Source organism: Mytilus californianus, unplaced genomic scaffold (assembly GCF_021869535.1).
Source record: "Mytilus californianus isolate M0D057914Y unplaced genomic scaffold, xbMytCali1.0.p SCAF_4, whole genome shotgun sequence".
NCBI classification, from domain to species: domain Eukaryota; kingdom Metazoa; phylum Mollusca; class Bivalvia; order Mytilida; family Mytilidae; genus Mytilus; species Mytilus californianus.
The window spans coordinates 47,967,443-48,111,621 of NW_026262690.1; the positions used below are offsets into that span (position 1 = coordinate 47,967,443).

Genomic DNA, 144,179 nt, shown 5'->3' on the forward strand with positions numbered 1-144,179 from the left:
AAGAAAACATAAACAGTTACATTCTATAATTTCATAATGCACGTCATTGTCTACATAAAAAATGTCAGACAGTGTACTGGTAATGACTGAAAAGGAAAACGATGTTTGGACTCAAACAGTGTACTGGTAATGACTGGAAAGGAAAACGATGTTTGGCCACAAACAGTGCACTGGTAATGACTGGAAAGGAAAACGATGTTTGGCCACAAACAGTGCACTGGTAATGACTGGAAAGGAAAACGATGTTTCGACTCAAACAGTGTACTGGTAATGACTGGAAAGGAAAAAAGATGTTTTGACTCAAACAGTGCACTGGTAATGACTGAAAAGGAAAAAAAGATGTTTTGAATCAAACAGTGCACCGGTAATGACCGGAAAGGAAAAAAGATGTTTGGACTCAAACAGTGTACTGGTAATGACTGAAAGGAAAAAAGATGTTTTGATTCAAACAGTGTACTGGTAATGACTGGAAAGGAAAAAAAGATGTTTTGACTCAAACAGTGCACTGGTAATGACTGAAAAGGAAAAAAGATGTTTTGGATCAAACAGTGTACTCGTAATGACTGGAAAAGAAAAAGGATGTTTTGACTCAAACAGTGTACTGGTAATGACTGGAAAGGAAAACTAGAGGCTCTCAAGAGCCTGTGTCGCTCACCTGATTCTACTTTGGTTTTTGAAATCATGTTAAAATAGATTAAAATCATAACAGATACCCTAATAATGAGTGAGGCCAAATTTGGTTTTATATTGGCCCTGTGATTTAATAAAAAAATCCTGGTGGCCAACCTGAACAGTAAATCAGCAACAAAGTAGCAACACTTCATCAGCACCTCATAAGAAACATTTATGCCATGTTTGGTTTCATTCCATTCAGTGCACCTCTAGAAGAAGCATTTGTATGTATTTCCAATAGGGTCTTATGTTAAAGGAAGTCCCCCCGCTCTCGGCCATCTTGGATGATGGATCGGCTTCAAAGTAACAACACTTGGTCAGCACCTCATAAGGAACATGCATGTCATGTTTGGTTTCATTCTATTCAGTGCACCTCTAGAAGAAGACATTTGTATGTATTTCCCATAGGGTCCTATGTTAAAATAAGTCCCCCGCTGGCGGCCATCTTGGATGATGGATCGGCGTCAAAGTAACAACACTTGGTCAACACCTCATAAGGAACATTCATGCCATGTTTGGTTTCATTCCATTCAGTGTTACTTTGAAGCCGATCCATCATCCAAGATGGCCGCCAGCGGGGGGCTTAGTTTAACATAGGACCCTATGGGAAATACATTCAAATGTCTTCTTTTAAAGAACCACTGAATTGAATGAAACCAAACATGGCATGAATGTTCCTTTTGAGGTGCTGACCAAGTGTTGTTACTTTGAAGCCGATCCATCATCCCAGATGGCCGCCAGCGGGGGGCTTAGTTTAACATAGGACCCTATGGGAAATACATTCAAATGTCTTCTTTTAAAGAACCACTGAATGGAATGAAACCAAACATGGCATGAATGTTCCTTTTGAGGTGCTGACCAAGTGTTGTTTCTTTGAAGCTGATTCTTCTACCTCGATGGCCGAGAGCGGGGGGCAGTTTTTAACAAAGGACCCTATGGACAATGCATACAAATGTCTTCTTTTAGAGAACCACTGAATGGATTGAAACCAAACATGGCATGAATGTTCCTTATGAGGTGCTGACTAAGTGTTGTTACTTTGAAGCTGATTCTTCATCCACGATGGCCGAGAGCGGGGGGACTTCCTTTAACATAAGACCCTATTGGAAATACATACAAATGCTTCTTCTAGAGGTGCACTGAATGGAATGAAACCAAACATGGCATAAATGTTTCTTATGAGGTGCTGAAGAAGTGTTGCTACTTTGTTGCTGATTTACTGTTCAGGTTGGCCACCAGGATTTTTTATTAAATTACAGGGCCAATATAAAACCAAATTTGGCCTCACTCATTATAAGGGTATCTGTTATGATTTTAATCTATTTTAACATGATTTCCAAAACCAAAGTAGAATCAGGTGAGCGACACAGGCTCTTGAGAGCCTCTAGTTTTCCTTTCCAGTCATTACCAGTACACTGTTTGAGTCAAAACATCCTTTTCTTTTCCAGTCATTACGAGTACACTGTTTGAACCAAAACAACTTTTTTCCTTTTCCAGTCATTACCAGTGCACTGTTTGAGTCAAAACATCTTTTTTTCCTTTCCAGTCATTACCAGTACACTGTTTGAATCAAACATCTTTTTTCCTTTCAGTCATTACCAGTACACTGTTTGAGTCCAAACATCGTTTTTCCTTTCCGGTCATTACCAGTGCACTGTTTGATTCAAAACATCTTTTTTTCCTTTTCAGTCATTACCAGTGCACTGTTTGAGTCAAAACATCTTTTTTCCTTTCCAGTCATTACCAGTACACTGTTTGAGTCCAAACATCGTTTTCCTTTCTAGTCATTAACAGTACACTGTTTGACATTTTTTATGTAGACAATGACGTGCATTATGAAATTATAGACTGTAACTGTTTATGTTTTCTTCATTTAAGATCTGAAAACAGCAATAATCTATTTTACTTTAATCATTTAGGTACTTACGTATCCGATGGTGTAAGTACCTTGAAGCAAGCCTCTATCCGAATCAAGATGGTGTTTTCAGCTAGGCAACATAAGCAGGCGGCCATCTGCACGTCAAAATATACCAAATAATAATTTTTTATTTGCATGTTTAATAATTCGAATAAAAATGAATAATAAATACAAACCAGAATACAAGCTATGTTTTTGATTAAAAATCTAAGTTTGTTCTATTAAAACTTAGAGTAACTCATTATCTTTTCTTTCGTGTGAGTCAAAACATCTTTTTTTTTCTTTTCTAGTCATTACCAGTACACTGTTTGAGTCAAAGCATCTTTTTTCCTTTCCAATCGTTAGAAGTACACTGTTTGAGTCGAAACACCTTTTTTTTCCTTTCGAGTCATAACCAGTATACCGTTTGAGTTAAAACATCTTTTTACGTTTCCAGTCTTTACCAGTGCACTGTTTGAATCAAAACATCTTTTTCCTTTCCAGTCATTACCAGTACATAGTTTGATTCAAACATCTTTTTTTCCTTTCCAGTCATTACCAGTGCACTGTTTGAGTCAAAACATCTTTTTTTCCTTTTCAGTCATTACATGTGCACTGTTTGAGTCAAAACATCTTTTTTTCCCTTTCCAGTCATTATCAGTACACTATTTGAGTCAAAACATCCTTTTTCCTTTCCAGTCATTACCAGTACACTGTTTGAGTCAAAACATCTACTTTTTCCTTTCCAGTAATTACCAGTACACTGTTTGAGTCAAAACATCTTTTTAGCTCACCTGGCCCGAAGGGCCAAGTGAGCTTTTCTCATCACTTGGCGTCCGTCGTCCGTCGTCGTCCGTCGTCGTCGTTTTTACATTTTGATCTTCTTTTAGAGAACGACTGAATGGAATGAAACCAAACATGGCATGAATTTTTCTTATGAGGTGTTGACCAAGTGTTGTTACTTTGACGCCGATCCATCATCCAAGATTGCCGCCAGCGGGGGACTTATTTTAACAAAGGATCCTATGGGAAATACATACAAATGTCTTCTTCTAGAGGTGCACTGAATAGAATGAAACCAAACATGACATGCATGTTCCTTATGAGGTGCTGACCAAGTGTTGTTACTTTGAAGCCGATCCATCATCCAAGATGGCCGCCAGCGGGGGGCTTAGTTTAACATAGGACCCTATGGGAAATACATTCAAATGTCTTCTTTTAAAGAACCACTGAATGGAATTCGGGCCAGGTGAGCTAAAAAGATGTTTTGACTCAAATAGTGTACTGGTAATTACTGGAAAGGAAAAAGTAGATGTTTTGACTCAAACAGTGTACTGGTAATGACTGGAAAGGAAAAAGGATGTTTTGACTCAAATAGTGTACTGATAATGACTGGAAAGGGAAAAAAAGATGTTTTGACTCAAACAGTGCACTTGTAATGACTGAAAAGGAAAAAAAAGATGTTTTGACTCAAACAGTGCACTGGTAATGACTGGAAAGGAAAAAAAGATGTTTTGAATCAAACTATGTACTGGTAATGACTGGAAAGGAAAAAAAAAAATGTTTTGACTCAAACAGTGTACTGGTAATGACTGGAAAGGAAAAATATGTTTTGATTCAAACAGTGCACTGGTAAAGACTGGAAACGAAAAAAGATGTTTTGACTCAAACGGTATACTGGTTATGACTGGAAACGAAAAAAGATGTTTTGACTCAAACGGTGTACTGGTAATGACTCGGAAAGAAAAAAAAGTGTTTCGACTCAAACAGTGTACTTCTAATGATTGGAAAGGAAAAAAGATGCTTTGACTCAAACAGTGTACTGGTAATGACTAGAAAAGAAAAAAAAGATGTTTTGACTCACACGAAAGAAAAGATAATGAGTTACTCTAAGTTTTAATAGGACAAACTTAGATTTTTAATCAAAAACATAGCTTGTATTCTGGTTTGTATTTATTATTCATTTTTATTCGAATTATTAAACATGCAAATAAAAAATTATTATTTGGTATATTTTGACGTGCAGATGACCGCCTGCCTATGTTGCCTAGCTGAAAACACCATCTTGATTCGGATAGAGGCTTGCTTCAAGGTACTTACACCATGACCGCAAAATAAGTTTATGTCTTGAAACAGAAGACTTATAGATATTGGAACCTCGTCAGTGGTTGCCTTCTGTCGTATTTACATGTTTTTTTTCATTTAGGAAATCAGGTGGATAGATAGTCTCTTGAAATAATTCACAGCTATTTGTGAGTAATTAATAACTCACAATAATGTATAATTACATGTATATTGTTATAGGCCGCATATTCACCTCTAGATACCATTTTTGTGTGTCTCATTGAGGTTAAATATTCATAGATTACGTCCTAAAACTTTTGTTTGTTATTGATGACCATTTAACGTCCAGAAACATATATAACATACATTTAAGGAAACTTCTAAATGTTAATGAGCTATCAATATACTTTGATTTGTAACATGCTAGGTTACAAGTTATTCACAGAGGACATGTTATGCTTCACATTATTCTAGGTGTACATACAACTAGCTTTTTCTTTAACTAACAACTGAAGTGTGCTTGATGGACAATCAACAAATGCCATTTTTATATTCTTTGGTTTGACATTGAAGAGATCGAAACTATGACCGCACAAACTCTTGAGGAAAATGATATCACGAGACCACCGGAAAAGTTATTGTTTTATTGAACATCAAAACCTTAACGTTCACTGGCTTCGGTTAATGTTTTTTTTTCTTTTCTTGAGGTTAACCCATGCCTCAGTTGTCGTAAAATCGAAGAAAACAGTTGTTGGTCTGCTGATCACAAAAACGATCTTATCAGCATACACTGCAATTTTAATAACTATCCAATCTCCAAATCATTACCCAACCAAGAGTCAGGACTTTAGCTGCTATAGCGACTTCAATTACTTGTTCAGTCTTTTAGCTGCAATAGTGATAAGATATTTTGTTCGGGTATAAAAGGTTTTCTTTCTAAATAAAATATATATATATATAGACTGGAGGCAACAAAAATATCAACTCATTGATATATCAAAGGAATTAAAATTATAATGATTCTTCGTCAAAAACAAGTTAATTCACAGAAGCTAGTATTTCACGGACGGCCTCTACAATGTATCAACGACGATATAACATTTCAATAAAAAAATAAAATAACAAAAATACCAACCTGCAAGGCAAATCCAAAACGGAAAGTCCCTGATCAAATGGCAAAATCAAAAGCTCAAACACATCAAACGAATGGAAAACAACTGTCACATACCTGACTTGAAACAGGCATTTCCTTATGTAGAAAACGGTGGATTAAACCTGGTTTTATATCTAGCTAAATCTCTCACTTTTGTGACGGTCGCATATAATTCCATTATATTAACAACATTGTGTAAGAAAAACAAACAGACATAATAGGTAAAAACGTCAAAAATTCGGGTTTATCAGTCAACATTGTGTTATAATCTTAAACACTATAAAATCAAACTATGCCAACAAAGAAAAACATAATGTAAAATAGATAATCTATGGACAAAGCACATACGAAAAAATGACCATGGCACAATAACACAATGGCGGGATGTATAAATACCGAGCCACGCCAAAAGGATATTGTCAAAATTGGACTAAACAGTAAACAGTAAGTAGTAAAGGTTAAAAATATACAAAGACAAATAAAATGAACACTATAACCCGTAAGAAAGATGATAAACAACGTCAGTACCTAGAATCAAGACCATCATGTTTTGTGAAGATGATACGGAATATTTATCAAAATGATCTTGGTATCTTCCTATGAATCTTTTTTGAAAAAGGACGAGACTTTCTTTGACATAACCCTGATTCATCAACTTTCTGCTCAAGACACGGGTGACGTTTCATAAAGTCTGAGTAGATCACATAAGCAGGTAAAGTTTGTATATTGCTGCTAAAGCGGGGGAAATTTATAATTTCAAAATTAAAATCGTCTCGTTTGTCATAAATTTTTTGTAATGAGATGACCGCTTATGTCAAATTTGAGATATATGTCTACAAATGAGGCGGAGGAAGCCGTGTCTGTTGTTTCTTTAATTTCTAGTTCTGGAGGATATATTAATGGAACCCAATCAGAAAAGTTTGGATTGTTAATAGAGAGAACATCATCAATATATCTGAATGTGAAATTAAATGATCTGGCTTCTTTTGTCTTTTTGTTTTAGACAAGTGTGTGAAGGAACTCTGACTCATATGAAAATAAGAAGAGGTCGGCAAGGAGAGGGGCACGGTTCGTTCCCATAGGAATGCCGACAAACGGCCGCATAACTTGTATTCTAGAAACTTTTTGGAAGAAACATTTTTCTTTCTCTCATTCAATAACACAAAACGATCTTAATGGATATTTTTTTCATCACAGGCTCGTAACACATCTTTATTGCATTAGATTGTCCTAAGTTGTAGACAGTAATTTCCGGTCTGTCTGGGATCTGTCCGTCCCATGTTAGATTAAAGTTTTTGTTTGAGGTAGGTTCAAGGTTTGGTTTAAGCTACTCTATCATGAAGTTGTATTCCCATTAACTTGAAACTTAGTTCACATGTTCATTACGATGGAAACTTTTTAAGCAAATATGTAAAATTAGGAATTCGAAATAGATTTTGCAGTTCACTAAACACGGAAATGTGATAGTACAAGCGGGACATCGTTTTCTATTGAAACATATTCGTGTTCGTAAATTCACTCATTTGTGTCTTAATGTTCATGGTAGAAATTGTTTCTTATTATTCAGGGAAGAAACTGATATAAAAAAAAATCTGTATTTACATAAAAATAGTGCACCAGACAGCGGAACCAATATTTTTTTTTATGGAAATACAATATAAATGAAGCGAGTTGATAAAACAATTAACATTATTTCTAGAAAATTCTATAAATCTAAAAGTTACCACAATTAAAGCCTTATTTTGATTAATATTTTGAAGGCAAAGTTCTGTAGAAGTACCTATGTTCACATACGGCGCCTAGAAATCACAGATCTGGCTTTCTATTTAAGAGATAAAAGAGCACAACAAAGAATGACGTGCAATGTGGAATTCATACAATTTCAATATCGACCGACCGAGGATTAAGAATAATTATTTTGAAAAATTAAAAATTAATATGCAAAAAAGTACATGCAGTTTGGCTCTATATTGATATGAACTAGGTATATTGAATACGTGAATGACACAATAGATATCGTCTAGTACGAAATCGACATTGATGGGTTCTTGTATAAAATATAAATGGAATAAATTAACTGTATAAATGAAAGACATAAAAACGAGGAGATAACACAAGTCTATGACGAATTTATATCAAAACACAGACGATTGTATGCCATAACATTTGTAGGATTGTATCATTTTCTGTGTTGTATAAAAGATTAAAGATATATACAAATTAGCGAAAGAGAAAAATGTCAAGAAAACTAAAATGACCAGAAAATATATTCATTTAGTTAAGGTTAGATAATTCGATAATTTGCTATAACAGTTACCAAACTAACAGCTATTCATTTACGAAAGGACATATCTATCCATTCGCAATGGACATAGCTATATGTTCACGAATGGCCGTACTCCTGACGTATGCAACTTGCATTAGAAGATTCTTTGGTTAAAAGTTCAACCGCCTAGTACTCTTTATGATCTGTGATTGTGTGGTGACACAAATTGATTGCTATAACTTTCACTACTGCCAATTGATTGAAATTTAAGAGGCGTGTATCTGATTATCTATCTAATAACTGGTTGCCTTGAATGATTAGATTGTTTTCATATACTTACTAAATGCTGGCTGAAATGCATTAAATTTTACAAAGAATTTGAATTTGTGTCGAAAAATAAATGAAACAACAATAAAATTCACCGATTAAATAAACACAGTCTTGCATCTTTATACAAATAAAATTATAGAAGGGGAGTGGTGCATAAAAGAGGGACGAAAGATACCAGAGGGACAGTCAAACTTATAGATCGAAAACAAACTGACAACAACATGGCCAAAAATAAAAAGACAAACAGACAAATAATAGTACAGATGACACAACATAGAAAACTAAAGACTAAGCAACACGATCCCCACCAAAAACTGGGTGTTATCTCAGGTGCTCCGGAAGGGTAAGCAGATCCTGCTCCATATGTGGCACCCGTCGTGTTGCTTATGTTATTACAAATCCGGTAAATAGTCTAATTCGGTAGGTCACATTCGTGAAAAGGGAAGGGTATTGTAGTTACGGCATTAGGAACATATCCAATTTCATCTGTGAAACGGTTATTCCATAACGGTCAACCAACTCGTGATGGCGTCCGTAAAATTTACGAAGGGATGATTTCAACTTCACCATTTGGAACTCTTGCTTTAATAGCTTCCTTGTGAGCAGCAATCCTCTATCAAGGAAATCATGATAGGAAATACAAGCCCGAGAATATCGTATCAATTGCGAGATATATATTCCGTAAGCAGGCGCTGCTGGAATGTTGCTACATAGAAATGGAAAGTTCACAATTGGGAAGCTGAAATCATCTCTTTTGTCGTAAAGTTTTGTTTTCAACCAATCCTCATTGTCAATTTCTAGATGTAAGTCAAGATATGAGGCAGACTTAACTGTATCTGTAGTATCCTTTATCTCTAGTTCGATGGGATAGATTCGTTCAACATAGTCACCAAATTTTGTATTATTTAGTGAGAGAACATCATCTATATAGCAAAACGTAAAGTTAAAGGGTATTGCTTAGGACATAAGCTTGTAGGTTGATTTGTTGCTTATAGTGCTTGCTTTCTCCTGCACTCCTAGCAGTAAAGAATTCGAAATAGAAAAAATCACTTCAGTTCATTTATTGTGAAAATTCTCAGATTTTACACATATAATTATGATTGTTTTAAATAGGGTCATGTCCAGATCTTCGTTCTTGGTGTCGGGGAAAATGCTTTGAAATTTCATCATCTTTTTCTTAACTTTGAGTCATACTCTGTTAATTTATGAGAGGCCTGTTCATATTGTACCGATATAAATACGAATTTAACTCTGGAGTTGTGTTCTACCAACCCATAGTCCAGTTCCTTCGTGCTGAAGGGAACAAAGTCATATATCTATGTCGCAGTAAATCTGTAGCTCGCTCACCAGCTCTTGAGAAATTAGAGCACAAGGTGTGGAATACAGATAGATTTACGGTTTTAGTAATCTGTTTAGGTGTCAGTATATATGAGGGTCCTTGAAGCTTCAATAGTGGTGGATCGGGAATATCAGGATATTTTTCGCCTGAAACTTGTCACTGGTTTTCACAATGTTTTGCTTCTTATTAGTAGGTGTGTCAAATCTTCAAACCATCGAGGCAGATCTTGGAGAAACTGGTGATAAGCAACAAGGCAACGATAAAACGACACGTTGTGTTGGTTGGGTTTATTTTTTGATGATTTCACAAATAATTAACCGACGATGAATTTCTTTCTTGGTGAATATTTAAATAAAGGATAATAATTCAATTATTATTCATTGTTTTCGTGATGTTATTTCTGAAGGCTATGATTACGTATTAACTGTTATGGTTGTTGTCCGTTTTATACATCGGCTCCGAAGGTGCTCGGATACAGGTTTTTCTCGTTCCGTCCGTCCGTCGGATTTTTTCTTCTGCAAATTAGAGCTTCCTGAAATTTCTAAGCAAGCTTCATGGAGACAAGCGATACCATTCAGCTTCCTTATTTACCGAATACTTATAATAGGGGTATCATTAGTATGCAAAAGCCCAAAGTACAGCTTGTTAGGATTGGTCTACAGCAAATTCCGGAACGGTATAAATTTTATTTCTATCAAAGATTACATTCAGTGGTAAACAAAGTGTGGGTTGCTGAAAAGAGAAAAACAACTTCCATTATTTCAAATGATAAAATTTTGAAGTCTTTACAACGTGAGAAAATGTGGAAAAAAAAGGATTGCTCTGAAGAACATGTCAATAAATTTCTATTTGCTTGCCCATTAAAATTATACATATCTGGTTTCTAATTATTTGATTTTATTAATTCTGCCAATCTAAATGCAATATCCGTGTTTGAATTTCATGATATAATCGTAGAATAATGATTTAAGAATGATTTATTAATCAGATCAGATTGCAACTATACCTGCCAGCATATTTGTAAGAAATCACACCAAATGTTTGATTTGTGACATTTTCAAAACTATGATACTTTTATATAATGCTTTCATGCATATTATTCTAAAATTAGTTACTTCTGATGCGTTTATTCTATATTACAAACTCTTTAAGTACATTTTGATTATTTGACCTCTTCAACGCATCTAGTGCAGTACAATTGGTATCGATAATGTTATTCATAGAAATATCAAAATTTCCAAATTAACATGTATCGATAAGGGCACCGTTAAAAAACTTAGTTGTTTGATGTTGCCTGCCGATTCCTTGCGAGGGTTGGTAGGTTTTTATAATGTATTAACTAACAACATAGAACAATTTATATCCGTTTTATTCTTCGAAAACAACAAATAACACTATAAAAAGTATTACAGACGATGAAACTGAATTTGAATTTATCACATCTCAAAATGTGTTGAACTTTATAAAACTAAGTGTTTCTTTTAATTATCTCTTAAAGGTTATCAATTTTAAAGCATTGAAGAAATATCTTTTAAAATTGTCTTTTTCCGCTAATAAAATTGATTTTTCATAGTTTTATACATGATAACTAACTCTGTATTGTTCTCCAGATGTCTTGTTTCCTGTCAATACTTAAATGTTTTGGCATAACACATTTTCATAATTTTCACAAACAGCTAAAGACGTCTGTACACTAAATCCGTTGGAGGTTTACTGGTTTACATATTTGTCTGGGAGAACATGTTGAACGTATTAGTATAAACTGGGCTTTGAACAAGCTTTCTGCGATTACTCTTAAATCTTTGTGTACTGTTGTTTGTCTGTATGTCTTTTTTTTCGCCATGACGTTGTCAGTTTATTTTCGACTTATGAGTTTGAATGTCCCTTTGGTATCCTTCGCCTCATTTTTTGGTCTATGAGTAGTCATACCACATCTCCTTATTCTTATACTAAATACTGTATAAATCCGATATGAAAGTTTTATTTCTGACATATTTTAAGTTGTCAAACAATTTCATACAAGAAGCACTTCTTGAGTATAGAGTACTTGTAAACGTGTAAGAATATTATAAATTTATCACGTTTGTAAGCCATTTAAAACAAAATAAAATAACAATTGACTTGATTAATAGGACTTAAATAATTACGAAGTATCATGACAATTCATTGTGATAGTGTTACTTTTCTCTTATAAAGTGGTATTGAACTCCGCACTATTCTCTTATAAAGTATTGAAAACAGTAACTTTGTTCTGATAGCAGTGAACAAAACAAAATAATATGATATATTAAGCAGAAATGTGTTTAACTGAAAACTTAAAGACTAACACAGTGAATTGCCATGGTATTTCTATTCTTTACTTTCTACGAGCATTTAAAAAAAGAAAGAGTTAAATTACATTAAATAACTAGATTCAAATTTTAGATAACAATTACAGTAATGAAAACAACACTTTTATAATTAAAACATGCTACACAGAGGAACAAGTGATCAGTATGCTGGAGTTTCTCATCATCAACATCTTTGTTGAATTTGGAGGTAGATTTTTTCAGCAAGTTGTCGGCATTCCTGTGGGAACGAACTGTGCGCCTCTCCTTGCCGATCTCTTCTTATTTTTACATGAGTCGGAGTTCCTTAAGACACTTGTCAAAAACAAGAAAATCAAAGAAGTCCGATCATTTAATTTCACATTCAGATATATTAATGATGTTCTTTCCATTAACAAACTTTTCTGATTGGGTTCCTTTATATCCTCCAGGACTAGAAATTAAAGAGACAACAGACGCGGCTTTCTCTGCCTCATTTTTAGACTTATACCCCGAATTTGACATAAGCGGTCATCTCAATACCAGAATCTATGACAAGCGAGACGATTTAAATTTTGAAATTACAAATTTCCTCCACTTTAGCAGCAATATACCAACTTCACCTGCATATGAGATATACATTTCCAAACTCATTCGGTATTCAAGAGCTTGCAGCTGCTACTCATACTTTATAAAACTTCACCAGTGTCTGAGCAAAAAGTTGATGAGCAAATGTTATGTCAAAGAACGTCTCGTCCTGTTTCTAAAAAAGTTCATTGGAAGATACCAAGACCTTGTTGATAAATATTCCGTATCAACTTCACAAATAATACAAGATGGTCTTGAAGTATAGATTGTAGGTACTGACGTTGTTTATCATCTATATTACGTGTTAAAGTTCCCCTTTTTGTTCTTGTATATTTTTAACCTTTACTGTTTATCCATTTTTGATTATATACTTATGACGTGGATCGGTACTTATACATCCCGCCATTGTGTTATTGTGCTATGGTCAATTTTGAGTTCTTTTCTTTCATTTTTGCTTATGTACTTCGTCTATATGCCATTTTGTGTTTCTTTGTTGAAACAGTTATTTGTTTTTATAGTGTTTAAGATTATATTACAATGTTGACTGCTGTACCCCAATTTTGGACGTTTTTACCTATTATGTCTGTTTGTTTTGCTCACACATTGTTGTCAATATAATGAAATTCCATGCGACTGTCATATAAGTGAGAGGTTTAGCTAGCTATAAAACCAGGTTTAATCCACAATTTTCAACATAAGGAAATGCCTGTACCAAGTCAGGAATATGACAGTTGTTTTCCAACCATTAGATGTGTTTGAGCTTTTGATTTTGCCATTTTATTAAGGACTTTCCGTTTTAAATTTCCCTTGGAGTTCGGTATTTTTGTTATTTTACTCTTTTTCCATACGTCTGATGCGCTTTTCCATCATCAGGAACTATTAAAGCCGAATATTTGAAAGCTACTGGTGTATACAACCGAAAAATTTGAAGATATATATATATATATATATATATATATATATTGCGGTTTTTATCCAACGCAATCATAGGTTTGAACGTTGTTTTCAATTTAGACTTGTATATATATATATATATATATATATATATGACCTTAAATACCACACAAATTGAAAGCTTAGTTTCTTAATATTTTTGGGGGAATTTATAAATGGCCAATTTCAGAAAGGTTTGTTATAAATCATGTCAGTACCGACGTACCGAGCAAGAACAATCTCAGATGAAATAAAAAAAAACAGTCAAATACTTTGTTTAGTATTCAAGTTCTGTAGACCATCTGAAGAATTCTTTTCTATATCTAGACACTGATAGAAAATGGACAATACAACACGATTCCTTCAATGGTCTCTTATCTCTTTCTACGCCTTCCACTGCACAGGAGCAATGAATATAGTATTTATGTTGTTAGCTGCATATAAGGCAATTCCTGATGTACTATTATAACTATACTATAGGCGAACGAACACAGTTACATGTAACATGTCATCTATATAAAAATGAAATAAAATTCATATACAATACAATTCAATCAATTTGCTGCATTTGATAAATAAGCATATTTAGTCTCTGGCATCTGAAAGTGTTATCACAAAATATTGCTTGTGACATGTCGAAGCTTTGAATCTAAAGCAATTCCCCCCAAAAAAAGACTGTGCTTCTAACTACCTCCCTTACTACTATCAAAGAACTTGTTATTAACTTTTGTAATAAAGCTTATGAAAATAATGGTATTAATTATTTTTGGAGTGTTAAAAATTCTTTAGAGGTTTTAGATAAAATACATGCTTTTGATGGTCCTTTTAATTCTGTTGACAGATACTATTTTTCTACTCTCTATACTACACTTCCACACAATCTTATCAAGAAAAAGTTTTCATATTTTATTAAATGGTCTTTTGAAAAATCTCATTACAAATTTATTTTGCTGTAACTCGTTTAAAGCCTTTTTCTGTAACGAAAAAGGAAAGTATGCTAGATACACTTACTGGAAATGTGAAGATATGATTGAAGCTTTAAATTTTCTCCTGGACAACATATATGTACGTTTCGGCGATAAAGTGTATCGACAAGTAGTAGGTATTCCTATTGGCACTAACTGCGCCCCTTTAATAGCAGATTTATTCTTGTATTGCTATGAATCTCAGTTTATGACCAAACTCAGTAAAGACACGTCATTGTTACATTTGGTTGATACATTCAACAATACCTTCCGTTATCTAGATGATATTTTTTCGTTTAAATAATCCAGAGTTCTCTAAATATACTACCGAAATTTACCCAATAGAACTTACTTTAACTAAATCTAACATAAACAGCAGTAGTTGTCCTTTTCTGGATTTGGACATTTCAATCTCTAAAGGAAAACTCCATACGAAAATTTACGACAAAAGAGACGATTTTTCATTCCCTATTGTTAATTTTCCTTTTTTAGACGGCGATGTTCCTTTGGCTCCATCATACGGTGTTTATATATCCCAACTCGTTCGTTATGCCCGTGTGTGTAGTGATGTCATAGATTTTAACGAACGTAATCAATGCATCACTGGTAAATTATTAAGTCAGGGATTTCGTTACCATAAATTACGTAAAACTTTTGCTAAGTTCTTTCATAGATACAAAGATTTGATTAGTAAATTTGGCTGTACCTGTAGAAAACTGATTAAAAACGGTATTTCACATCCTAAATTTTACGGTAATATTGTACTTAAAGCGCGGAAATCACTATCTGATCCGTGTAAACTCATCGAACCTTTAAATAAACTTATTAGTAAAGGTTATCTTACCAATGTTGTAATTAGATCTTTGAATATAGTTTACATTGGCACTAATATCGATTTTGTCATCAGCAAATTAAAACATAACTAAATTTGTATTCTTTTCAAACGGGATGTATAAAGACACACCCACGTTCATTTTGATCTATAAAGAGGTTAAACTCCTAACTATCCTACTGTCTGTCGATACATTTATTTTTTGCATTGCACAAGTCATGTCTTTTTTGACTGTCCATGACGTTAAAATACTAAATCCCTGGGATGTGTTTAAGTTGATTTTAGTCTCTGATGCATAATTTTTTATTATTAATTGTTTTGGCTTTTAACTAGCTGTCAGTAACTGCGATTACTTTCAAATCGTAATTTCTTGTTTATTTGACCTGTTGATACTAATTGTAGTGCTTTTTTGTTATTTAATGTTATTCAGGGTTATATCTGGTCTATATACCAGCTTTGATAAGTGTTTGGTACTACTATAAATTTTCACTTCGTACTATGAACATCAAAATTATTTATTTTGTAAAAGTATTTCCTTTCTCTATTGGAACTGTACACGTATACCTAACAACAAAATTATTTTCATTTACCTGTGTTTAAAGTTATTGCAAATGGCTGATATTTTTGTTCGAGCATATTGTTTTTCTTAAATTGTTTACATTTCATACCGATATAACATGTTACTTTTATTATTCTTCCCTTAGTTTATTTATTTTGTATTTACATTGTATCATAGGTCAAATTTATTTGTTCAGTGTATGTTCACTCGTGTTAATATATCCTATGATTGAGTTAAGCTATTTCAGTTGATATTTTATAGTGTGTCTTTCTATGTTGTGATGTTACACTATTGTTTCAAAAAAAGGGTGAAGGTTTGGTACCATTAAAACGTTTAAACCCGCTGCATTTGTTTGCACCTGTCCTAAGTCAGGAATCTGATGTTCAGTAGTTGTCGTTTGTTGATGTGGTTCATAAGTGTTTCTCGTTTCTCGTTTTTTATATAGATTAGACCGTTGGTTTTCCCGTTTGAATGGTTTTACATTAGTAATTTTGGGGCCCTTTATAGCTTACTGTTCGGTGTGAGCCAAGGCTCCGTGTTGAAGACCGTACTTTGACCTATAATGGTTTACTTTTAAAAATTTTGACTTGGATGGAGAGTTGTCTCATTGGCACTCATACCACATCTTCTTATATCTATGTGCATGAAATGACTATATAAAAAAAATATAGACAATACATCGGAGAAAAGAAGATCCATCTGATGAGTTAAGACTTTTTCAACTGATTTTTATAGTTTGTTCTTATGTTGTACTGTTACACCACTGTCCCAGGTTGGGGAGGGTTAGGCGCCCGCTAACATGTTTAACCCCGCCACATTCTGTATGTGCCTGTCCCAAGTCAGGAGCCTGTAATTCAGTGGTTGTCGTTTGTTTCTGTGTATTATATTTATTTTTCGTTCATTATTTTGTACATTAATTAGGCCGTTAGTTTTCTCGTTTGACTTGTTTTACATTTGTCATATCGGGGTCTTTTATTGCTGGCTATGCGGTATGGGTTTTGCTCATTGTTGAAGGCCGTACGGTGACCCATAGTTGTTAATTTCTGTGTCATTTGGTCTCTTGTGGAGAGTTGTCTCATTGGCAATCATACCACATCTTCTTATTTTTATTTAAACCAAATTTACCGAGAAACAGATAGCTGGGTATACTGAACAAAATAGTTACAATGTCTTCAAGTCTTTAAGTATTGTTAAAGACGGTTGGCATACATCAACAGGCTTTTTGATTTGATTTCAGATGTTTAAACCTCTTATTATTTGAAATATATTACAACTTTAACGAAATTCTAGACAACATATCGTATATGAACTCATATACACAGGTTTATAAAGTTTGATCGAAAATGGTTTATACTGAATAATCTTTCAACTTTTCAAAATAATTATATATGAAATCGTGCTCCTCTTAACTATTTTGAAGCTATAGATTTCACAGACATTCTCAAAGATCGCCTACAAGAATTATATAAAGACGACAAAAGTAAACAATTCGACAGAAAAAACAGCAGACGAATTGCCATGTCATCTTTTTCATTAGAATTAAGATTATAATACAAACAGAGAAATACTACTCGACAGCAGCATTATTTGCTTATTTTGCTTAATATTGCTGCAAAACTGCAATTTGGTTGAGAACTCACGAAATAATTTACTCCGACATCAGTCAATTATCCTTTCTAATATCATAGAAGTAGGAAAAAAGATTATTTTGATTCGGCCTATATACAAAACCAACACAACACGCTCTCTTTCAAATCAGAAAACAGACAGGTTGTTTTTTAACATATGAAATTTAGTGTGATATTCACATATGTGCTTCGATTGTTTGGTAAAAACCCCGTTAGACTTACTCCTTAATTTATTTCAATCGTCTATTAAATGACGAGACCACACCTTATAATCGGCTTCCAGCACTGCATATTCATTCGGTAACCCAGATCAGACAAACGTTGTTTTTTTTCCGGCATGGCAGATCTATTCGTCTCCTCTTTATATGCAAAATCTTAACTTGGAATATCTCATTAAAGAACTTCGAATTCCCGGCAAATCTGGGAATCACACATAAACCGTTACATCATTCACAAAAGAGGAGATTTTCGAAAATCACAAATCCATCCTTCTCTCATTTGGCATCAACATAAAAAAGAAAATGCAAATCTCCCATTTTACCTATTGGACACTTAAAACTTTACAAAAATCCTTATAAAGAACGATATAAAGCCGGGTCGTCACGATGTTTGACTAATCATGTTTCTAAAGCTCATGATGGCCTTCAGAAATATTGTAATGAGGAATATTCAACCATCGTTGTCAATCAGATATGGATTATTTCAAAACTTAAAGTTCTACTCGAAAATCTGCAATTACAATCTTTACAATTCATCAGTAATATAAAATCCTTTGATTTGTCTTTAACTCACTATTTTATATGCCCAATGGAAAGATGGACTCATTGTCTCATGTTACAGGGATTTGTCTACAAAAATTGGAAACGTAGATACAAATTACTTGTTTAAGGTCATAAAAAATCTTACTTTTTGGAGAATTACTGTAACACTGATTCACACAACAAATATACAAAAGATGATATCATCAAAATGCTGGACTTAATGATCGACAACATATTTGTTGAGTTTGGTGGATTGAAATTTCAGCAGGTATTCGATATTCCAATGGGTCATGCACCACTACTGGCGGACTTGTTTTTGTACTCGCATGAAGCAGAATTAATTAAGCATCTTCTCAAATACTCAAATACAAAAAGAAAAGACATCTTGCAAAGTTCTTTAATTTCACTTTCAGATATATTGATGATGTTCTGTCGCTCAATAACCCACAATTCAATGAGTGTTTACATGCATATCCCAGTGAACTAAAGATTAAGGTTACTACCAAAAGTTGAAGATTTGCCTCATATCTTCATTTTTTCTCGACATTGACTCAGATAGACGAGTTCAAACTAAAATCTATAACAATCTTTATAATTTCAACTTTCCAATTGTCAACTTCCCATTTCTCAGCAGTAACATACCTTCTGTTCCATCGTATAGCCTTTACATATCTCACTTAATACGTTTTGCTCGTGCATGTTCACATTATACGGACTTCATTAACAGGAGTGTGCTCATTACACAAAAGCTGCACCAACAGAGTTGTAAGGAAAAACGACTGAAATTTACAACAAAGTTTTACAGTCACCATCATGAATTTGACAAATACGATGTGTCGGTGTCTCAACTCACTAGCGGCATGTTTTCTATTTTTTTACACCTTTAGATACTAGGTACCAGTATAGTCGTCTGGTCTGTGATTTAACCGATTATGCCCTATTTCCGTTTGTGACATTTAGACTTAGTGTGAATTCGAATGGCGGGTGATGATACATGCATAGTGGTTGTCGTTTGTTGCTGTATTTCATATTTGTTTTTCGTTCATTATTTTGTACATAAATTAGGCCGATAGTTTTCTCGTTTGAATTGTTTTACATTTGTCTTTTCGGGGCCATTTATAGCTGACTATGCGGTATGGGCTTTGCTCATTGTTGAAGGCCGTACGGTGATCCATAGTTGTTAATTTCTGTGTCATTTGTTCTATTGTGGAGAGTTGTCTCATTGGCATTCATACCACATCTTCTTTTTATATAGAAGGATACCCTGTCTCGCTCCTTTTGGAGTTTCGTGCGTTTCCCTCAGTTTTTGTTTGTTACCTTTAAATGTCTCTTTTTAACGAATTTACGAGATTTCAACATTGGTTGACTACTGTCTTACAGTTATTTATGGTTACAGTTTGTTACGAGATTTAAACATCGGTTGACTACTGTCTTACAGTAATTTATGGTTACACTTTGTTTCACGTATTGCAAATTTCAAAAAGAATAAGCCATTTTCAAACTTCACGTATTTATTAACAAAAATATCAACGTTTCAAGTTGAGCGATTATTCGTTAACAAGAGAATTAAGTTACAACTAAATCGTCACAATTTAAATATAATAAAACATCTTTATGCCATGCACGACCTTCTTTCCAAAGAAGATCCATTTGTGTTATTTAATTATTGTTATGAAAACGATTGAATTTGGTCAATCAAACAACATATTTTTGCTATCGTACAGCAGACCCGGTAAATACTGACGGCAGATCTTGATAAACAATAATACGGATTGAACGTAAACAAATGTATGTTTTCTTCAAAGAATTTGATTATCTGTTTCTATATGTTTTGAATGCTACAAAAACGGAGGCAGACAGGCGGTTACATTGAAATAATCGAAAGACCTTTAAACCAAAGCTTTCAAAATGATACCCCATTCACATAAGGTAAAAAAAACACTAATTCGGTCCCAGCCAGAGAGAACATATAAGAAATTAGTATCTATTTAAACAAAGTAGTTCCTACGCATAACTGTTACTTTGTAAATAAGTAAACTATGTGTAATTTTTGTATCAAATGAAAAATTAAGGACTTGCAATCACTCAGTCTGTAGAACCTTTACCGAAAGTTTCTCTTGAATAATAAAAGAAATATATGAAATTGAAAAGGACCCCACTGGAAGCAAGTTTGATTAACTTTTGTGGGTCATCCTAAGGTATTAGGCTGCAGTGAAAATCTAGTCCATTAAAAAATATTACAGTCTAGTCGAATATTCAAATACTGAAAATTTCCATAATTTTATCTTTTAAATTCTACTTTTTGGTGCTCATAATTGAAATTCATTTTAGTGTCTGTCACATGTAAAAACTTATTCATGTCTAGTGCTATATTTGTATGGCATTTTACTTTATTTATGTCTGTCTGTCAATCTCATGCCTTTTATCTTGGATTAATATTATTAGTAGTACCATTTTACAAAGAAAGGCATATTTTACCTGATGCTCAGATGGTAAGCACTTATTTTTGTACAACAAATCTTCCGGGAACCAATGCGATCTTTTATGCAATTGAAGGTATGTTAAGTTTATTAGCACAAGCCAGGATAAGGCATCAACTTATATCGAAACACATAATAGGTATGAACCCTTGAAATGCAAAATTTAACATAGAAAGCAATGGGGCTTTGAATTAGTGGTTTTATTCAATAAAGTAATGGAGAAGTCTTGGTATAACTTAAGGAAACCATAAAAGTAATTCAGATAAAAAATGCAAAACTAATATGTTCAAAATTGCATTTTAAAGAGGTTTTCCGGATAAAAATATGTACCGCCAAAAATTCAATGGCAAAGTCATTGAATCACAAAAATAATTCAATTAAAAACGAAATAGGGTGTGCACAATGACACTATATGGGTAAGATTCTGATGAAATTTCATAAAAATCTTATTAGTATTTAGAAGAAACTGTTACTAAAATGTAATGTATAGTGTGCGGATAACACAAAAATTCCTCTTCGTGACGAAGTTAGCCCAAAACATCATTCGGATGAAGAAATGAAATAGGAATTTTAAAGAACAACATGTGAGTAAGATTCTGTTAAAGTTTCATACAATCTTAATCGATTCAGGAGCAGTGAGGGATACAAAAGTGGAATAGAAGGACGAACGGATAAACGCACTGACTCCCCAATATCAATATACCGGTACACCGTCCGGTCCAACATACAGTCTTCAACAACAGGCAGGTGTCCATACAATAATGCAAAGCTCTTAATCGTTCGTATCCCATGCAAGTTTGAATCCACCATTTATACCCAATTCTCACAATAACGTATGTGTCTGTTATTAACGACAGGATATGCTTACCATTCCGCGGCCACCTGAGATCAAACCCGGTTTTGGTGGGGATCGTATTGTTCAATCTTTAGTTTTCTATTCTGTGTTTTGTAGACTGTTGTTAGTCTTTGGTCGTTTTTCGTATTTTGTCATTGCGTTGTCGTTTGTTTTCGACTTGCAAGTTTGAGGATATCCCTTTTGGTATCTTTCCTTTCTCTTTTTAACCGTCACGTGGGTAACCTATCACCCTAATGTAAAAACATGATAACTAACATAATGGTTTTGAATATCATTATCAGACTTCTTTTCTCCATACTGGTCATTAAACATATGATGTTCAGAAAAATTGAAATTTTAGTCTTCATTTCACCGTCGTTATTTATTGCCCTTCCAGCCATAGAATTATTGTACAATGGCATAATGTCCGCGTTAATAAAGTATTCCAACTCCAATGTACACTGTTAATTGTGTGATTCAGAATAGCAACAAAAATCAAAGCAAAGTCCTGTTAAAATTATCAACATTTAAATGCCACATGGAAGTGTTAAAAAAAAAGGTGAATAAGACGCTTTGAATTTTTAAGAAACATTGAATTGATATTAACAATCTTTACCATCAACGTTAAAAATAATACGAATGATACTGTTGTATCCTTTAACTTTACTTTCCGCTACAAAGATGATGTTCTCTCACTAAATAATTTAAAATTTGGTGACTATGTTGAACGCATCTATCCCATCGAACTTGAGATAAAGAATACAACAGATACAGTTAATAGATATAAGAAGATGTGGTATGAGTGCCAATGAGACAACTCTCCATCCAAGTCAAAATTTATAAAAGTAAACCGTTATAGGTCAAAGTACGGTCTTCAACACGGAGCCTTGGCTCACACCGAACAGAAAGCTATAAAGGGCCCCAAAAATTACTAGTGTAAAACCATTCAAACGGGAAAACCAACGGTCTAATCTCTATAAAAAAACGAGAAACGAGAAACACTTATGAACCACATCAACAAACGACAACTACTGAACATCAGATTCCTGACTTAGGACAGGTGCAAACAATTGCAGTCGGTTTAAACGTTTAAATGGTACCAAACCTTCACCCTTATCTGAAACAATAGTGTAACATCACAACATAGAAAGACACAGATACAGTTAAGTCTGCCTCATATCTTGACTTACACCTAGAAATTGACAATGAGGGTCGGTTGAAAACAAAACTTTATGACAAAAGATTTCAGCTTCCCAATTGTGAACTTTCCATTTTCATGTAGCAACATTCCAGCAGCACATGCATACGGAGTATATATCTCCCAGCTTATGCGATACACCCGGGCTTGTATTTCCTATCATGATTTCATTGATAGAGTGTTACTGCACACAAGGAAGCTATTAAACGAAGTGTTCCAAGTGATGAAGTTGAAATCATCCCTTCGTAAATTTTACGGACGCCATCACGAGTTGGTTTACCGTTATGGAATATCCGTTTCACAGATGATAGCGTATATGTTACTAATGTCGTAACGACAATCCCGTCCCCTTTTCCCGAATGTGACCAACCAAATTAAACTTATTACCGGGTTTGTAATAACATGAGCAACACGACGGGTGCCACATATGGAGCAGGATCTGCTTACCGTTCCGGAGCACCTGATATCACCCCCAGTTTTTTGCCTGTTTGTCTTTTTCTTTTTTAGCTGTGGCGTTGTCAGTTTATTTTCAACTTATGAGTTTGAATGACCCTTTGGTATCTTTCGCTCCTCTTGAATGTGTTCGTGACACATGTTTCTGGTACAACCTTCATCAAGTATGCTCTGAACCAAATATGTTTAACTCTTGAGAGCAGACACTGCAAACAAAAAATATAAATCGTTTATGGGACTTTCTGGGGGGCTGGTTTTTTTTGAAAAAAAATAATCTGGCCTATTCAGTTGCTAAAAATATAATATTCTGGCTTCATCTTCAGCATGTATGACATGTTTGATGTATTTTTTTTCTTCGCTAGCTTCGCTCGCTAAAAAGATCATCCACACATTGTAGTGTACTAGTACCTCACTTTCAAGATCTATGGACAAACAGACAGACAGGACAGGACACACTTGGTTAATCCTATATACCCCCCTCCCACCACCACCACCACCACCTAAAACTTCATTTGTGAGGGGTATAATAAACCTTCACTGTTTATATGTACCACATCTAATAACTTACCCTGTGTTTCACTTTATATTTGTCTCGTTTTATATTAATGTATAAGTGAAATTGTCGGGCATCTATGACAGTATTTGTTAGATTTCTTTGCCAGCTATTCATATTAAATTGTCCATAGTGCCTCGCATCTGTGCGTCTTCAATGGTACAATTATGACGATATTGACTTTAGCAAAAGATTCTGCTCAAACCGGTGCTAGGGGCTGTCTTGAAACTTTCATTGAGGCGAGAATGATTTCTCTGTGTTGAAGATCTCACTGCAATTTTCAAGATGAAGAACAGCAATAAAGGCGCTGTTACTTTGCTGGAAATTTATTATGTACATGTTTTGATTTTGTGTCAGGATCTTGTTCACCATATCCCTTCTTACTTATAATGGATATATATGCATTACATGTACTTGTCTTATTCAAATAAATGGTTTGTTGCACATTGAGGCTAGAATAATTTTTCTATTTTGAAGATCTCACTGTAATTTTCAAGATGAAGAACAGCAATAAAAGCGTGTACATGTTTTGATTTTGTGTCAGGATCTTGTTCACCATATTCCATTCTATTCATTATTGATATATATGTATTACTTGTCTTATTAAAATGAATGGTTTGTTGCACAAACATGTAAATGGAAAAATACTCAGTTCCTCTTACATGTCCAAATATTCTGATATTTTTAGGACATTGACATTGCATACCAGAATTAATACAATACATTGAGACTTTAAAACTCAGAGAACACATCAAATGTATTATAAATATTGTGAAGGAACACATATTCCAGAAAATTGAACCTATTATTTAACTATGAATTAAAAATGTTAAAGATGAACAACAAAACTTTTAAAAGAAATACAAGTCAGGTTTAGTATGGAAGATGTCTGTATCTCATAAAAAATGAGGTCGGTACACGTACACCCAATTTACAAGTCATCCTTTCATCATCTCTAGCTACAGTGTAAGAAACTGTTGTTAAAATCTAGATATGATTAACCATATCTTGTTGCAAAAATTTCTTTCAATTTCAGTACTCTGACTGCACACACACACACACACACATATATATATATATATATATATATATATATATACAAGTCTAAATTGAAAACAACGTTCTATCCTATGATTGTGTTGGATAAAAACCGCAATTTTTATACGTGTGCATGCAAAATAAATTTCTTGGTAGAGGGGTCTAAATACAGCACAAACAACATTTTCCAAAAGACCAAATGAGTGAAAAAGTATATTTTAACAAAACGCATTTGACTAGCAGGTCGAACAACTGATGTTCTTAAACCCTGCTGACTGTCATTGGCGATTGCTAAATAAACGGATCACCGATGTAATAAATGGATCTCAATTATAAATATAATACTAAACAGAAAACAATAAACTTGCGGAAAAGATGGTATACCGCAAAAAAAAGGTGCAAAGGTTTGTGTACACCATATCCGGATTTCGACAATTGATGTCTCTTCAGTGATGTTAGAAATCGAAACGGTATTTGGAAGGCCATGTAATTCACCTCAATTTAGGATAGACTCTTGAATTTTGAAAGAGTCAAAATAGGATGAACGGATCATATAAACCCGAAGGCAAATATAATACAAGCCCAAACGAAAAAATATAAACAAGTCTAAATTGAAAACAACGTTCTATCCTATGATTGCGTTGGATAAAAACCGCAATTTTTATACGTGTGCATGCAAAACAAATTTCTTGGTAGAGGGGTCTAAATACAGCACAAACAACATTTTCCAAAAGACCAAATGAGTGAAAAAGTATATTTTAACAAAACGCATTTGACTAGCAGGTCGAACAACTGATGTTCTTAAACCCTGCTGACTGTCATTGGCGATTGCTAAATAAACGGATCACCGATGTAATAAATGGATCTCAATTATAAATATAAATCTAGTATAATGCGTTTTGTTAAAATATACTTTTTCACTCATTTGGTCTTTTGGAAAATGTTGTTTGTGCTGTATTTAGACCCCTCTACCAAGAAATTTGTTTTGCATGCACACGTATAAAAATTGCGGTTTTTATCCAACGCAATCATAGGATAGAACGTTGTTTTCAATTTAGACTTGTTTATATTTTTTCGTTTGGGCTTGTATTATATTTGCCTTCGGGTTTATATGATCCGTTCATCCTATTTTGACTCTTTCAAAATTCAAGAGTCTATCCTAAATTGAGGTGAATTACATGGCCTTCCAAATACCGTTTCGATTTCTAACATCACTGAAGAGACATCAATTGTCGAAATCCGGATATGGTGTACACAAACCTTTGCACCTTTTTTTTGCGGTATACCATCTTTTCCGCAAGTTTATTGTTTTCTGTTTAGTATTATATTTATAATTGAGATCCATTTATTACATCGGTGATCCGTTTATTTAGCAATCGCCAATGACAGTCAGCAGGGTTTAAGAACATCAGTTGTTCGACCTGCTAGTCAAATGCGTTTTGTTAAAATATACTTTTTCACTCATTTGGTCTTTTGGAAAATGTTGTTTGTGCTGTATATATATATATATATGTGAACACATAGTTGAAGGAAACGTCTCAAGCCAGCTATAAAACACATGCATACATTTATGAAATAGAGTACCAGTTTGTATTGTTTTGTTTTATTTTGACCAAATCATTGACCAATGTGCGGTCTAACCAATATGTCATTGTGTATAGGTACTAGTATTATATACTATTACAATGTAATATTTCAGATATTCTCTGTGTGCCATCACTTATGGCAGTGGTGGGCATTTTTACTGCAATGTCAGAATGAACGGAACATTTTATCTCTATGATGGGTTGAAAGGGTATAACAGCAAAGGAACTAGACTACAGAAAATATCAAATGGACCAAAGCCGTTACCTGGCTATGGACAAAACCATGTCTTGTATTCCAAAAAACTATAAAAATTAAAGTTATATATATATATATATGTCCTACTCCTTTGTCTTTACAAATGTTGAAAAAAAAATTTCTTGCTTTGGATTGACTGAAAAAAAATATTCTTGCTCGATTTGCATGATAAAAAAAATCTGGTTTGATATAAAAACCCAGAACCCCCCCCCCCAGAAAGTCAAATGGTCCATGCATAAGTCGTCATCTCGCAACCCTTTGATTTGGATCTTTACCTTAATCCTTCATCTTACCTGGATCCTTCACCACTGACAGTTAGTTCCAATGGTGACTTACTATAAGTGTAACAAAATTGTTTACCTGTCTATGCAAGCTGTTACAAAAGTATCGTTTTCACAATGTTGTGAATAGAATCCTTGACCTCAGTTTGATCTCTTAATTTAGAAATAATATGCGTCATCTTTATGATAAAATGCATACATCCACTTTAATGAAGTTATAAAATTACAGAACTATATCTCAAGTTCATGCACAGACAATACTTGCAATATGGCTTTTATCTAACAAAGATCACATGACAAGACAAGACATATTTGAGGGTCATCATCAGGCCTCTGTTTTATTGCAATGCCATATAAACACAATTTCTAATATCAAATGTGTAACGATAAACCATCAATAGTATGCTCTAAAGACTTGGCATTACAATAAAGACATTCGTAGGATTGTAATTATGTAGATATTTTCTACATTTCAAGTTTAACACGCTTAATATCAAACGACATGTTAAAGTTGTGAACTGTGATTGATCCTTATTGTACGGGATCGGTCAAAAGAACTTTATCATATAGAATTATTTGTTAGCCACACGTTCCTTGCGAAATGAAGAGCGATGTCACCTGAAGTATATTAATCATCGCAAAAAATGGATTAGTTCCCAGTCATGGAAATGTAACGTACACTGGACAGAAGGCGAATAATTCCATTTTTGTTTCGTTAAGTATTTTTCATGAAACTGACATGAACATGTAATTATTAGTTATGATTGGGTTGTGATTGATCGATTGATTTAAGTAGACTGCTATTGACTCGTCCTTGGTAAATAGACTATCATACCAATCGATGTCAATGTTCTCACCTTCATCCCCTGTAATCTGTCTTTAATTCACTATACCCCAATACAAACTGTGTAACACATATCAATTATGACCGATAAATATCCATTATTATAAGTTGATGTTCCGAGCGTAACTGCAATATCATCCGTGACTAGATCGATAAAAGAAAATCTGTCACGTATAACTAACAGTTTTATTTGCAGTTCAACTGGTGTTTGTGTTTTATTCAAACCGTAATAATCGGAATTTGTGCTGCGAAAAATATTTATCTAAATATGGTAATATCTTGTGATTTTCATTTCGAAATTTTGAATTCTTAGAAAATTACACTGATGGAATTAATAATGAAACCACTTTGCTGTATCATTTTAGTAGTTATTGTCAACAAATCTCAATTTAATAGCGGCATAGTTATTCCTTTTAACGATTATATTGACTTCTAATGTGTTGAAATGTTGGGGGACTGAAACTTGATATAAATTTCATATATTGGAATCTGTGAGGTTATTATTTCACTGGCTTTTCGAAAAAAAAAACATTTATCTGATGTGTGGGAAAACAAAATGGTGTAACTCTTTATTTTCGGTATGCCTATTGCCAGAAAGCAGGGGTGCTGCTTTGCCCTGCATCTGCGCGAAGACAACGCAAGATTTATTCTTTTGTTTTTTGTAATGACTGCATATATGCTAGTAGGTGCAACAGTATTTATGTTTTTGGAGCGGGATAACGAGGTGGAAGAAAGAAAGAAGTATAATGATTCCTTGAATTTATTCCGACAAAAATATCCGCAAATAAATGAAACGGATTTACAGATTTTGCTGAATGCTCATACTGAAGCTGAATCTGCTGGATTTGTAGGAAACAAACGTCCGAGGTGGGACTTTTCTGGAGCTTTTTACTTTGTTGGAACAGTTGTATCCACCATTGGTAAGTTGTTGCTTTTGTACACCTGTGTATGTTATGTTCTTTTTGAAGTATCTGGGGTTTTTTAATATTTAACTTAGAGCAGGTATTTTTTTTTTTTTTTTTTTTTTTGTTAAGTAAAATATGCCTCTGGTAAGTGTTCTACAACTAATCTTTCAGTGCTTTTAATTAGTTCTTTAACTGCTACCAAAGAACTTATCATTAAGTTTTGTGATAAAATATAGGAAAATAATGGAATTAACTAATTTTGAAGTGTAAAATATTCTTTGGATGTTTTAGATAAATTACATGCTTTTGAGGGTCCTTTTAATTCGGTTGCCAGTTATGACTTTTCAACTCTTTACACTACTCTTCCACACAATCTTATCAAACAAAAGTTTTTCAATTAAATTAAATGGTCGTTTGAAAAATCTTATTGCAAATTTATTTGCTACAACTTAATATGTAAAGCCTTCTTCTCTAATGAGAAAGGTAAATATGATAGATATACTTATTGGAGGTGTGATGAGATGATTAAAGCTGTAAATTTTCTCCTTGACAACATTTACGTTTCCGCAGTAAAGTTTATGGACAGCTTGTAGGTATTCCTAATGAACCAATTGTGCCCCTTGTATAACAGACTTGTTCGTGTACTGTTATGAATCACAGCTATGACCAAACTCAGTAAAGATCCGTCTAAATTTTTTTAATGGATGAATTCAAGAACACTTACTGTTACCATGATGATATTTTTTCGTTAAATAATCAAGGAGTCTCTAAATATACTGCCGAAATTTACCCAAAGGAACTTACTTTAAATATATCAAATATAAACAGTAATAATTGTCCTTTCCTAGATTTAAATACTTCAGTTTTAAAGGGAAACTTCACACAAAAAATTACGACAAAAAAGACGATTATTCCTTTCCTATTGTTAATTTTCCTTTGGAACAATCTTACAGTGTTTATATATCCCAACTCGTTCGCTATACCCGTGTATCTAGTGACGTTTTGGATTTCAATGACTAATCTATGTATTGTTAGTAAATTATTTAGTCAAGGATTTAGTTAACACAAATTATTTAAAACCTTAATTGAATTCATACATAGATACGAAGATTTGGTTTGGAAGTTTGACTGTACCTGTAGAAAACTTAATATTACAAACGGGAAAGTACACCCTAATTTTGACGGTGATATTGTTTACCGAACCCGTAAATTAAGACTTGATCCGGGTTAACTTATCGATCTTTTAAATAAACTTATTCTAAAAGGTTACCAATTTAAAACACAACACTGTAATTAAGATTTTTATCGGTAAAAATATTGATTTTAATATTTTTGTTATACACATATGTAAATTCACGGTCCTACCATCTGTTGATACCTATGTTTTGGCATTGTACAAGGTCATGTTTTTTTTCTGACTGTTAATGACGTCTTTACACAAAATCTATTGGATGTTGGATGTGTACTGATTGATATTTTAGTCTTAGATACATGATAATTTTATTAGCAGTTATTGGCTTTGAACTAGCTTTCAATAACTGTGAGTACTCTCAGATCTGTACTTTTGTCTTTTGTGTTTTGTTAATTTTGTGTGTGCTTTGTGTCGATTTGACGAGTTAACATAAAATTAAGGAGATGGGATATGATTGCCAATTAGACAACTATTCACCAAAGTTCAAATGAAGTGGATGTAAGCAATTATAGGCAACCATACGACCTTCAACAATCCGATACCGTATAGTCGGCTATAAAAGGCCCCGACATGAAAAATATGAAACAATTCAATGAGAAAAATAGCGGCCTAATTTATAAAAGATAATTTACGAAAAACAAATATTACAGACATGAACAACGAAAACCACTGAACTACAGGCAATCCCTTTTCAACTTATTTTTATATTTTGTTCTTATGTTGTACTGTTACACCACTGTCCCAGGTTTGGGCGCCCGCAACCATGTTTAACCTTGCCACTTTCTGTGTGTGTTTGTCTCGAGTCCGGAGCCTATAATTTAATGGTTGTCGTTTGTTGCTGTATATCATATTTGTTTTTCGTTTATTGTTTTGTACATATATCAGACCGTTAGTTTTCTTGTTTGAATTGTTTTACGTTTATCAATGTTGACTTTAAAATGACTAGAACAATATTGGTATAAAAGAAACAAAATATATTATCAAAATAATTCACACACACATACACGATTTTTCTCAGATATAAAAAGAAGTAGATGTGGTATGATTGCCAATTAGACAACTCTCCCCCAGACACCAAAATGACGTAGAAATTAGCAACTATAGGTCACCATACGGCTTTTAACAAGGAGCTGGTCTGAGGACACAGTTATCGTCCTTTGATTTTCGTTGACAAATATGGTTCCTAGTGTGGACAGTGTATAACTTGCATATTTTTTTCACTTTCCAAATTCTTTTCTTTATTTTTTATGCATGAAATATTAAGTATGGGGATGAAATTACATGTTAAAAAAATTGGGTGCTGAATCTTTATGTAAAGAAGTGATTTGGTTCAGTTAAAAAAGGACAAAAATTATTATGTCTGAAGCTGTCAAACTGAACTATAGACTCCCTAACATAGAATTTTCCATATTTTGAGTTAGAGCTTGTAGACTTTTCTATAAATTTGATATTATTTGTCCCCAAAGTAGTACACTACACTGTAGAAATCTTTTTGAGATAAAGCAGGTGCGTTTTTTTTTAATTTAAATTTATTGTCTATAAGAAATGCACTACGAAATAACTGTGTTCTCGGACCAGCTTACCCATACCGCATAGTTAGCCTTATTTTAAAAATCACCAAAGAAAAATATGACTTCTGAACTATTCTGTATAATTGTCAAAACATCGGGTTTCCCTGTCTGAAAATCGTGTTCTGTTCCATACGAGAAACCTATGATTCATTCTTTGTTGGTGTTTAACTCCACTTTAACACTATTCGCTATGTCGTGGTGACCAGTTTTTGTTTGTGCAGGAAGGTGTAGTACCAGGAGAAAACCATCGACCTTCGGCAGAAAAACTGCCAATCCTAATCGTCAATTAAGATTTGAGTTGAACGCATATACCACGTGCGGGGTTCGAACTCTCAACATAAGTGTTGACAGGCTAGTGATTGCTATAAAAGATGAACTACTTAGACCGCTCGACTACCGAGGTCCCGGAAAACTATGAAAAATGTCTGTTTATTTTCATAACGTAATGTGGTTCTACAGAAAGTACATATTTTCTGCTGTTCAAACAAACAAAAAATTATCACAATCGACCCAAAAAAGTTCTGGTGCTCATATTGCAATAAAGGAATCATATAGAGGAATTCAAAAGAAATAAAAAATGTGCTCACTTTTTTTTTGTTGTTGTTGTAAATTTCTAATAAAAACTTGTTTTGCTGCATAATCCCACCATTCGTTAAATAACAAAAAGCAAGAATCAACTTAATTATGTCATACAGGTATGTTCAAATTTAATTACAAATAAGTTGATAAACGTGTTTAAAGAACCGAGCCAATCTAACTGTTTGTTATACAGAAAACTGTTTCGTGTAGTATTGCTATTTATTACAATCTTTTGAATCCTAAACACTAATGATTAAGGCTTTGATGTGATCAGATTAGAATTCATTTGGGAAGTGTTACCATAGAAAAACCCAATATCTTTGTCTATCGACATAGCCATAATTAAGTATCTTATTTCTGCTTCACCATGATCATTACCAAAGAATTTATTTAAATTGAGGAAACGTAACGCCTAATGAAACGGAATTTTCTTCTATTCAGAATTAATATATATGTTTTGAATTAAGCCGCATAATGTTAGAGTTTCATTTTTTTTGGACTTGCAAATTTACATCATTACCTTAGAAGAATTTGAGTTCCAGCTGTTGAGGCCGCTTGCACTGAGCACAGCGCCACTCGATCAAATCTGATTTATAAAAAAATGTAATATTCCCATGTTCGGTTGATGCCTTTCTTCGCTGGATTAAAATTTTATGACACATTGTAATGATGTATGGGGTTTGGCATTATACACATTGTATAAAAAGAAGGTTATACTGTTAGATTTTAATTTACTATTGGTTAATATGTGAATTTCAGCATGATTTAAATCATTGGTTATTTTATACATGTGTATGTATATATAAGAAGAGGTATTGATAAGAAAGTGTTCTACATAGTTTTATTTGTTTAAGGTATGCATGGACTGGAACGAGAGCATTTACATGAATATTCTTCTCTTATTCTCATTTTTTATTCCCATAAGAAATACTTTTACGTCAATTTGAATCGTAGAAACATGTCCAAACAACAAATTACTGTGTCTTTTTATACTTAATTCTGAAAAGGTTACTTCTAATCAAGTACTATAATCTTTCTGATGCTTTCACAGAGTAAGAAGTAGCAATCAATATGGCGATAAATTTCTTTCTGTGTAGACGAGTCAGTTTTAATGAAATATTTATCTTTCATTATGACACCAATTAAGGCCATCTGAACGTATGACGTAGAGCTATCTTCTATTACATACAATTCTATAACTGCAGGGTAACAGATGCCATCGTAATATTGTTTCCATGATATTGTCTTTTGTCGGAAGTCACCGTAATTTATAATTCATTATGGCCTGAAACGTGATAGTCTTTAAACGATACAAATAGGAAATCTTTAAATAACTCATCTACACAATTGTAGTAGAATATAGAATTGTAACATTATGATTTTTTACTGAACTAATTAGATTTTACATAAAAGTAATTGCCTTTAAAACTAATCATTTTAAAATATGTGCATGTCTTAAAGCGCAAAGTAATAAAAATTGTTATAAAAAAGTGATGCCATCTTGTCACGTTTTTGAAGTTGTGTGTTGACTTACTCAACACCTAGGGAACTAAACGTCAACTTACAGTGATATCGACAGAATGAAAGAAGGGGAAACAAAAGATACCAGTTTACATGTTACAGTAAATAATTAATTAATTGAAACGACAATCGTCTCTCCAACTATAATAAAACGCTAACTTATGTCAACAGGTTAAACAGTTTACGCCGTAACATATACCTTGTCACTTTCTATTTGTATGTATTGGTTAGGCGTTGATTCAAATGTTAATCAATGGTTTTTCTACATAAAGATAGACCCAATTCCACTGAATTTATTTCTATCAAGGACTATTTTGATACATTCATCACTCGTAAGTCTTATGTAGACGAAACGCCCGTCTGCCGTACCAAATAACAAGCCTGGTATCTTTGAGAGTTTAAAGTTTACAATCACTGGGATGCTGCCACTGCTGGCGAACGTTTCATCCCTTAGGGTATCACCAGTCCAGTAGTCAGCACATCTGTGTTGACATGAAATATCATTGATTTATGTAATTTTTATAAATTTACTGTTTACAATAAGTTAAATTATTCAAAACACTTACGATTTTCTACCACTAGACATAGATGATCTAGGTCGTAAATTACACCACTTTTTGGATGGTTTGTTTTACAATGCTCTTCAACTTCATCGTTGATTTTGGTCTTTTAACTATTTTGATTCAAGCGTTTCTGGTGAGTCTTGTGAGACTAAAGGCGCGTCCGCAGCACCTGATTTCTTTGAAAGATTTTTCATACTTTTCCAAAATTCACAGTAATAGTATTAAACATATTTTGAGGTTCTTACAATATTGTGGCTTATTTCTAAACATATGAATATAATAAATAAAGCCCAAAGCTAACATTCTGATAGGTATTTAAAAAGTATTTATCCCCCCCTTCACCCAAAAAAAACGCGTAAGAAGGACATTCTTAACCAAAACTATAAAAAAGAAATTTGTTATGCTGTCTTTCAGAAAAAAAATTAATCATTTTGGTTTAAGATAATCTTCGATATAATATTTGACGTAGCGCTGGTTAATTGTTTTTTTATTCAATAACATTTATGGAAATATGTAAAAATAGTATAATATATAGAGACTCGTTAATATTCAATTTCTAGTAGGACTGGTAATACCAACATGATTTTGACCTTGCGATTCAAACAAATACAAGCAAAAATTTGACCTTCTTTTAATATTTTTGCTCTATCTTTTGAGCAATTGCTAAACTTGTTTCATAGAAAAAAATCATCAAAGATGCCAGGCTTATAATTTTGTACTCCAGACGCGTTTCGTCTACATTAGACTCATCAGTGGCGCTCGATTTAAAACAGTTGAAAGGCCAAATCAAATACGAAGTTGTACGGGGAAAATGATTCACTTAAGTATGCAAATCTATTTCTGTTCAGAAAATGAGATCAAAAGCCGATAAGATGACAAAATTATAACCATTACAAATGCAATTACATTCTTTTAAATAATAGATAAGTCGTATGTAATAGTTGTATCTTATTTTCAAGATGTTACTTGTTATAAGTATGCTACCATCGATTTGTGTCTTTTCATATTAGATGTTCTTACTGAAAAAAGTTAATAGTTTAATGAATAAAAGGAAAAGTTAGTTATAAGTCAATAATACAGCAACCAGACAACACAAAGGAAAAAAAATACATTAAGGCCAAAATAGTTACGGTCTTCAACTATAGACAAACTGTCAATCTCCCTAAAAATTCCATTCTAAATTAAAAAAAAACAGGTGATTAACTAACAGACTATCGAAGATATGCAATTAAAATTCCATAAATTGCAAAAACATTATATAAATATAACAGAGAGGCGAAAGATACCAAAGGGACATTCAAACTCATAAGTCGAAAACAAACTGACAACACCATGGCTAAAAAAGAAAAAGACCAACAGAAAAACAATAATACACAAAACACAACATAAAAAAACTAAAGACTGAGCAATACGAACCCCACCAAAAAACTGGATGTGATCTCAGGTGCTCCATAATGGTAAGCAGATCCTACACCCGTCGTGTTGCTCATGTTAGTACAAACCCGGTTATAAGTCTAAATCGGTAGGTCACATTCGGGGATTTCATAAATCAGGCCGTACTTTTTTGTCGTTTATTGTTATATCACTACTCAGGCCGTTAGTTTGTTCACACTTTGTTATATCGGGGCCTTTTATAGCTCACTATATGGCATGGGCTTGCTCATTGTTGAAAACCGTACAGTGACCTATGCTTGATTAATAATAAACTCATCATAGATACCAGGATTAAATTTTGTATTTACGCCAGACGCGCGTTTCGTCTACAAAAGACTCATAAGTGACGCTCGAATCCAAACAAGTTAAAAAGGCCAAATAAAGCACGAAGTTGAAGAGCATTGAGGACCAAAATTCCTAAACGTTTTGCCAAATACAGCTAAGGTAATCTATTCCTGAGGTAGAAAAGCCTTAGTATTTCAAAATTTCAAAAGTTTTGTAAACAGTTAATTTATAAATATGACCATATCAATGATAATTCATGTCAGCACAAAAGTGCTGACTACTGGGCTGGTGATACCCTCGGGGAATTAAAACTCCACCTAAATTCAGGTCATTTGAACTGTGTTTGATAGTTGTCTTATTGGCAATCATACCACCAGTCCTTAATTTATAATAAATTATTAACTGCAGTTAAAGCATGGAAAAGCTTGATATTTTTTGTTGATGTTCAAAAGTTAGTAACCATATTCATTATTTTTCTACAGACTGACATTATTAATTCTCAAACTCAAATGACAGTTTTTAAAATCTTAAGGATGATTTTCGAGGTAAAATATAGATGGTGGGTCAAATGCATCATATGGTCAACAACTTACAAATGATCAATTAAAAATACTGATTGAAATTAGGCATAAACTGCAGGAAAAAATCTATTTAAGTATCAAAAACTCTTCTCATGCAATAAATACGAAAGCTCTCAGGGGTATTTTAAAGTGAATATTACAAAATAAACAAGATAAAAGACAAAATGTTTCCCTTTGAGACTATCTGGCAGCCTAGATTACAGCAATAATTCCGTTTTATCAGCGATTTTTTTTCAAATTGATATATTAATTAATTCCATTGAACATTTTGGTTAAATATTCAGTAAGCAAATCAGGACGGCATACACCTGGACTATTCGTCTACTAGTAGTAAAATTATGAGGGACTATCGTGATTTTTAAATCTTTATTTAGACAGATTTTATAAAAAGCAATTTTGAAAAGTGATATACAGGTATTCTATATATAAACGTTATTTGCTATGGCAAACAAGTCAAATTTTTGAAAATAATAATAATAAAAAAAGATAACAGGAATTATCAGCAATATTAGACAGCCAAACAGACCACACCAACCACAAAAAAAGACTAAAAAATAATCTAAAAACAACAAACATATGGTCCAGATAGCCCAACTGGATATAGGCACAAAACTAGTGCGCAGAACTCTACCTTCCCATTGTCTATCTACCATATATCTTAGAAGTAAAACGCACAATAAAAATCCTCTTTGCGTCAGCATAACGTTAATCTCAATGTCGAAGATGCCTTCACAATCTGATGGAAAGAAACTAACATTGTAGTATCGGTCGTAATATTTATCAAGATATAACTTTTTCCGAACAAAAATCAAAACAACACTTTATAATAAATTGTACGAGTCAGAAGCGCTTTTCTAAATTTAAGTCATCAGGAACGCTCAAAGCCGAATATTTGAAAGCCAAGGATGTATAAGAACCGAAACAGTTGAAGAGATATGTGACTAAAAAAGACCTTAATATAATAGTCACAACCATCTACGGTAAACTTTGCCTGAGGTAGTAGAAACCTTGGTTTCTTGATAATATATAGATTTATGAACGGACAATTTAAGAAAGGTTTGCTTTATATCATGTCAGTACCGAAGTACTGACTACTGAGCTAATGATACCCGTGGGGACTGCTAGTCCACCATCAGCGGTATCGACCTAGTGCTGTAAAGAATGAAAACATTTAATAAATTTCATCCGTCCGAAGCGATGAAAGTTTCACGCACATTTGTTTTGGGGTTTTTTAAGTTCTTTTTTATGTGATTAAAAAAATGAAATTTTGGGTCTGTAAATAATTTGTACACGAATTCCATGTTATTTTCACGTAAAATCCTGACGATAAACATAGTTTGTTTTTTTCTAATCAACAATGTTAAATCCTCCAATCTGATACATGGAATATAATCGAATTGTTATTACAAATATGCATGTTAAATTGAAAAATATACTTAATGCTAATACGAATTGAAGTAGTGTAACATCATTTATTAAAGTTTAAATGAAATATTTACACATTGAAAGGTATAAATCGAAAATGAATAATATGACATGTAAGGTATACATGTATGTCAGTTAGACAGCAAACCAGTTAAACAATATCACCACATATGGTTTTAAACGATAGACAAAACTAAACCTTTTGGCCAGCCTAACTCTTCCCGCCCCACACACCCTTTATCTTACCCCTTCGTGAAATTAACCAGGGAGAGAATTAATTCAATGAGACTATAAAAAAATAGATTTTAAAACAGACAGCGACAATCTTTCATGTGCCTTTTGACTTGAAACAGACATTACACTTTATTTTTAGATTTGCTCAATTTATAATCAAATAAACATGACACCTAATAACATTATAGATTCGAGAAAATATGTCTTCGTACGACCAATACTTCTTCAGCGACATAAAACTGCAAAGGTATTGTCAAGGTCTACAAATGATTAAGAGTCAATAATTCATTCACACCTGAGCAAAAGCAAATTAATTTAAAATTGACATTTTTTAGACTTTGTGGCAAGAAATATCTAAGAGCATTTGATTATATACTCAACTAGATTGATTTTTCATTAAACATATGCAAAAAGTAACAACTACTGACGGTGAATTCTGTATTACCTTTCAATGTTTGTCAATTTACGGTATAAATAATAATATAAATTTATTTATCGATCTTCGATTATTTGTAACATTTTGTTGTTGTTTAAAACAGTGAAAACGATATAAAGGGGTCATTAAACATAATTCCAATAAATACAGACAACACCATAGCCAAAAATTAATACGGCCAAAATACAAGCAGTGCAAAAAACATTGCTAGGAAAACAAAACATTGGAAACAAGAATCCACACAATCTTTGCCATGATTGTTATCAGCATTCATGAATTCTTCAATAAAACAAAACCAAGGAATCAGCAGAGTATAAGTTAATTTCAGTATGCAAGAAAAAGAAAGGCAGAAACGTCGTTGGTCTTTTGATATTTGCTTATTTACAAGTAGAACTTGTGCTATGTTTTGTCAATTAAAAGTATATATTCGCTTTTATCCGACCATTTCCAACTTAAGGAACACTGTTTAAAATAGACATAGGACAATTGGCATATTTTTACCTTTGCATTAGCCTTCTAGGACAATTAAGTGTTTAATTCATATATACTTCATCTGCAATTTCGCCCAACAATGTTGGATCAAGAAATTTGAGGATTCGTGGAAACACCTCCTGCACTATGTATTCTTGGTTATACTCATCCGATGTATCTATATTTCCAAGAATAAGCTTAACCAAAACAGTTCTTAACGCTAAAAATGTCCCCTACTATAGATGGCATCTAAGAAAAAAGTAATAGACCACGTAATAGTTGCTTTTCGAACGATTTCACGATTTTATCTCAACGCCAGATATTTTTTTCATTAAAGTTTATCATTAAACATAATAGACATAACCAATATTTCATGCAAAGTTGAGCAACATTTCAACAGACTGATATTATCAATTTCTTTCGAACACAGCTGAAAAATGCCCCATGCTTAGTTTAACACAGAGAGAATTAGTACAGCTTATTGAAGAAAATGTGCTATAATTTAACGAGATGTGCCAAAGTGAGACTATTAAAGCTTGGTGACACGCAGTTGATCTCTAAATTAATATTTACAATGACTCGCTCTGCTAAAATTTTAATCTTCCTTACAAATCAACACGAAACTAAATTCAATTGTTGCTGTCAGCTGTCGTCGAGGGAGCAATCATTCATTTGATGAAATATATTACAACCTATTATGTCAAATCGTTATTTTCTTCAAAGTGCAAAATATGGTGTAATCATAGCTTCAAAAAATAAAAAAACTTTTGAACGAAATTTTACTGCTATGGTGACATACATATTCCCACTGAATCTTATTTAATTTCATTTTAAAAAAATCACCACGTAAGCAATTATTCACTTTGTCGCACACTTGAGTATTATATTCCGATGATAGAAAGCCCCTATGAATACATGTTATTCGTGAGTTTGCTTATTCGACATTAACAAATTAAAAACAAATATCAATTATTCAAAGTGAATTCTAACTGTGTTGTTGCATTTCCATAGATGATTTCCTAACATGTTAGTCTGAATATCGAAGTAAGAGTTAATTTATTTTACATAAAACGGTTTATACTTCCGTAAGGGCATTGCAAATTAAAAAAAATAGACACCTCGTTTATGATTTTATATTACATCAAATTTTCCGTGGTATCAAATGTGAGAGCAAAACAAAAACACTCAACAAAGTCGGAAATTATATCAGACATCTAGCTAGAAAAAAAGATTTTCGTGAAAACTTTGAAAGTCACAGAAAAAAACTAAGTCGTTCATAACAAAATAATAGAAAAACAAAGGATATGGGGTTATCCATCCATGACACAAAACCTGTACATGCACAGTAAAAAACACACAAAATGCAAAGAAACAGCGCTTTTATTGCTGTTCTTCATCTCAAAGTCACAGTGAGGCCTTCAACACGGAGCAAAAAAACTCTCAACTCACTGCAAATTTAGCACGGCCCCTAGCACAGGTTTGAGCGGAATTCTTTACAAAATGATTCGGATAGACTTTGTATGATGTTTCACCACCAAATCGGGCCCGGTAAAAAAAGAACATACTGGAAAGTAGTACATATTTAAAACAAAATAGTTCCTACGAATAGGTGTAAATATAAAACTATATAGAATATATTTTAGTTATTAAAAGGTATCAAATTAAAAGTGAAGTACTGATGATCCTTATAGAACACATATTGACTGACAATTTTGAATAATACAAAAATGTATGAATGAATTCTAAAATTGAGGGCATATGTTACCCGTTTCTCAGATATGAAGTATATAGTATTGTTTTCATAACAGTGTGGACGAGACCATTTTTGGCGCGCTCAAGTCTCCCATTGACTGTGTTTAATTAGGTGAACGTTCGTCTGTAACGTCCACTTATCATGTCGTATTTATTATAGACATTTAAACTGTGGGGTCACCAAAGGTTCTCAACGCCTAAATCAAATAATTCGAAAAACTAATCAGGAATAACCTTTGTGGTTTGATTAATATTGAATAGTTAAACGTTCTTTACTTGCGTTTTTGTTATGTTTTGATAAACAATTTTTATGATATCGCACGTTTTTTAAACATAAAAATTAATTTAACTAGCTTTAAAAGTTACAATGCATGTGTTGGCTATTATCTTTTTCGGACGTTTGTATTTTTTTCTCATGCACATACATGAACATTACTTTTTTAATCTTAATGTCGTATTTTTTTCGTCCCTTATTTTGAATGTAAATCCATTAGTTTTTTTTCCTCTTTTTTCTGAAACAAAAGTATTTTTTTCCTTTCCAATTTTTTTTAGAATCAATTCATTTTTTTTAAACGGCCCAATTAACACACACACACAATAATTGACGGCAGTTTATATATCAAATTCGTCCTTATTGATGTCATCTTGTATGTTTTTAAATATGAAGAAAAGAGGATCCGGTTGTATGTCAATGAGACACAAACAAACAACAACAAAATTTAAAAAGCGCGCAACATTCGTTCTTCAACAATAAAATACGTTACAAGAAAATAAGTTTTGTAAGTAAAAGACCCAAAGTCGTGTGATACAAGAATGATATATCGACGACTACTGAAATTTAGTTTATGACTAACTATCGTTGGTCAAAGTAACCCGAATAAGCCAGTCGTTATATTACGCTCACTGTCAATCACTACATCTCGAAGGCGGAGAGAATCGGATACGGTAAGGGCTTGAATTATTCGAGTTATGGTCAAAGAGACAAAAAGGGTCACACACACGCGTAACAGTTTCCCCTTTAAATAAAAGCATTATACAAACAGAAAAGTCTTATTAAATTAATTAGATATACATATAGATATATACATAAATAGGGACAATTGAGTTGTGTAGTACTGGAATATCCAAGGCAAACTAATCATATGAGTTCTCTGTATGACTGAATGATTCAAACGATGATCCAAGTGAAAATTATCCAGTTTAAAAAAATGTTTTTTTTTTTCATCGTCCGGAACTCTTTTCACAAACAAATCCTATGCATTGAATAAATGGTAAGTTACTCTTAAATGATCACAACGTGGGAGTATTTTTTTCTCTTAAAATATTTTGTGAATTAACCCAATCGACTTAAAGTTTTTACAATGAAAATCCAAATGTGTAAATGTATTTTTCGATTATTTAATGATAGTAGCGCTGAACATTTATTATTCTCTATAATGAAACTGTTGTGTGTGGATATAAAGAATATTTCAAACAAATTTCTTTAAAGTTTTGTGAAAAGAGTTTCATTTTATGTATCGAAATGTGTAACAAGTGATTATTTAATTCCCCACTGAAAGGCCTCTGATAGACTGAGTGAGCGTAAAATCATTGTTATCGATAGCCGATAAATGATTCAGTATTTTTAACAACAAAAGTACAACGGTTGTCCACACTGTTACGGGAATACCTCTATACCTGGTTTTGGTGTATCCAAAGTTCCGGTAACCAGATCGGTCTGATGTTTAAATAACGGTATATGAAAAATGTTCATTGTTAAATAAGTCATCATTAAAACATATAAAAGAGAGGGTCATGCAAACCTCCATCGACTTAAAATTACATGGCGACTTAGAATCTTTTCGTCTCAAAATAAATACGCATAAAATCTGCAAGAACTCACTAAAATTATGTGTACACACATCAACGGTTCTTCATATTGCTGTAATTGCATCATTATGACGTCATAATTATATTCTAAAAATGTTTTTATATTTTGGGAAGAAAAAAATCCATCGTAAAAGCACTTTTATAGAACACAGAGAAAATAACCCCCTTCGTGCTCTATATGTTCAGAAGTAAAAACATGTGAACATTTGTATTAAAAGGTAAATAAATAAATTTTCCATAAATGTACAACTATAGATTAGCACATTATTTATCCTGCAATCAGCTAACTATTGTACAAATAACAGGTACACAAATACATTTTTGCTTTATTTGTACTTGTACAAATAAAGTCTCCTGTTCCATGTTGAGCAAGCGGTAATGTGGATATTTCTTTTTGCGTACCAGTTCATTTTGGGTCCTCTTCGCGGTCCGCGTTTAAACTATGTCAATTTCTTTGAAAAATTACAGACAATGATTTAGATTTTAACAAATAAAGTTTCAAGTGTTGGGTGTAAATTTCAGGATAAAAACAATATATGTACATTGTCGGAAAATATAAAATTATTTGTACTCGCTACGAAACAGGAGAAAAGCTCGGCGAGCCTCGCTTTTCGTCCTGTTTCTAAAGCTCATACAAATAAATTTTATATTTTCCGACAATGTACATATATTGTTTATTTATATGAATTCATTCATCGTCATGTGATATAAAAATCGAGTTTTTTGTTTTGTTTACCTTGCATCATATATTTCACTCAGATATCTCTTCATGTATATTTATACTTGTACCTTAAGAATAATATACGCTGTTCAATTCAGAAACTATCAGTATACTGACCCATGGAAATAATTCAAATTGTATTATAAATACTAAATTTAAATTGGAAAATGAATTGTAACCCCAAGGCAATCTGAAACCACTGACTGAGGCTTGGATTTAAAGATTTTAATAAACATAAAGACAATTTTAAATTAAAATTTTGTTAAAAAATGTTATTCTTTTAAATTCCAGGCATTCAATGTATTCAAATGCATTGTTCAATTAAGAAACAAGAACCTTCAAAAACTTCCAATTTCGTTGATTTCTTTTCAACTGAAGTTTTATTTTCTGGTTGAATCCATGATTAAAACCTCATAAGAACTTAGTTGATACAATCTGAAAAACTGTTCACTAGGAAATTGAAATTTTCGAAATGACATTTGATGCCATCTGAGAAAATGATGTATGAAACAATTGATTGCTAAAGGGCACTGAAGAATCTTTGATCGAAGACACGTACAGAAATGTAGACGAATTACAAGTAAACACATTCTCGACAAAACCACCATTCAGTGCTAAAATGGTTTTTCATACGTCTGATTTATAACATCTAATAGCAGCATTCAGAAAATTAATCTCCTATCCTAAAAGAGAGAAAGGAATGATTGCAATGAAATCGTATTATTCTATTCATACTGAAATTCGCTGTATATGAATAATGCTCTTTACTTTTAAGTTGCACTTTTTTCGATGCATTTTAGCAGGATACCTATAGACGAGCGGCCATTCACTACTGAGACTATTTACAGTGATATGCAGATCTAATCATTAGAAAAATTTAAATGAATAACCTTTTCAAGTACCGTTTATTCATACAAACAGCTGGTTTCATCGAATTAATTTATCACGGTGAACGAACAATGTATTTCTCATAATAGTACCCTTTAGGCTGATCTAGAATATCAATTTCAGAAGTACAAGTGGCTTTAGAGTTAGAGCTGATTCGGGATTGTTCTACTTTTCATTTAAAAACTGAATATTCAATACTTTTTCGAATCGTTCAATACAGTATGCTATAATCGGTACTTCATCGCGATATGCAAAATGAATTATATGTAAATATACAGGTTAATTGAAATTAGTTTTTAAAAATCACACATTTTTAAATATTGTAACATGAATGGTAATTTTTCCTTTGATCTTCGAGTGAGTTAACTTCGGTTATTTTTAGAGTAGTGCGTTAACTGAACGATTTTTTAGTTATTGCACTCTCCAGTCCCGCCGTGTGTCGCTTGTCATAGGAAAAGCAAAGAATGGGCGGAGCTTAGACCAGTGCTCTAACTTCATTCTCAAAAATGGTTATTTCGCTGTCTAGCTCCGCCTCCTTGGCCTAGTAAACTATGAAATCAATGACCATAAAATGTCCTAATAAATTCAAACAAAATGCATACACAACAATATATCCAAAAAAATCGGGGAAAAGGGGAGGGGTGAGGGGGGATTACCCTTACACTAGCCAAACTTGTAAACCCTAAATTAAAAATGGTTCCCTATACATTGTACTTGCAACAAATGAGGAGAGCTACAAAAAGGAATAACGTGGTCTATAAACGAAGAGGCGATATTGATAAATTGGTGGATACTTGTTTTTATCGTGAAAATATACATATTCCAAAAAAAAAAAATTGTCACTGGGATTTTAGTTTTCTAATTTCCTCCACTTAATGAAAGAATAAAACAAAATGTAATAGAAATGACTATAAATTTTCCCACTGTTATTTTGGTTGGATACCTTTTTTTATCGTGTCGAAATTAATAATTTTCTAAAAAATATATGTCACTGGATGTTTAGTAATTTTCTTCATTTTATTAAAATCTATTTCCGTGAATTAATCATGCTTCAAATATTTGTCCCTGGACCTTACACGCATCCAACATGCAACCATTGCAATCAATTAACCGATCTTTTTCCAGTTCTTGGGAATGGAAGAACAGTATTGATTACCTTCATAAATGGTATTAAAAAATGTTTCCTTCTTATCACAACGTTAAAACTCCTTTGAAACTACACGTCATTTTCGAGTTGGAGGGCAGATAAACATTGAATAAAATTTTGCATCACCCCTTCCCCCTTTTTCAAGAGTTTTCGGGGAGAAAAAAATATTGAATAACACGTAAATGTCTTTCGAGCATGAATCCCACGGCAACAATCATTTAAATGGACCTGTATCTGACATACAAATCCAACTGACATCTGCTGCATGTGTTAATTTTCTGGAAATCATATATATTATCACGCCACTACATGTATTTGATTGACATATTGAAAAGTACAGTCAAGTTTTATTGGTCAGCATTTAACCTTTGACATGTGTCATAGCCTATTAATGTTACAAATTATATAGCCACGCCTTACTCATTAACATATTTAATCCACTCAAAGCTACGCTTTTCGTGAATTAAATACGTTAATTCGTAAAAGGCGTGCTATATATATAACTTATATATGACTTGAAGTAATGAAATTTACATCTAAATGCGCACCTGATACAATAAAATAAGTACTGTTAATGTTACTATATATTACCGATATTATCGCCTTTTTAAAAAGATTTATTGACCCTTTTTCAATTTTAATCAAAATTTATCATCTATGCATACACATTTTCCCAATATCAAAATTTAGCAGTTTTCAGATGTCAGAGTTCAAAGTTTGTATACTGAAGTCTGTAACACAAATAAATAAGGGTACGACTATATCATCCTCTTGCTAAAAAAACCTGCTCCAATTCCTAAACTGGTAAACATTAATAATTCTATAAAACAGGTTATTTCTTGCTTCCAAAAGTATTTCACATTAAATAATTAAATGTTAAATATACAAATCGTGCAAAGTAATGTTGTGTTTTTGATCTATCATTCCAGTGACGGAATATATTAAATAGAGTTTGAAATTGACGGTTAAGGCATAATCACATAAAGGGAATGTAAATTCATTTTTTTTTTATTTTATTATATTCAACTTTACAATAATAGTAACACTATGCTTCAATTGGGACCTTGGTATCACACAGATTAAACTCATAGTTTGATTCATTATATTCCACAGTAGATTTTGATGGTTTGAAAAAAGGAGACTGATCTTGAATGAAACACATTATAAATTCCGTGCGTCCGAAGCGCTTTTCTGGATTTGAATTCATCAGGAACGCTCAAACATAAACATTTGAAATCCTAGGATGTAAAAAAATTTTGAAATGGTAAGAGCAATATGACACACAAAAAAAAAAACAATAGCAAATTCATCTAAAGTCAACTTTCCTGAAGGAGGGAGATGGTACATTAGTTTCTTAGTAATTTTTTAATTCATCAACGAGGAATTTTGTGAATTTAAAATCATTTCAGTAGCAAAAAAAAAAACTCATCAAATATACCAGCTATAATTTTTGTACGCGAGACAAAAGTAACTATTACTCTTAGTCGCATTATATGTAAACATCCATATATATGCATACATATGCATATTCATTTGAAGCATTCAGATTTTTTCTTTAAACCGGATTTCGTGCCACTACGTAAGTTCGTATCGTCTGCAAGTAAAACTGTAGATACATATATGTTAGTGTCACACCATTCACTCAGTTTGTTTCTACCATAGCATGTATAGGGTTTTAAAATCGTTGATAAATAGAGCAAATAGTCAAGCTGACATAATTCGACCTTGACCAACACCTTGGTTTATTTGAAACACCTGACTCTTCAAATAAGTATATTGTACAATAGTTTACCTTCTTATACATATTTTTTATTGATGTTAGGTGTAAATTATCTCATAACTTTGACGGTATAACATCACAAAATATCAACAGATTTTAAGAATATTTTATTCAAACCACAGTCAAATAGTTGTCATGGATGGAAAGTCATTAAACATCGTCCCAGTCACTTCAGTGGTGCCTCAAGGTACTGTCTTAAGACCCAGTCTTATTTTTGGTCTACATAAATGACCTTCCTGACTATCTAAATCATAGCAAACTTATATTATTTGCCAAAAACATTATTATTTACAGGCCGATCAGATTCCAAAGTGACTCAAACAAACTTCAGGCTGATGCAGCAGAGTGGGAACAAGACTGGTTTGTGGATGTTCATACCGATAAATGCACAGTCCTATTTGTTACACAGAAAAAAAACCTTTTAAACATAATTATATCATTCACAATCATACATTATAATCAGTGTCATCTGCTAAATACCTTGGTATTACACTCCAATCATAACAAAACTGTTGGCTTTTTAAACATAATCTCAAAACATCAAATCATCACATGAAGAGTCAGTTATACCTAGCACTTATCCGCCCTAAACTTGAGAACTCTTGCTCAGTCTGGGTCCACACACACAACAGAATTAATAGAAAAGATTGAAATGGCCCAAATGCGAGCTGCTCGGTATGTGTGTAATAGGAACCATAACACAAATTGTGTATTTGACATGCTAAACACACTTAAATGGCCACTATCAGTCCATATATTGCGCACTAATAAAATGTCCTTATGTATAAGAATTCTCATCAGCTAGTCGCAAATCCATCCGTGAGACAGCATCCTTAAACCTGCAGATCCTAGAACCAGAAAATTTTACCAATTAACTTTAAGACACAAATATACATCTAAAGATACATACAGGCACTCATTCATTCCGTGTACAATACCGCAATGAAACATATTACCCATTTCAATAGTTCAGTCTCCGTCAGTAGACAGCTTTAGAGAACAGTGTGACACTTCTGCTGTTATCGATACTCTCATTTAATTCGTTCATCTGCACTCTATCAAACAATTGTACAATACAGAACTGAATTTCCTTATTTTTACTATGTTGATTAATTTTTGTAAATAGGACACGCATGCAAGTCTTTAATCATCCGCCTTCTTGATGGTATATTGTATACTTAAAGGTTTACATAACATCACGTTTCCTTTCCTTGCTCTGTTCTGCTAAACACCATGAAAAAAGAAACAGTGGCATTTAATTGAATTACAGGAAGGAATGGAAATGCATTTAATTAAATTACAGGAAGGAATGGAAATCAACATTGTATATTTATATTTTAAAAACGGTCATACTTATTAGTTTGTTATAAAGAAAGACAGAAAGAAAAAAAGAAAGATTTTTATAACGACATAACAGAAATGAAACTTTATTCTCAGCATAATTAAGAAGTTTGTATAAATCTGCAGCCAAATAATTTGACGATCGCTTCCATTTCACATAATAATCAATATGTTATTTCCATAAACCCACGAATTAAGAAATACCAGTCGTTTTTAAGGTATTCTTTATGAAAAATTAAAAGTTTCTCCAAAAATGATTTCCTCAACTTCGATGACTTCTTTTTGCCATTTTCCTATCAATATACAAAAAAATCAACAAATTGAATGTATAATATCAGCGATAGTGACCATTTTATTCTAATACCAAATTTCAGTTGTGGAAAGTTCAACATTTTTACGGACTTAATTTTGAGGTGAGACATCAATTTCAAGTTTTGAATTCCAATCAATTAAAGTGATCCTAAATTAGTTTGTTATCCAAATCAGCCTCAAATCGGAACCTTTTCATGCCACGTCATATTTTTGGACACAAAATAGATTTTACACACATTTTACTTTAAAAGGACAACACTTAAATTGTCAACATCATGGACTTTTCCAACCATGCTTTTAGGATCATATGAAACTTCAAATTAAAAAAAAAATGAATATGTTTTATACATTTGAATGACTAAGTTTTTAAAACAAGAGAACATGAACTTTCGTGTAAAAGAAAATCCTTTATATTATCAAATCCTTCATAAACGTACTGCTATTGAATTATTGTCTTTCCGTACACTAATTCGCCGATATTTTCCCGTATGCAGTGACCATGACTACGAGATCTCTCATTAGAATTTCGGCCACCGAACAGCGCAAATGCTAGGGGGAAAACCGCAATGAAAGAATGTAAACAAACGTGCACTGGAAGGTATGATCCTTAATCTGTGTTCAGTATAAATATATATTTATATAAGTCTAAATTGAAAACAACGTTCAAACCTATGATTGCGTTGGATAAAAACCGCAATTTTTATACGTGTGCATGCAAAACAAATTTCTTGGTAGAGGGGTCTAAATATTTAAATATATATATATATATATATATATTTTTCTATTAAAACTCGTCTTTAGATTATCTGATTTCGGTATAAAAAGTATGTACATTATTGTAACTATCCAATAAACTCTGATGTGTGTCAAAGCAATGCCAACACTTAGAACATACTCACCAATTCTCGTTCAATGGAAAATCAGTATCTCCCCTTCTATTTTTTATAGTACATGGCTTTCCATGAACTATAAAATGCTGTATATAATAATATTCTATAATAATATGACTTTTCATTGTAGATCATTATGAAATTGAACTCTTAAAAACTACACTAACGAAGTGCACAATCCCCCGAGGCAATTCCCATAGGATAAGACCAAAAGAAAAAATCATGAGTACTGTCTAATTATCATTAATGAAAACAGGAGAATAGAATTATAAAAGAATTTTAAGTTGAGATTTCAACATTGTAAACGTTACATAATGGTACATATATAGAACCCCATCCTCCTAAAATAAAGCATTAAAAACGGGGAAAAGGTATAGGTAAAATAATGTTTAATCTAATTCTTATACGAGACATTTACATCAATGTTTTTTACAAAACGATGACTGTTGACAACAAAAGGAAATTTTTGTGAACAAAAAACAAAAGATGATTCGTCAATAAAAAAAATAAGCTTTTGATGTTGAAACGATTGTAATTTGAAAATTCATTGATTGAGTTATTAAAATTATATAATTTCAGAAAAGCTAATCTATATTACATTGTGTCCTTTTAAAATGAAGCAATTTTTAAAAGTATTACAAGAGAGATAAAAGATACCAAAGGGACATTCAAACTCATAAGTCGAAAATAAACTGACAACGCCATGGCTAAAAAAGAAAAAGACCAACCAACAAACAAACAACAGTACACAAAACACAACAAAAGAATGAGCAACACGAACCCCACCAAAAACCGGGGGCAATCTTAGGTGCTCAAGGGTAAGCAGATCCTGCTCCACATGTGGCATTTATGTGTGATTTAAATCCCTTTTACTAGCAATGTTGACCACTTAAAGTGAGCTCATACTAAGGTTTGAGTATTGCAATGGGAGAGGCTAACTTTGTTATGTCCCTCGTTGGTGTGAATATGTTCTGAATTGGTCAGACAATACTTGGTTAGTTTTATGAACATGACCAAGTATTATCTAACCTATACATATATAGCTGACATTCAGTTACTTCAGAAGCCTTTATTATTTAACATTTATTGTAGTCGGAACACTTCGGTTACAGTTCTATAACTCCTGAGAACCCAGCAATCTGTCTTAGTTGATTTGACATTTGAGAATCGTCTTTATGGAGGTTAATTTTGCAAGTGTTCGTAAATTAACTTAAAGATTGGTTGAAACACATTAATTTTACGGAGACATCTACATCGTCTAGATCATTGTTTGCGTAATAAGATACATCCGGGTCGTATAATAACACAAGCAAACATCTTGTCTCTACATCATGTTCTATTGGTTTTGGAAAGTATATACATGATATTAAGAAAGATTGGCTTGGTAATGACCCATAGACTGTTGATGTCAGTTCTTCGTTATTGGTAATGAAACAGCTTCCCCGGAATAGCTTCATTCAGTATGATTGAATCAGACGTGAAAATGAAGAGTAAAAGATAAGTAATTTCCACTCTGTGTCTAGAAACTAAACAAAGCAATTACAGAATCAAAGCCAATGTTTTTTCAATCATTCCTGATATAGACGACCAGTAGCTATCGTGACATTTCCTATTAATTCATGTTAGAAAACGGAACACGTCCGTAAGTAAGCTTTTGATCAACAAACCGTGGTGGACCCGATTTAGGAGATTTACAGTTCTTGGATTTAAAGTGCGAACGTAAAACATTAATTTCATTTTCTAAAACAAAATTGAATTTAAGACATTAAGCTAGAACAATACATATACATTCAAAACACTATTGCTCTCAAACATTATACACAACAATTCAAACACAGATTTTCTTTTAAGATAACATGTTTTTAATTGCTTTTATGCATCTCAAATCAAAATAATCATTGTATTACTTAGCATCTGCATGATTTCTACTACAAATATGGAAATTTCCCTAGCTGGTTGTCAAATAATTAGAAAGCTTTGATAATATTTATAAAGAATAATAGACTAGCTATTCATAATGAGTATCATTAAGGCTTTGTAATAAGCAAACAGACAATTAAAGCGAGATTTAGAGATTGAAAAAGAGGAATAGAATGCTTGACAAAAAACCTATTCATTCCTATTACATTAATTTGAATAAAAGAAGGTTTGTGGTATATATTAACTTTCAGCAAACTAAGGACACAAATAAACCAAAAGACAACGACTTTGTCAACGGGAACAATATGCCACACATTCTTTAATGTTTGTATTTCAAATAAATTTAGTGAGACAATATTGTGATATCGGTTTTGAAGAAAAGTCTAAACCAATTTTACATTCCCTTAAAATGTTCTAAGTGGCAAATATTCAAAAGGTCAGACGAAAAAAATAGCTCATAGACGTTTCCGCAATCATTCAAGTGTTTTGTGAATAATAAAGGCGCCCTAATATAAGGGATTGTAAATGTTAAGTTTATGGAAATTTAGTCTTCTAAATAGTCATTGGTAAGAACACGTCCCACTTTGATCTCTTACACAATAACGAAATGTTTGAACTGATTGACATAGTCATTGATCGAAACGACATGGCTACAAAACAACTAAAATTCATTGAAACTACAATATACTTGTCTGCAGTATAGAACATTTTATAAGTGTTTATACAACTGATATAAACACAACTGATATACACATATTATGAAAAATAAATGTGTATGTTCACCGGTGTTAATATGTCTTTTGATTGATTTAAGCCATTTCAATTGATATTTTATAGTGTGTTTTTCTATGTTGTGATGTTACACTATTGTTTCAGATAAGGGTGAAGGTTTGGTATCATGAAAACGTTTAAACCCGCTGCAATTGTTTGCACCTGTCCTAAGTCAGGAATCTGATGTTCAGTAGTTGTCGTTTGTTGATGTGGTTCATAAGTGTTTCTCGTTTCTCGTTTTTTATATAGATTAGACCGTTGGTTTTCCCGTTTGAATGGTTTTACACTAGTAATTTTTGGGGCCCTTTATAGCTTGCTGTTCGGTGTGAGCCAAGACTCCGTGTTGAAGACCGTACTTTGACCTATAATGGTTTACTTTTATAAATTTTGACTTGGATGGAGGGTTGTCTCATTGGCACTCATACCACATCTTCTTATATCTATTATAAAGTTAATGCAGAAATCATGAACTCACCTTCTATCGCTAACTTAGAAAAACTGTTCTACATTCTTTAGGTTAGTATTGCACATTATATCTGGTTTGGTTGAAATATCTTTGCTCTAATATATTTACATCCTACCCTATCAAATTAAATATGCTCGCTTGGGAATGCGTGAAACCTGTGTGATCTGGTTATGTCCAAAATGCACTGTTACGTTGATATCGTATAGACTTACTACTAAAATGTGACGTCATGTTTATTTATATGAGCAGGAAAGTTATCCCCGAAGTTGGTGATGTGACCGCATTCATTTCCAGTAAAGCTTTTTCCGTGCTCACTTGTACTTATTTTGATAATCGTGTTGTATATATGTTATAAACATTCCTGACCGTACACAAAAATGAAGAACAAAAAGATAAATAGTACAAAAATATCATTTGTTCCATTGTCCTTTTGGTTATTTCATACTATTATCGGGTTTTTTTTTAATTGTTTTTGTTTCCCCAGATACTTTTTCATCCAGAATAAGCTTTAGTAATATTGACAATACATTTGAGTAAAAACACATAAAGCTGTTCTGAATTGACCGCCTTTTATATTTAATTTTTTAATAAATCTTTAAAAAAAATAGTTTCCTTATCACAGAAACTTTTTTTTTCCATTTTGGCCGGTCTGTCTTTCTTCGAATTATGGGTGTTTAATGCTCCTTGTTTCTCTTCCCATTCTGTTACGGGGTTTCATACAATTATACTATTTAACAACACTTAGTGATATTGTGATTAATTTATACGAGAAGGTTGAATATATGCATTTTTAGTAATAAAATAAATATACGAGTCAGTAAACCAATAAATCCTGAAACATAAGATCACGAGGATGATATGAACATCCTTTTTCTTTTGGTGCATAGAGGAAATCTTCATTTTTTTAATTACAAATCTAACATCTACGATTGACTGGAAGCTGTTCATCTATAATTCATAGAAAATATATTTGTTTTGGTATAGAGTATTTATCTTCTACAAGTGATTTTAATTGTTTTGTTAACTCTGCATCCATTAGTTCAAAACAGAAAATCAACGGCCTCCATTAAACGAAAAAATAGATATGGCAGAAGCAATCAACGACTCCCAGTTGTCCCCTGACTTGGCTAGGCCTAGAAATAACGTGGCGGGGGTATATATTCTTGTTAAAACTCAACCCTCATCATACCAAGTTTAAAATGAGGAATATTTTTGTTACTTTTGGAGTTCAGTATTTTTGTTACACTGTTTTGTAAAGGTTAGAGAAGAAGTCAATTTACACATTTTTTGTATAGGGTAAAGAGATCAATTGTTGTACACTACTATAACTAAGGACTTACATTGTAGTTTACGTTTGTAAATGATAGAGAAGAATTCAATTGCGTTATACTATATGAATACTTAGGACTTAGTTTACGTTTGGAAAGGGTAGGGTATAAGTAAATTATTTTATAATACTAAGAACTTACATTGTAGTTTACGTTTGTAAAGGGTGGAGAAGTATTCAATTACTTTTTGTACTATCGGTAGGAAGGACTCAGTTTACGTTTGTAAAATGGTAGAAGAAGTATTCAATTACTTGTTGTACTATCGGTACGAAGGACTCAGTTTACGTTTGTAAAATGGTAGAAGAAGAATTCAATTGCTTTTTGTACTATCGGTACTAAGGACTTAGTTTACGTTTGTAAAATGGTAGAAGAAGAATTCAATTGTTTTGTACTATTAGTGTAAGAGCTTAGTTTCAAAGTTACCCTAAACCCCGGTTTTGATTGGATAAGATAGATGTAAGAAAAGATAACATTCAACTGTAATATTGATGTTTACAGTATCGATGCCATACAATCTGACATTCAATAAATACTTACAATATCATATTCATAATTCTAGATTTCTACTGTTTGGTTTCTAGGAAGTCCAACAAGGTTGTATAATTTTACCATCAATATTTTTATATGAATTTTAATTTGCAAAGCTCTACAGAACCTGAGTGTTTATGCGACATATTGTCGCTATTTATCATACAGTACGGCAGTTCTCACGGCAGAAGATGTCCCGCTTTGTAACGCTTGTTTAGATTGCTGATCGATGTTGGCAGTTTCGTCGCCTGGATTTGGCATTACTGTTAACGATGGTGTTGTAAGAAAATGTAATTCAGATAAATCAACTTAAGGACATTATATTATGTCCAATATGTCATTTTCGTTTCTAATCTATAAATAGAAAGATTTGAACCATTTACGAGGTAATCATTATGGACCGTACTTTATATCGAAGTGAAATAGAACGTATACCAAAATATTAACTATATTAAACAGACTTTCAACTTTGGTGTCATATGATAATTAAACTGTTTTTGAGCAGGCCAACTGGCTTGTTAACTAACTAATTTAAGTATGTATACGAATTTTAACAATTGAGACGATGGTTCATACGGGAAAATTATATAACTTTCTTTTTAGAGTGCATAACAACACCGAACAGGCTACATGTATGTGCCTCGTACATATGAGCCTTTTCATATCAATTAACTTGGGTTTAAAGACAATTATGTTCAATGCGTTTCATAGATGTTATTTCTTGAAAACTAAATACGGACATAAATAAAAGACGCTAATGGGTACAAATGCTCAAACACACTATTCATCCTAAATAGGCAATCTATCACGATTTCATTAGCTTGACTAAGCGATTATTAGTCTAACATTATACAGCCCACTAGTACTGACTACAAGATACCAAATTTAAAATTTACTCGTCGTACATGCAGGCAACCACCAGTGTCATCGACCCATTGCTAGTTATAGAGAACAATTACAAGATACCCACGCTAATTTGATGTAACATATGTGGGTTTTGAAAATTTATTCCTCGTCGATAATGTTATTGAACAATTTGTTTGTAAAATTGAGACTACAGAAAATATGAACCAACAAATGATTTCGCAAATATAACAGACATTCACAAATCTCTTTATATAGGGTAGTCACGTATATAATAAAGAATAGTTGAAAAGCTGCTAGTTATTTAAATATTGCATGTAGGATACAAGATACTAAAAAAAATATATATATAAAATTCAATAATGAGTTTTCATATCAAATTGAATTTGAAAATTTGAAGATAGGTGGGGATAGTCTTACAATGTATAACATAAATTGTGGAATTTATACAGGAAAATTTCTATTGCAATATACTAGTGGGTTTGGGTAATACTGTACTGGAATCATGTTTTAAATTTTTGACGTATTTTAGACTTGACTATACAAATGGGTAAAATCGTTGGAATGGATGAGCGGGTCCTTTAATTTGCTATCCGATTATTATTGTTGTAAAACATCCAAAATTAAACCATGTTTAATGTAAACTTATTTGTACAGATGTTTGATAGTCTCTGTTAAATCTAATTATAACTCTTCTATCGGAGATGTATAGTTTGACATATTGTATAGACATTCATCTTAGGTTGAGGATCGTATGTTGATCTCTAGGGCCTACGGTCATAAAACAATACTCAGTACTCGGAGTACAAAATGTGTGTCAGAAACACCAAATCCAGCATTCTGATTGGTTGAAGTCTGAGTACGATAATCGTACTCCAAATTTTTATGACCGCACGGCCAGATGTCTATTTTACACTCATTCGATGTTGGTTTGCTGGCACATATAAAATACCTCATTTTATCAATGTTCACAAAATACCAAAGCTGAATTAAACTGATTGTCGAGCTGAAATTGAAAAAGTCAAGTTACAGATAAATTTACTTCTTTTTGAATAATGATCCAATTCCAAGAAGCAATATAAATAAGGGATAAAAAAAATACATTATATTTAACGATTTTGCATCCATACAAATGAACTTTAGAAAAATCGAAATGGCTACGAAAGTGTTTTAGCAAATTATACATTTGGATAAATTTTAATTCCTTACATTTAGAAACCAATGACTCCGCTTATTTTAATAAAGCTATTAGTAATGTTAGTAGTCATTTAAACTTTTATCTAAATTTACACTGTAATTTTGTTCAAAGAAAGTCTTCTATGAAAAAGAGTCCAATGTGTTTGCATTGTTTGAATAAACAAAGTCTTTCCAAGAAATTAATCAATACACTAATAAACTCCACGGCAATTAATATATCGATAGTCCTAAATGTTTATTCGTGCATTTCTAAAAAACACGAGACAAAGATAAAAGGGTATCGGACAATCTCCTATTCCAATTCTTATAAACAATTACTGGTCCATCGATTTACATATAAGTATTACGTAGATGTAGGGTATACATCCATTAGACAACTACCCAACAATAACAAAAACCAAAAATTATCAGTTTGTTTGACTTTTGTTTATCTCCTTTTATTCATATCTTCTGTTTTAAGTACCGATTTAAATATAAAAATATAATGTAGTTTGTAGATTTCTGTTCAAATATCTTCAGTGCATGAAGTCAGTTCCGTGAGCGTTCAAACATATGTTCAAGTCAACTTGAAATCAGTGACACTCCAAAGATAAGAACAACTGTTACATACCATTTTTATTTTCTTTGGAGTTTGACACATCTGGAAAGTCGAAGCTAACATATAAGGGTGACGTGGATACAAATAAATTACAAGGAGAGTCGGTTGAAAACTTAACTTTACGACGATAGAGATGATTTTAAAAATGTGATTCTGTGTAGCACATTCTTGCAGCGCCTGCTTATGGAGTATATATCTAAAAGTTAATAAGATTTCCAAGGCTTGTCTTTCCAATCATGATTTCCCTTGATAGTGGGTTGCTCTAAATGGTTAAGTTGAAGCTATGCATTCGAAAGTTTTACGGACACCATCATGATTTGGTCGGCCGTTATGGAATTTCTGTGTCATAGATTACAACGGATGCACGTGTTCTACTGTCGTTGTCACAATCTTCTTTTCCTCGAAGTTGACATCGTTGAATGCATTTTATCAACAAACTTTTACTTGCAATGAGTAACACGATAAGTATCATTAATGAAGCATGAACTGATTACTCTATCACAGCACCTGAGTTTACCTCTATGTTTGTTTTAAAGGGGTTCACTTTGCTCATGTTTTCAGTGTTTTAGGTTTTAGCTAATTGTTTTTTTTTCCAATGTCTGTGTTTTAACAGGTGTTAGGTTGTGTTGAATTGCAGTGATGTGAAAGTTATTGCTCCATATTGAAGGTCTCACTGTAACTTTGTGATAAAAGAACATTAAAAGTAACAATTTTCTTTAGCCATTGGTTTTTTCTTGCGCGTGTAGTGATTTTGTGTAATGAATTGATACATCATATCCTTTCATTTCCATTGTTTATCCATTGTCCTGAAAATCCAGTTTTCATTTCAAACGTTCCCATTCTGCGAGACATACAGAAAGATATCAGTAGACCAGAAGCAATGAGAAGACTTCTCACAAACATTTTTAAGTTCCCAATCTGACACGGTATCAAAACGACGGCTTTCATACTAAGTAAACGATAAACTATAATACCTTGAAAACACCCAAAATTTACCGCCAAATTTGTATATTTTTTCTAGTATATCAGTATTGTGCCATATCAGAGCGGTGTTATGTTTTAACCAATGACTCTTCTTCTTTGGACATTATAAATATGTTTCTGCAACAACAACAACAAAACCAAAGTAATTACATCAACTTCAATCCTTCAAAACCTACATGTACATGTGCATGATTGACGTTTTTTAAAAATATTCGGAACTATGTTTTCTTCAAGCTCTTCTATGCATTAATCTTTAATAAAACTTGAGTATAATTGGAAAAACATGGAATAGATCTAAGAAAAGTTAACAGCGACCATTCATCAGCGTCAAACAAATAAATACAACGATGACTTAATCAATTTCAAACTTAAAACTGAAAGTGTGCAAAGGATATACAGACGTAAACGGCTGCAAAACGTAAATTTTCTGCAATACTGCAAGCATTAATGCGTTTTGACATCAATCATTGGTATTTTTTAATTGGATTATTACATGTAAACCTTCGTATAACGTAACACTTTTGATGTAAATATTACACATGGGTAAGTTGCCCATTTGTTTAGGTAGTAAAACTAACAAACTATATACCGGGTGTTATAAAAAAAAGTATGATATTTCGTTTTCTACAGGCATGATTTACAGAAACAAAGGGGTAACATAGTATTTTGAACACATTTGAACTATAAAAAGATAAAAAGGGGCAACGCACAAATCTTCGTAGACGAACAGACCGTACCATTGGCATTAGTTACAAAAAACTCCATTTAAAGTCGTGGTTTACATGACAATATTATAATGGTGAAGTTTATCATACGCCATTAAATTTATATTTGATCGACTTCTGGTATGAAACCACTAATTCATTGCTCCATTGCTTTCTATGTTAAATTGTGCAACTTCAAGCATTAATGGCTACTTTGTCTTAAGTTCAAACAAAGTGGCAGTTATTTCATGTCAAACTATACCTTATCCTGACTTGTGCTGAAAAATTCAACATACCTTTGATTGCATATTAGAGCGTACTGGTTCCCGGAAATTTGATAGTACAAAAACAGGTACTACTGATCTGAATAACAGGGACATGTGCCCTCCTATTAAAATTTTATATACTTCTTTATTTTTCAAAAAGAAACTTTCAACAAGGGTTCTACAGTTATCCCAAATCCCTAAGCCTTCATTCGATACCAAAACTACCCAAATATTTTACCTATTGACAAATATACAGCTATGTGTAGGAACTATTTTGTTTTAAATATGTACTACTTTCTTGTATGTTCTTTCTGGCCGGGCTTGAATTAGTGGTTCTATACCTTCTGAAACTTCTATCCCAATCTCACCCAGGACAGTGGATAAAAAGCTTGTATTGGACAGAATCTAAAGTACTATCACATAGAGCTGATTTGCCAATGGTGATTACGCTGCTCATAACACATAAATATTATACATCCCTTTTCTGTCATTGAAATTACACCTTTGAGAATTGAATCGATACATTTAGAAGATGAATTACATATATTCTATTTAAAGAGGATATAAATTCTCTTCAGTGCAATGTCATCTCTATAATCTATCTGACAACTTGATTGAATAAATAGAAATACTCAAATAAGCTTCTAACTTACTACGAACGATTGTATTAGACTTCTTACTCCTGCTTTAAAATCATGCATTGATATTTCAAAAGAAAAATTCAACACCAGATGACTTTGTCTAGATAAGTGTTATATGTCTTCATAAGTTTGTCGTTTTGGGATTAATGCACTTATCATTAACGTCTTCTATATGATATAAATGGACAGTAATCAACTTATAATCAATAGAATGTCTGCATATGGAAGTCAAGTGTTATTATTTATTGCTGAAAGTGATATGTAGGACGAGAATAGTGAACAATGTAACAAAAGTGCGAGTCGGAGACATATAAGGGTGTTAAAGCGGTCTACAGAACAGATGTTACATTTGTTAAATCAAAGAGTTGACTTGGTTATGGGATCACTTACAATCAATTTCTGATCAAATAACAACCATACGAAACATTGACTTTTAAATCTTCACTAGAGTTTTAATGAGTCGTTTGTTGCTATACCTCTTTTTTCTTTTTCTTTTTTTTTAAGGTAGGAAGGGGGAATTATATTTACTCTGATTAACAAGACTATGCTATATAGGTTAAACTTTAATCTGAATCAATACCAGAAACTAAAAAAAATAGATGGTGGTATATTTATATCTTTGGCAAATATATGTTTTCTCTATGTCCATTGGTCTATTTGTGTATATCTGTCACAAAAGTTGTCAACGTAAAATTTCCTATAGCTTACATAGGAATTGAGCTAACTTAACAAGGTATTTCAACCATGTCAATCATATTAAAAAACACGTATGCGCGCGTTGTCGCGCCAATATGAAAATATGAAGATGTGATATGATTACCAATTAGACAATTCTCTACCAGAGACCAAATGAGTAGGTACGGCCTTCGACAATGAGCATACCGCATAGTAAGCTATAAAAGGCCCCGAAATTACAAATGAAAAACAATTCGAACGAGAAAACTAACGGCCTTATTTTTGTACAAAACAATAAACGAAAAACAAATATGACATTCAGGAAAAAACGAGAACCACTGACTTACAGCCTCCTGAATTGGGACAAGCACATACATAATGTGGCGGAGTTAAACATGTTTGCTGGCGCCAAACCCTCCCACTAACCTGGGATAGTGTAATCATTTTGTTTTGCTTTGTTGACATAGTTGTTTGTTTTTATTGTGATTAAGATTATTACACAATGTTGACAACTGCTGTATCCCAATTTTTTACATTTTTACCTATTATGTCAGTTTGTTTTGCTCACACATCGTTGTCAATATAATGTAATTCTATGCGACTGGCATAGAAGTGAGAGGTTTAGCTAGCTACAAAACCAGGTTTAATCCACCATTTTCAACATAAGGAAATGCCCGTACCAAGTCCGAAATATGACAGATTTTTTTTCCATTCGTATGATGTCTTTGAGCTTTTGATTTTGACATTTGATAAGGGACTTACCGTTTTGAATTATCCTTGGAGTTCGGTATTTTTTTTATTTTACTTTTTACAGTTCAACATCAGAAATCAGTTGAAAAGAGCTTAACTCATCAGACCAATACCAGGCGTAAAAACAAATACACAAAAGACACAAAGTACAGGCCAAATGCCATTTACAACTAATAAAAATCATGTATCTAAGACTAAAACATCAATCAGTACACATCCAACATACAATGGATTTAGTGTAAAGACGTCATTAACATTAGAAAAAAAACCACGACCTTGTGCAATGCCAAAATATATGTATCGACAGATTGTAGACCGTGAATATACAGATAGGTATAACAATAATATTTAGTTTGGTTTTAATTTACTGCTAACAAAATCAATATTTATACCGATATCAGATATCTAATTACAGTGTTTAATTGAATACCTTTTAGAATCAGTTTACTCGGATCGTATATAAATTTACGGGCTTAGTAAACAACATCACCGTAAAAATTAGGATGTGCTATCTCGTTTGCAATAATTTTTCTCCAGGCACAACCCTTTTTGGCTTTTATGCTATCAAATCTTTCATTAAACTTTCGATACTCGAGTTTACATGATTGGGTTTAACTGCGGTCTCTTTTGGTTTTCATGTTCTCAAACCGTTTATGTCTTTTGCTATTTAAGCTTTCTCTCACCAGCGTTCCTAGTAAAAAGCTAATTCAGACACTTTTTGCATTTTGACTACCACTGGGTTGCTATAGTGTTACTATTAGACTACTAGTATATATCTTCGAAGTTACAATGAGATGGATATCATATCTCAATCATTATTTAATAAAAAAAAAACTGTATAACTGTACATCATTTAAGGCGTGAGTAATTAGATTTTCATGGTAGAAGAAATACATTTATAGAGTTACATTACCATGTAAAGCGCAGATGCAAGTGATTCTGTTTTGATAGATTTACATATTCCATCTTTCTTAACCTCAAGATCTCCAACTCTTATATCACTGAAAAAAAGTCTAATATAACTCGAGTAGGCGATAAGATAATAAAATATTGATGCTTTTTACAGGTTGAAGCAATGATTTACTGATCGTATTGTAGTATTGACCAACATTACACGTAGTTTACTAATTTCGATTGGATTAAATCTTATTTTATTAATGGAATTCCACTTTAAAGATCCTTCCTCTTGCAGGTTCTGTGTCATATTTTAGTAGTAAATCAATGGAAGAAAGTTAGAACTAAGTGTTTTAAGTAAAACAATCACAGGCAACATAGAGGCAATGATGAAAAGCACTAAGTGATATGCGAATTTGATTGTCAGATTTAGTTTGATCGATTGATATCATCATAAGTCAAACTGATGATGTTACTAGTAATCTTTTTACTCGAACATCTTTTTATAATGTAGTTTTATACGGCTGATATAACTCATTTAAAATGCAACCTAGAATTGGTCAAATGATAAAATACATTTTCTTGAAGTGACTTTTCCCAATGCAAATATTTAATTTCTGATTGGTGTGACAGATTCAAACCTAAACGTGTTATGACAAAGTTAACTTTGGCGCTAAACCAAAAACGATGTATTGTTTTATACTTTGGATAATTGAAGTTTATTTAATCTAATATATATAAAAAAAAAGACTATGTCACCAAGCTTCTTTAAGCGACAGGTTGCGCATGTGATACCCGTCGTGTTTCTCATGTAAGTTCAAAAACGGTGATAGTCTCATTCGGTTATGTCAAGTTCGAAGAACTGAGGTAGGGAATGTGGTTATGACACTTGGAACATGTCCATCGTCATCTTTGAAAAATATATGTGATCGATTCAAACCAAATAACTATAATGTAAAAAGGAGGATAATTTGAATTATTATATGAAGAGATAGCGTTTAAATGATTTTTTTTTCAAAGAATGGACATAATCGATCTCCCAATCTCACGTTAAAACACTTTAAAACATAAAGGCAAATTTACGATCTTATCCCTTTATCAAACTTGAGTGTATTTCTTTTTTGTTGTTTTTTTTTTAACACAATTAAATCATCTTTATTGCAATATATGCTGTTTAACAATTTACTTAGCTTACAGCATTGGGCTAAGTTTCCCTGTGCACAAACTTAATTGAGCCTCTGTATTTATATATCATGAAAACAAAATCCTGATTTTTTATCTCAATAAAAATTGATGCAAGTGAAAAGCATTTTGTTTCGCATGGACAAAGTTTCTGGTGCGTCCTTGACGTCAAGAATTGTTAGAGTTTGTTTGATTAGTTCAATTTAAGGTGAACCACTAATAATGGTGAGGCAATGATATTTAATATGCAGTTGTTTTAGCATTTTCCACATTTCATTTCAACTGAGATTATGTGGTCCCGTCACCTCGGTCAGTCCATTGTCTTTGAAACATTTAGACTGTTTAAATGTAAAATTTTGTGATGGGTCGGTTATAATGGAACCCCTAATGAAAAATTATTTGGTATACAGTTTTATAACATCTGGCACATTTCTTTTCCATGAAGATTATTTAGTCCTATCCCCTTAGTTATGGCTCATTGACTTTGAATTTTTTGCAGTGTTTGTATATTAAAGTTTTGCAATTTTGAAATATTTTAACATTAGAATTATACTGTATAAATCGTACACAGGCGAGACATATATCTGTGACATCACTTTATTATATCGAGGTTTGTTCTTTTTAGTAAAGTTTATATCGACCATTTGATCTCAAAGATGAAAATTTAAGACAATATTTCCACCCCTATTCAGCCTCTTGGACAAAAATCACGTGAGCATTTGTCAGCTGGTGTCCGTTATCTGTTAGCTGTTTATATTTTGACCATCTCCTTGAAAACCAATATTCAGAATGAAATAAAACTTGGCAGAGATGTTTCACACAAGGTATGTTTAAAATATTGTTACTTTGGTTCCGATTCGTCAACAAACATTGCTGCAACGGCCTTTCTAATAGATGATCGGCTGTACTTTGGGAAAACTTCTTCTCAAGCACATATATATTAATCAATTAAAACCAAACGTGCCAGATATGTTTCTCTGCAAGTCCTCAACAAGTGTTGTTTTTTTATCTTGGTGCTGATCGGAAATTTAATATTGTCTCTAACGGAAGTCCAAATTTACATTGAGACCCAATGAAAAAATACATTATGCTTTCTATTTCAAGGCACAAACTACTAAGAATTATTAAATGAAAACAAATAAAATTGAGAATGGAAATGGGGAATGTGTCAAAGAGACAACAACCCGACCATAGAGCAGACAACAGCCGAAGGCCACCAATGGGTCTTCAATGCAGCGAGAAACTCCAGCACCCGGAGGCGTCCTACAGCTGGCCCCTAAACAAATATGTATACTAGTTCAGTGATAATGGACGTCATACTAAACTCCAAATTATACACAAGAAACTAAAATTAAAAATGATACAAGACTAACAAAGGCCAGAGGCTCCTGACTTGGGACAGGCGCAAAAATGCGGCGGGGTTAAACATGTTTTTTGAGATCTCAACCCTCCTCCTATACCTCTAGCCAATGTAGAAAAAACAAACATACAACAGTACGCACAGTAAAACTCAGTTTAAGAGAAGTCCGAGTCCGATGTCAGAATAGGAAACAAAAGAAAATAAACAAAATGACAATAATACATAAATAACAACAGACTACTAGCAGTTACTGACATGCCAGCTCCAGACCTCAATTAAACTGATTGAAAGATTATGTCTTCATCATATGAATATCAGGCACAATCCCTCCTGTTAGGGGATTAGTATTATACCGTCATAAAATATATGAGAAGAACATAACCCGTGTCATGCCAACAACTGGTTTTAGAATAAATATGTTTAATTCCGATGCAAAGACCCTAAGTGAATCAATATTAAAGCCAAAATATGCAATTTTTAGTGACCTGACAACAGTATCGTAACTATATCCCTTCTTAATAAGTCTGTTTAAAGGTTTGTTAGCTTTTGAGGTGAATACTGACATTTTTGTGCTTTGTAAAGAATATTACCATAAAAGATTGGATGTGAAATACCCGAACGTATAAGATGTCTGCATGTTGAGTTATATTTACGAATTATGTCCTTATACCGATGATAAAATTTAGTAAATATTTTGACTAGTTTATGATATCGAAAACCCTGGTGTAATAATTTTTCAGTAATATATAAATTTCTCTCGCTAAAATCTAATACGTTGTTACATACCCGAGCGAATCGTACAAGTTGAGATATATAAACCATGCATAAATGTTCTTTAAAATGTACTAACTTAATTCTAAATGCACAGCTGAACCAATATAAACCAAACTTGCCACTGTTTTTTACTTTGGTCGTGTTCAATAGTCCATACTTGTTTCAAAGGATCAAAAAATGGGGTTCGGTGATGCAATTTTCAGAAATCATCTCAAGATACCAATGAATCAACTGAAATGAAACCTGACAGGGATATTCCTGTAAATGTTTATAACAAGTGATTTTACTTTCATATACGTTTAGAATTATATTTTAAGAACGGACGAGAGAAAATGAAAACAGCCCGTGCGTAAATGTTCTTTAGATGATTAAGATTTTGAGTATGTATTGGTTAATCTTTTGGTTTCATGTAATGTTTTGTTATTGTTTTGTTATTGTTTTTTTTTCTTTTTGTCGTTTTAATTTATGGCTAAGGTGTTGTCTGTTTTTAACTCTCCCCCTACCCCCCTTGTGTGTATCTTTTTTTCTTTATAACCTTTGTTCTAAAGAAAGGGTTTATTTTCTTTTTTTCACATCAATAGTGAAATCCAAAATAGCGATTCAGGCTCATACTAGCCTCTTGTTACACAAAATATTCTGATGCAAGTTCAATTGTAAAAGAGAGGCGAAAGATACCTAAGGGACCTTCAAACTCATAAGTTGAAAATAAACTGACAACGCCATGGCTAAAAAAGAAAAAGACAAACAGACAACGAAACATAACATAGAAAACTAAAAACTGAGCAACACGAACCCCACCAAAAACTGGGGGTGATCTCAGGTGCCCCGGAAGGGTATGCCACATGTGGCACCCGTCGTGTTGCTCATTTTAGTACAAACCCGGTAATAAGTCTAAATCGATAGGTCACATTCGGGAAAAGGGGTCGGGATTGTAGTTACCACATTAGGAACATATCCGCTATCATCTGTGAAACGGATATTCCATAACGGCCAACCAACTCGTGATGGCATCCGTAAAATTTACGAAAGGATGATTTCAACTTCACCACTTGGAACTCTTGGTTTAATAGCTTCCTTGTGAGCAGCAACCCTTTATCAAGGAAATCGTGATAGTAAAAACAAGCCCTGGAGTATCGTATCAACTGGGAGATATATACTCCGTATGCAGGCGCTTCTGGAATGTTACTACATAAAAATGGAAAGTTCACAATCGGGAAACTGAAATCATCTCTTTTGTCATAAAATCTTGTTTTCAACCGACCCTCATTGTCAATTCCTAGATGTAAGTCAAGATATGAGGCAGACTTAATTGTATCTGTTGTATCCTTTATCTCAAGTTCGATGGGATAGATGTGTTCAACATAGTCACCAAAGTTTGAATTATTTAGTGAGAGAAAATTTTGAATTATTTAGTGAGAGAACATCATCTATGTAGCGGAAAGTAAAGTTAAAGGATACTGCTAACTTCTTTTCATTCTTCCTAAGAAGTTCCTGTATGAAGTTAGCCTTTATGAATCAAGAAACAAGTCGGCAAGAAGAGGGACACAGTTAGATCCCATGGGAATGCCGATTGTTTGTTGAATTACACGTCCTCCAAACGTAACAAATATGTTGTCAATCAAGAAATCAAGCATCTTAATAATGTCAGTTTCAGAGAATGTTTTGTTAGAATCAGAGTGATTTTTTACAAAGTAGGATTTATCCCTCACTAAGACAAGATACTTGTATCTACGTTAACCATTCTTTTTTATGAAACAAAGCAGGACCAACTCTCAATTTGTCTTATTGTTTGGAATGGGAAATACTTATGTAAAGTGTAGAAAAGTCAAATGTGTTAATACTATTGCAAGATGAAAGAGTCTTAGATTGTATGTACTCTAAAAGATCTTTGGATTTTTTTAGTATCCACATCTGATTCACGCCACCTCTAGAATAGGTAGTTTCATAATGACTTTGAAGCCCGGCTATGATTGCTGATAAAATTGATGTTAATAATTTTGAAAGAGGTTTCGTGGATCACTTGGAAGACCCAGCAATATACCATTGTTTGTATGGACACTTATGTAGTTTAGGTGTCAAACAGTGATGAAAGATCCAGTTCTTCATCTTTGGTCGAAATTCCAAAGGAACATAGAACTGACCTATGATTATCCAGGATTTCCTCTTTAGTAAAGTGTCGTGGGGGTATATGTTGAGTTTCCAAGTGAATTGTCAATACCTAATTCATTTATCAAGCAGTTTATGTAATGTGATTTACACACAAAAACGATGTTGTTTGGGGCTTTATCTGCGGGGACAACAACATATTTGTCATGGAGGTAGGACAAACAACATATTTGTCATGGAGGTAGGACAAGTGTTTAGCAACATTTTGGTCTTTAAAGATTGATGTAGCATTGGTATTTATAAGCCCATTCAGTTTCTTAATTCTGATTTGTATTAACGACCTCACAGCCTGAATCCATTCGGAAAGAGTATCTACGTCTTCTTTCTCGCGTTTAGTCCATTGCCTAGCATAATCCTCGACTGAATCCATCAGTATTTTGAAGTTGTGTTTCTAATTGATGGATTTAGGTTCACGATATTTCGGGCCTTTGGATAACACATTTCGCAGAGAAGTGTTATTGACAATGTTTAGGTCACCAGTAATAACGTGGCCAGCCGGATTATATAAGAATGGAGAACTAGCACAGGTGTAATCAGGAGGTTTAGACTTGAAGTCGTCAATATTGAGGTCCTGCAACACGTGTTTGTAATTGAAAGTTTTAGTTGCAATTGGTTTGGTATAGGTATAAGAAATGATAGGTACAGACTGATCTTTAAAATAGGGAGGTATTTTCGAGCGAACTAATTTATGATGAAGGATATTGCCCAAGTTGATGGCATCGAGACCTTTGTTGGCAAAGGAAAGTTTACGAAAAAAGTAAAATCACAAAAATACTGAACTCCGAGGAAAATTCAAAAAGGAAAGTCCCTAATCAAATGACAAAATCAAAAGCTCAAACACATGAAACGAATGGATAACAACTGTCATATTCCTGACTTGGTACAGGCATTTTCTTATGTAGAAAATGGTGGATTGAACCTGGTTTTATAGCTAGTTCTCACTTGTATAACAGTCGCATCAAATTCCATTATATTGACAACGATGCGTGAACAAAACAAACAGACAAAAGGATCTTTTCTCTTTTTCATCTTTTCCAATGCGAGCTGGTTTGAAAAGTTTGCAATATCCGAAATGATAGCTGTAAGTTTGTATTGGTTTGAATGAGGGTTTGTAACAGTGGTTTCCAAACATAAGTTGTACAGAGAATGAAGTTTTGAAAGGGTAATGAATAAAGCTTCGTGCGAATGTGATGAGTACATAACGGTTTTTGTATAAATGGCAGCAGGTCATTAATAGAGACATCATGGAGAGTAAGTGGTGTATAATGACGATGACCATGACTGCGTCTACGTCGAGGAGTAGAGTTGAAAATGTTCATCACATTCACCGAGCTACAGGAAGGACTAAATAGAATACCTATACCACCAATTTTGTCACTGCAACCATATAGTGTGCAGTTCCCAATTGTCGAATCCAGTAGTCTTCTTTCTGTCTTCGGAGAGGTGTCGCAAGATGAGGATTGTTAGTCCTGTGGTATATTTTTTCGATGATGCGAACTTGCATAGAAACGACTGAATGATCAGGCTGGTTAAAATGCTGGTAAACAATGTCACTAGTACTGTTGTTGATATCTGATATATGGCCGCACATACGTTAATTAGCATTCCCTTCGTTTCACCGACGTACACCAATCCGCAAAGGTTACACTCTAATCCGTAGACGACATTTGTTGATTTACAATTCAGATCATCGTAGCTTCTGGTAAAATAAGACTTTTTAGTTAAATTGCTAGTGAATTGAGCATCTGTTATTAAAATTCCACAGGTTTTGCAGCCTGGGGCTTCACATTTCGAAATGAGACAGTGTTGTTCCGAGTCATCAAAGTCCAAAATGTCTTGTAGAAGAACTGAACACGGCTGCGTACGTAGATTATTGCCGTTGCCATTAGTATGATGATCTGAATGTGTCATGTTAGGAATATTTGTCATGTCTGGTAATGAGGGGACACCTGCCATATCAGACGACACCGTGTCCATGGTGACGTCTGTTTATGACCTTTTTAAACTGGGCGACGTCCGAGCCAGTATTCTATTTGATCTTCGTGTAAGGCTACTGGGCGGATGATGTCCTCGGGCACAAAATGTCCAGCAGCAGAGACATCGACCAGTGGTTGTAAAAGAGAGGCGAAAGATACCAAAGGGACATTTAAACTCACAAGTCGAAAATAAACAGACAACGCCATGGCTAGAAAAGAAAAAGACCTGTAAAACAGTTTGAAAAGTAAAATCAACTTTTAGTTTGTTAAACCTAATGTTGTTACTGGTATATCTGGACCAGTGGATTAGAATCTCCGTAAAAACATCAAGCCACTATTTTTATTCAGTCCTATTTCTGAAACAACAGTAATGGAATCTTTATGTTTCTATCGGTTTTCGTTCATTGTCATTCAATATGTCCATTACATTAGAAAAATTTCGCAGGACAAGGGAAAGTTGTTTTCGCATCATCAATCACTGGTACTATTTTAAATCCGTCATCTGATAAATTTAATTGATAACGCCAACTAATATTTTAATGTATATGATAAAGCTAATATAAAGTTCGATAACACATAAATTTTATTACTCAGTTTGAAAGACGTGGATTATTAATAATACTTTCGTAAAGTGCTGTCAAATAATAATTATCCATTATACATCACAGTCTTGATGAGAGTGTACTATTTTTGCAAAAGTAAATTACTTTTCTAAATACTGATTAAGCCCAAGAAAAATAAAACAAATTACATATTCTCTATCTCTTGAATGACGTCATAAAAGCCGAGATCTATGAATTGATGTGCATCGATGTGAATGAATGATATCCATAACGTTACGTAATTCCAAAGAGAAGAATTTGTCCATGATACTGAGATGATTTTGGTGATATATAACGATCTTAGAGTTAATCGTCAACGTCGTCAACATTTATGTTCACTTTTTGTTTTGATTTAAACTTTTTTTTAGATATCATGACTATACCATTTGTAATTCAGTGTGTGTGGTTTGTTGTCGTATATCATATATTTTTAGTGAATTTGTTTGTGCATAAAGCAGGCCGTAAGTTTTCTCATTTGAATTGTTTTACATTTGTAATGTCGGGCCTTTTATATTTTCTATGTTATGTGGATTTTGCTCATTTTTGAAGGCCGTGCAGTGACCTATAGCTGATTTCTTTTGGTCTTATTTTTATAAGTTTGTTTTACAGTGAACTTTTGGATACAATCTGGGGTTAAAGTTTTTTTAGACATCAGTAACATATTCAAACCTTTATAGAATTTTATGAAACTTGGACAGTAGCTTTTTCATAATCAAGAGTAACCATATAGAGTACAAAAAAATGAGTTTCCTATATTTTACTTATAAATGGACCGCGGTTTTTATTTTGAAGTCAAAATGAGGTTCAGTTTGTACTTAAAAGATTTCATAAAAAGATTATTTTTTTTTCAAAACGTTCTGAAATTTTACAAAACTTGGATATAATGAAGAGAATTCAAAGCACCATAAGCAACTTTGGTATTTTTTCTGTTTCATTTTTCATTTTTTGTTTGTAGATTTAGTTTTTTTGAGTCAATACTACATTTTAACATTGACAGCAGCAGTAGTTGGCGAGACACGGGGTTATGCGGAATTAACCCTATAAGATTTTCATTACATGTAACAGCAGACTTGTTAAATGCTTTACAAATTTATCTAGAAACCTTTAGGCTTACGCTTTACGTAATTCCAAAGTTATCTCTTTGTATAAACTAATTTTAGTATCTAAAAGAACATTTGAAAGAATGAGAATACCCCAAGATAGCATATCAAAAGATAACCCTTTTTAAGGAAATATTTGTTGTTGTCTTTCTAACACTGCCTTTATACGTAAACTCTGTAGAAAATTCAGGAATAGGTTCTTCAATGTTACATCAAAAAGTCCTCTCAAGTATTCAATGAATGCTGATTGTTTTGGGGTATATTCATAATAACAGATAATATCAACTGGACATCTGTCAGGAGAACTGTTCTAGGACAGTATGTAGAACTGTCATCCTGAAACCTTTTAGACAGTTCTAGATAGAACAGTTCTAACCTAGAACTGATTCTGACAGTTCTACCTAGAACTGATTTGGTCAGTTCTACCAAGAACTGATTCTGACAGTTCTATACAGAACTGATTCTAACAGTTCTACTTAGAACAGTTCTAGGGTAGAACTGTTCTAGGTAGAACTGTTCTAGGACAGTTAAGAACAGTTCTATGACAGATTATTCTGACAGTTCTAATGAGAGGTTAGAAGTGATCTCCACTGTATCTTGCGTAAGATGCGTTCTTCAATAACATTGTTACCAACGAATTGGGAAGCAAAAGACATAAAACTTTGTAGAGCGTATAGGTCAGTAGGATACTAACAAAGTGCTACTTAGTTTGATGTGTTTGAGCTTTTGATTTAGCCATTTTATAAAGGACTATCCGTTTTTGAGTTTCCCTCGGAGTTCGGTATTTTTGTTATTCTACTTTTTGCTTACATCTACGTCATTTGGTTTCTAGTGTATAATTGTCTCATTGGCAATCACGTTACATCTCTTTTTAAAGACCTCATTGTTTGGTTAAATAACTTTAAAACGAATTTGCAAATTCAAATGTGTATTGTCCGCTGCAAACATAAGGAATAAAAAAACTGAGTTTAAAAACTAAAGTAGTTTATAGAGAAATCTTTACATCCTCTTGATGCATAACAAATTTGATCTGGATTAGATTTGTCTCCTGATAATTCCTTTTGTCTGACATGCTAGGAAAACAAGGTTATAAAAAAGCTATAAAAGCTCAGTTTATTACAAACTTGTGAGGTTCTATAAAATTAATGCAATGTACTGTTACCAAGAAATATACTATGTAATTTGGTGCAAATTTCAATTGATATGGCATCGTTATTAAGCATATGACAGTTCAATTGTTGACTTTAATATTAGTATGTATTGTATAGAATAAGGTTCATATCTTATTGAACAGTATCATGTCTCTGAGAATGGTTTGGACCAATCAATGAAAAGTACTGAAATAGAATGCAGCATAACAGGATTTTGATAATTACAATATAACTCTAATGCAAAGAACATTCTTTTTTATTGTTGAAAATTAAAGTGAATTTTATGTTCCATTCATGAAGGTTGACCGAATCAAGACTTTGAGAAAGTGTCTTCCACTTGAATTCTAGTCGTGCTTATAATATCTATTCCCTACTTCTGTTTATAACTATGACACTCTTTTTTTCGACACATACATGTTGAATTTGCTCTTTATTCTTCAATTTATCTTTGTGATTGTGACTTTTGTGTCTTTTATTGATATTTTCTTGTGTACAATATAAAATTAAAGAATATGTGATATGATTGCAAGAGACCAAATGACGTAGAATTTAACAAAAAGTCTTCTAATATTTGTAATTTCATCTTCATATTTTGTGATATCTTATTTACAAGTTTCAGAATTCAAACTGCCACTGAATTTCAGGTGTGCTTTTGGACTTATAAAAGCCTTACGTACTCAATTGGACGTTGCATATATATTCAGAGGTATGATAACTATCATGCATTATTACAGTACAGTATTGAAAAGTGTTTCTTTTTAGATATTTGTTACGAGTTTTGATTTATTTTGTGATTTCACCATTTTTTATGGATGTGGTGTTTCCCTATCCAACATAAACATATTTAACGATATTTGGATTCGTTTAGATACAAAGTGATTTTGGTGTAATCAATACAACAACATTGCAGACAAGACAGATGATAAAATCTTAGAAATGACATTCATCTATATATTATAGTTTTATACCTGATTATGGACGACGTTTGTAATGTAAGCAACTATAAAAGTAAGTTGTAAAAATAAGGATTATTATTGAATAACTATCGAATTTCGTTATGTCTTGGTTTTTTGTTCACTTTCTGTTAAAGGTAAAAGGGCATACAACCAAACTAAATCTCACTGCTATACACATATGTACATTCACGAATCTATAATATGTCAATACCTTTATTTTAGTATTGCATAAGGTCGTGTTTTCTCTAACTGTTAATGACATCTTTACACTAAATCCATTGGATATTGGATGTGTACTGATTGATATTTTAGTCTTAGACAATGTTTTTTATTAGTTGTTATTGGCTTTGAACTTGCTTTCAGTAACTTTGAGTACTCTCAGATCTGTATCTTTCGTGTTCTGGTTTGAGCTTTATGTGCTCTGTATCGATCTGATGGGTTAAGACCTTTTCAACCAATTTTTATTGTTTGTTCTTATGTTGTTCTGTTACACCACTTTCCCAGGTTACGGGGAAGGTTTGGCGCTAGAAAATATGTTTCACTGCGTCATATTCTGTATGTGCCTGTCCCAAGCCAGGAGCCTGTAATTCAGTGGTTGTCGTTTGTTGCTGTATATCATATTTGTTTTTCGTTTATTATTTTTCGCATAAATCAGACCGTTAGTTTTCTCGTTTGAATTGTTTTACATTTGTCATTTCGGGGCCTTTTATAGCTTACTATGCGGTATGGTTTTTGTTCATTGTTGAAGGCCGCACGGTGAAATATAGTTGTTAACTTCTATGTCATTTGGTCACTGGTGGAGAGTTGTCTCAATGGCAATCATTTTTTTATATTATACCGGTATAAGCTTCATATAACATTTTTTTCAGATATAAATACTTTATTATACGTGATGATTTGAGTTATCAAATTGAAAACTTCCCATTCTTAAGCAGTACTTTTCGATAAAGAATTTCGCAATACTAATATTGATTTCAACTTCCGCTTTCACCTAAAATTTCATTAAACTGGGATCGGTATGCTTTCATTTCAAGATATCAAACCATGCTTTAGTTGAACATTCACATTTTCATTAGTAAATATAAAGTTGTAGGCATACAACCAGAGAAACTAGGATTGTCGACAAATAATTTAATTTTTAATGACATTTGACATCTGTTGCATATAGATAATTGATATTTTACATATTGTTCTGAATGTGAAATTGAAGATATTAGGATAACAATAGTTTACACAAATGATTTATCGATTTAAAATTACCCTTTAGTCATAGAATAATTGATAGCTTGGTTTCAGATCATACGTTATTCCGATCTATTTATTTTACCATTTTCTTTTTCAAAGTGAATATGATGTGAACACCTGATAGCCAAAAATAAAAAGTTGTCTTACAATCACCTTACGGCCTGGAACAATTGACAGGTGTTCAATAGTATTTGATTGCTTTGGATTCTATCTGAAATCAATAGTGGTCGAATTATAAATTCTGACAAAATCATAAAAGAGGCGACTGGTGAGATTCTTGAATTTGAACATGCGCTTAAATATTTGGTGGTGTTAAACTACTTAAGTGAGTTGTTAGTACAGAAATATAGCATCCCCCATTACAAACGTACCTTGATAAATGAAACAATATATGATAGACAAAAAAATCGATCCAGAAAAAGGACCCAAGTCAACAATAAAACGTATTACAGACAATAAAAAGATTGTATCATGACTAACAATACTAAAGATCGTTTCAAGGAAAGGTTCCCTCCTACTTACTGAAAGCCAATTTATAGTTCTTTTACAGTTTGATTGTAATTAAAGCATAGTTTACATTCCTACATTGTAACTCGGTAACATGACTAGCAATACTTACTATTGTATCACGTAATGTTTCTACTCACTGAAAGCATATTCATGTGATACATTGCAACTTAAACATGAATTCTAACACTCAACATCAATTCCTGTTTTTTCTGTATATTTATATACAGCAATAGCATTGATACGTATGAAAATACACACACATATTAAATCCCGAAGGTCTTTTTGGTGCACTTAATAAGTAATCTAGCAACAATTGAAATTAGGTTTCAAATATAACCTACTCATACGTAAGTATATTTAGTCATACATGAAGACGAGAACGATAACTCTCTTTGTAATGCCTTTCTTTCGTAAAACATTAATTGATTGAGGTTTCCTAATATCCAGTCCAAATGTTGCATGCATGTTCAGGACGACTGTAAAACATTAAATTCACAATCGAAAACTGGGTGTAATCTCTCTCTCTTTTCGTGTAATCTCTCCGTCTCTTTCCATGTAATCTCTCTCAATCTCTTTCCGTGTAATCTCTCTCTCTCTCTTTTCGTGTAATCTCTCTGTCTCTCACTTATTCAATAATTTGAATTCCACATTTTTACAAAAACTCCAAGCAATCTTTAGAAATAAACGACTTTCAAGAAAAATTTGCATTAAACTTAACATGTTTGAGAATAGATTGATACAGAGGAACTTATGTTATCAATTTTCTACAGAAAAAAAATGACTCTTTGTATTTTAAAAAGTAATCTTCGATGAATTGCAAGAAGAACAAGCTAGTGATTACAAAGATTGCTAGTTGAGAACATTTATTTGACAAATACGATGCTTTTAGTTTTATCAAGCTTCGTCTAACACGTTAATGCTGGTCTTCGAAAACGATTCCAGGTTTAAAGTTTTTGACATTTATAGATAGATACAATATTGTATAAATTGCATATGGAAATTATTTATTCGACTCTAAAATGTTACATGCACTTTTGACTCAGTTTAAGTGAATAACACTTGAAAGATCAGTTTTCAATTTCTATGGAAATGGTGATACCAGCGTTTCTATGAACAAATAAGACTCTAAGAGTGTCAATACTTCCACATAGTTAATCAATATGCGGACAGTATAACATATGCTGTTTAGTTAGAACAATGTTTGTCTTGGAGTTATACAAGAGATAGTTACTTTTATCCTTAGGGACATACTTATGATATATATTTACATAATAGGTTTAAATCTATATTGTTACCATGTTATTATGAAGAAATGTGACGATGCATCTTAATGGTCAATGACAATGACAGCTAATAGATTGGACGTGGAAATGATGTTTGTAAATATCTACATAATAGCATTGTGTTTGTGCTTTTATGGTATCAAATCAATGGAAAACGAGAAATTGACCTTTTGATCATAGGTCTGAAAATAAGGGATTAAAATATTATCAAGTATTTGTAAAAGAGAGACTAACGTTGGTTTAACTAAATAAATGTTTCTGTTTTTCGCGCCTTTATTCTTGAGAATATGAAATAACAAGTATACTTAACTTCATGGTGATTTCAAAAGTTTACTTTTAAGTGTACAAATTGGAAAACATTTCTATTTCAATTAATGAAACAATAAAAAAAAAAATGAAATATGCCCGTTCTGTTTTTGTACTAGCCATTCGAATAGTGGTGAATTAAACCATGTTTTGTGGCTCTTAACTTCCCCTTTGTAGTACAGTATTGTAAGGGATATTAACTTTTTGGATAGTTTGTATAAACACAACTTACTGTTGTATATGGTTTCCTAAGAATAACAGAAATAAAACAGTGAGTTCGATATGAACAAACTAACAACACAATAAAACCTAAAAAGGAATTTGTCAAGTCTCATCAATCGTATTAAGGTAGATCGTGTGTCTTCTGCCATCTTGGGTCGTAAAATAGCAGGACACAATCGGTCTAGATCTTTGATAAAATATACAAATTTTGAGAGAGTAATGTTATATTGTAAGACTATTCACCTGAATGGAGACAATTATGTGTTTATTTTAATTATTACGTCTATTTATAAAAAGAAATACAGATCTGTGCTATTCAATTTTGTTCTACATTGTCATATAAGGGGAGATCACTCTGATAACCTTCCTTTTATGAAGGAATGTGTATGAAATTTAACTATTTGTTTTGTAGCAAGTATACGAGTCCCGTAACCCAAATTTTTCCTTTTCTTTTCTGAAAGCACGTAATGAAAATGATATTTTCATATTTTATCTTAAATTCATATCGTTTAGTTTTCTTGATATCACACAAAATTAGGTTTTTCCATGTATAATCCAGACAAAATCTGACTATTTTGTACAAGCTGTAGCTAGAAACAGTCTCCGTTATCCATACTTTTTATTGTATTTTTGAAAAAGGCATGATATAAACTACATTTTGGCATTCATTAAAAATCTATCAAATTTGATGAAGACCCCTGGTTTACCTTAAATATCATTAAGAAATATTCTGTTAAGTTGAGAAAAAAAAAACGAAACAAAGAAATTTGCAATCTTGGTTAAACAACACAATAGTTAAGAGTAAAAAACAAGCCATTTGCACGGATTACTTGATTTAATGTCCCCAGTGAAGAGTAAATTTAGTTTTAATTCATATATCATCTCGTATTTAGCTTTTTTGTGTTTTGTTAACTAGAAACATTCGAAAAAAATGGACCAGTCACCTGGATTATTCCTACTTCAGAGAAATAAATAGTTAGATATATACTTAATTAAAGGCAGCAATGATGTAGGGCTATTTTCACATAAATAAAATAAATTTACTCTTTCAAGTCTCGATTCTTCATGACAAAGAATGATTATTTCATCAGAAGATCAGAAATCAATTGATTTAATAATATATTCAGATTAGATTTATTTCGTACTTTCTTGTTATATATAATCGACTTTATTGATTGACATTTAAAAGCGTTAATTATTCATTAAATTCATAATTTTTCATTTTATGACATTTGAAAATGAAATCTTCAATAAATGTCATTTTTGTTCCCGATGAAATGTTATTATGAAGTGAATTTCGAAAAAGCTTTCTGGATTATCATAACATCACGGGATCTTTGCTTGTTCTTCCAAAGAATATAGCTAGACTGCGTCCATAATCATGAATATTGTTAAACATACTAAACTATTTAATACATTTATTCATCTAGTAAGGGCGATGAGCAATAAATGTCTCTTCAGTGATGCTTGAGAACAAAATATTTGAAAATCAAAAACTTATAAAAAAAATGAAGAGCTTATAGACCAAAAAGGACAAAAGGTAAAGCCAGAGCCGGTCAAAGAATCAGATTGATGAGGGTTATATATTCCTTAATCATCCTGCATGCTCTTTTTCATCGTCCAGATTTTTTTCCGCATGCTCAATACGTTCATGTAGTCTATGTCTGTAACCATATTAACTCACGTAGGCAAACATTACCATGACTCCTTTAAGAGGTTAGAATCAAGAATACATCTGGTAATCCCAGCTAAACATATTTTCTTACCAAGACTACTTATAATTAAATCGTATGGATTCCAAACAGATGAACATTTTGACCGACATTCAAGTGAGTCCTATCAGTGCGCCCCTGTTATCCGACTTGATCTTACACTCGTATGAAATAGAATATATACAAACCTTTCTTTATAATTAGAAGTCAGAAAAACATTTCGCAAAATCGTTTAATTTTACTTTCAGATATATAGATGTCGTTTCACTCAATAACATTTTTTTTTCATATGGAGTACATATATCCATCTGAACTTGTATATAGTATATGATATTATAGAGAGAAAAAATGCTGCTTTATATCTGAATACTTTGTTTGAATTGACTCTGACGGGCAAATAAAACTTAGGAATTATGAAAATAGCACAGTCTCATTTTCTATACCAGAACTTGTCGAATTAACTGAACATTGATTATATGTATATAAAATTGCCCTAACAAATTCAAAAGACTGAAATAAGACTCGAATTCTTTGTGCAGGTCTACAACCGGTTCTTACACTCTGATGATAGACATACATGTACAAACATTTCATTTCAGTTTCTGATATGATAGTCATTTTTCAAGTTACGTTTTTAAAGTTTAACCTCAGAATTAAGGTTTTGGATGCTGTAACGTTGGATGTGAATTAGTCTGGCAGAGTCTCTCAGTTGTATTTGAGTTCTACTTCAGTCGTTTAACAGTTAGATGCTTCCAGAGGTATTTTATCCAATTTCACACCTAATTGACGCTTTTGCTTTATATACAATAGATACATGACAAGTTTAATTCAATATATGTCACAAAGTTATATAAACCATAAAAAATGGGCTATTACACGGTTTGACAATCGTTATAGTTTATAACTAGAAACGGGAACGAATTATTAATTATTAGTTATTTGCAAATTTAAGTTATCTTCTCGTATACTATACACGGATGACCATTTTACCTGCAATATGTAATTTAGATGCTACAACTCAACAAGTGAGATAGCATATCTCTTTAAAAGAGATTTTTGTATATAAAATTGAACATTTTAAACTCCGACGTTGTTAAACGTCGTAGCATACGAGATGATCATAAAATAAAACCTTCTTCAAATACGATTGATTGATTGTTAATTGATAACGTCCATTGGCAAATATTTCATGCATGTTCAGGACGAAAACAAAATAACAATTAAATACAGCAGGTAGGTCCTTAATAAAGGTCGTCCGGGATGAAGGTCAAGGATTTGGACTGCCACTAGAAAATGAGGATATATTGGATAGGGACACACATTTTGCCTTGCAACAGGTCATCTACTGACCCCTCGAAGAGTTGTTACAAGGGTATGGTACTCTCTTTACACGAGGCATAGGATTTAACGTCCCCATTCTGACCGGACGTCGCTTTGTACTTGTACATCCCACACAGTCAAACGGACGCCCCACTTTAGCAAAGGTTTTACTGCCGGTCGGAAGAAGACCAAAGTGACCATAATTGTATTCCCAATTTACCCTTGGGAGGGTCTTCAAATACGAAAAAGTAGTGTATATATGTGATATTAAGTACTGTTTAAAATGTTTGTGACATTTTTACCACCTACTACCAGTATTTATAGAGATAACTGTTTGCACTAATCCCTTTACATATAGTCGAACTTTGTTTATATGAATAAGAAATTTATGCATTACATTATTTTATTTTCAGGATTTGGTATGACAACGCCACGAACGATTGGTGGGAAAATACTGTTAATTTTCTATGGATTTTTAGGATGCGCTGGCGCTATACTGTTTTTCAATTTATTTCTTGAAAGAATCATCACATTCCTTGCATATATCCTACGAGCAATTCATGAAAGAAAACTACGAATAAAAGGTATAGATAATAAAGATAGACGAAATTCTCATATCTCGGACGATGAACAATTAGACACATGGAAACCTTCGGTGTATTGGGTCATGCTTATTTTGTTGTTAGGAGCTGTAGTTGTCGCCTGCTGTGCTTCTGCGATGTATTATCCGGTGGAAGATTGGACGTACTTTGAAGCTATTTATTTTTGCTTTGTAACTTTTGCAACGATTGGATTTGGTGATTATGTGGTTAGTCAAAAAGATGATTATGAAAATAGACACTTTTATCGCCTGGGAAATTTCATATTTATTGTTTTAGGTTGTTGTTGTATATATAGTTTGTTTAATGTAACATCCATTGTGATAAAACAGTTTTTAAATTGGATGATTTCTAAATTAAACTGTCATTGTCGACGCCGGAAAAGATCGAGAGGAAGAAGAAACGCCATTACACCCAGACATTTAAACGGAAGTGCGCGACATAAAAAGGGTGACAAAGCAGATAGCGACAGCGATTCCGATAGACGCAATTCAGACGAAATGATATCAATGAAGGATTTTCTACATACTAACAAAATTTCTCTGGCACTTATGCAAAAACAGCTTTGGGAAACCGCACAAAGAGGACAAATGTCGTCACACGGTGGTGGTTTCCAAGGACCTGTTGGTCCTATGGCCATATTAGATAGAAAACTTGGACAGGAAGATGTTTAAGGGAAATCAGAAATCAATTTCAACATCACATCTGTGACATACTAAAATGCCAATGTATAAATCAAGTCAAACGAAAATCATTTTTATATCTAATTTTGCGTATCAAATGTTTACATTTATCATGTATGTTGCATATTTATTTTTAAAGCATGACTGCACACTGATATTACAAAGAGATTTGTTTACACTTGGTTGTTTGATCGGTAAAATAGTCTTTTAAACATCAGATTGCTGCGGTGAATATTTCAATTAAATCATTGTGCTTCTGATCGAATTGTACGCATACTGGTCAAAGTATTTAGATTTATGAAATCCATTACTTCTACAGGAGTTAAAAAAACAACGCGTCACTTTTTAACATTAAATTCCTTTATCAAGAACAAACAAACAAATCTCCTAATCGACTGAAAGTGTTATTTAGAGAATCAAAATAATTTACTTTTTAAAGAATAATCATATTATTCATCCTGAATTGAAGGTTTGATCAATAAAACGATTCTAAAAAATACAGTATCCAAGGACATGCTTCAAAATAACTTTCTATTATGAAGGACGTGGTGTCTTCAAGCAAATTTAGTACGTTTGTTTTTTATTCACTTTTGTGTATGTGAATGACAACTTAATATTGTATCGATATATGAAAAGTTTGTTTTTCATAACAATATGGATCCATAATATATCTAAACATACATTAATACCGATTTATTATTAATATTACTAACATTATTGTTGTTATCAACATTATATAATTTATTTACAGTGTTCCTATTTTTCCTTGTTTTTTTTGCCTATGAGTACTGGCAATTATGAAAGGGAGGGGCGCGATAAGAGCAGTTATTTGACCTCTGACAATGCAAAAATTATAGTTTAAATTTTCAACCCTATTAAAATCATCGTTATTTAAGTTATAAAGTGATCACTTTAAGTTCAGAGATGTTGTTTGTGATGTCACTTATCTGATCTATAATTGCCATTTTACACATAGTTTTTGGTAAAGATTAATATGAGCTATCAACATCAACATGTTCTGTAAAAGACTCTTGTGACAAAGTACATTTTAGGGTAAGTGCTGCTGTTCAAATCTAAATATTAATTACAAGATTTCAGAGGGGGGGGGCTTGGTACTGTGTGCAGTTTCTATCCTAAATGCAAACAGCTAGAAGGCCTCAAGCAAATATGGATATCTGACAGACAATGGCCGTTTGATTTTCTAAAAAATGTTATAGGGCCTTGTCTTTCCTTCTCCTTTTTACAAACAGTTAATTTACTAAAACTTAACAACATTAAGACAATGCATTTGTACTGCCATTCATAGTCCCATCAAATTATATATGTTAAGAGTTCAGATACATCAAGTCGGACTGATATTATCTTTGACAAAGCAGCTTTGACGTCGCCCTACACTGACTAATTAATATGTTGTGATAACCATTCGTTTTCTATGATCACGGATTGGGTTATTTGTATACGCAATGCTTATTCAAAAGCCACCAAAGGGTGTTTGAACACCCTCTTTGAACGTTTACTTGTTTCAAGTCAAATCTTACTGGTGTATTTTAATACTATCAAGTGGTTCATATTATGTCATCGATTTGTCTTAATTTTTGAACAAGAACCATATAATCAAAGTAGAAATATAGTATTATGCATGTTCATATGTTTTTTTTTTTTTCTTTTGTGGTTTGTGATGCTTAAAATAGACTGTTATTATCGTACATTTGAGTAATATCTAATGGGAAGCAAAACTCACTTGTCTTACTAAATGTCTTTTTAAGCAATACAATTGCAACATAGGAAAAGTTTGGATACTTTTTAATGACATTATTATATTTATAAATTTTTAATGACATAATTATTATTATAAATTTATTCCAATGTATGTTTTTTTTTAACAATTTTTACTTTTAACCTGGTTTTTTTTTATTGTTATTTTTCTCTGAGATTGCTGAGACAATTGTTAGAAATGATATTTATTTTCAGTAAAGAGTTTTTTCTTTCAGTATCTTGAAAAATAATGAATTGGCATGATGGATGCTATGATGTATATAATTTTGAATCCAAATTCAACTGTCAATAAATTACAACTGAAGTATCCAGGGAAAACCTTACTTTCGATTATAGAAATTCGTACATACACGTTAGAGAATTGTTAATTGTGTAACCCAGAGTGCAAATAGACATGTGCTCTTATCAAAATGCTCGAGATTAGCAGGACAGTACTAACGTTCGTCAATCTATTTAAACGATGAAAAAAAATCAAAAAGTCAATTCCAAGTTTGTTGATAGGTAAAAACGATGTTCTTGCTTAAGGAATTGCTAACCTTAGTATTATTTGAAGTTCTTTCAATAGAAAATAATGTCTTGTACACTACCAATTATTACATGTAGAAACTTGAGAAAAAACATACTCATATGATCTCCTTTTATAGTTATTGTTGATGATCCAAACTAGTCAAGGTTACTAGAATTAGTCAAGGTTACTAGAATTAGAAAATCCAAGAGCAAAATTCTCGGAAAGTATTTTTTTTTTAAAAGAATGATATTTGAACAGAATATAGGGAGTACTATATTTTCCTCTTTAGAATTTTCTTAGAATAAATCTGTTTAAATGATTTATGGATATTAACCAGATAGTTATTGAAACCCTTAATTGAAATCTTTAGACCAGGAAATGAATTTTAGTTTTAATATGAACAAGATAAAAAGGGGAATTGTATCTTTGGTATAGAAGTTTGCAGTCGAAATCAAAGACTTGTTTATTAGATGGCATTCTTGACCCATGGGAACGATTTAATTTCATTGCAAGCTTAAGGTTTCTTTTTGCACAAAACATTTAAGACGTAAAGTAGATAATATAAACCATTTTGATGGATATATGTTACCAAGCAAAATCGATTATTTCTTACGACATTTTTCGTTCAATTTCTTCACCTAGGTGAACAAACATTTTTAAACGATATATGTTTTGTGATAATGGATAGTGTCTTAATACAATAAATTATTAGTTAAAAGCAAGTATGTTATACATAGCATGGACATTTCAATTGTCTCTGAAAACATTAAATAGACGAGGCAAATTAAGTAAACATCCGAAAATGAAGTTTTTATTTGTTATTAAACTGTTTTGTCTGCTATTCCTAAATATGTGTCAGAAGTTGATTTAGAGCGTTTTATTATGTAGAGATCGTCCATTTAGCTGATAAGACTAAAATGAATAAGATCATTCAATTTAAACTTGATAAAATACATAAATAGCTGTCCCGGGCACTTCTCGTATTTCGATTTGTTTTTCAAATAGATATAAGAAGATGTGGTATGAGTGCCAATGAGATAACTCTCCATCAAAGTAAACATTGAAGTTTACTATGAATTCTATTTCATCCAACACAATTAAAACCGGCAATTTTTATTCTTGTTGGAGAACTGCCATTTGCATATTCTGTTTTATTTTTAGATTTACTAATCATTTACATTATTTCTTATTAAGTTGATTTCTATTTTCTCCGCGTTTTTTCCCCATATATTTCACAAAATACTTTTGAATTGTAGTTCAAATTCGGTTCTAACTGATGAATGATTTTCGAGTGAGACGCTTTTATTAGTGAATATTTTCACTCTTAATATTAAAACTCTTAATATAACATGACAATTGTGTTTCTTCTGCAACAACATGAAATGAAACGTGTACTGCTTATAAATATGGTGCTTCAAATCTTTATTAATTGCAACCATTTGTCTTTTAGAAAGATAGCTAACACCTTTTTGAACCCTATCTAAGAAAAACAAATGGGTTCCCCACAAGTTCAAGATATATTTAAATTGATCTTGAGCTATATTTCAGAAATAAATATAATAAAAAAACATATATCCGCCGAGAAGGCTTAATTGTTTTACCTGGGTCTTTTCCACGCCTTTTAAAGCTTGGTAAGCGTTATGGGTTTTGCTCATTTTTAGGACGTACGGTAACCGAAAGTTGCTTGCCTTCTATGTCATTTGGTCTCTGGTGGAGAGTTGCTTCATTTGCAATCATATCCTCTTCCTATTTTCATATCAAAGAGAAAACCTCGCTGTCCAACGTAAGTCATCATAACCAAAGCCGGTTATATTAGGCAGATTCGTTCCTTTTCTAAAAAATCATATACAAAATATCAGTATATCATCCGTTCGAATAGATGATCATAAGGGGGATACTTTTATTTAATTGTATATCCAAAATATATAATTGAATTAAAAGTAGGTCCAGGAGAAACAAAATCAGACATAACAATTATATAATACCATAACACTTATCTGCATTAAAAATGGTTTAATGTTAAATAAAGTCCCACGGCCGTTATTCGGACGGCTGGGTAGAAACTCTCTTGCAATCTTTATAATTTAAGTACTTATTTAAAAAAACTACATTACATAGTACAAAAAAAACACAGGACATTGGATACAAGAAGACAGCAACCTAAATACAAAATAAGAACAACAAATCTTAAAAGTTGTCAGCATAGTCTCCAATTATAGAAAATCGTCTATACTAATAGTCTTAAATCGCCCGTCTAAACGGTTAAAAATTATGAATATCTAAAATATGTATTAGAATTTATCAAGCTTTTGTATGGCAAGCCGTTCTCGTCAAAACTATGTTTAAACCATTCTTTCGAAAAAAATTACACTCTGAGATTTAAGAACCTAAAATAACACACTGAGAAATCGAAATTACACAATGAGATTTTAAAATTACACACTGAGATTTAAAAAAATGAAAAACACACACTGAGAATTTAAAATTACACACTGAGATTTTAAAAAGACACACTGATGAAAAACACACACTGAGAATTGTTAATTACACAATGAGATTTCAAAAATACATACTGAGATTAATATGCAAATTACTAATGAATATTCATGAGATGAATAATTCAACAGATTAATCTCTTGGTCTCTCGAACTCTTGTCATTATAATGAAATGCGGTTCCTACAACCAACATTCGTAATAAATTTCAAGACTTAACAACTTTTTTTGCTAACTCATATTCATAAGTTTGTTGCCTATAATTCAGATTATTACTAACAGTATATTGGGATTTTTTGCCTAAAACTGTTTAAGCATGGTCCCTTTTCAAAAGTCTTTCAACTGTTACCCTGATTTCGCAAGGTAATCTTTTATATTTTTGTTGCACTTGGGAAAAAAATTCACAGCATTGTTTGTATTTTTGCAGATTGTTCTATTGTTTTCTTATAATTTTAATAAAGGTTTTCACCATTTGGTTATATTTTGTAATGAGAGTAAGTGGGTATTTTTCTTGTGCTATTGGTCATTGATAACGTAGTTTTTCTATACGTTGCATTTTTAATGTTTTTTATAAAACATTTAGCGCCAAATTGAAGGACTAACGAGTTCTGTCTCTAGTTGTTTTAAGCTTGTAATAGATTCAGATTAAGTATGCTAATTAGATATGTGCACATAAAAAGATCGCACAAATCTCAGTGTGTAATTTTAAATTCTCAGTGTGTATTTCAAATTCTCAGTGTGTGTTTTTCAGTTTATTTCATCTCAGTGTGTCAATTTGAAATCTCATTGTGTAATTTTCAATTCTCAGTGTGTGATTTTCAATTCTCAGTGTGTGATTTTCAATTCTCAGTGTGTGTTTTTCATTTTTTGTAATCTCCGTGGGTTTTTATGCAATTCTCAGTGTGTAATTTTCATATTCTCAGTGTGTGTTTTTAGGTTTTTTAATCTCAGTGTGTTTTTTTTTTTAATTCTCAGTGAAAAGTGGTTTAAACATGGTTTTGACGAGAACGGCTTGCCATACTTTTGCTTTTTTTTTCCGAGTGATTTTTTTGTGATCTCTTTTGTATGAAAATTATGTTTGACTGATTGCTCACCATAAGCCAATGAAAATTCACATTAATAGAATGTCTGCAATGTAGTTATGTAATCACGTTATACACTTTCTAATTATGAACATTCACAATATATGTTTTTTAAGATAAATTATATTTTTAAAATAAATGTTTGTGGTTTCTTTGGCCCAAAACCTCTTATAATCGGAGAATCTTTATATCAGGTAAGACGGTGTTTCAAATGAATAGCGATTATTTTAACCAATGTTGTTAAAAGCAATATTTAGTGGATTTATCATTGCTATGTATTCTGTGCTGTGTTTTTTTTTTATACCTGTTTGTCTTTTCATCCCTCTTTTTTGTGAATGGTTTCGTCTGTCTTTTGTCCATAGTTTTTGATTGCCGCCTTCGTAACTTCTCACATTTTTCAGTATCTCATGTTCTGGAAATTTACTGGCATGTTGTTGTGCTGGACAACTAGTTGCTGAGGGTTAATGGTTAACCAATGTTAATACGTTTCCTACAATAAAACTGATCACCATGGAATTCGATACGGTATTGTTGGGTTATGTCTTACTTGTGTTTTTGTCGTCTATTATACTTATTAAGCATTTATTTGCTTTCTGACCAGTTTTTTTAAATACCTATTGTTATTTCCTGATGGAGATAAATTATAAAAACAAGTTAGAATCGCCACATGATAATGTACTTTTCCAAAGTCTGGAACCTCTTCAGTGGATCTCTTTGTCTATATAAAACATTAAAGATGTTTGTTCTTCAAGGATCTGGCGTTGATAGATGTTCTATGGCAGTCTGTAAATTTAGTTATAAGTTGTCTAGACTAGAGTTAATTTAGAGTTCGAGTTTTGGTAAAGAGACATTGCTAATGTTGAAGACTAAGGGTGACCTCTGTGTCTTTTATTATTTTATTGTATTCTTATGTCATTGCCTTATTGCCGTATACCCACAATCTCCTTTAATTTTAGACAACTTTCATGTTTTATCTGTTGTGAGTATGTCTCATTATCGTTAACCATCTTTTCTTGTATGCATGAAAAGAATCAACAAATCAACAATCCAAAGCCAAAGGAACATCACAAACAAGGACAAGTTGTCTGGTTTTATAAAAGGGGAGGTACGATAAGAGCTATTCTTTGCTCCGTAATATGGCAAAAATAGCATAATTCTTTAATCCTATACCTATTTCAAATTTATGTTTAATTTGTTGGTAAAATAATAGGAATCTATTGCTTTTTTGCTTTTGGCGTAGTAATAATATTTATGAAGTAATAATTGTTTCTACTCCCAGACATAGATAGTTTAGCCAGATTTGCGACAACGTCTTTTAGAATATTTGGCTTTCAATTCTCTTCAACTTCGATTTGGGCTTTTAATCGGTATGATTCGAACGCTACTGATGAGTCATCTGTAGACTAAATTATGTCCGGTGAACTAAATTAATAGCCTGTTATCTTCGATCAGTGTTTACAACCATTGTTTGGATGCCACTGCTAGCCCCGAGAATATCAGTAGTCTAGTAGCTTGCTGTGATTTGTTGGAAATGTTGATTTTCAATGCTCTTGAAATTTGTAATTGATGAGGGCTTCTAGTTGTTTTTGATTCGAGCACCACACAAAACATACTATTATAAGTAAATTTAAATATGAGCAACAGGTACTTAACGTCGAATAGCAAATTGGTGTAATTTGTGCATATTCAAGATGAGAACAAATTAACTATTAATCCAATGGGTAGGCTCTGTAAAGTGTCTCCAACGGAATAAAGGAGGTGATTTTATCTTTAATATATATATATATATATATATTATATAACCAATCTGAATATAATATATGCCTACAATATAGCTAATATCATTCGTTCTCCATTCTTGAGTTTTAAAAGTTCTAATATTCAAATTTTGCTATTAAAATGTGATTTATATTTGCATATTTTTTTTTAAATGATTCAACCTTTGCATTTGTCATGTTAAAACATTCTTTAATCAAATCAACATTTTCACTCCTTAAAATTGATGGAAATACTTTCACTTGTTTGTAAAAATGTTTTAGCCGGAGCTTTTAATTGTCACTTAAATTATTACATTGATTCGTTTTGGTAAAGAGACATTGCTTATGTTGAAGACTTAAGGTGACCTCTATGTCTTTTATTGTTTTATTGTATTCTTGGGCCTTATTGACGTATGTATTTTAACCTATTATCTCCTTTTATATTAAATATAATGTTCATCAAAAGATGACGTGTTACTGCAAACACGTGATCGTTCTTTGACAACTTTCATGTAATATCGTTGGTGAGTTGCTGTCTCGTTATAGTATACTATTTTTTCTTTTATGTATGCATAGAATCAATAATCCAAAGGCAAAAGAACATCACCATCAAGGAAAAGAAAAGTCTGGTTTGTTAAAACGAGGGAAGTACGATAAGAATGATTATTTTGCTCCACAAAAATTGTAAATTCTTTAATACTATAACTAATGCAAAATTATATTTCCACAGTTATTTGTTTTGATAAAAGAATAGGAATCTATGGCTTTTTCACTTTAACGCAGAAATAATATGTAAGATGTTATAATGGTTTCTACTCCCAGGCATAGATGGTTTTAACAAGATTTGGCACAACAATTTTGGAATATTTGATTTGCAATTCTCTTCAAATTCCATTGGGCTGTCAACTTTTATTTCGATAGCCACTGGAGAGTCATCTGTAGACTAAATGATATCCGGTGTAGTAAATTATAAGCCTGGTATCTTCGATGAGTTTTTACAACAATTGGTTCGATGCCAATGCTGGTGGACGTTTCGTCCCCGAGTAATTGGTTAAGGCTGCCTATTTTTTTTTATTCGAGCCCCACATAAAACATACAGTTGTTGTGAATTTTAAATATGAAAGACAGGTACTTAACGCCTTCGACGTTAAGTACCTGTCTTTCATATTTAAATTATGTTATATTTTTTTCGTTTGGGCTTGTATTATATTTGCCTACGGGTTTATATAATCCGTTCATCCTACTCCGACTCTTCAAAATTCAAGAGTCTATATAAGACGTGTCACGGTACCTTTCTATCCCAAATTCATGTATTTAATTTTGATGTTATATTTGTTATTCTCGTCGGATTTTGTCAAATGTCTTAACGTCTTTTCTGTTTTATTCGTGTGTTATGGTAAAGATAATTAATCACCCCTTCATTTATTAGATTTTAGTTTGGTTCAACGAAATTTATACGATATATTTGGTTTACAGTTTGATTCAGAAGAAACACCGACATATCTAGATAATACAATTAATTATCTAATTACTACCACAATTTGATATTAATAAGTATTGTAATTTTCATTGTTATTAATAAATGTAATGTCAGTATTACAAATCTAATCTTGAATCAATCCTAATCCTAACTTATTTTTGGGAAATATTTTTACAAATTCAAATGTGACGTCACTTTGTGTGTTTTTTTAGAATTTCAAATGTGACGTCACTTTGTTCGTTGATGCTTTGGCTAACTCGGCTGTGTATTTTTATATGTTGGATTAAGTTGTTTTATGTAATGTATCCGTTTTTATTATGTAGTTAGTCCCCACTTCGGTTTTATCATGTATATCTATTATATAGTCATTTTATAAAATTTACTGTTTGCAAAATTATAAATTATTCTAAATAATAAGGATGTTCTTGTCCCAGGCAGAAAACCCTGGCCGTGTTAGGCGCAACATTTTGGAAGTTTTGGTCCTCGGTGCTCTTCGGCTTTGTACTTCTTTTGGCTTTCAAGCTTTTTTCATCTGAGCGTCACTGGATGGTCTTGTGTGGACTAGACGCACGTCTGGCGTATTGAATTTTAAGCCTAGTACCTTTTGTTAGCTATTATTCGTGTGTTTCTTTGTCCTATATGTTCTCCCATTTATTTGTATTGTGGTCCTGTCATGTGATGTTGTCGTTTTGGTGTTGTGTTTGACGTTGCCATTAAAGCGGGAGGTTTGGCATGCCACAAAACCAGGTTCAACCCACCATTTTTTTCTTAAAATGTCCTGTACCAAGTCAGGAAAATGGCCATTGTTATATTATAGTTCGTTCCTGTGTGTGTTACATTTTTAATGTTGTGTTTTTGTTGTGTCGTTGTTCTCCTCTTATATTTGATGCGTTTCCCTCAGTTTTAGTTTGTAACCCGGATTTGTTTTTATCTCTATCGATTTATGAGTTTCGAACAGCGGTATACTACTGTTGCCTTTATTTATATTGGTGTAATTCGTGCATATTCAGGACGAGGACAAATTAACAATTAATATTGGGATAACCGGTATCTTTGATACGGATCGAAAGTTGGCACTGTAAAATGTCGTCTTCGGACTCTTCAAAGGGTTGTTACAATCGTTCTTGAATGTGCAGAGAGCAATGCACTCCCAAAAACCGGGCATCGATATGACATTAAGCTGTTTCAAAGTGCTTTTATTATCTCTATTACAATGTTTGAAGGCCAAAACAAATTTATAAGGCAATGTTCAAATATATCATTACTCGTAGGTATTTTTATCAATTATCAAATTGAATTTATCAATAAAATTATCATAATTTTGAAATGGTTGGATAATTTCCCCTTTTTTTCAATTTGAGGGTCCACATTTAAAGCTCAAATCATTCGTCCTCTTTTTCTCGGTTTCTGCTGACAAAATGTAATTTATATTTGCATTTTTTTTTCAAAATGATCATTAACCTTTCCATTTGTCATGTTTAAACATTTTTCAATCGAACTAACATTTTTACTCCTTAAATATAATTTATAATTTAAAATGAGGAACATATTGTTTCTTAAAGTGTTTTTGCTGGACCTCTTAAATATAAACTTAATATAAAAAATAAGGAGATGTGGTATGATTGCCAATGAAACAACTATCCAATAAAATTCAAATGAAGTGGATGTAAGCAATTATAGGCAACCGTACGGCCATCAACAACGAGAAAACCCAATACCGTATAGTCGGCTATAAAAGGCCCCTACATGAAATATATGAAACAATTCAATTGAGAAAACTAACGGCCTAATATACAACAAAACAATTTACAAAAAAACAAATATGATAGACATGAACCAACGACAAGCACTGAACTACATTTTCTGCCTTGGGATAGGCACATAAAGGATGTGGCGGGGTTAAATATGCTTGAAGGCGCCAACCCTCCCCTAACCTAGGACAGTAGTGTAACAGTACAACATAAGAACAAACAATAGAAATCAGTTGAAAAGGGTTTAACTCATCAGATTGATACAAAGCAGAAAAAACTAACAAAAACACAGACCGGGACGTGGCAGGGTATATGATTACAAACATAAACGGCGAAACTCGGTTATGTGGTGATAAGAAGTGATTACTCAGTCTTTAGTTTTCTATATTGTGTTTTGTGTACTGCTGTTTATCTTTTTGGCCGTTTTCTTTTTTGCCTTTGCGTTGTCAGTTTATTTTCGATTTATGAGTTTGAATGTCCCTTTGGTATCTTTCGCCTCTCTGATACAACATTATTTATAATTAAAGTAATTTTCTAAGCAATTCCTACGCAACAATACACTAACACTGTTGGAAAAATTAATTTGAAAAATATTGAATTTATTGCATACCAAGTGTTTTGTAAGAACATCATTTTCATTAGATACGTAATTGCTAAACAGTTTAGAATCCGTAAAAACGTGAAAATGGAAGACAAGTCAATCCGAAAGAGAATCAAAGAACAAGACTATTTGATTTTGGTCTTGATGTCGTCTGTCTTTCATCCACGTTTGATTTTTTATTTCCTGCTTAAAATCGTACCAACAGATATTTCTTCTATGAAATTAAAATCACGTTAATTACACAGAAACCTGTATAGTTGTTTATGTACCCAGTACCAACCTATAGTTTCTAGGCAATATCTTAATCGCACTCATTTTGTCTCAATGATTATTTGTATGTACTGGGATTGTACAGTCAATTGCTACTTGATAGACTTTCCTTGGAGATGCCGATGACTGATAACACCTATTAATGAAACAAACAAAAATCATAGGTCATTGAATTGGTATTGGAAAACGATTTCTCAACTGTTACTCTTTATGACTGCAGTAATCACATACTATGTTATCTAAAGGGTAATAATCAAAAGTTATCGCTGAACTGCGGAGGACTACAGCCATGCTGCCGCTAGTAATTACAACTAATACCGTGTAGAATAAAACTGACATTTGTATTTTATAGTGCAATATAGAATACGCTATTATTTACTCTCTTATTTTTTTTTACCCTTTACCGAGAAGTGAGATTTATTATCACCTACAAGTGTCCTTGGATGATTTCTAATGAGTAGTTACACACTTTAGTGCAATTTGTATCGTATTTTTGAAATTACTGGGGTAATCACAGAAAGTAATTAATATTTCCTAAAGCGAGTTGATAATAGCTTTTCGAAATATAGGTCATCATTCATGAACAATAATAATAGTACAATATAAGCCAACTTTCGGATCATTCCACTATACTGGATGCATTCTTTACATATTTTTTACTCAAAAACTGCCTCGTTAGTCTTGTGGTAGCGAGATCGCCAATATCGCGGGAGGTCTTGATTCGATCCCCGTCTGGGTCAAATCAAAGGCTCTAAAATTGGTGTTTGCTGCTTCACCGCTATTTAGCAAACGGATTAAAGGAATAAGAGCAAATACTGGTCGGCTTGGAGTCAGAATAATGACTTTAATAATGAAATAATAATTTGTTGTTTTCTCTTTTTGAATTGTTTCACATGTTGTCAAGCCATGGCTTTTTATGGCTTTTTATACGGTATGGGTATTGCTCAGTGATGCAAGCCGCACAGTGCTCTGTAGTTGTTTATACACTCGTCCTTTTTGTCTCTGATGGGTGGGTGTCTTACTAGCAATCATACCACGTCCTTACTTTTATAAACAATACATCAATAAACAAAACCTTGCAGCTACTAAAAGAAAACTCAAAGTGCTGTCGCTGCTGATATGAAATCGTGTTGTCCTAGTTTATTTATTTCACAATGCTTCCTGTATGTAATCTATCTTAATTTTCTATTCAAGCTTACTAGTAGATCTCCTATTTTGTGTAATGATCAAATCCGTTTCTTGATTGTCCACACAAAGATCAGCTCTTATAATTATTCGACAATATATTTATCAGAATTACAAAATGGTGGTTTTGAAAACAAATTGAAAATGAATTGCGTATTCCAACTCCATTAACCTCGTTCAGTACCAGCAATCAAAGTATCGCTCTGCTAGATCTTCCTTTACTTGACGAAATGAAAGTACAGAAAATAACCAATTCGATGTATGAATGGAATGAAATAAAGAATATACCATTTGTTAAGAGAAGATTAAAAATAAGGAATATGGAGTCTAATTAAAAGACATATCTATATTATGATCCAAGTAATGGATAAACTAGAACCATATAACATTGATGACAATAATGGATTTTTTATCGTTCATTTTTCCAAAAACCTCTGGGGATCAATTGCATGTCCAACATAGGCATTTACGTTTATGCATTTGTACATATGAAAATCTTTTAAAAAAGGTGTATGAATCAATTAGAAAAATGATTTACAGTGTTACAAATATTAAAATTCTGTAAAGATTTTCCATGCTTAAAGATATCCTAGACAAGAAAATAAAAAAATCAGGAAGAAACTATAAGTCGTATTGATTTTTGTCTCGTGGATATTAAAAATGAGATTTTTATACTTTAATATTCATATTGAAAATACTTCATGAAATATAACACAATAAATTGAAAATACTTCATGGTATATAACACAATAAAATCTAAATTTATCTTGTATACGGGATAATGACATACACAATATAATCTATAAATATGTATAACATCCACTTATATCAATACGGAGTAGTGTTTCATGATATCATAGTTCGTTGAAAAAGATATGAGAAAATACCAAAGGGGCAACTACAAACAGTACGACGAAGAAAAACATGCAACAGCATTGCCAAGAAGAAACACGACGAAAAGACTAGCACAAGTCTACAAAACACTACACTGAAAACTAAAGCTTGAGCAACATAATGCCCGTCAGGGTGAACACAGGTGCTCTGGGAGGATCAGCAATTATGCTAAACCTGTTGTAAAGTAAACCAACAAAAATAACGAACTCCAAGGAAAATTCAAATCGAAAAGTCCCCCATAAAATTCGGCTTTAATAGTTCCTGATGATGGAAAAGCGCTTCGGACGTATTGAAAAAGAGTAAAATAACAAAAATACTGAACTCCAAGGGAAATTCTTTATAAAATGGCAAAATCAAAAGCTCAAACACATCAAACGAATGGAAAAGCAACCGTCATATTCCTGACTTGATACAGGCATTTTCTTATGTAGAAAATGGTGGATTAAACCTGGTTTTATAGCTAGCTAAACCTCTCATTTGTATGACAGTTGCAAAAATTCCATTATATTGACAACAATGTGTGAACAAAACAAACAGACATAATAGGTAAAAATCTCAAAAATAGGGGTACAGCAGTCAACATTGTGTTATAATCTTAATTACTATAAAAACAAACAAATATGCCAACAAAGAAAAACAAAGTGGCATACAGACAAAGCACATAAGCAAAAATGAAAGACAAGAATACAAAAATTTATCATGGAACAATAACACAATGACAGTATATACAAGTACCGAGCCACGCCAAAGGGATATTACCAAAAATCGACTTAGCAGTAAACGCTGTAACGTTACAACGCGTCATTCCAAGTGATTTCATTTTACTTAATATTATTGGTGAATGTTTTAATCTAACCCTTAGAAATCAACAAATATACAAACAATCAGTACATGTAAATGGTCTATCCCTAAAACTATACCAAATATGAAAGTTTGAAATGTAAACATGGTTTTCAATACAAAAGATAGTCAAGACAGTTACTGGTAGAAAATCAAATATATTAAATCATGTAGTATACAATACAACGTACAGTAAGGCAAAGGTCAAATGGACCCCTTTCAAAGAAAATTTGGGTAAATTATGTGCACTGGAAGGTTAGGCACGTTCTACTTCCTAGTGGCACCCGTCGTGTTACTCAAGGTAAATAAATTTGATTTATCCGAGGCATGTTTGAAGGGTGTTTATTAGAATATCTAGAAGATCTTATCTAACGTTCTTTATTTGGATCTTATGTAATTTAGTTATCCAATATAAAGACGGAAACCGACATCTTCTTTTTTGCAATTATAACAAACGAGAAAAGAATTTATGTTTTTTTTTATTTAGTTCTTAGTTGTGTAATTTGAGTTACCACTGTTGACCAAAAACTCTTTAACGAGGGATTCAAAATAGTGATGTTTGCATGCAGAATTTGTTTTGTAACGATACTTTTAGCAAAAAGAACAACAACGTATTTACCATGTATGACGTTCAGAGCATGCACAACCTTGATCACTAAAAATTGATACCCATTTTTCAACTGTAAGATGTAATCACATCAAAGCATATTTTAGAACAAAAACTGTTCAACAGACTTCTTGAACTACCAATCCAAAATTTATTATAAAAGATATGCACATATAGGTGGCCTATAATTGTTAACTTCTACGTCATTTGGTCTCTGGTGGAGATAAAAAAAAAATAAGAAGATTTGGTATGATTGCCAATGAGACAACTCTCCACAACAGACCAAAAGACACAGAAATTAACTATAGGTCACCGTACGGCCTTCAACAATGAGTAAAACCCATACCGCATAGTCAGCTATATAAGGCCCCGAAATGACAAATGTAAAACAATTCAAACGAGAAAACTAACGGCCTGAATTATGTACAAAATAATGAACGAAAAACAAATATGATATACAGCAACAAATGACAACCAATGAATTACAGGCTCCTGACTTGGGACAGGCACATACAGAATGTGGCAGGGTTAAATTAGTTTAAAGGCGCGCCAACCCTTCCCCTATCATGGGATAGTGGTGTAACAGTACAACATAAGAATAAACTATATCAGTTGAAAAGGGCTCAACTCAACAGATCGATCCAAAGCAGAAATACATCTAACAAAAACACAGAGTGAAAGTGGCAGAGTATTTATACATCCCCACAACATAAAGACACTAAGTACAGATATGAGAGTACTCGCAGTTACTGACAGCTAGTTCAAAGTCAATAACAACTAATAAAAAAAAATCATGTATCTAAGACTAAACTATCAATCAATACGCATCCAATTTCCAATGGATTAAGTGTAAAGATGCCATTACCAGTCAGAGAAAAACATGACCTTGTGCAATGCCAAGATACAGGTATCGACAGATTGTAGAGCCAAGAATGTGCATATGTATATAAAAAAATAATTTACTGATAACAAAATTAATATTAATACCAATAAAAACAATATTCAAAGATCTAATCATGGTGTTGAATTGGTAACCTTTTGGAATAAGTTTATTTAAATGATCGATAAGTTTACCCGGATCGTATCTAAATTTCCGTGCTCGGGTAAACAACATCTTCGTAAAAATTAGGATGTGCTATCCCGTTAAAAATAAGTTTTCTACAGGTACAACCAAACTTTCAAACCAAATCTTTATATCTATGGTAGAATTTAGTAAAGGTTGTAAGTAATTTGTGGTACCGAAATACTTGACTTAATAATTTGCCAGTAATAGATTACGTTCATTGAAATCCAAAACGTCACAACATACACGGGCATAGCGAACGAGTTGTGATATATAAACAGCGTAAGATGCTGCCAAAGGAACATCACTGTCCAAAAAAGGAAAATTTACAATAAGGAACGAAAAATCGACCCTTTTGTCGTAAACTTTAGTGTAGAGTTTCCCGTGTAAACTGAAATATCTAAATCTAAGAAAGGACAGTTATTACCGTTTATATTTGATTTATTTAAAGTAAGTTCCTTTGGGTAAATTTCGGCAGTATAATTAGAAAATTCTTGATTATTTAACGAAAAAATATCATCAAGATAACGATAAGTGTTCTTGAATTTATCAAGTTGTCTTATTGGAAATAATACCAGATCTTCTTATTTTTATACAACTCTACATAGTGGTAAGTGTGGTTTCATTCCAAAACTTACTTACTTACTTTCAAAACAATGGTTTAAAGTGTGTAAAATATTATTATATTTCAAACCATACTGTAGGAAAAGTGTTGGTCCCAAACATTCAGGATATACAGATTGGATAAAGAACAAAAACAAATAAACATCAAATTTTAAACATAAAGATATGACATAACGAAATTACTGACGATGTTCCTGACTTAGGAAAAAAAACACAAAAATCCTTTTAAAGAACGATATATTACCAGGTCATCAAGATGTTTGACTAAACATCTTTCTTAAATTCTTACAAACATTATTTCAACCTCTTGGACAATGTCTTGGGTTTCTTTTTCATATTATATGTTTCAATACCGTCCTCCACCTATCATTTTGTAGTCTAATTATTATTTTTACTTTCATTTTAATATCTTCTAAATTTTTTTGGTTTTATTACTTTTTTATTTATTGTATTCTTGCATTCTCAATTTTTCTTTTCGTCCATTAGTCGTTCTTTTTTCGTCTTTCAACTGTTTAACCAATGACAACTGCTACGATTAATCCAAGGTGATTAAATTCAGTCACATAAATGTTCTTCTTTCGGTTATAGAACAGGTTTCGCTGCCTATTATTTAAATTCTCTTCCCTTCCCTTAAATTGTTTGAGCCTCTTCGATTTTTGGCTTTGATAAGTTTTCATTATATAATTTACTTCCTGACATCTCCTGAATCTTTAAAGTTTCCATGATATTCCTTTCTCCTCTCTGCCTTGAAATCTGTACATATTTACACAATATCGTGTTTTCCAGCACAATGCATGATGACTGTTATAATTTTACTCATATTTACAACTGACATCAGATAAAAGGACAGCATAATTTAACAGATTTTGTAATTTGAGATCGCTTTTAGTGACTGCTAGCATTTTTCTGATACGGTATTGTTTATTTAAATGATTCATTGGTATCCTTTTTGCAAGGTTCTGATTTTTCACGTTTAAATGGGTTGTTTTAAATCTGATTTTTATTATATATTGAATATAAACCTATTATTCCATGATCGATAGATGGTGTTTGAATGCTAAAAAAAACTACTAGTCTCCACCACATATTCATTTGCCTGTTCGAAGTCTAGAAACTGGTCAGTGGAACTATTTTTTTTTTCCCTTTGCGAATTTGTCAAATATTTCATATAGTCTCTATTAAGGTGAGAGGTACGTAAATGAACGCCTCTAGCGGAAAACGGGAAAATTTACGTTTGTTGTTATGAGAGTTATCTCCCGTACACCAGAAAAATATTTTCAAGATGTCGGAAGATATTCCGCTTCGTCGGAATAATGGTCAATTCGGTGGAAGAGTATTGAATGCACCACTCAAAATATAACAAAAATTGAAGTATGTAAATGAAATTTCTTGTCCGAGTTAAAAATTGCTTCCCTCCCATGAAAATGAAAGTAACTTGGCATGTCGTGATGGTCGGAGACTGAGAGTGATTGAGTTGAGTTTACTAGCTGACCAACTTAAAGCTTGCAAGAACTCCTTTGCACCATTGTTTCTACAGAACTGTTTAGAAGAACAAAGAATCTGTCTCTGAAGTATTTTGTATATACCTTGGGGTAACTGTCCATACATTAACTTAATAAACGCTGGTAAACGGCACAGATCAGAGACTTAAAAAATCGGGAATGTTGATATGGGACGTGAATACAAAATGTAGTATGGGTAAGAATATTATAAACACATGCATTACACACATACACTCGCACAAAAACAAATTAAAGCTTACACTATAACGTTTTATTTTCATTTTACATATTGAAATTCCATAGCAAATATATACTGTATAGTCACAGAGTGACAGATTTACATTTGCATACAAAGAAATAGATTTATTTCTCAAAACAACTGTGAAAACTAGGAGATATTCAATCCTCGACAAAAAAGAGGAAACACACTTTTATATGCTTAATACTGATATTCGTGTTATATAATCACTTTCTCATTTACATATAAACATATGGATGTTCATACAAACAAAAAACCTTTTTTTACAGTGCTTTCTTTCACGTCCGCTATATGGTCTATAAATAGAATTTGAAAGTACTAAGTGTTAAAAAAACAAAGGATTAAAACAAATAATTTATATTAAAAAATAAAATTGAAACAAAAGAGTTCAATTACTGCGTTACATGAAATTTGTGAAATATAATGTCGGAAATTACTCCAGAAGGGCAAGCAAGAGAAAAGGAAAATAAACTTGAATGAGAATCGAAATGGGGATGGGGCCTTGTGCACGGACAAACGGGAAGTAAAATTGTCTTTCAAAATGAACGAAAAAATTTAAAAAAAGTTTACACGTTGCTTTTCAGTCAATTTGAATTAAATGGAACATTGTGAATAACGAGTTTCCAGCATGAAAATGCGGTAAGGGAAAAATAGCAATCCACTGCATGAAAACCCTTTACCGCCGCTTCAAAAAAAAATAATTAGCAAAGTACATATTATACTGAAGATTTAGAAATTTCTGCGTGCATCAATTAATTCATTTTAAAATGGGCAAAATTTGGTCACTACTGATTGCGATTTCAGTTAATACTGTATACAAATGCTGCTATTAAAATTTAGAGTTAGAGTTTTTATTTTTGCTATACGTATTTCTTCTCAATTTTCGCAATAATTAAAACTTTGCAAAAAATTCTGAAGTACGAACAGGGATATTGTTGGCATAAATTACGATGCACATAATGCCATTGGCGATGTGCAATCCCTGCAACAGCTAATCAACACGTTAAAACTCCTTCCAAGAGTTCTTCAAAATCACATGCAGCTTTTCTATTCAGTACATTGTTAGCATGATCATTAAATTGCAGCTCACAAAATCTAGACTGGATACATTTATCATTATGTCATCTAATTTGTGTTCAAAGTCCGAGATGAACAATTAATATTGCAAGATCTAATCCTTGCAGAAAAAGGGGAGGTGTTGATGGGGTACGCGCGCGAATTGCGCAGCAAAAAGTTTGACGGGAAACCCCGAGTAACAAAAGACCAGAAGATATATACTGGAATCTATTTCAAAATACTTGTACATTATGTCAATAACAAACTAGTAAAACATTGTTTGAACGCTTATACGTTTGTTATTGTATGTTTCGTTTTTTTTTAAATATTCGCAACAATTCACTATCGTCACTATAATAATGGAACAATACCACGGATAGGAAAAAAAAGTAGGGATAATATTCATCAAACTTCAAAATATTATTTTTGTTTGGTTTTTGCCTATAATTTAAATTTATCCCACATCTCCTTTCATCATATTAAACACACCATTTAAGTTTGCAAATGACCAGACGACAATTTAATTCAGTACTAGTGGGCTCGAAGTATGTGTGTATTTTTGTGTTGCGTTCTCGTGCCATTGAAACATAATTTTATATATTTTATATGACCTTCTGCAACGATCAGGTAAATAAAAGTTTACTGTTGTATTTTGTTTACTATAATGTTTGTCTTTTGGCCGGTTTTTCGTTTTATTTTGCCATGGCATTGTCAGTATGTTTTCGGCTTATAAGTTTGAATTTCCCGTCGCGCGGTATATTTCGCCTCCCTTATTGTTAAGCAGCAAACATTTCATGCAAAATTGTGGTCGAAAATGTGAACATTGAATGGATATCGTCATTCGGAGAATCGATTTGAATGACAGATCTTTTATTGTTTCTGTTAAATATGTTTATAATTTTATAGAATGTACAATATACTTAGCATATGGCATATACGCCAGTCCATTTTTAAAGATGTCCTTTAATCGTTCCAGAAATACGTAATAAATACATAGGATCTCGTGTAATCACTAAAAAATAATAATAGGTAATTAATACTTTTTTTTCAGGCAGGATAATATGCTCTAAGAGAAACAAATTATAATGAAGCGGTCGTTGTCTTTATGTGACAATATTTCATTGCTGGTAGACGACGATTCTGCTGATGGAGACTTGACGTTGCGTAATCCTTTTCGGCGACATCATGCAATTTCTATCTTTTCCCGTCGGTAACACCCTTTCAACGGCTGATATATAAAAAGGGAGTTCAGTAACCCCATGAAAATTATATATCAATATAAAGGAAAATTCGACCATAAAAACATTTAATTTTTATAGAAAAATCGTAAGATTGGTTTTAACTGCAGAATAAATTAAGCTTGAATTTTCTTATTTTTGGTTTAAATTTGACGTTATGTCTATGTACTTTATGTTGTTTCCTTATCATTTTCAAATGTCTGGAACTCCGAAGTTAGATCGGTTACCAACTTAAATTTTTCGATTTTTCATTATCTTTTTAAAAGTTCTACGTGTATACAATTTCTTTTAAAAATCGGTAGACAAGCCATTTACGTACCTCTTACCTTAAATTATTCAATATTTTATTTAAAATCGGGTAGTTTCAGAATTTGATTGAAAGTTGTAAGCTGAACGTCCAGCTTAAAATATTTCATTATAAATGTCAAATAAATCAAGTTCTTAACCGCCCCATTTAGAAATTGACATATTGTACAGACACTTGTCTGGTGTTGAAAACTGTTGAAGTTTTTTGTGCTTTTTTGCTGCTGGGTTGCTGTTTTATTGATTTCAACCAACAACTTCTCTTATCCGTCTTTTAAGCAGATTGACAGAGAAAAAAAAACAGATGAATTTTACATATGTTTTAAAAAAAAGGTCAAATAGCAGGTTGTTATTGAATTGATAGGACATGTATTCAAGCACGTCTCCATGTTTTTATTACAAACGTAAACAATTTTTTTACAAACTCAACATTGCAGGGCCTTCTTTAAATTTGTTCTTAATCACGTCTACTATTAAGCGAAAATAAAATACCAGTATCATGTAAAAAGGAGTTTTCGAATGGTCTTTTTCCGGAAATTAAAACACCAGTCGTAAGATTGAAAGGCTTGATAAGACAAACAAATTGTTGATGTAAATTACTTTTATTTGTGCTGCATTCAAAAAGCTTGAGTAGAAGTTTAAATGCATTTGGTGCGATTTGATTTATTCTGAATAATTAATGAAATACATCTTTGGATGTTTTAACTACAGGAAAACATGAATTTGTTGAGAACTTTACCATTAATATTTATGTCATTAGAATTGTTAGTTATAAGTTATGATAGTACATGTGAACTTGATCGTCTGTCCAGTAATGCTGCTGAGGCACACGTTCAATCAAGTCTTAATCAATCCACACGAATCTAAATGGTCATTTTAAGTGATTATTTCTTTTATCCAAGAGTAGTAAATGTAGTGTGCTATTTTACTGTAAATGCATATACTATCAGTTATGATGAGTAAATGATTTAAAGTGCACTTCTATTATTAATTGCATTGCTTTCGTTAAAAAAAGTCTTGATTTGCCAAAAACAATAATTTATAAGCATCTACAAATATGATCAGGTGTGGTCAACAAACTTAGCAGTTTCTATGAGTAGTGACTGCTAAACAATAAATCTTATAAAGGGTCATGACGATACTTGGAGGGTGGCATCACTGCTGACCAGGTCAACATATAGCTAATATCGTATAATGAAATAAAAAGATTAAAATATTGCATTTGGTGGTCGCGTATTGCTTAGTCTTTATTTTTTGTTGTTTTGGAAGTTGTTCTTTTTCTATGGATGTTATAAATCATATATATAGCCTGGTATTTGAATTTTTTTTTTTTTTTTATTATTTTGTAGCTTGTTCTTTGTCTTTTCGTCGTTTTTCTGTCAGTCCATAACACCATTCGACTTATGATTTGGTGTCTTTTCTCTCTTTAAAAGGATCGATTTCGATCCGTCGTTTTCTATTTCAGATATTAAATATTTAAACAATATTTTGAAAAATCCGGGCTGTAGGTTGCATAACATATTTGATATAGATTGACGAGCTATATTCTTTCGTTTGATTTATTCCAATAGATTTTTTTTCCTCTAAATATTAGCAGGAAGTGAAATGAACGCATCAACATCCTAAAAACGTTTCAATCTTTTATTTCAATGATACTACAGCCTGTTATGTTCATGTAAGAGTAAATTAGAAATCTTGATCCGAAAATTATGTCCATTTTGTGCTTTCTCCCATGTGATTTCCCAGTTAACCAATTACTACTATCTGAAAACAAGTCACAACGTTTTATGTTATTGTACTTAATATTTGTCTATGACTGGTCTTATTTCTTTATTAGTAGACACGTTCCAAGTAATTTGTCCATTTTTATTTTCCCTATAAATATCCCTTCTATAAACCCAACCACAAATAAATTGCTGACGTTTCGAATTACAATTACGGTTATATAGTTCTATGAAGACCAACAACTATATTATCAATTCCGAACAACATTTTTGCACAATGACTAATGACCAAGGCAAATAGATTATAGCTTTGTGTGAGTGTTATATTCTTGGTACATGTCAGATGTTGAAACTTTGTATGGGGTTCGTGTTACGCAATATTGTGTCTTCTGAGAAGTGTTTGCTTGTGGTTCTTTCGTTTATTTCATTTTTTTTTATTTACTATGTAGTCCAGCCCTGGCCTCAGTGACTTATTTTCAATTTTTATTTTTTTTGTTGTCACTGATTCCAGCTCGCCCTCCATTACATTCAATGGTGCAAGCTCCCGGGTAGATTACCCGGGGACGATATAGACAATACCAGAGCGCTCAAGTACGAAAAATGTATAACAAATGGTAAAACTTGATAAAATAAACAAGTTACATACCTGAAATTCTTATACACTATATGGAAACTCATTTTAACAGGAGGAAATCCCTTGCAGTTGGAGCTGTGGAGATCTTGTTTACATCAGTAACGCTATATTACGGAACGTGACGTTTCTACGCTATAACGTAGACGAAACGAATTCAATGTATCGATAAAGATATTCAACGTTTAAATTCGTTAAATCAACGATTTTTCACCTCAAACTTTTTAAACGTGGACTTAGTGCACTGAATGCTGCTGGTAAATTAAGACACTTTAAATTATGTATGTGTATACCTTCTGTTGTTCAGAAGAAGTTTACTGATTGTGTTTTTTTTTTCTTCAGTCCAAGTGACAGAAACCAAATCAGTTTAAACGTTTTCACATATCATAGTTCCTTTCAATAAATGACGGGACAATATTAAAAAATCTCTTCATCAATTTATCATCACACTTTTATTTTTTGAACCATTTTTCAACCCGAATTTCAACGAATAACCCCGAATTTTTGGGGTTTGCCGTACGGCTGATAGGCGGCTCTGTCGATTTCCTTGCGATAACTTATATATTAACCGCTCGTTCAAAAGCTTTTTGAATGTGAATTTATTGTTACTGGTGACAAAATGGAGAACAACTTTAATACTGACGATTTCCATTTTCTCTCATTGTTTTAAAGCTCTCGTTAATTTTTAATATACAACTGAAATTCCGGCCTCGTTAAGTCTTTTTTTACTGAAGCAGCGAATGATAAGTCTGAAACTGTTTTTTTTCACTTAAAGTCTTTTATATCTTAATTAGTGTATTCAATTTAACATTGGAATTTAATGCAATCTAATACATTTTTTTAACTTTCAAATTAACGATACACATACCTGCTATTAACCTTTGGGCCAAACTAAAGTATTTTGAATTGTGATTAATTTGAAACTAGACTAAGTCTTACGGACTAAGTCCAGTTTCCAAAATTGTATCATGGCAGGATCATCTCCGTTGAAATTCGGGTTGAAAAATTGTTAAAGAATAAAATTGTAATGATTTATTGATGAAGAGATTTGTTATTGTCCAGTCATTTACTGAAAATTTACGAAGATATGGACAATAGTCATGTGATTATATCAGATTATAGTTTTTTTTAGTCCTAGAAGATATGGCCAACCATGAAACCATTCCTTTACCGGTGTGAATGTTTTTTTAATTTCCATCCATTTGTATATCATTCTATTTCTTCTATTCTAGTAATAGTGCATTGCAAGTGCATGGTTGACACTCTTTTGTAATATTCGAAAAAAAAACGAAATTTACTGGACTGAAAGAATACGGATTGAATTAGGCAAAAAAAGCACAATACAAGCACACGTTGAAACTCATCATCGGATCATACAGAAAAGAGGTTTTTTTTTAGCATCGAATGAGAAATAATAATGGTTGATCTTGATTATTTGGCCAAATAACTTTCCCTGTGTTCCAAGTGTAATCAGTCTCTGAAATTCATTGGTCTGTACAGAAGAAATCTGATATAGTTTCGGAAATATTTTGAAAATAAAGTTCTAGCTTTGTAATCGTATAAACGGGGTATCCACGGGACAACAACATCGGAATGAGGAGAAAGTTAACAAAGGCTCAGAAATACATGTGCATTTGGTAAGGAAGAAATAAAATTACATAATTCATGTCCCGTTACAGCCTGATTAAAGCCAGACCCCCCTCCCCCGTATTCACTTGAGTCTAAAAAAAACGCAAGTGGGTAGGCACGGTGGAGGCTGGCATTAGTCAGACTGGTCCCGTTACAAATTATTTTCTCGAAATCTACAAGCAAATGACTCATTAATTGTAAGTCAAACGGCAGAAACAGACTGAAAACAATGAGATCTTAAAATCATATTAGGTTTTATATTCATGTTAATTCACGTCTGGGAATTCGGGGATGGTGTGTTTTTTTTTGTGTTTTTTTTTTAGTTGGACATAATGAACAAGTTCAAGGGGGAGACAAAACGACTGAAAGACGATTAACAGAGTTGCCTTTTGGGGGGAGGGCATATTGCTCACATATAGGCGTCGGGGAAAAGCCCGAGGGTTTTCATAGTCTTATAAGGAGTTTTTAGAGCAAATAAACAAGTATGTATGTACGGCTGTTGTCTGCTCTTTGGTCGGGTTGTTGTCTCTTTGACCTATTCCCAATTTCCACTCTCAATTTTATGTATGTAAAAAATAGTGTTGGTGTTTCTTTGTGTGAATAAATGGAGATATGGATATAAAATAAGATAGCAACAGCTATGCAACTAATGATATCAAAACCACATATATCTAGAAAATCGTGACTAATGCATTATGGACTAGTATCTTTGTACTTCTAATTTGTAGTTTTAGTAAACGTTGGTCCCCTGGATTGGAAAGATATATAAGTATATTTAGTATAGCAAGAACTAAATCTATCACGTTCACAACAATAGCCATATTTTAATTATCGTAGTAACATATTTCAGTTTCCTAGTACATATTTATTTAAGTCGTTAAACTTCTTTTGTTTCTGGAGAAAACTCAAACCATAATGAAATAAGGAGATGTGGTAAAATTGTCAATGAAACAACTTTCCACCAAAGACCAAATGACGTACATGTTTGTTTGCTAACATTGCTTCATTTCAGATCTCCAAATTACCATTTCACTATACATGTAGCTATGAACTGCATATTCAATGATATTTGTATTGTCACCACATTCCTTATAAAATAGCACCATAACATATATATATATATTGTTTTAACCGTGACCTTTCGACAGTCCAACCGTACTGGGTATAAATAGGTTTTATACGGCTAATTTCTTAGGACTGCAGTATATAGAGGGTGCATATGTAAGCGTAATTTCATTCCACCGTGGATTTATTCCGGATACCTGTTTTTCACTAGAGAATATTGGATGTAAATAGCTTGAAAGCGTAGATCTTGATATCGTTGTTTTGTTTATATTGACCGGTTTATTGTTTACATACATTTATGGGTTGGAATTAGAATAATTTTCAAGGAACCAGTGTAATTGATCTGAATCAATCTATCCGGCGCTTTATGATATATAGATATTGACATAGAAGACATGATTTTAAGTCGATTAAAACGCAAATGCACTGTAAAACTTCGGAAATGCAGTATATGATTATTACAATTAATGACAATTCAAATCATAAGATTTTATGGATTTACATAGAAAAATCATTTAAATGTAATTTGTAAATAAAACGTTATTGTGTTATCATGTGTTCAAATCAAAATGAGTACCCAAACACTTCATCAATGTATGGATCTGAAACACTCGTGTAATCATTCGGAATCCCGGTCCAAAATAACTAGTGCAATTAATCCTCGTACAAAATCACTAGTGTAATCATTCCTGGTTCAAAATCAATGTAATCATTCCTGGTTCAAAATCAGTGTAATCATTTCTGGTACAAAAGCACTATTGTAATCATTCCTGGTTCAAAAACACTTACAAGTGTGAACATTGAATTTCCTTCGATGAAAAACACTTTGTCAATTTTATACATAAATCAACTATGCAAGTTTAAGTTAATTCAAATACCCCCCAAAAATACCAAGCCCCATTTGTTATATATTTCCCCTTCAAAAAATTTGTCGTCAACGTTAACATTGACTGACGTTTTCTTATGAAAATTACAAAAACAAAAATGGTGACCTAAGTTTTTATTGCATACAATGACATATGCTAATGTAACTCGATTCAAAATACAAGTGTGCCACAAAAATTTAAATATCGGGAGATATGCCATTCGGTGTCGTGTTATCGTAACGAGTTTAAACGTTGAAAATCTTTATTGATACATTGAATTCGTTTCGTCTACGTTATAGCGTAGAAACGTCACGTTCCGTAATATAGCGTTACTGATGTAAACAAGATCTCCACAGCTCCAACTGCAAGGGATTTCCTCCTGTTAAAATGAGTTTCCATATAGTGTATAAGAATTTCAGGTATGTAACTTGTTTATTTTATCAAGTTTTACCATTTGTTATACATTTTTCGTACTTGAGCGCTCTGGTATTGTCTATATCGTCCCCGGGTAATCTACCCGGGAGCTTGCACCATTGAATGTAATGGAGGGCGAGCTGGAATCAGTGACAACAAAAAAAATAAAAATTGAAAATAAGTCACTGAGGCCAGGGCTGGACTAATTTACTATGGTGCCATCTGCTCTTCTTCGTCTTATGATTTTTGGTATCTACTTACTATTTATCAAAAACTTTACAATTATTTTATGATAATAGTTCTTTACTGTTAAGTTGAACCAATGCTATTGCTTTCTCGAAATATTTTCTTTCCGTCCAGTTTGTGACATAACAATACGTAGTGCATGCGCATTCATCACACTGATAACGTTGTCTCTCGAAGCATTTGAAGATATTTTAAAAGTATACAACGAAATAATCATGTTTTATACATTGTGTCGCCTGTTTTACTTGTTGGGAATGACTTTTGGGTGCCTTCATCATTTGCGTTACCTAATCATAAGTACATAAATAATAAGATTGTTGTAATTTAGCAAGTTTTCTGGAAACTTTATCAACTTTCATACGCCATTCAACTACAGTAACACGTTTATATTCATATCAAGGTCTTTCAAAATTATCATCTTTTCATGGAAAATTTTATTAGATTTGACATAAAAAATTTACCAAATTGGTTTTCATATAATACTGTTATGTTAGAAATGGTAGCATTATCTATGTCACTGGGCCTTTAAAACTACTAAAGGCAACAACGGCAAAGATTCTTTGATTTTCTTAAATCTTGAAGTTTTCATAAGATTTTGATCATTTTCACAATAGTCCTACCAAAGTTTTGGGACTATAATCGTCAAAAACGAGATGATTTTTCATATGTCTGGTGATATATCAAGTTTGCTATCACTTAATCACTAAAACTGTCTTATCAAGTCTAACAGAAGGTACCAACGGGTTCCTGACTTAGAAAATATCAGAATGGTTTTGAAGATGTTCACTTTTTATACGTGTTTGTATTTAAATGTTACCTCATTTGTGTCGTTGGGTTGATGTCTCATAGACATATTCTAAGTTTGGACTGACCACCAATCACTATTTGCTACAAGAAGGATCGTTTGTGGTGATTATCGAAGAGAGTAGACATTGTATTTAAAAACATAAGTGTTGAGATCTGATAATAAATTGTCCAAGAAAAGGTCTCTTTTTTTTAATGTATCAAAATTTCTACTGTGAAGGCGAGGTAATCTAAACCGGAAACATGAACTATAGTGCTACTTTAGCTTTTAACCCTCTTGCTGCCGCTTGCTTTATGTTGTTGCATTTGATACGCCAGGAAATACGGGAAAATGGCAAAATTTAAAACTTTATTTTACATAGTTTCCTCTTTATTTGAAATTCAAAAACCTATGTAATGTATTAGATAAACGTTTCAGCTTCTTCAAATATTCTAGAATCGTTGAATGCGCAACGTCATTGAATAAATGAACGTCATAATATCTATATTGTAGTTAATGGCGTACTTTTTATTTTGACGTTATCTTGTGTAATCAGACTTCTGTCGCTATAACGTTACCCTTTTTGAAATATAAGTTTCTTCTTCAGATAAATATAGGAAAAAATGTTTCCTCCTTAATAATTCACAGATGTATATCACTTATCTTGTTGTTCGTTGATTTAGTTATTTGTTTTAGAAACACAGGTTATGTGTTATTGGGGGTGGAGGGGGGATGTAGAGATTGACGTTACGCACGATACTGGTGATACCTGACGTTACATTTAAAAAATAACGTCGAAATACACTTTTTGACTGACGTTTTATCCAAGTCGCTTGTTGTTAAACGAACGTATGAATTTATGTTTGTCACGATTGTCCCCCCATTCGTTTTTACCTCTTTAAAGCATTCCCTACATGTACATGTATATATTTTCATATATTATTGGTTTCTATAACTACTGTTTCTTTATAGGGATAAATACTGATTAATAAATTTCTAGCATTTTATTTCATTAATACATTCTAAAACATTTAAATGTGTTTCTTCTGTGATTCGAATGACATTGTTTGCGGTTACTTCCGAACAAATATAGACCACTGACGCAGCAGGTACAACCGCTTTCCTGTTCACAAGACGATATTGAAAAGGCGAGTTCGTTTTGTTGTAATATAGACCACGAAACACAGGTGTTCCCGCAGGGAGTAAAGATCCCCAAGAATCCGTTGTGTCAATGCGTAACGTTTCCATGCTTTTCTCTACTTTCAGCATGTAGTACTCCTCCTCATCGTCGTCAGTATATAACGCAACTAATTGACCAACCGAAACTAATTCTTGCAAAGACACTTGCTCATTTTCTTCATTTTCTTGTGCATCCGCTCTGTATTCTCGCTTCATTTCCCATTCAGTATAACCACCAGTTTTTATCGAATTAGAACACTGGTCATACATGTGATGACAACAGTTTACACAGAAACAAGACAATTCACTGATATTTATCAATCCTTTAGCAGAATCACGACTAGCTCTTACTTGGTGAAGAGATCGAATGCTAGGCACCGGCTTAAAAGACAGTCTTTTGTCACGGTGAATCGTTTCCGCATATCGGAATATTCTTCTCTTACAATGTGACCTCGGTTGTGTTAGAAATGAATTCGCGTATTCATAGAGATCTTTTGCTGTCCTTATCTGAGTCTGTCCGCGTAAAATGGCACAGTCGGCTTGTCTCTTAATAATTCCTCCAGCAGCGTCTTGTGGTCCTGAAAAGCACAGATAAGTTTTTTTTATGTCAACTGCATGACATTGGACCTTACCATTTTACCGCGTTCAAGGTTTATGATTTTTATAATAGTAACAATACCGAAAGTCACGAGAAATATAAGAGATACATTGAATACCCTACAGCGACTGCCAAGATGAAGAACAGAAATAAACGCCCTGTTCCTTGATACAACGTATTTATTTTTGTGTCAGGTGTAATTTAGTCCGACGCACATGTTTTATCAAAATACATTTATTTCAAATTCGATATAATAAAAAAAACATGTAAAAAAAAAAACTTTCTAGAATAATGTTTTCAAACATTAACCCATAATGTGACGGATTGAAAGAAAACAGTTTACCGATAATGTGAATACCCGACCGCTTTTAAAATATTGACATTTTACACAAATAACTCATAAATATTCAAACAAAAGCTAAATAATATGTATTCCATTGTACTCGAAAACGTGAGAAAAATCATTAAATCTGTGTCCAAGATATCTAGCGTAGAGACTGACAGACGGACTGACATTCAACTGTATTTAAAGGCAATCATAGTAGTAAGTTCGAGGATAATAAACTAAATTATTATAAATACCTTTTGCATGGGAAGTTTCGAAGAAATTTCTTGTGAAATGTTGATATCCAAAGTCGTCGCTTGTTTGACTAATATCTCCGAAACAGTGTCTGCTCTTATACTGGGCTGCACACCCGTCAGTAAACTCGTGCATTGTTTCTACTGAATATGAAATCGACTGTAAATATTCCGCTATATAATTTCGGACTTGGTGAAAAAAGTATTGATCATGAACTAAGTCTGGGCTTATAACGAAAAATTGTTCCGTGATAATTTCAGGAAAGTCTTCTGAACTATCAACACCATCGTATTCTAGCAATGCATGTCTATGTAGAATAGTAACATGGACCGACACTTCTGTTTTTTGAAAGTAAGCACTTTGAATCTCAGTAAGCTCGGAACACCTGTAATTTTCACTAAAGTCATGCACACAAACACATTGCTTTTCTGGGAGATTTCTAACAAGATTTTGAAATTGTTCATTTTGCCATGTAGCTCTGTGCTGATGCACTGGAAAAGTTTCAATTAGTTTTCTGAAATATGAAAACAATTCACCAACTTGACTTTCTTTTTTCACGAGCATTAGTTTCTTTATGGTTTTGTTCCCTTTAACATTAACGCTTACATTTTCAAACTTTTCCCACTTTACAAATTCCGCAGTGTCAGATACATCAAGTTCACAAGGCAGAAAATTCAAGATTTTAACTCCACAATCGGAACAGTTTCTTTTAAGGCACTGTAAATTGTGTGAACCATCAACTTTTTCGCATAATGTTGCATTAACGACATCAGATATTGAACCGTACACAGGAGTAGAATAGCATTCATTCGGTTCATTTTCTATCAAAAGTTTCTTTCGGAATTCCATACACGATTTAAAGACAGTTTTAAATTCTACATGGTACTTGCAGCAACATGTTTGTCTATCCTTAGGTCGGACGGGTCGCACAAAGTAGGGTTTGCACCTTTCGAAAATTCTTTGAGCTATTTTAATAGAGGGGTTTTCTCCAATAAAGTCCAAATACACATCGGTCTTTTCCTCTTACAGTTGTCAATAACTGTTTTTAAATCTTCCGTCAAGGCTTTTGATGTTTTGTGTTCTTCTATTTGCTCTGGCGAAGAAATCACTTCAGAAGATTGCAGTTTTCTCACAGTCGGCGAGTTCGAATTTTGCAAGTATGCGACCATGGTTGTCACCCGCCTGTCTGGGCTCTTTGGTAGGGCCAGTTTCAGTTTCTTCAATGCCCGATGTTTTTCTGTTCTATTCTCGAAAGTATTTCGAATATTTAAATCCTCGTTTTGCCTTTGATCATTGATATTTTCTTCACGTTTTCTCTTTCTATATTTCCGTTTTCTCTCCGTTTCTTTGACCCGTCTCATTTGTTCTTTCTCTTGTTTCTCTCTATGTTTTCTTTGGCGTACTGCCTCATCTGATAAAGCATATTCGTTTTCCTTTAGATTTCTATTTCTGTAATAAGATTCAAGCCTTTGTTCTCGTCGCTTTTGAAGCTTTTCTTGTTTGTACCGTTCAAGTCCTTCCTTAGATGACATCCTTTTGTTTTCACTGAAATAATTATGAAAGTTTTATTATATAAATTATTTTAGATACGATTAGGACAGATTTACGATGACAAAAAATAAATACAAATACAAACACTTGCAGATAATCTTGAATAGTTTAATAATATCCGATTGATTTTCACAGATAATGTAATCTTCAAATTATTAGGAGCGAATTTGTTTCTCGCTTCTGAATAGACTAATTTATTTATTCAAATCAGGGGCCCTCGAAAGGCCATACAATGCATACATTAAAAATTTGACAATTATCAACAACAAAAAACGTCTGTAACGTTACGTGTAACTTTCAAAAACGGAGTTCCATGTTTGTGACATTTTATTGGACATGCGGTTTTGTTTGTAATTTGTGCAAACCTGGGCGCATTGTCATGTTTCAAGGCTCAAAATGCGAAGAAAGGTTTGTACTTTTTAAAGCGGTAAATAGAATTAAGGAAATATTCAATAAAACAAATTAATTTAATCTCATTTGACGGATTAGTGCCGGAAAATGTGTGAAAACTGTACTTGTGACAAATTCTTGGACATGAGAAAAATTCCGACCTGTGTAAACCGACGTAACAACAAAGAAAAAAACTAAATGATTTAAAAGGCGAGTCTTTGTACAAAATAATGATATCAATATTGATTAACTTACCAGTATTCTGTTCATAAAAATCAAGTCCGTAAGTTCGGCTAAAATATTTCCCTGCTTGTGGGACACTTTTTAATATTTCATTCAGGGCCCCATACACCTTATCGCTATTCCCGCTTGACCCGAGAATCTGTCCCGCTTGAACTTTTGACGTCATACAACAATCACTTTTCCATTGTGGCGTCAGATATTTTCTATTATGACGTCAAAATTTTACGGGAACTTTTGTGATGTCCAGTAATGGCGGACAAATAGCGATAAGGTGTATTGCTTCGCTTCTAGTACTGGTTGTGTTCAAATTTTTTGACGTCACAATGCTATGACGTTGAACGTTGCGCTGCCCGAAAATGGTGACTTTTGGTGAAAAAATCACCAATCTTCAGCACATTTTGCCCAAATATCGGCATCTATTTGTAACGCGGGACAGGAGAAAAATGACGTTATTTTTTAAAATCGTGTTCGGTTTATTCACATGCACTTGTATTAAAATGTCATTCAAGACTTAAAATAAATTCCCAAGACATTCAGCTTTATTTTGATGTAAAATTTATATGTTTTCCAGTAGCAACGACAATATAGTGACCAATTGTTGCTTATGACACGGTATTTTTTCTTGAGTGTGACCAGTTACGTGCGTAACGTCATTGTAAGTCGTATGTGTGTCTCCTTGGCCATATTGAATGGCCCGGTACAATATTTATTTATATACGTTGAAAGGTAATACCAATCAATATGTGATACAGTAATACAACAAATTATTATCATAATTATTATTTATTCCTCATGAATGCCGCGTCGATGGGTTGCAAAATTTTGACATTTATGGTAAATGCGGAAATAATATCCCAGACAATGTCCCACGTTACATTTCGGACACCATGTACGGACTCGTGACCTCTTTTCGTTCCTTCCACCGAGTGTCTGTCTAGAACACACATGACATGGGCGCCGTGATTTTCCTACAATAAATGAAGTTATTATTTTTTATCATTTGTTTATGATCTATAAATTTGATTAAAAAAAAAATTGTAAAATTTGGTCCAGTATTTTTTTCGTAAACGGCTCGAAATTAACAATTATTGCGACACCGTACATAAATTAAGTCGTTTTAATTTCATTTTAGAATAATTGTCTTTTTTCAGTATTCACCTCATCTGTTCATTTATTTTATTTTTGAAAATAAGGGACTGTCCAGTTTGGGACTATAAATACTTTTTTTTTTATCTATTTTAGGTTTTGCTAAAAACTATGTATGATCATAATTACCGGGGCAAATTTTCAATGAAGTGTCTTTCAATCAGTCGGCGGCTTCCATTGCATGGCCCTCGTGGAAATCCTGTCGACTTTTAAATATCCGATCAACTGGTGATACATTTGGGAATGGGATTCCATCCTTGTCATCTTAGGGAGTAGTCGTCTGTTCCTCTGGTACAATACATATGCGTTTCCTATGGAATTAAAATACAAGATGAACATTTACTTCCCGGAGTAACGAAAATTGTTACGTCTTTTTTTAGAAACAATAAAAAATATGTTTTTTTTTCGAAATTTTGGTATACATAGACAACAGAAAAAATCAAAACGACATAAGAAAATTGATTCAAACTAAATTCATAACCTAACCTCATCAAACCTCAATTAACTTAAAATGTTATTTCTACCATATCATTTAGCAATGTGCTATACCATGTAACAAATGTTTCGCTCTTTATCATTACCCTGTACAAATTCGAATAAACCCCTTTATCTTATAACATTTTATTTTTATATTGTAGACCATGGATAGATCAGTGTGGCAAAGCCAGTGTGAGGATTGTGGAGGATTTCCAAATGTATCAAATCTTAACAAGCATAGAAGACAGATTGGAGTGGCGGCGGATCAGGTGCAATTTGTGCACACAAGGCAATTAATACACTTTATCGCTGTTTATTCCAATCCGGAAAAGTTCTGGAATTACACAACTTTTTCATGATGTCACAATCGAGTTGAAGCTATCTGGGGCCCTGTTAAAACAATATATTGTGCATAAAACTTTTCAAAGAGACATGTTTAAACATGCAAAAATATGGAAAGCCTCAGCTGTCATATATTAGAGATTTACAAAACGTTATGCTGAAGCTTAAAATGTAAAGTTAAGACAGCGTGATGTTGAATTGAGTCACCAAAATGCTAACTCTAAATTACAATATGCAAAGTTGAATTTGCGCAATATTGACTTGCAATGACAAGTGCTTTAGTCGTGATAGTATAATGATAAGTCACGATGTTGTGATGATATGCCAAACACACGTGACGTTGGGTTTAAAGTACATGATGTGAAGTTGACGTTGCATGATGTTAGCTTGCAGATTGATACTGCTCAGTCATCCACATCGACAGCTATGATAACAAATAAAATGAATAGCTAAAATGTATGGTGCTGCCTTGTTATTAATAAATGTCGAGCTGAGATAGTACGATGTTATATCATTGTGATATTACGATTGGTCTATCATGCAATCTGTTGATTTAAAACACCATGATGCACAGTTGAAAGTATATGATGTTAAGTTAAGATAACACGATGCTACACCACTATATTGAAACGAAATGTTTACCATACAATTTGTTGACTTAAAACAACACGATGCAACGTGTTGAGCTAAGATGCTCTCTTGAAATTACAGGACGTACAGTTGAAATTTTGTAATGCTAAGCTACGATAGCACGATGTTATATCATTATAATGTCACAGTAGGCTTATTATACAATTTGCTCATTAAAAACTACACAACGTACAGTTGAAAGTACGTGATGTTAAGCTAAGATAGCACGTTGTTATATCATTATAATGTCACGATAGGCTTACCACACGATATGCTCGTTTAGAACTACACGACGTACAGTTGAAAGTACGTGATGTTGAGCTATGATAGCAATATCTTATATCATAATAATATCACGATAGGCTTGCCATACAATATGCTCATTTAAAACTACACGACGCACAGTTGAAAGTGCGTGTTGTTGAGCTAAGATAGCACGATGTTATATCATTATAATGTCACGATAGGCTTATTATACAATTTGCTCATCTAAAATTACACCACGTACAGCTGAAAGTACGTGGTGTTAAGCTAAGATAGCACGTTGTTATATCATTAGAATGTCACGATAGGCTTACCACACGATATGCTCATTTAAAACTACATGATTTTCAGTTGAAACTAGGTGATGTTAAGCTAAGATAGCATGTTGCTATATCATGTGAATGTCACGATAGGCTTATCATACAATATGCTCATTTAAAACTACACAACGTACAGTTGAAAGTATGTGATGTTGAGCTATAATAGCACGATGTTATATCATAATAATATCACGATAGGCTTGCCATACAATATGCTCATTCAAAACTACACGACGTACAGTTGAAAGTACGTGTTGTTGAGCTAAGATAGCACGATGTTATATCATTATGACGTCACGAGAGGCTTATCATACAATGTGTTGACTTGAAACTACACGATGTAAATTTGAAGTAGTTTGGTCTTGACTTGAAACAGTAAAATGTTAAGTTATAAAAACAGAACGTAAAGTCAAAATAAAACAATGATAGGATGACATATACTTGTGCAGAATTGAAGATTTTTGGTGTTGACTTCGAATATAGTACAAATATTAGATCGTTTTATGTTAAATTGAAAGACAATAATGATGCGTAAAACATTACAGAATTATGTGAATTGAAACTGCAATTCTATGGAAAAGAATGAGGGACAAATCCCAAGGATTTTTTCTTCTTCAATTGCAAGTTCGGAGGCAAAATGATTCATTAAGCAAAAGAATTACCCATCGCTATATATTACACTTGAATATAGTTTTGCCGTATATTTTACATGTTTTGTTTGGATTTTTTTTTATGATTAAAAACCAGACTTTTTTTTATGAACAATATTTAAGAAAATATTTATCTATGTTGTGTGTTAATATATACAACATAATATTGTGCTTATAAGACTTATGACTGTGAGGGTCAAATTTTACTCATATAAAATCACATCTATGTAAGAGTTAGCGGAGAATTTGTATATACCACTCCCGTTTTCCACGAAATAGAACATAAGAATCTGGAGTCTTAATCTTAAAAAACAAAGAAAACTGATATGACAAATAATACGATTAGCGTAGGACTGAGAGGGTCAAAGCTATATCAAAATGTGACCCCTACCCCCGGTCTTGTTAGAGGTATCTGAAAATTTGAATTTTCTTTTCCACGAAATAAAGCAAAAAGAATTCATAGGTGGAAGAATCCTACTGCATGGGGCCAACCCAAACATAAAGTATGGTAGATTCTGTTGTATACTTTTCGCTCATACATGAAGTCTATATGAAACCTAATGAAATTTGACCTAGAGCCTCCAGTCTAAATCGTCAACTTTCAAAAAAAAAAATACATCATTTACAGCAGTGCCAACCATTTTTCCAGCACCAAGTAAGATAGTGCCCAGGTTTATGTATATATCCACTAGGAGAATATTTTATTTTTTTTAAATTGGTAAAGTCATTAATGGACAATGACCCCTATAACTTATAATAAGAAGCCAATTAATGATTTCTGTCACTTATTTTCTTGTCCATAATGATTTTCTTGGTTCTTTGCAGCTTCTCTCTATCTATAAGTGTTTTCAAAGAAAAAAAAAAATCAAAAATCTGTAAAAATTTTTAAAGTCCATGAATTATTTTGGTATTGCTTTGATTAATTTGTAGATATGTTTTTTTTTTAATGTCAACAGTTTCTCTCTCTCTCTCTCTCTCTCTCTCTCTCTCTCTCTCTCTCTCTCTCTCTCTTATAGTTTTCATAAGTGTGGTCTAAATTAAAATCGGTAGATTTTTTTTAATTATTTGCCAAAATTTAGTTTATTCTTTTTTGAAAAACATAATAAAAAGTTTGGGCCACAGAGCATTTTGCAAGCTACAGGTTATGCAGTATTGTCAGATTTTGTATAAACTATACATGGAAAACTCAATGTTAGAAAATAAAAATAAAAATTGGGATCACGAGACTCGTTTTCTGTCTACAAAACAAAATAGATAAAGTCCCTACACATTCCATCATTAGAGACGAAATATGCCAAAGGGATTTCAAACTCATAAGTCGAAAACAGACTGACAATGCCATAGCAAAAAAATCAAAAAAATCAAAAACGACAAAAAATAATGATATCCGAGTTATCTCCCCTATATGGAAAAGTTGAAAAACATATGCAAAAAACGTTCTGTATTCAAAAACAAATAGTCGTTTTAATCAGATAAATCTCATAATTTTCTTCATCAAGATGAAAAGTACTACATATGAATAACATTCCTTTCTCAAAATATGTATATTTTTTTAGATCTAGACCGATTGTGTTGAGCTATATGAGAATCTAAGGGAGCTACCATGTGATTTTTAGGGGGGGGGGGGGGGGTAGGGTAGCTAGGACGAAAAATTTTGTCCTGCCTTTTTTTAGTTGTAATCTCTGTCCTGCCTTTTTATTTTTCACTCTATTCGGTCCTGCTTTTTTTATTTATTAGTTTATTCTGACTTTTTTTTACATAAATTGTCATCCTGCCTTTTTTTTTTGCCAAGTTGCTCATCCTGCCTTTTTTTACTCAAAACTCCTGTCCTGCTTTTTTCAAATTTCATTCTAGCCCCCCAATAAAAATCATATGGTAGCTCCCTAAAATAAAACGAAATAAACGAGAGAAAAAAGATCAAAAAGCCAAACAACAGTATATTAAGCGCAACATATAGAAAATCAAAAACTGAGCAACACGAAACCCTGAAAAAAGGGGTGATCTCAGGTGCTCCAGAAGAGTAAGCAGATCCTGTTTCATATGTGGCACCCGTCGCTTGGCGATTTTGCAAATAAAGAAGGAATGTGTTATAATTTACGAGGTAATCCCAAAAAACATGAACTACTGGGTGTCAAATCGATGAACGTGCATAAAATATGCTCCTTTTCATAAAAAAAGAATTGATGAAAATGTATTTGTATTTAGTGTACAGTGGCAAATATTACATGCATATAAGGACGAGAATATGTAAGTGTAATATGAATATGAATAAATCTTGGCTCTGTACAAGACATATTTTGCTTGCTTAGCCGAATTTTTAACAAACTAGTTGACAAACCGACTCTGACAATCTATGGAAATCCAAATAGCTTCGGTTTTGATTAAGTCCAGATTTTTTGGTTTTATTTCGGGGAAAAGGGTGCGTTTTACGTACAGTGGCAAATATCACATGCATATCAGGACGAGAACATGTAAGTGTGATATGAATATGAATAAACCTTGCTTTGTTACAAGACATACTTTACTTGCCTAGCCGAATTTTCAACGAACTAGTCGACAAACTGTCTCGGACATTCTATGGAAATCGTAATCGCATCGCTTTTGATTAAGTCCAGATTCTTTTGTTTTATTTCGGGGAAAAGGGGTGCGTTTTACGTACAGTGGCAAATAGCACATGCATATCAGGTCGAGAACATGTAAGTTTGATATGAATATGAATAAACCCTGCTTTGTTACAAGACATACTTTACTTGCCTAGCCGAATTTTCAACGAACTAGTCGACAAACTGTCTCTGACATTCTATGGAAGTCGTAATCGCATCACTTTTGATTAAGTCCAGATTCTTTTGTTTTATTTCATGGAAAAGAAAATTCTAATTTTCAGATACCTCTAACAAGACCGGGGGTGGGGTCACATTCTGATATAGCTCTGACCCTCTCAGTCCTACGCTAATCGTATTATTTGTCATATCAGTTGATCTTTGTTTTTTAAGATTAAGACTCCAGATTCTTATGTTCTATTTCGTGGAAAACGGGAGTGGTAAATACAAATTCTCCGCTAACTCTTACATAGATGTGATTTTATTTGAGTAAAATTTGACCCTCACAGTCATAAGTCTTATAAGCACAATATTATGTTGTATATATTAACACACAACATAGATAAATATTTTCTTAAATATTGTTCATAAAAAAAAGTCTGGTTTTTAATCATAAAAAAAAATCCAAACAAAACATGTAAAATATACGGCAAAACTATATTCAAGTGTAATATATAGCGATGGGTAATTCTTTTGCTTATTGAATCATTTTGCCTCCGAACTTGCAAATGAAGAAGAAAAAATCCTTGGGATTTGTCCCTCATTCTTTTCCATAGAATTGCAGTTTCAATTCACATAATTCTGTAATGTTTTACGCATCATTATTGTCTTTCAATTTAACATAAAACGATCTAATATTTGTACTATATTCGAAGTCAACACCAAAAATGTTCAATTCTGCACAAGTATATGTCATCCTATCATTGTTTTATTTTGACTTTACGTTCTGTTTTTATAACTTAACATTTTACTGTTTCAAGTCAAGACCAAACTACTTCAAATTTACATCGTGTAGTTTCAAGTCAACACATTGTATGATAAGCCTCTCGTGACGTCATAATGATATAACATCGTGCTATCTTAGCTCAACAACACGTACTTTCAACTGTACGTCGTGTAGTTTTGAATGAGCATATTGTATGGCAAGCCTATCGTGATATTATTATGATATAACATCGTGCTATCATAGTTCAACATCACATACTTTCAACTGTACGTTGTGTAGTTTTAAATGAGCAAATTGTATAATAAGCCTACTGTGACATTATAATGATATAACATCGTGCTATCGTAGCTTAGCATTACAAAATTTCAACTGTACGTCCTGTAATTTCAAGAGAGCATCTTAGCTCAACACGTTGCATCGTGTTGTTTTAAGTCAACAAATTGTATGGTAAACATTTCGTTTCAATATAGTGGTGTAGCATCGTGTTATCTTAACTTAGCATCATATACTTTCAACTGTGCATCATGGTGTTTTAAATCAACAGATTGCATGATAGACCAATCGTAATATCACAATGATATAACATCGTACTATCTCAGCTCGACATTTATTAATAACAAGGCAGCACCATACATTTTAGCTATTCATTTTATTTGTTATCATAGCTGTCGATGTGGATGACTGAGCAGTATCAATCTGCAAGCTAACATCATGCAACGTCAACTTCACATCATGTACTTTAAACCCAACGTCACGTGTGTTTGGCATATCATCACAACATCGTGACTTATCATTATACTATCACGACTAAAGCACTTGTCATTGCAAGTCAACATTGCGCAAATTCAACTTTGCATATTGTAATTTAGAGTTAGCATTTTGGTGACTCAATTCAACATCACGCTGTCTTAACTTTACATTTTAAGCTTCAGCATAACGTTTTGTAAATCTCTAATATATGACAGCTGAGGCTTTCCATAAAAAAACATATGAAGAAAAATAGTTCATGATCAATGCCAAGATCCTCATAACACTTTTTCTTAGGGTCCACATCCAAAGCTTGTATACTCCATACATTTGTTGGTTCTGTACACTCAATAATTGGTGTGGTTGATGAGGTACGTTCATTTTCTATGTTGGATAAAGTATAGTTGATTTCTGGTGTTGATAAGGTACAGTTGATTTCTGGTGTTGATAAGGTAGAGATCATTTCTGGTGTTGATAAAGTAGAGTTGATTTCTGGTGTTGATAAAGTAGAGTTGATTTCTGGTATTGATAAGGTAGAGTTTATAGCAGGTGAGTAAGTTTTTCTTGATTTGATAGTGAGATCTGAAGGTTTTTCTTATATTTCTGCAGTTTTGAATTATTTGAATTGTTAATTATCACATTTTCTTGTTGGACTTTTGTTTGGATTGGCATTGGTGATGATACGGATGATGACGACACACGGTTGTTGCATTGAATATTAGTAGTCAGATCTAGAGGGTTTGTAAGACTGACTCTAAACTTTGAAAGGTACTCACGTCTGAATTTTCTTCTAGCTGAATATTCATAAATGTAAGTCTGATGGAGAGTAGCATAAAAGATCCTTAAATGGTTCAGGGGAAATTGGTACTTGCTAAATAGGACATCAGATGGGACGATTATTGTAGGTGAAAAGTTATGGGATTCTATGCTGTTTCTTTATCTTTTCATTTTTTTCTCTAAAAGTGGCCTGCGATTCGCGGTTCATTCTTGTTGTAGTTGCTGGTTTTATTAAGGGTTGACTCCTATCTCTTGCAGGAATGGTCCTGCTAACTGACTCTAATGACGATTGAACGCTATCTTGATGTCTTAGAGTGTCCCCAGGATAAAATTGTAAGTGCTGATGTCTAATGGTTTTTGAGACGACAGCGGTTATCAGCACTACAGGTCCATGGACAGTACCTGCACTGTATCTTGGGTCCATGATTATGTCTTGTATGCTTGTTAAGATTGGATACATTTGGAAATCTTTTTTCCATAATCCTCACACTGGCTTTGCCACACTGATCTATCCATGGTCTACAATATAAAAAGATAATTTTATAAGATAAAGGGGTTTATTTGAATTTGTAGTGTAATGATAAAGAGCGAAACATTTGTTACATGGTATAGCACATTGCAAAATGATATGGTAGAAATAACATTTCAGGCAACATGAATTACTTATAAATTAGATATATGTACATATATTATAACTGTGTAAATTATATGGCCTTCTAAATACCGTTTCGATTCCTAACATCACTGAAGAGACATTGATTGTCGAAATCCGGATATCGTGTACTAAATTTTTGCACCTCATGTCTGCGGTATACCATCTTTTCCGCAAATTTATTGTTTTCTGTCTGGTATTAAATTAATAATAAAGATCCATTTTGTTACATCTTGTGATCCGTTTATTTGGCAATCGCCAATGGCAGTCAGCAGGGTTTAAGAACATCTGTTGTTCGACCTGTTAGTGCGTTTTGTTTAAATATACTTTTTCACTTTTTTGGTCTTTTGGAAAATGTTGTTTGTGCTGTATTTAGACCCCTCTACCAAGAAATTTGTTTTGCATGCACACGGACAAAAAACGCGGTTTTTATCTAACGCAATCATAGGTTTGAACGTTGTTAATAATTTAGACTTACATATATCATAACATATTTAGCAATTTTAGCTTCTTTATTCCATATAACTGAACCTAACCATGGTTCAATCTTTAAAGTATGAAACGTATTTTGCCGGTCATGTAAATCGACACGAACAACTAAATAATTTTACGTGGTTTTTACTACAAATAAGGTTTTGCACCTAACATTGGTGGTCATGTAACGGCAACAAGAAAAATTTAATATTATTACAAGGTTCTCGAAACTATTATTATAGTTCTCACTTTTATCACTGTTCATGTGATAGTATTACACACATATAGATATATATGCATATTATAAAAACAAAGACATGTGGTATAAAGTAAAACAACAAAAATACCAACTCCAAGGAAAATTCAAAACGGAAAGTCCTTTATCAAATGGCAAAATCAAAAGCTTAAACACATCAAACGAATGGAAAACAACTGTCATATAACTGACTTGGTACAGGCAATTCCTCATGTAGAAAATGGTGGTTAAACCTTGTTTAATAGCTAGCTAAACCTCTCACTTGTATGACAGTCATATAGAATTTCATTATAGTGACAACAATGTGTGTACAAAACAAACAAACATAATAGGTAAAAATGTCAAATATTGGGGTACAGAAATCAACATTGTGTTATTATCTTAGTCACTATAAAAACAAACAACTATTTCAACAAAGAGAAACAAAATGGCATATAGACACTCTATAGACAAAGTACATAAGCAAAAATAAAAGACTAGAATACAAAAATGACCATAGCACAATAACACAATGGCGGAATGTATAAATACCTAGCCACGCCAAAAGTATATTACCAAAAAATGGACTCAACAGTAAAGGTAAAAAAAAATATAAAGACAAATAAAAAGAACACTTAACACGTTATTAAGATTGCCCTAGAGACAATAATGTATCTCATTGGGTTTGAAATATTAAATCAAACAGGTATTATATTTGCCTGCATATGCAAATAAAACAGAAACAATGTCTCTGCACAATTGTTTTGTAAATCAAAAATATACCACAAGACTTGCCTTATATGTTTTGGTCATTGTTCACAATTATAAATTTTTATGACATCACATTTTAAAATATAAAAACACTTCATCATGTTCAATGCTAAACACTGTATATAGTAATATAGTAAAAACATTATTCGTCATTGTCTGTACGTTGATCATCAGTCCTGTCCTTTGTCTGTCCCCTGGTATTTAGGGTTGATTCCCCAGGATGTTGGTACCACCTTTTTCAGAAACCCTTATATGGTTTAAGTCGGATAACATGGATAATTGTGGTCTTTGATTTTAGTCCTTCTTGAATTAGTATAGAATATATTAAAACTTGTTTAATCATGAAGGGACTATTTCTGGTTTTGTGAATATATAACATTTTATACAACTATAAAAATAAATCTGGGGTGAACTGAGACCCTTGATTTTTATGGATATGGGTGGGTACTCCATAAGGGCATATACATTCTTTCGCCATTTTTCAGCAACAGTAGAAGCATTGATACTTGGTATAGCATATGCTAATCTAACTACCGACATTTTTACCAGGTCTTAGATTGTGTTTTATAGGTATTTATACATCCAACATTCATGTATTTAGTTATAATGTTTCTTTTTAGTAAGTCTGGTTCAATATTGTGTAATGTCATCGTTTGTGGTTTGAATTCTATGGTTTGCCATTATAAGTTTGTGGTATAGGTCCTAATATATCAATGGCGACTCTGTCCATTGTCTCTCCCACAACATAGGTTTTCATTGACGACATTAGTAATGGTATTTATCCACTTGCAGTATACAATTCTATCCACTACAACTAGCCTGTCCCATTGTGCCCAATAAGCTTGATGTTTTCCCCAAGGTGATATATATCCCGCCATTGCTGTTTATTATCAAGCTTTTCTTTCCACTGCCTAACGATTTTTATGATATCGTCATGCATTTGAGACTCCATCAGCTCATGTCTTGATTTCCCTTGTATCCAATTGGTAGCAATAGGGTTTGAATCTACTTGGTCTTGATTATTATCACTCATAGCTCTTATTTCGGGACTATTTAATTTCTCCTCCGCAGGGTTTTGGTTTTCCTATTTTTTCAGTGGGTACAGGAGGCACTGCATGGTCTCCTCGATAAACCACTAGCATTACCATGTTTGAGTCCTGCTCTATATTTTATGGTATAATTATGTGTGCCCAAAATTTACAGCAACCAAGCTAATTAACCCTCTGAATTTTTAAAATTTGTGATCCATGTCAATGCTCCATAGTCTGTTCTAACACAGAAATGTACACCATATAAATAATGGTGAAAATGTTAAATTGCGTTTATTATGGCTAGTAACTCCAGTCTAGTCACACATTGTCAGCGAACTGCTCCACATCCGGTACCACTGGCATCTATATCCGGTAATCGTCAGTAATGTTTTATTGCTGATTTGTCAAAAAGGATTGGTCGGCTTGGAGTCAGAATAATGTGTCCGAGTGGAGTGACATGTCTAACTGAAGACAGATACTCCAGTGTGGTGGCACTATTAAAATCAAACCAAGCATGTTGATCTAGTACAACTTACTACAAAGCATGAAAAATGAACGATCGCATTACACACTAGTCTTGTTTTCGTCATGGTATAACTTAAACACTTATGTACACACTCTTTTACTTGAATAAATATAGGTACCATCGACACAAGAAGGATGGGAAAAAATTGCACCGGATTTTTATGAGAAATGGAATTCTCTAAATTGTTTGAGGTCATAAATGGGAACATGTTGTCGTCCAAGCTCCATGTAACAGTGGGGTCATATTTTTACAACTACAAACACACGCGCAGTATCGTTCTGGTGGTTCTTGTTGATGATAACTACCGCTTAACCTTCGTGGATGTAGGAATTAATGATTGTGTGAGTGATGGAGGAGTCTTCCGACAATTTACACTGCAAGAACCCTTTGAACACGAGTTAATAAATTTTGCGGGAAGATACAAAAAAGGGCCATTTGCTGTTGTTGACGATGAAGCATTTTTTTATGAAACCGTATCCTCAAAGGGGTGGATAATTTGATTCGCAAAGGATTTTTAATTACAGACTGTCAAGAGCAAGAAGAATTGTTGAAAATGCCTTTGGTATTCTATGTAACAGGTGACTTTTTTAAGAGCCCCTATTCTTGTATCACCCTTAAAAGTTGAGAAGATAGTTATGCACTGTTGCGCTTTGAATATTTGTTTACGTTCAGAAACCCAGACGGCAAATGAAGCAGAGAATGGACAGGATATTGGAACAGGGCTACTGAAAGTTCCTCGTGGAGGAAGTCGTAACTATTGTCAGGCGAGACAAATTCGAGATGAATTTAAAGAGTACTTTTGAACTTCAGGTCAAGTTCCATGGCAAGCAAATGTTGTAAGATAAATAAAAACACCTTTCCTAACTTTCTTTCTTTTATGCCTATTGCATATGCATGAAAACAACATGTAGTGACAAACATTTTATATTATAAAAACTATGTTGTCATAATTATTCAATACTAGATATATGATAAACTTAAGTTAACTATAGATGAATTAACTTTTTTTATAATACAATAGAAGTTAACATAATATTGAAAAAATACGACCATATATATCTATTTTGAATTTGCAATGAATATTTTAAAGGTGAAGCTGCTAGTTTTCATCTAAGTATTGAGTGTATCATTGATTTTGATATTGGCTATTATTCATTGGATACGATTGCACATTTCTTGGTTCTTGTTGGGCTTGACTGCGAGGTACTTGTTGGGAATGCCTGCTGGGTACTTGCTGCTGAGAAGAACTGTGATACTGCTGGTTCAGGTTTATAATTTGGGTTGCACACTCTAAATTTTGAGTTTTATTCTTTAAAATGAATTTGTTTCAGTTTTCTTGGCATGGCCGAAAGAGATGTTCCAACATATTTTCCAAAACTTGCATCATTTGAATCTTCCTGTTTTGGTGAATGCAGTGTTTTTGTAAAAGCAAATCAGATTTATTGACTTTAGGCATTTGTTTCCCCTTTTAAGCAGTTGTTGTGGAACTTGCCGATTAATTAGCTGTTACAGAACTAAGTAACAAATCACTATCACTGTCATCTTCAATATCATCTCCTTCGTTAGTAAAGAATTCTGCCAAAAAAATCAACTTTATCACGACTATTTATAAGAAAACTAAAAGCACCTTTCAAATTAAAAAAAATATCCGTCGCAAGGAACCATTAACATTCGATGATGCTTATCACAACGCTAAATAAGGTTCCATCTATTACTTACAATTTCTATTGATTGTTGGTTGCTTAACGTCCAGTGGTAAGTTATTTACAAGAAAATAATAAATTGACTTCATAGGTTTACATGTAATAATGTAATTGATTAATGACTCATCTTTCAATGGCCAGTGTCTAGTGTGCACATTGGGCCAACCAGTCATTACTGGACATTGGGACCCTTGCCTTCTTAAAATGAATAAAATCAAAATAACAACACTCACATACGGACGGATTAGAAACCTAAGGAGACGACCAATGCATGCTAGGTAGAGAGTCCATTATGACGTCATATATATATATATAAATTTTAAAAAAAGCATGTCGTTCAACAAAGATAGATATCTAGAGCATAGCGGATAGGCTAGCTGTAATACCCAGGCATAATCAGTCACAATGTCTGAAAAGTTATCAGCGACGTCACAATGTGTGATAAGACGTTATCAATATAAATAAGAAGATGTGGTATGAGTGCCATTGAGACAACTATCCATCCAAGTCACAATGTGTAAAAAGTAAACAATTATTGGTCAAAGTACGGCCTTCAACACGGAGCATTGGCTCACACCGAACAGCACGCTATAAAGGGCCCCGAAAAGACTAGTGTAAAACAATTCAAACAGGAAAACCAACGGACTAATCTATATAAGAAACAAGAAACACTTATGAACCACACCAACAAACAACAACCACTGAACAACAGGCTCCTGACTTAGGACAGGTGCATAAAAATGCAGCGGGTTTAAACGTTTTAACAGGCACCAACCTTCGCCCTAACCTGAAATAGTGGTTTAACATTACAATATAAAAAGACACACAATAAAATATCAATTGAAATGGGTTAACTCGATCAAATAGACTTTACACAAAAAACAAGTAAATATACACTGAACGAAAAAGTTTGATCTATGACACAATATAAATAGTGTTTTAGTATTTTAACGCCATGGACAGTCAAAGAAGACATGACTTGTGCAGGCAGTACGATAGTTAGGATTTAACCTTATAATAAATATGTATGATGTTATGTGTAGATAAAACAATTTCTAAATAGAAAATAAACTTGGAAGTGTATATATACATCCCAAAAAACCATTCGAAAAGAATACAAATTTAGTTGTTTTAATTTGTTGATGACAAAATCGATGTTAGTGCCAATGAAAACAATATTCAAAGATCTTATTACAACATTAATCAGATAACCTTTACTAATAAGTTTGTTTAAAGGTTTGATAAGTTTACACGGATCACATAGTGATTTCCGCGCTTTTAGTAAAAATTAGGATGTGAAATACCATTTTTAATAAGTTTTTTACAGGTAAAGTCAAATCTTTGTATCTATGAAAGAATTTAGTAAATGTTTTAAGTAATTTGTGGTAACGAAATCCCTGACTTAATAATTTACCAGTGATACATTGATTACGTTCGTTAAAATCTATGACATCACTACACACACAGTCATAACGAACGAGTTGGGATATATAAACACCGTATGATGGGGCCAAAGGAACATCGCCATCTAAAAAAGGAAAATTAACAATAGAGAATGAAAAATCGTCTCTTTTGTCGTAAATTTTTGTGGAGTTTCCCTTTAGAAATTGAAATGTCTAAATCTGGAAAAGGACAACTACTGCTGTTTATGTAGAAGCTTGCTTTCGTCAAGCGTAAAACTGTCTAAGGGAGGGAGAAGACCAGTAATAGAACGGTAAACAGATTATCGGGTTTTCTACGTAAAGATGTCGTAAAAGATCAGCCGCTCGAAACAATGTACATATTTTATTGCTCGTTCGCTGGGCTTACTCGCCAAAAAAGTTCATATTGTGGCTCGCGGGTGAAATTTAACGATTTAAATGAATAGAAATCCCGATAATCTATAAATTTTGAGTAAACAAATCACTCCTGCACGTTATCACAAATTTTCGACTGAATACATGCAGTCAATATTTCACAAATAACAAAAATTCTTACCTTGATGGCAGCTGTTTCAGTTTATATTAATAGGTCATTTCTGGAATCATGTCTCTCACCGGAAAAGATCGTCAATTTCGCACAACTTTATGACGTCATTTACCAGATATAAGGCGCGCCTGTATCCCTGCTCTATTAAAGTTTCAATTACTTTCAGAATCGTCATTCTGCAGGGTAGTCTAGAAATAATTTATGTTCCGCAAGTACGTAATCTTAATTCCGGTACGACTGAAGTGAGGGTGACCATCTTATTAGATTTTAATTTCCCAAATATTCTGTGCAGTATAAGATCAAACGTTTTCACCCGTTTGCATATAACGTGTGTTCGAAGTGACGATGCCTACATTTTTGTCACGTGGTGATGGAAGTCACATGACAGATTCAACTCACTACCGTATCCCGGAACTGGCGTATTCTGCAACTCAGGAAGAAAGTCCTAAAAGGAGCGTGCCGATGTAATTTCACAGCCAAATGAGTGTGGAAATCTACTTTCTGCTCCATATGGCAAAATCAAAGGTACTTTATTTAAATCATTTGCACCACGTGACTTTGTCCCTTTTGATCAAATTACTTCCCTTAGCTTAATATTGAAAATATAATTTATTATAGATTTGCGGATAATCCAGTCCTTTTCCGTCATGTATCTAAAACTAATGTATCTTTAAAAACTTCCTTTGGCGGATATTTACAAAAATGCTGTGTAATTCTAAGGGAAAATGCTTAAAATTTGACTTTTTACGAAATGGGAAGGTTGAAATCATCATGCTTTTAAAAGTTTTGGCCGAAAACTTAAGAAAGCAGGTAAGTTAAAAGTTATTTAACTTTAAAATTCAACCTACTAGTGTTTCCCTATATGCGAACAAATCATGAACAATATCTTCTTGCATGTGTATTTCTGTTTTGAATCTTGCTATTTTACGATTTTACGTCATTTTATTTGATCTTATATAGCAATTACACAATGGTTACGCTTCCGATATTTAAACTAAAAAGGCCGAAAGATTTCAGAGTAGACAATGTCCATTTGTACACGGACAGAAGCCTAAAAACATGAACAATTCACCTATATGCGAACAAATTGTTCATTCGACATAGGTATTTGCATATTGGCATTTTTATTAAAAGGGCTTATATAATCCTATTGTAATGGCTGCCGTTATGATAAGGCAAAATGGCCGCTATGCAAATTAGCAAATTACCCCAAATTTTGCCATATGCTTTGGTCGGGTTGTTGTCTCTTTGACACATTCCCCGTTTCCATCCTAAATTTTAATTCTAGAACATAATTAAATAGGTAGTTAATAACAAGAGTATTTGCTTGAGGCTTTAGCGTAAAGAAAGCCTGGCAAACTAAAACACATTTGAGCATTTTTCGTCCCAAATCAGTTCGGACGTGGCTGCGTATCCCGCATGCCCCAACGGTCCACACTAGCAAGAATATTTGCAAGTGATGATATAGATACTATAACGTAACACCACCGATTGGGTTACGATTCGTCAATATCAGGAATTAATACACAGGTAAGATTCGCATTTTGGCCCCTGTGGATTAAAAAAAAAAGAAAAAAACAAGTTAAAAGTAAATTAAAATAAAGAATATTGAAAAGTGTTGCATTGAAAGTGGTTTTAATGAAAAGGTATGATTCCAGAGAAGAGATTGAATAAAATTGAGAATGGAAATGGGGAATGTGTCAAAGAGATAACAACCCGACCAAAGAGCAGAAAACAGCTGAAGGCCACCAATGAGTCTTCAACACAGCGACAAAATGCCGTACCCGGAGGCGGGCTCTATGTTTTGTTCTGAAGAAGTGTAAACTTCCGGCACACTTATTATTTCAAGGGTCATCATAACCTTTCGTCAAGAAAAACCTGTGCAAATTTTAAGGCATGGCTGGACCTAGATAAACCGTTCCTGCAAAAGGAATCTTTTAAATAATATCTAGTGAACTGTATTGGGTGATATCTTCATACTTATCTTTAAACTGTTTAACTACTGAGTGGGCTGTATCAAGAGAAATTCGAGTGGTTGTATAACTACTATCTCTGAAGACTTCTGAAAACAATGCACTTCAAAGACCCATTGGTGGCCTTGGGCTGCTTTCTTCTGTTTGGTCGGGTTGTTGTCTCTTTGGCACGTACACCGTTTCCATATTTATTCCACATCAAAATCAAGGTCAGTTTTTAATTTTCTAGATGCACCAACATGTCTGTCCTCAGGTGTAATGTTAGATTATATGGTGTAAACACGACCATATTTGTCAATTCCTTTAGGTGAACCTTGTGTCGTTTATTTGTTGATATATTTGAGTTACAAGAACTCAATCGATAATTCAAATCTATTTTCGAATGATATATCGTAACATGGAAGAAAATGTAAGATTTTAATGTGGATTAATAATTTATTTGTATATAGTTCAAGATTGACTCCTTGTGATACATTGAAATTAAAATTCTCTTTACCTGAAAGCGGGAGATATTCAGTTTTTTTTTTATTTCATTAAATTTGTTTAATTTAATTAATGAGAACGGATGACTTTATTCTTCTTTTAAAAATGACGAATTCACTTTCGCTCTATTGCGAGTATTCTACGGAAGTGAAGAATCTTGGGAAATCAGGGAATCCATTTTGAAATCAAAGTAGATCACTGCACACCTCAAATGAAATCGTAACTTATTTTATCATTACTTTTGGATATTTCTTGAAATATTTTGCACCGACAAGCACACAAAAGGTAAGACTTTATATCTATGCTAATATTTCTAGCCGTCAACGAAGATTTCAATCCAAAATTGGATCTCAAAGTTCCGCCGAAAATTCTCTCTCAAAGTCGAGACGGAAAAAATGGCTTCAGCGTTATGACGTCGTTTGAATGCGTCACAGAAAAAAATAAAGTATCCTTTCAAGACGTCATAATTATTTGTACTAGTCGAGAGTCTACCGCCACAGGGCTACGTTATCGTATCTAGGAATAGTATATCATACATAATGCAAACAACAGTAACCTCCATTTCCTAAACCATAATACTTTGACAATAATTGGTGCTTACTTGCACCATAAATAGAGAAATGGTGGTTAGTTTCAACTTGACACCAATTCTCTGTAATCAGCAAAATATTATTGGCACGCATTGAAAAAATATTTCAGAGAAAGTATGAGCAAAAATTATTTACATTTTTTCAAATTTTTTTCTCGTTTCCATAGAAACAGTCATCAAAGATTGACATTTTTTAATATTTGACATATTCAGTGTTTTGTCTGTTTCTTTATAAAAGTGCCTTTGTTTGATAAAGTGTTGTTGTTAAATTTAATGAACAGGTTCGCCTCGCTTTTACGATATATCATGGAAAATAACGAAAAATTACCATAATTGACACTTATATTATCCTTATGGGCAATTATCAAGTATAAATCAACAGAAGATATCAAATTTATTAAGAAATTTAACAATGAAATGCAGCGACTATTGGGTTAATCAGCTTAGATATTGAAAGAGGTTGATTGCGCCATTAACATCTGCAACAAACATTTATGGGCAAACTATTTATTGCTAAGAAAATTTGCTTTGCCTCATAGCTGTTTTGATAATTTCTTTGGTTTTCAGCTGTGTAATTGTCTCCCCTTAAAGAAATCTCTTACTTAAAAACACAATTAAGTATAAACAGGAAAAGAACTATGGAAGGAGGGAAAACTTAATTTTGATATTTTCTTCATGTGATCTCATGTTAATTTGAAATATTTGCCCCTATTAATGTTTGTATAAGATTTTGACAGTATCTAATTTAAAAAGTGTAATATTCATTACTTTATCACAATACATTTACTGAAAAAAGCAAAGGTTGATTAAAAATTATGAAAAACCATGCATTATGTCAGAATCGTGCCTCATGAGTTCGGAATTCACTGAGAAATACTAAGAATTTTCTACCCTAGGAATAGACTATCTTAGCTGTATTTGGCAACACCTTTCGGAATTTTGGGTCTTCAATGCTCTTCAACTTCGTACTTTATTTGGCATTTTAAACATTTTTCGATTCGAGATAAGGACCGAAAAAGTGGGGCGAAAGATATCAAAGGGATATTCAAGTCGAGCAAAGGGATATTCAAGTCGAGGAAATGCCATAACAAAAAATGAAAAACAACGAAAAGACAAACAACAGTACTCAAAACACAACATAGAAAACTAAAGACTGAGTAACACGAATCGGGGTGATCCGGAAGGGTAATGCTCTACATGTATCACCTGTCGTGTTACTCATGTAAGTACAAACCTGGTGATAAGTCTAATTCGGTAGGTCACATAACATATCCGTCGTCATCTGTTAACAGATATTCTACAACGGTCAACCAACTTATGATGGCGTACGTAAAATTTTCGAAGGAATGATTTCAATTTCACCACTTGGAACTCTTGTTTCCATAGCTTCCGTGTAAGCAGCAATCCTCTATCAAGGAAATCATGATAGGAAATGCAAGCTCTGGAATATCGTATCAACTGGGTGATATATACTCCATATGCAGGTGCTGCTGGAATGTTGCTACATAGAAATGGAAAGTTCACAATTGGGAAGCTGAAATGAAATTTTCAAAAGCGCTTTCACGATATCAAATAATAACATTGCGATTGGAAACACAATATCCACGTACATTTACTACCGAGATTATCTATTACTATCAGGATTGGGAAAGTTGTACATCTTATTGGAAATAATTTTTAGTTGTTTTTTTTGACAAATTGGGAAACTTCTCTAAGGGGAAACATCTAATATTCGGAGTGAATTAAGGGAAACATCCAATATTCGGAGTGAATTAAGGGAAACGATATCACTATGACAGGAGTAGATAACGTTAACAAACATATTTTTCATTAGTTTACCTGCTTTCCCTGCTTTGGTAAAAAAAATGTGCAATGCTATGTGCATACTGAGGTTGTTGCATAAAGTTGTACGGTAAGAAACATATCTACCTCAAAAACTATGTTCGCATTCAATTCTTCTGGTTAAGGAGTACGGTTGGCTGTCAACTACAAAAACGTTTTTGTTGGCGTCTTTGTCAAATTTACTATCAACTACAACACCTTTTTTATTGTGTTTGTTTGAATTCTTTTAGTCGGTTGTAGTGTATGTTTACACAATTTTGGCTGCTGGATCCCAATTATTATCACGTTTACCTATTATGTCTGTTTGGGTTGCTCTCCCAATTTTTGTTAATATAACGGAACTATCAACAAATGTCTTAAACATGGGAGGTTTAGATAGCTATAAAACCAGGTTTAACCCACTATTTTTATTTTCGGAAAATGTCTGTACCAAGTCAGAAATATGACAGTTGTTTTTCACTCGTTTCGTTGATTGATAACTTCAAAAGCGGGTTTTAAAGCCGTACATCTAAAGCCAGGCTAATAGCGAGGGAAAATACGTACAAATAGGCTTTCCATGATGGGTACAGCATTTTTGATACGATTTCATAAGAAACAAAGATGTAAACAAATTGCCAATCACTCCATTAGATGTGATGTATCTGTTTATCGAAGACTACCTTGCAGGACAACTTGGACCGCCAAAATTCATTAAGTGTTAGTGATATTTGTCACCTTGACCTACACATAAAGGATCCCTTACGAAATAAGCTGTTTTTCGGCCTCCTTATTATTCCAGTGTGTTGTGAAATTCTATGACATTACTTTCATACTGATGCCTGGGATCTCTGAATTTCTGGATGATGTCAGAAACGTGTAATAGATAGATTTTGTAGACATTGTCCAATCATGATGTAATTCATTAAGTTTAATTAATACATAATAATTATCTTGCTCGGTAACATCAGGACTAAACACGATGTCAGAATTCTGAAGTCTGCCGTATCACGTTGCTCTAAATCTAAATCTGAATCAAGTTCATCAGGTACTTCATTTGTAGCTTGACTGTCTTCTGATAGGTTATTTATATTATAGAAATCATGGTCATTAGCTGATGTTCCTTTGTAGATTGATTGTCATTTATGTCTAAGTCCATGTCCAAAAACTCCACTTTATTGTGTTGACTAATAACATTGTATTTTATTTTATTGAACGCTAGGTTATTTGACATTGCTTTGCTTTTAAAGTTAATATATCTTTGAAAATTTTGTGGTTCCATTTGAACAGAATTTTTCAACTATTGCAATTGATTACTGTAACATTAATTTAAAAACAAATATCTGAACAACACAGATCAGTTGACAAACCTGTCAATTTATCACTATCAGAAATAGAAATCAAAGATACCAGACGCGCGTCTGTCACACAAGACTCATCAGTGACTCTTGAATGAAAAAAATGAAGGTGCCAAATCATATACGAAGTTGAGCATCGAGGACCAAAAATTTACAAAAGATTTGCCTAATGCGACTAATGTAATTTTTGGCTAAAGTAGAAAATCCTTAGTGGTTTGATTAATTCAGGATTTTATAATAAAATGCCTTGCTGGGCGCAGCTTGATACGACCGCAGAGGTCGACGAACCCTGGACAGTTGGGGCAAGAATGGAAACTACATTCAAGCTTGATACAGCTCCGAATTTGGATTATGATTAAATATTTGACACAGCATAGGTTTCTGACACGGAATGAATGTGGTCATAGAACTCAAAAATTTGATATTGGACTTTTACCTATTGTGGTCCAATATCCAAAATCTCAATACACGATTAGTTTCAGCATATCCAAGTCCTCCAAGAATTTGATAAATTTATTTACTAATGGATAATATAAGCTAAGTTTTTAAAATGCTCCATTAAGGAAGTTAGTTTTGCTGTAATTGGTAGGAAACCTTGTATTAAATTAATTAACAATTTTTTGGTGTTTGAATATTGCTACAAGTGGGGTACAGATGGATGTGTTGGAAGTTGAGGTTTATTTGTCATCAGGTAATGATTGAAGTTTTTTACCATATTGTGAATTAGAGTGATGGGAATTGGGAAAAAAACATTTTTTTTTACATTATTAGACTAAGCATTTAGAAATTAATATTGATAATTTAGCAATTTCAGGAATGAATGATGTAGTGAAATGAAATGCAGAATAAACTTTTATCTAAGTTAAAAGGATAATAGAATCATATCATAATGAGCTGAAGATATTTTCTGTAAACCATGGGAAGACAACATAGCAGTGAAAGACCAACTCCCGTTACATTGAGATCTCGTGTGCGGGATATTTGATTCAAATTCAGAAAAGAACAAGAAATGGGGCGTGGCATGGTATAAAGAAAACGACTACAATGAACTACAGGATGAAACGAATCGTTAGGGCAGTAGTTTTATAATTCTGTTGTCCTTGCCCCTCTTGGTGATCACCTTGTTTGGGAGTAACGTAGTGTAGACGAGATAGGCAATTGGTCCTAAAGGTAAGATTGGGAAGTGTTTGGAGGTTTGTTTTACGGGGTATAACATTGATGTTCATGAAGCTTGCATTTGGACATTATCTCAACTTACTAAGGATATTTTTTCGCGGTTTTTAATCTTTAGATAACTGTAAAGTAGTCTAAACTGTAATTTTGACGATTGTATTCTGTGAAAAAGTATGAATTCGCTTGGAGGGTAGTGCATGCATAGCTGGAGACGCTTAGCCTTTCAACGCACTCGGTCTCGCTCCTTTTGGACTTCCTGTTTGTTACCTTGATGACCAAAGACATGTTTCTATATACCAGCGTATTATCAGGAGAATATAGTTTTAGTCCAACTACTGTCTCTAAACATCCTCCACGTTTTCCCTATTAGGGTTTTTACTTTGAACACCCCAACAACAAATTTCACATACAAGGAAGCAACCATTCAACTTCAAAGAGGGGGTTATTGTTTTTTGTCTGAGTCAGAATTTTTTTTTCGCGCAAAGTGTGAACATTTATTTTTAGTTTTTCGACGCTATCAATCAAATTATTTTTTTCAAAATTTAAGAATACAAGGTATGGGGAAATCTGGATTCAGAATAATTTTTTTGGTCATCTACTTGACCACAATATTTTTTTCATCAAATTGGGGATCAGAATATTTTTTTAGGAAAAAGCCATAACCCCCACTTTGAAGTTAACTTGTTGTTCCCTAAGTAAACAAATAGAGCTCAATAAAATTTATATTGTTGATGCCATAGGGAGTCAAAATTAAAAGCTAAACATTTTTCCATCTATCAGTTAAAAAGCATTTTACTAGTCATGCTTAAAACACCCTTTTCCGAGCACCTTATTAAAACATTACAATAACAGATTTTGTTTTATAACATTAATATCAGTTTAATTTTTTGAACGTTTGACTTAATATGTTTTGATTATTTTACTTTTAAAAATTTTTTAAAATCTTTTTAATGATATTATTTTTTTACGTGTACCAATGAACAAATTATGTCATTAAGAGAAAGGTCTATACCTACATATTACACAAAAAATCCTTCCCAATTAAAATCCTTACTGACCATAGGTCTATTGCCACACTGTAATGTGCCAGCTCTAACAAAACTGTGCACGTTTTTAAGACATTTAGAAAAGATATTTTCATATTTTATATCATGTTAGAATGTAGTTTTAAAAATAAAATTTTATTCACGTTGCAATTCAAAATATTGCAAAAAAATCAACCAAATATGGTACATTTCAATTCTAAGTATTCTATCGCTAATTTATTTATTGTGTGTCTTGCTTGCAAATGTATAATTATGTATGTATAAATGTGTAATTGTTAATGTATAATTGTTATCCTCTTGTAGCACCATACGTGTGCCTAAGTTGTAATAAATTGTCTTGTCTTGTCTTGTCAAATTTCATTACAAAGGCTTTTTCTTCTGATTGGGTATTGCATTTAATATATCTAGATTTATTTATGAATTTGTTTAAAGAGATAAGAGTTCTACGTCAATGTGACAGGAACCCAATGACACAAATAACCAACAGACATCTATAGATGACATACGTTCTCGTATTTGAAATTCTGAATACCGACTTTCGAGCGTTAAATATCAAATATCTTAGAAGATACCTTACTGAAAATATACAACCATTGAGTAGATGAAACGAGAATTGTGGACAATTAAAAAAACCACAAAAATTGGGAGTGATGTCAGTTCCTCTGGGAAGGTAACATTTTTTTCGCGACTATATGCTTGTGCAGTTTTGTTTTGCAGACAATACAAGCATTTTTTTCCTTAATTCTTATATTAATACGATGTTTATAAAAGTTAAGCACCTTTTATTCCTATTTATTCCTTTTTAAATGGAGAAATTTGATTCATATGTTATTATTTTTGTTCTGTTTTCATAAAAATGATGAAAATTGCTTAATTAAGCTTAAGGAACCATAGCAGCATAGAAGTTAATCTACTTAACATCAAAGACGGACTCCGTTTTCCCACTAGCATTTTAGTAACAGCAATTCCTACTTTTTTCAGATTTCATGCAAGACAGCCAATAGATGTATAAATGGAAAATAAGATAGAAAGAAATCTATATACTTTAGTTCAAATGACTAGTTAATGCCTTTGAACATTTGTTATGGTGATGATGTATCTTCTACATCAGTAGACATTCTCCTTTGCATTAAAACTGTTTACAATACTATAAATAGAAGTTTTTCGGTCTGTGTTGTTGTATTTAACATTCTATAAGTATATATACGAAGTTTGTCAATAAATAACCTGTGTCAATCAACTGCTATGTGGTTTTAGACCTAGACTGGTTGGTGGGCTTTCAAACGAAACATAATAACTACAACTAGCTTCGACCCTTTTTATATGTTTGTAAGATACGATGCTGTACATAATCTCTTCTTGTAGATATTCTTAAACTACACGTCAATTTTAAAGTCAATTTCTGACCAATAAGTCATATAAATAAATGTGTAGAATGGAGTGATTAACCTGTTCCTAATTGAAATTTTGTTTTGTTAACTTTGCGCCCCTCCGCCTTTTATAACCGTTTCAGTACTTCTCATTTCTGTAAAGCAAAGATATACTCAGAACTGGATAACCACTTGGTATATCTTCTTGAACGTTGTCTATTGTGTATATGATCTGATCTGATGCTTCCTTGGATGTTTTTGACTTTCTGTAAGACCAATGAAACCATGCAAAAACTCGGTTAATGTGGTGGTCTTCATGTTTTTGAATGTTTCATCAGTTGAATCATCAAGAGGTATTTTTCAATATTTCTTGGTTTTAAAAGTTGAATACGTTGTTATGGCTGCGACGTATTAAAATTGTAAATACTTTGGAGTAAATAAACTCATCATAGATACCAGGATTAAAATTTTGAACGCCTGACGATCGTTTCGTCTACAAAAGACTCAATCAGTGAAACCCGAAAACTAAAGGCCGAATAAAGTACGAAGTTGAAGAGCATTGAGATCAAAAAGTTCCGAAAAGTTTTGTTAAATACAGCTATGGTAAATATGATTTATTTATAATTACAACCGTATCAATGATAATTCATGTCAAAGAGAGCGAAAGATACCAAAGGGACATCGGAGCTTTGGGTAAGTAGCATTTGGAGAAGATTAATAACTTGCATTCTCCTGCATACAGAATAATTATCAGTCTTGGCTTTCCTGCATGCTTATTGTAACAGTAGTCCCGTTTCTCTTTGTTATTTCAATATGTAACTAGCAATGTATTTACACATAGCCCATGAGTCAAGCACAAAATATATGTCCGTGTTTTGCCTTCCAAATTTCAAGAATGGAAGGATTGTAGTTATTGGTTCGTATGTCACCAACACTTCTCTTTAGAAACACGTTTGTTTTGCCTAATGATATTCTCAAAGCTAGAATGTATTGTTCTTTGTTTCAAAAAATGTTGACATATTATCCACTATTGTAAAGGAGCTAAACAAATTTTAGTTTGTGCTTTACTTGTCTTTGTTTTTTTTTTTTTAGTTCTGTCTTTTTCATTTATGTTGGCAGTTGTTCTAAAGTACATGTTGATAGCATACGTGGTATTGAAAATCCAAAGCTGCAGTCTTGGGTTTTTCATTCTACATGATTTAGTATGAGAATAATTATGTAGCTTTAAAAGTTCTTGCAACTGATTTGACGAGGATATAGAGGAACAATACATATGAATGTCAATGAATTTTATAATTTCTTCTTCTGCAGAGCTGGCAAAGACAGCCTCCGGAGAATCTTTAACCCTAAATGAAAACATGTAGGTGAAGTGAGCCACGCTGTTGGATATCAACACGAATGAAAAAGTCTACTACCTGACCAATTGGGCTTTGGGGAGTTAATGAAATATGCAAAAACGATAATGGACAAATCTTGCACAAGTAACAAGTCTTTCTGAATTAGATTTTTTTTTGTATCCGTGTACTATTTTCTCCATAACTGTTTCAGCAGTACAGTCCTTCATGTTCTGTTTTTGGTCCAAAGCATTCCATTCAGTTTCAACAGCTGAAAAAGTGATAAAAATGTTGGTAGCCCAAGTTGATTATACCCACTATACCCCGTGCACACTATGCCGTTTTAATCCGGGTCAAATCTGGGTTAATTTTATGTAGTTGTTGCTATGGTGACACCTGACGTTTGATTACGTCATTCGAAATTACAACTGTCAGATCATGGGTGAAACACCCGACTCAGTTTTTAGCAACAAAAAATACGGTCTAACGTAGGACAAAGAGTAGAATTTGTATTGGGGGAGGCACTAAGATACAGGACGAGAATTATTTCTCCACACGGAATATACGCGTAAAATACACCTTATCGCTATTTAGTCCAATCCGGAAAAAACAGTCATTTAGACAACTTCCTGTTTGGGTCAACAGGCCGCAAACAAAGGTCATCAGTAACGAGCTGAGGGAGGGAAAAATTTAGACAGCGATCAATAGGAAACGTTGATAGATTATGATCCACTTTTTCCAAACTCAAATTATAGTCAAAAAAATATTGTGTTTGAAGTATTTACGATGTTTTGAACAGGTCTCATTAAAAAGTATCATGCATGGTGCATTGTTTAAACAGGGTCCCAGATAGCTTCAACTGGATGAAAAAGTTGTGTAGTTTTAGAACTTATCCGGAATGGAATAAATAGCGATTAGGTGTATGGAGAGTACCCAAATTGAATTTAGTTTTTTTTTACCTTCGTTTATTTAAGAATTTAAAATTTAACTTCGATTTCATACAGTATGAAATCGAAGTTAAATTTTCATAGTGGTTTTCAACTGACCTCCCAAGCTTCTGTAATGAATTACTTACATGCTTAAAATTCACACATACGAAAAATCGACTTGTTGATGCTTTTTTTTAAATTTATTAACACTTTTAGAACAATTTGAAAATACTACATGTGTTTATCCTTTTTGGAAAGAAATAGATGCTTGTGACATATTTTAATTGCCCATTTGGAACTTCGACTTTTTGATTTGTGGACGTCGCATGCGATTTTCCGAAAATTTTACTTCTTCACTGGAGACTTCATCTGTTAATTTAATGTAACGTTTTGTGTGTCTTAAAGTGTATTGAAAGACCTGCATAATGACAAATGATGAAAATCCGAATTGTTTAATCTCTAAGAAAACCTTTAAGATTTCTGTTGTTTTTTTTTGTTTTTTTTGGGTTTTTTTTTTTTGGCAAATTGGGTACTCGGTGCAAGTTTGGTACTGTGACGTTATTCGCAAATCGACAAGAAATGTGTTTGATACGGATTTCCTCCGAAGCGGTCTAGAGTGCGGTACAGATTTCAGACTTCGAGATAATGCAGCTGTGATGCAAAGAATGTAAACAAGTACAGTGAGCAGATGCGGGTTACAATTTTGACGTATACATGTCATTTTTTGTTGAGAGGGAAAATCCCGAAGTGGGTTAATTTTTATTAAGTGTGAACTGGGGTAATTAATCCGGGTTAACTATCCCGGGTTCGACACGGAGCAGATTTCATAGTGTGAACATGGTATTAGTCATGGCAAAAAGTTTCCTTTGTTTGTTTTGAATGTTTCTCAAACGTTACTTTCAGTTCCAGAAGTTTGGTCTTGGGTTGTTTCTTGAGACATTGCTTCCTGCAGTGATGATTCAAAGAGGGGAAACAAATCCTCTGACATTGAGTCGTTCATAGTTTCATCTAATAGAGTGGACAGACAGTCTTTGTAACTTTGTTTTTAACTGATCATTTTGAGATCTAATGCCTAGATTTTCTCTATGAAGATTGGTATTATGACTAGAAAGTGTGTTAGCTTTTTGTATCACTATAATTCAGTTTAAGTTGGTCTTTTTGAAATTGTGTTTTTGTGCAACAACTTGCATTAGTCTGCGAGTTTTTTTGT

The 144,179-nt window shown here is 32.8% G+C and overlaps 2 protein-coding genes across 2 annotated transcripts; one reads left to right on the plus strand and one right to left on the minus strand.

Annotated features, from left to right (window-relative positions):
• Nucleotides 1–27,980: 27,980 nt before the first annotated feature.
• On the plus strand, nt 27,981–87,446 carry LOC127738146 (potassium channel subfamily K member 12-like). Its single transcript, XM_052249285.1, has 2 exons — nt 27,981–28,737; nt 80,579–87,446. Exons 1-2 carry the CDS (start codon nt 28,398–28,400, stop codon nt 81,436–81,438), a joined length of 1,200 nt encoding a protein of 399 aa, XP_052105245.1. The 5' UTR covers nt 27,981–28,397; the 3' UTR covers nt 81,439–87,446.
• Nucleotides 87,447–111,085: 23,639 nt separating this feature from the next.
• Nucleotides 111,086–113,425, minus strand: LOC127738143 (uncharacterized). The gene is made up of 2 exons (XM_052249283.1): nt 112,456–113,425; nt 111,086–111,853 (listed from the first exon to the last, which is right to left on the minus strand). Exons 1-2 carry the CDS (start codon nt 113,300–113,302, stop codon nt 111,093–111,095), a joined length of 1,608 nt encoding a protein of 535 aa, XP_052105243.1. The 5' UTR covers nt 113,303–113,425; the 3' UTR covers nt 111,086–111,092.
• Nucleotides 113,426–144,179: the final 30,754 nt, after the last annotated feature.

Excerpts from the sequence above, each read along its gene's own strand:
- LOC127738146 (XM_052249285.1), top strand. The coding sequence starts at position 28,398 with ATGCCTATTGCCAGAAAGCAGGGGTGCTGCTTTGCCCTGCATCTGCGC. Across the intron at positions 28,738-80,578 it reads AACAGTTGTATCCACCATTG|GATTTGGTATGACAACGCCA; the intron begins GTAAGTTGTTGC and ends TTTTATTTTCAG.
- LOC127738143 (XM_052249283.1), bottom strand. The coding sequence starts at position 113,302 with ATGGAATTCCGAAAGAAACTTTTGATAGAAAATGAACCGAATGAATGC. Across the intron at positions 111,854-112,455 it reads CGAAACTTCCCATGCAAAAG|GACCACAAGACGCTGCTGGA; the intron begins GTATTTATAATA and ends TGTGCTTTTCAG.